Raw genomic sequence first — 144,179 nt, 5'->3', positions numbered from 1 at the left:
AAGTGCCAACAACTCTGCTTAAAGGCATTACCATGGTCAAATTATGTATTACAGTGTATAGTAAATGCATGTAACCCAAAACGTTATCAGTGCTGAGACAACATTCTTACAATGAAACAATGAAGTACTGAAAATATTAACCATGTTTACTTCATTGTGGTGGGTGTTATTCTGCAACACATGACTACAACTTGAGACTTGTTTACAACCTAAAAAGAATTTCAATTGGAGTTGTACTCTTCAATCAAAATACAGGGAAAATAACTCTTACAAGGTTTTGCATCCCTTGCTACCAGGAAACTCTGTTAAGGAATCAATGGATTAAATTTGATGCCAAAGATGTACTTTTAAGCATTGTGGGATTTCAATCATTCAGTCTGACCTCATACGCGATTACACCTTTTAAACCGCAGTTGTTCAACGCACTAAAATAATTTCTGATTTCTGTCTTTTCATATTTTCTTTCTTTTGGCATGTAACGAAAAACATAATATTGTTTATGATTACGAATACCAAAAAGTATTACACACATAAACCAGCAGCTGGTTTTGGTCAGACAGTTTACAAAATGTGTGAGACACGGTTTATTACCAATGGTTGGTTTGTGTGTGTTCTTGAGCTCACAAACTCGGGTTTTTTTTTAAAAAATCCCAAATAATATTTAAACGACCAAACACAAGTGAGTTATATGCATATGTTTGAGCGTGTTGTGATATTATGCTTATTCAGCTTTATGTAGCTTTGAGTATAGCTTTGACCTTATATATTGAATGACCTTTGACCTTATATGTTGAATGCTTAATTTATGAGGAATCAGTCTATTTCCTGTAAATATGTAGTGAAGACACTCATTAAACTGTCTATTCATTAAAACTTCATCTAATCAATCAACATATTATCGTGTCATTCGCCCATAAAGAAGTCATTGACAAACATACCTTGTATAGTAAGGTATTCATGGTTATTGTGCTTGACATGGTCACAGGAACTCTTGTAAGCCTTGTCCTTGCACTCTATACAATAATACCATGTGTCTGTATGTTCACTTGCCTGAAATGCACACATAACGTGAAGCAGTGGCGCTACAATAGTGTGGTCACGTAAAATCTTTTTTAGGGAAGGCCGATCATGTTATACAACAAACCTTGAAACACACATGCGAGAAAGCAACTAATTTTTATAGATTAGGTCATGAAATGACTCCATGAACCAGTAAACAAGAACAACCAAGTTTGTGAGAAGTTTTATCTGATTTTATCACTCTTCCTAGCCATGTAGAACGACAGATGAATTCAGAAAGTCATGATGACTTTATAAAAAGCATTAAGATAGCTAATACCACATTACATTACATGCCACACAGGTGTTCAGTGTAAGTCATAGTTTCTTGTAGCCTGATCTCTATAGGCAGACAAACAACATATTCATGAATGAATATATATGTAAGACTAGCTGAATGCCCGGCGTTGCCCAGGTAAAAAAGTCATCTGACAAAATTTCGTTTTAACATAGACAACATTTATCATTCTAACTTTTAAACTTCATATCATGAGAAGACTGTTTGTGCAGCTTAATTAAGAAAAAATAAAACAACTGTAAAGGTGTTTGAATGTGAATTAATTAGCAAGTAATGGCTAGAAAATCTGTTTTGCGACGAATACAATGAAAAATGATTTGATTCTGATACTATAAATACGAATTGAGAAAACAAAATACAAATCGTGGATATATTGAATTAATAATAGCTATGACTAAATAGAAGTGTGTATATAAAAAAGTTCCTGTTGCAGCAGAAGTTTGTTGTACTCAAAGTTTTGATGGACGGTACTGACACCTCTCGACACTTGTACAAACGTAAAAATGAGACATTGAACTGTCTTTGTCTAATACTTTGTCTGACCAAACAAAGATAGAATGTTAAGGCAATTCCTACTCGAGATAATACAATTGTCTACGTGAAAAGCATTTAGCCTTTGAAATGTTACAGATTTAGCAAGCAAACCTTGAGAAAAACTGGTAATAGGAGTGTAACGCTATATTTGAAATTAAAACAGCACATTTGCAAAAATACAAATTTAAAAAAAGAATTTAGTAAAAAAATCAGATTTTTAAAAAATTCAAAAAAAATAACACACACACACACGCGTTGGCTGACGAAGTGGCAATCGACCAATGATTGTTTTCACCTTTGTAAAGAAAGTGCTTTGCCTTTCCACAGCAAACCACAGAAAACAAGTATCAAATCAGCAAGTGACATTTGTAACCAATGTCATCGAGAAGGGTCAAATATGACGCTTCATTTAAATTGAAAGTTGTGAATGTAGCTTTGCAAATTGCCAACCAAAATGCTGCTGCAGTTTTTAGCATCGACGAAGAGCAGTTCGACGAATGGAATGCAGTGCTGGAAAAATCGCATGATAGTGGCAACGACAAAAGACCTTACGCCACTACAAGTATTGGATATTTCCTTGCGTTTTATTGCTGAATAAATTATTTTAACATTCACACATTCTAAAAAGTACCTTACGCCAAGCGTCATGAGAAGTTTACAGGCATAATCTTTAGATGGCATGTATAAACCGCATCTCAAATCTTTCAAAAAGAATTTAGGTTCACAGGGGCGACTTAAACACAAGAATTTACAGTATGTTTTTAATTTACCGTAAAACCTCTAAATGAATGCCACTCCTATTTGATCGCCACGATGAAATAAAGGTTGAAACTTTGAAAGCAACACCATAGAAATAATTAATAACTGTTTCAGGCTAATAGCAGTTCCTTTTTAAAACCATCAAGTGCCTCAATGGCAAAAAATGCAATTCAAGGCTTCATTGAATGGGAATTAATGAGCGCGCCAGTTATGCAATGATCTGAATCTAGAATGAATGTGCATTAAGGGGTCAGAAATAGAAATAGTAAATGCTAAAGATGTAATGCTCAAGATTCTCACTCTGGGAGCATTTTTATTTGTTTAGTACATCGGAAAATAGTTTAATTAGTAATCGTCTAAATAGGTATTGAGAATTAATAATGCTAGCTCCATTTGCTTGATGTAATTGCGAATTACTTTATCACCTTACCTCTTTGCTTCCACATATGTTTTAAACAAATATAAATTTGCATCTTAGAAAGCGATTGTCGTTTGTAATCAGCATAAACTTGCTAAGTACTTATGTTTTAAAATAGGATCTAGCTTTATATTATTTGTCAGGCGAGAAATTTTTACTACATTTCAGGACTTCAAAGATAGAAAAAAGGCAGCTATGTTCCTAGTTATGAGTGACACAGCTCTTCTGGCCAAGTTGTCCGGTTGGACCATTTGCAGAACAACTCTTGTCGGCAACTATCAACATGGCATAAACAAGTATTGCTTGGTAAACTCTCTCATCCCTTAGTAGGATAAACGTCATTGTACGCTCGTAATCATCCAAATGAGTCCAAGTCTAGACAGAATTCTGTCAAAGGTCCCTCAGGAAACCCCCATAGACAAACCTCGACCCCAGCTTTCCTAACTAATCTGTCAAGTCATGCGCCCAAAACCATTGGCTGCCGAGTCATTTTTTTCATGCATTGGATATATACATTTTACATAGCCCAGCCAACATTTACATATTCCATTTATTTTGACATCTGGTTGTGATCATTTGATGTTCAGGGTAAGAAACAGTAAACTAAATACATCGCATGTAACCTGCATCATGCCAAGCTCACTATCTAGACTCGTACTCTAATAGTTTGCATCATATGAACTAAATGGCCATTTGAGTTCATAGCTGCAACTCATTTTGCTCATACAAAAATGTTATGCAAAACTTGAGCCATTGTAATATGATCTTCATCATATTCAACTTTCAACCCACAATTTTAACTTATTTTCCAATCACACAACACTTCAAATTGTTCGTATGATGTTTTTCTCATATTGTTTATAGGTTGCATTTCTTTCAGGTTGGTTTGTAGGTTCTCATTGTCCTTATATTCTGCTCACGCTTAACATGTTGTCCTTTTTCGTTTTAAGATTTGTCACTGTCAACGAATAGGCCTAGTTGTTCTGAGATTATAAACTCAATACAAATCAGTCGCACACATACATCCACGCTATTTTAGTCACGTGGTGGGTTTTGGCAATTTTATTGCTTGTACGTATTTGTTGTCGAATGTGATTTAGAAAATGCTTATCGTGTTAAGTTGGTTGCAAAAATTTCAATTTACATAGCCTAGTTATACCTGTATAACAATATTAATACTTTTACTCGAACTTGATTTTGCTAACATTCATTCGTTTAAAATATTTGAGGAATCAATTTTTCATTGATCGTTAGTTTTCTAGTCCTTGCCTCAGTTTTTGTGTTACCATTAGAAACTACATCTTGCTTTTCACTCTCGCAAAGCAAGCATGTCCGTATTCCTTTGCAAGAGCATGTTTTGGAATTCATGGCACGGAAATCGTCTCCTGTTTACGAACCGACGACGCAATCTCATTCATGTATTTGACTACAACAAAAGTACAGAATTTGCAAGTTGGTATAAATAAATTTTTAATATGTTAATAAACATTTAAAACTGCAAAATATATTTAATATTAAATTAGTAAGTGCACATTCAAACGAAATACTTTATTTAGATGGCATAGGAGGCTATAGTAACTGATCGTATTAAAGTTCAAGGACGTTTACCAGAGAAAGAGCTGCAGTTCAATTTGACGGTGTTGCCGTGGGTAGTCATCGGTAGCAGTAGCAGTTTAAAAGGTTCAGCGTATGACTAATAGGAACTTTGTGGGATTGAATGAAAAGTTTTTGTTGTACAGTATTTGTCTGGTGAGAAAGAGTTATGGCTGCATTAGTCAATAGGACGGGCTTGTTGCAATTATTCGTTCGGCAGCAGTGGGTCCCAGTTAGTGTTTCGTTAAACGACAGTAATTTACTCATAACTTTAGAAAGTGAAGACGACATACGCAGCACGTCTGCTGTTTCTCCGGCATATGACAATGTGTTTTCAAATGGCAGCAATGGAGATTACTCACCTAGATTTCCCAGCACAAGCACCAGAGGCAGATACTCTGGATCAAGTGCCGGGAATGATTCGGATTCAGATAACAACCCGGTGCAATTTTTCACTCATGACTCTGCAATGCCTAGTTCTCCTCGGTTAGAATCAGATCTTCCAGAGGCAATTTTATCTGGACAGAAGCGCCTAGTCAGAGTTGTGAAAGAAGATCAAAATGGACTTGGCATTAGTATTAAAGGTGGTCGAGAAAATAAAATGCCGATAATTGTAAGTAAAATATTCAAAGGACTTGCTGCTGACATCACAAAACAATTGTATGTTGGAGATGCGATTATATCTGTAAATGGTCAAGACCTCCGGCACGCTTCTCACGATGAGGCAGTCTCATGTCTTAAAAAGGCAGGGCGAGTTGTGGATATGGAAGGTATGCTCTAATTTCTAATTGCTCTTTTTATACAAAAATTACTTGAGTATATTTTTAATTTCATATTTCAGTGATATTATTATCTGTTCATATCAACTGTTGAATAGAATTAGTTACCTCAATTCTAAGGATGGGATTTTGCACGTGTAGTTAATTCACATTGTATGCATTGGAGTGGCTATGTCATTTCTTTAAGGAAATTTGAATTTTTATTTGCAGCTTACTAGAAATTTAACATGATTTTTAAACGGCCAAAGAGTTGCAGTTTGGCTATTTTAAAATCTCATGTCATTCTAATGTCAAATTTAAATTTTTGTTTTTGCATCTGTTTTTTCTGTTTTATACTTTGTAACAGCTGAAAGTGAAAGGAGGAAGTTTGTTAGAAATGAATTCCTAAGGTGGCTGTGATTTGCCTACATAGTCAATATGGGAGTCAAAGCAGCCACTAGGCGTACTCAATCAGTCATGTGGATGACTTCATCATTGATTTTTTGGTTATATTTGCAATGTTTGCATAAGTATTTAGTGCAGAGGAATGACAGAGCTTAGGCCTAAGGGCTCACTCTTGTATTCCATGCATACAGGGAGCTGTCACTCTTATTGATTGGTTGTAGCAATATTCTAATTCAAAGCTGTAGTGGCCATGGATGAAGTTATCCCTCATGCATGCCACATGTTAGGATTTGATATTGAGACTAGTATGGACTGAAATGAATTTTGACATACGTAACCTTGTTTGACACTCCCCTCACCTGTTTGACACTCTCTACACCTGTTTGACACTCTCTACACCTGTCTGATACTTGTGCACCTGTTTGACAATTGACACTCCAACACCCCTTTGACGCTTCCTCTGGTTGACACTCTCTACACACGTTTGACACTACCAATCCTTGTTTGATATTCTAAACCTGTTTGACATTTCCAAAACCTGTTTGACATGTCTCGAAAGGCAACATTCTACCTATGTCATCTCTATTCAACTAATTAATCATTTTATTTTGCAAGCTGTTGGTATGATCTACATGTTGCCTAAGTAAAAGAGTAACTTGTCAAGAATATATAAATGAAAATGCTACTAAAATGACCATGCATCATACAATTTTTGAAACTTATTAGCACTTACTAAGCTGAAATTTAGTGTAATTTTAAATTTATTATATATTATAATATTATATTCAATTTAGTAATTTCAAAAGTACATATGACGCTATAATAACATTTCGGTGCCTTCTTTTAGACTGTTATGGCTGTTTTACTTAAACCATAACTGTCACGAACAACTTTTATTGTATTTACTAGGTGAATCAGACACGCTGATTCCAATTTTGTACTCAAAATAAAGATTAGTCCACTAACTTTCAGAGTAATGAAGGCTTTTTTACAGCGTTTTAATATTGGTCTTGAAAACAACACGATCGGCATAACAAGCTCCGCCCATAAATACGTGACGTAACCTAGCTTTTTAGTAACAGAAGTTACGAAGGGATGTTTAGACCGATTTAGAATAATAGATATGGGTCAAACCTCATCTGGCTCATCTACCTCAAATAGCTAAGGTAGATGAGCTATTTAACATTGCATATTTAAAAAAGCGCGATAACAACGCTAGTTTGTGATAAAACCGCTCTTTTTGAGCTCATTTTCCTCGGCGTCCAGCCCATTTAAACGTCATGTAACAAGCTACGAGCAATTTTAAATAGTTTATATACCTTTCATAAAAATCTGAAATTATTTTACAGGCTGGATTTAGATAATAATGGGTTTTAAGACACCCATCTCTATTATTCTAAATCGGACTAAACATTCCTAACTTCTATTCCTGAAAAAGCTAGCTTTCGTCACATATTTATAGGCAGAGCTTGTAATGCCGATTGTGTTGTTTTCAAAACGGATATTGAAACGCTTTAAAAAAGCCTAAATGACTGAAGGTTAGTGGACTAATTTTTATTTTGAGTACAAAATCGGAATTAGCGTGTCTGATTTACCTAGGAACAACGATAAAAGTTGTTCGTGACAGTTATGGTTTAATTTAATGGTTCATAACAGTTCAATTCTTTTGTATATGTTTTCATTTGTATTGATTCTTAGAAACTTAACTTTGAACCTTGGCTGGAATTTGGTCAAACCAGAACAAGCACCCTCCAATTTCTTATTTGCCTGAATTAAATTTTAAGGAAGCTAAGATACCGTAAAAACCTTTATGTGAACGCCACCTCTATTTGACGGCCACTATTTAAGAAGGGTTGATAAATGGAGCGCCATCCTTTAATTGAATGCTACATCTGTTTGACCACCACTTTGATATTCTTTGATCTCCGCAAACCCATAACAGCAAATGATCAGTAAAAAAGGATCCACAAAATAGCACCAATAAAGATTCGGTTACATCAATAACAATTAAATCTTTCGTTCTTTTTGTTCGTATCGAAGTCTGTCTTTCAACTTCAAAGCTTTTCGGTTTTTTCGTTAAAACTTGGAAAGCAACAACAAAAAGTCATTAGTAACTGTATCAGGCTGATAGAAGTTTCTTGTTTAATGCGGTCTTGATACTTCGACGTATGTGAAAAACAGTTTACATTTACAGTGTACAACGGTTAATGAACAACTAGTTTTAGGCTAAAAGTTGTCCTTAGCACCCATATGGCTAGAATTTTATCATTATTTGTGCGAAATGCAACGCGCAAAGGTTTTGCTTTGCCAAAGTATTGTTTGAACGCTAATATTGATTAGTTGAGTAGTGCAGAAGAGGAGTTGAGGTCAGAAAACATTGTGGAAGGTATTGTACAGTCAGAAAAAGATTTAATCGTTCTAAACAAAAGCAACAATCAAAACCCAACTGGCCAAGTGACCATTGTAAATATTTTTTAAATATGTTAATTTTTGTTTTTGGATATACTGTACATGTATTTTAAGCATGGTTTGTTTATGTCACTTGTTTTTTAATATATATTTGTAGTATTTGATAGATTATTATTATACAACTTTTAAATTTGCTGATTTATAGCATATTATTTGGTAGCACCCTTGCGGTTTTATAAAGCTTACGATAGATAGATAGACTCTCGTAACTCCTCTTCTATTGCACACGAAAAGCCAGTTTTGGCTGCAAACTGTAGAAAACATCAATGAGTACAGTGAGCTTTTATGCAACATAAATTGTTAAATATAGATATAAAATAAAAATATTCCTTTAAATTTAGAATGAAATATAAAATTGAAAGCTCCAACAAATTGCAAAGCCGCGCCCAGGCTATAATATCATCGCATGTTAATTGCAAGAAATAGATATTAACTGGTAGAGATATTTTTCAGCTTCCCAATGCATATTTATTAAGAGATCTACGACAAGTTAGAGGTAAGCTGGCAGATTTTTCTATCTATAAGGGTTAATGTCGCTCCGCCCGAAGGCTAATCCAAAATATAGGTGACAATCGCTTCGCCTGTAAAAAGGTTAAATTTATCTTCCAAAAATTCTGATGAGCTGTTTGAAGATACAATGCCAGCCTCTATTTGAACGCCACCTCTATTTGACCGTCACTATAGGGGAAGGGTTGCAAATAGAGCGCCATGGCGTTCAAATAGAGGTTTTATGGTAAATTCTGAAATTGATAAGTTAGTCGTTCAACGTTTGTTATTTTGATGTTCATTCTCGAGTGGATCTGGATTTATTTTATGCTTCCTTGTGCCTACATTCTTTCCCTTAGTGATCAGCTTAGTTGTATGTTCATTGCAAACCTTGTCTCTCAGTGTAGTTATTCGGCATCAGCCAATACCCAATCTACTGTTGAAAAGTTCTCGGTACACTACTGACCAATAGCTGCATTAGCTGTACACTACTTACCAATAGCTGCGTTAGCTGTAAAATACTGACCAATAGCAGCTTCAGCTGTACGCTACTGACCAATAGCAGCTTTAGCTGTACATTTCTGGGCAATGGCATTTTGTAAGTTACCTTTAAGCTAGGCTAGTTTTTTTGGCAGCTTCTACACTATGTAAAGCTGCAAGAATGCTACATAAACATAAGTCTGATAGCAGTCACTCCAATGTCATGCTGACGCATTTCTCCAACATTTGCAGGAAGTTTCAGTTGTGACACATATATATATATTTATAAATCTCAGTGTTTGTCTTTTTTAAAATCCTGTGCTTAGTTATAGCAGTTAAAATCAACAATGAAAAATTTGCACAGCTTTGGATTTGATGTTAGGACTTCCAGATCTAGAGCCAGAGAACTGAACCACTAAGCTAAACATAATACAATGGATTTATTTGACAAATAGTCATCATATTGGTTGAGATACTCATGCTTGAAGAACTTGCTTGGGGTTGATAACTAACACTGTTGACCATTACGTGTAACGATTGTTAAGCTGGCCCAAAACGCAAGCATTGTTTTAGTAAAGATCTAACTTTCCTGGTAAGTTACTCAAGTTCGTTAAAGGTAATTATTCTATTGCCTGCGCAATGCGGGGCATTTGTCTAGTATTTCTATATTTCAGTCGGCAAAGGCTGCCATGTATTAAGATTTTGGATATATTAGTGATTAACAGGTTTTCATTTAGTCGTGACAGATATTGTCACTTGTTGCAGTGAAATACTTACGCGAGATTACACCATTTTTTAAGAAGACAAGTTCTCTTTCTGATATTGGTTGGGATGAGACAGGAACTTCGCATGCCTCTCCTTCTCCCACGACATCTCCCTCTACGCAATCCTCCACCATCACTTGGTCAGAAAAGAAGACGATTCCCCTCACCAACTGCTTTGTTTGCCAGAATCTGACAATGATTGACAAGGATCTTTCTACCATCGAAATACATGCGCCAGATGGCCAGAGTTCTTGTTTCTTACGCTGCGCGGATAGAGTTAGCGCTAGTGCCTGGTTTAACTCAATTATGGCAAACGTTTTTAACAGGATGCAGCTGGTTGCCCTTCCAGAAGCCAACCAGGTTATGTCTCGCATACCAACAGGAAGCTACATCAATCACATGGGCTGGCTCGCTCAGCAGGTTAGTATCGTGTTACTAACAAGTCTTCATCTTACGCCAGTTATGGGCCCTTAGCGTTGGTTCTGGCGCAGATGAATCTGTGAACTGGTGCGGGCTCAATGAGGAGAGGTATAGTGAGATTAATAGCTGTTAGCGGTACTATATACTCCAGATATCCCCCATTTAGATGGTGCTGCACTAATAATGTCTCTGCCATTGCTGGCTGCTCTTATTAAAGTCTGGGCCATCTAATTAGGTATTTCTCTTTGCTGAACAGTATTCTAGGCTATCTGGCATCATTTACGGGATGTTTCAATCCACTCGTAGTCATTATGGTGCACTCGCCTAGTTTACAGTCGTGGCTCGTATGCCATGCTAAAGTAGTCTCGAAAAACCTTCATAATTTGTGCCAGGCTTATTTTTTGCACACTAACAGTTGATCGTTTACCCTAGGACACTTATGTATTCACGTCATCTAACTTTTGCGTTTTCGCGGAGTCATCTTCTTGCGAAAATTTCATGAGCGAAACTAAGCTTTTATAACGAATGAGCAAAATCGCGAATTAAATAGCTTTGATCATTGATATCCACAATAAAATCGTCATATAGAGGGACCTAGACGTCATTGATAGTCCCAAGAAACAAATGGCAGCAAGCGATCAAATTGAATTATCGATCTCGACCAAACATTTCTACCTGCGGTTTACAAATACAAACTAGTCCCAAATTGAAAATTTTTACTTACTAGTGAACTTGACCTGAGGAATCTAATCTGTTTGTTCCACTGCATTTATTTTCACATCACTATATTTTCGCACTCATCAGACCCGCGAAATTAAGTTGCAGCGAAATTTTAGTCTGTGTGCTACTCACGAAACTAAATACTAGCTAAATAAAAGTGTCCTAGGGTAGCTAGCATGATGTAATAAAAGGGAAACAAACCATCTATATGAAGCAGTGTATGATCACATCGTACATTTTTCAAGAGCATGTTGTGCATCTATATAAATCCTAAAGTTTGTCTTTTGTTTGTCGATATGTTTAGCGATTTAAGTCTTTCAATGAAAAATTCCCACCTTACTGGGGTTGAACTCATAACAATTGTCAGTGCAAGCTGACGAACAAGCGCTCCTAACCACAAGGCTAACATGCCTTCATCATTCCCATTGCTCTTACCATATACTCTATATCCTTTTTGCGATTGCACACACCAAATGTGCACTTTTTATTATTAGTTAATACTAGGTGAATGCCCCGCATTTCTTGGGTAATAAAAGTCTTTGAACAGAAAATTCATTTTTATTTAACATATACAACATTTATCATTCTAACTTGTAAACTTCATATCATGAGAAAAGTGTATTTTGTGCAGTTCAAATGAATTGAGATGAAAAATAATACAACTAAAGGTTTTCAAACTTTTTCAAACAGCTGTAAGTTTTAAATTTTATATTATGAAAGAAGCGTTTTGTTAAAATAACTTAGGAAGAAAAATAAAACTGTAAAGGTGTTTAAATGTAAATGTGAAATAATTAGCAAGCAATGTTTAAATGTAGTCTGTTTTGCTACGACTACAATTAAAATTATTTGGTATACGATTTTAGTTTGTTTCGTATATATATAAAATATCGTATAGACGTATAGAGTGGTATAAAAACCCATAGTAATTACCTAATGCAATCACCGGGTAAAAATTATCATCATTAAAAAATAGTAACAAAACAATATGTTAACCTTAGTAACTATAGTTACCTACAATAACTTTAGTGCATTATGTGGTTATGATCTGCAAGAAAGTGTAACATTACAATGTACTATGTGCAGAGTACTTACCTTCGAGACAGACGTGTAACATAAACGCTGAATCTAACTTAAATGAATTTAGCTTACCAAACACATACTTGAAGGAAGTTTTAGTATGTATTTTAGTAAACTTCAAACTGTTTAACTAAAATTTTATCACTTATCTGTTTGCGAATCCATTTTTACTATCAAGGATACCACTGAGCTGACATGCCGGCAAAATAGCATATCGACATTTTTGTTATTTCGTCGTAATCAGTACAATCACCAAATTTTGGTTTCGATAGGAATTATTGTTAATACCATACGGCGAAAAACAAATTCACCCTAGTATGGCAAGTACGAAAAAGCATCGTGTTTCATAGAGTTAGGCAAAAAATATTTTATAACAGGGGCATCATAACCAGTGGGTGCAATGTATTAATTAATACGTCCTTTAGTGTGTGCGATTGAGAAAAGGGTATACAGTATTTGATAAGAGTGATAGAATTTCAAGGACTGTAGCTCAGTGGTTAAATGCGTGGTTAGTCAGCTTGTTTATATATAAATATAAATCTCAAAGTTAGTCCTTTTCATCTGTCTGTCTGTCCAGCATTTGAACTCTCGAAGATTGTAACCGTAAGTTTGTAAACACGTGCATCTAACCACAAGGCTACGCCGTTCGTACCATTCCATTGCTCTTACCATATACTGTATGCCCTTTTTCCAATTGCACACGCTAAATTACAGATTAATTAAAACAGTGCGCGCCCACGAGTTACGAAGCCCTGTAATAGGATTTTTTCGCCTCAATTTATGAAACAAAAATTTTTCTCAAAAGTAAAGTTTGGCGGTTGGTGTACTGATTACGACGAAGTAGCAAAAATGTTGATATGCTATTCGCCGAAATACCTCCCACGACGCCTGAAAGAGTTATATGTTGCTCGTTATCTCAGTTCAGCGTTATAGTAAAAATGGTAAAAATGGATTCACAAACAGATAAGTAATAAAATTTAGTTCAAAGTTTGAAGTTTATTAAAATACATTCTAAAACATCCTTCAAGGCTGGTTCACACTATATTGCCATATGTCAGCGTTTACTTTTCAACGTTCATCGTCGATTATGTGAACCGTAAACCAAAGGCATTGACGAAGCAACGCAGACACGTCCGGAAAATTTGCAGCTGCCAAGCTTTCCCGATGTTCCGCTGAGCATCGACTTCCGCCTTTTCAATGTGAACTATTTCGGCGATAGTAATTTGTAATTGCAGATAGCGTGATTTATTTATTTCTGTTCATGATAGTTGCTGCGGGACTAGTATTTTATTCAAGTCCGCGAAAATAAAGAGGTTTCTTCGCGAAAATTTACATAGAACAATGAGAACATTACGTCACTGAGTATTTGCTGATGAAAACACGGATGGGTTTGTGATAGTGTGAACATTTTATCATTGACGATCACCAAAGTATTGTGGCATCAACGCCTAGATATGGCGATATAGTGTGAACCTGCCTTCAAGTATGTGTTGGTTAGCTAAATTCATTTATGTTAGATTCAGTATTTATGTTACACACCTGTCTGAAAGGTAAGAACCTTTCACAGTACATGCTGCACATAGTACATAGTAATGTTGCACTTTCTTGCAGATCATAACTACTAAAGGGACTGTAGGTAACTATAGGACTTTACTAAAGTTAACATATTATTTTATTACTGATTTTAAATATATACAGTACGCATATAAAGTTGTGATGATTTTTACTAGGAGGTGTTTGCATTAGATAATTACCATGGGTTTCTATACTACTCTAGCGATATTTTCGCCTTATGGCAAGTTGCCATTGGCAACACTGAAATAAATTAAAATCATTTAATCGTATACCAAATAATTTTTTTTGTAATCGTAGCAAAATAGACCTTAGCCATTACTAGCTAAGGATTTCACGTTTACACTTGAACACTTTTAGTTTTATTGTTCCTCCTCATTTATTTCAATAACACACTTCTTTCATGATATGAAATTTAAAAGTTACAGTTGTTTGAAAAAGCTTGAAAACCTTTACAGCTGTTTTATTTTTTCACGCAATTAATTTTGAACTGCACAAAAAAACACTTCTTTCATGATATGAAATTTAAAAGTTACAGTTGTTTGAAAAAGCTTGAAAACCTTTACAGCTGTTTTATTTTTTCACGCAATTAATTTTGAACTGCACAAAAAAACACTTCTTTCATGATATGAAATTTAAAAGTTACAGTTGTTTGAAAAAGCTTGAAAACCTTTACAGCTGTTTTATTTTTTCACGCAATTAATTTTGAACTGCACAAAAAAACACTTCTTTCATGATATGAAATTTAAAAGTTACAGTTGTTTGAAAAAGCTTGAAAACCTTTACAGCTGTTTTATTTTTTCACGCAATTAATTTTGAACTGCACAAAAAAACACTTCTTTCATGATATGAAATTTAAAAGTTACAGTTGTTTGAAAAAGCTTGAAAACCTTTACAGCTGTTTTATTTTTTCACGCAATTAATTTTGAACTGCACAAAAAAACACTTCTTTCATGATATGAAATTTAAAAGTTACAGTTGTTTGAAAAAGCTTGAAAACCTTTACAGCTGTTTTATTTTTTCACGCAATTAATTTTGAACTGCACAAAAAAACACTTCTTTCATGATATGAAATTTAAAAGTTACAGTTGTTTGAAAAAGCTTGAAAACCTTTACAGCTGTTTTATTTTTTCACGCAATTAATTTTGAACTGCACAAAAAAACACTTCTTTCATGATATGAAATTTAAAAGTTACAGTTGTTTGAAAAAGCTTGAAAACCTTTACAGCTGTTTTATTTTTTCACGCAATTAATTTTGAACTGCACAAAAAAACACTTCTTTCATGATATGAAATTTAAAAGTTACAGTTGTTTGAAAAAGCTTGAAAACCTTTACAGCTGTTTTATTTTTTCACGCAATTAATTTTGAACTGCACAAAAAAACACTTCTTTCATGATATGAAATTTAAAAGTTACAGTTGTTTGAAAAAGCTTGAAAACCTTTACAGCTGTTTTATTTTTTCACGCAATTAATTTTGAACTGCACAAAAAAACACTTCTTTCATGATATGAAATTTAAAAGTTACAGTTGTTTGAAAAAGCTTGAAAACCTTTACAGCTGTTTTATTTTTTCACGCAATTAATTTTGAACTGCACAAAAAAACACTTCTTTCATGATATGAAATTTAAAAGTTACAGTTGTTTGAAAAAGCTTGAAAACCTTTACAGCTGTTTTATTTTTTCACGCAATTAATTTTGAACTGCACAAAAAAACACTTCTTTCATGATATGAAATTTAAAAGTTACAGTTGTTTGAAAAAGCTTGAAAACCTTTACAGCTGTTTTATTTTTTCACGCAATTAATTTTGAACTGCACAAAAAAACACTTCTTTCATGATATGAAATTTAAAAGTTACAGTTGTTTGAAAAAGCTTGAAAACCTTTACAGCTGTTTTATTTTTTCACGCAATTAATTTTGAACTGCACAAAAAAACACTTCTTTCATGATATGAAATTTAAAAGTTACAGTTGTTTGAAAAAGCTTGAAAACCTTTACAGCTGTTTTATTTTTTCACGCAATTAATTTTGAACTGCACAAAAAAACACTTCTTTCATGATATGAAATTTAAAAGTTACAGTTGTTTGAAAAAGCTTGAAAACCTTTACAGCTGTTTTATTTTTTCACGCAATTAATTTTGAACTGCACAAAAAAACACTTCTTTCATGATATGAAATTTAAAAGTTACAGTTGTTTGAAAAAGCTTGAAAACCTTTACAGCTGTTTTATTTTTTCACGCAATTAATTTTGAACTGCACAAAAAAACACTTTTCATGGTATGAAATTTAAAAGTTAGAATGGTAAATGTTGTATATGTTAAACAAAAATAGATTTTTTGTTCGAAGGCTTGTTACCCATGTAACGCCGGGCAATCATCCAGTCTACACATATAAATTTGAGTGTCTGTCCAGAAGAGAGACATTTTGTAGAGGATTCGATTTCGGAACCTCCAGTTCTGGAGGTGTCAAGCTTCTCCATTGGATACGGCTTCAACGGAGCATGGTGATCAATAATAGTGAAGATATTCATTACATTGATTAGAACATGCATAAGGATGTTGCGTCACATGTCGTGATTACCAGCTGGCCTCACTAGGTGAAAGTCCCCCACTGCACTGGTAATAAAAAAAGCTTGTAAATAGTTGTAGGTACATAGCATGAATGTGGTGTAGTAGGTTAGGTGGTGTAGGTACTGTAATGTTGATATGCTGTTTTTATTACCCGTGCAACGCAGGGCATTCACCTAATTTTAAATATATTTACCATAGATTCGAAATTGGAAGTGTTCTATAATTGCAACCAGTAGTATTAACCAACTTTTATGGCTTGGTTCAGTTTTATTTCTTTATTCTCCAAATTGACAGGGTATCCCTCTACTAGTGCTGACATGGTATCCCTCTACTAGTGCTGACATGGTATCCCTCTACTAGTGCTGACATGGTATCCCTCTACTAGTGTTGACATGGTATCCCTCTACTAGTGCTGACATGGTATCCCTCTGCCAGTGTTGACATGGTATCCCTCTACCAGTGTTGACATGGTATCCCTCTACTAGTGCTGACAGGGTATCCCTCTACTAGTGTTGACATGGTATCCATCTACTAGTGTTGACATGGTATCCCTCTACTAGTACTGACATGGTATCCCTCTACTACTACTACTGACATGGTATCCCTCTACTAGTGTTGTCATGGTATCCCTCTACTAGTGTTGACATGGTATCCCTCTACCAGTGCTGACATGGTATCCCTCTACCAGTGCTGACATGGTATCCCTCTACCAGTGTTGACATGGTATCCCTCTACTAGTGCTGACATGGTATCCCTCTGCTAGTGCTGACATAGTATCTCTCTACTAGTACTGACATGGTATCCCTCTACTAGTACTGACATGGTATCCCTCTACCAGTGCTGACATGGTATCCCTCTACCAGTGTTGATATGGTATCCCTCTACTAGTGTTGACATGGTATCCCTCTACCAGTGTTGACATGGTATCCCTCTACTAGTGCTGACATGGTATCCCTCTGCTAGTGCTGACATAGTATCTCTCTACTAGTACTGACATGGTATCCCTCTACTAGTACTGACATGGTATCCCTCTACTAGTGCTGACATGGTATCCCTCTACTAGTGCTGACATGGTATCCCTCTACTAGTGCTGACATGGTATCCCTCTACCAGTGCTGACATGGTATCCCTCTACCAGTGTTGACATGGTATCCCTCTACTAGTGCTGACATGGTATCCCTCTACCAGTTCTGACGGGGTATCTTTCTACTAGTGCTGATATGATATTTATATCGAATCAATGCTCTACCATTGTAGATGCACAGTAAAGAAGGCAATCCAACTTGGAAACCAGTATTTGCATGCGTAACAGAAAAGGACATGCTATTGTATAAGGCAGTACCAATGAATGAGCAGCAGTGGACAAATCCTATACAGAGTCATCCCCTCCTTGCTACCAGGTAAGGAACGGCTGTTTCACTGGTTTGCTGGCAGAATAGTAACCAGCATACTATGGAAGCACTATTACAACAGTATTACAGCTAATACATGTATTGTAACATAGGCTTTGATATAGAAGAAAGATTACAACTGCTAAAATGTCAGTAATATTTTAAATACATTCAAACGCTCCAAATTTATTTAAAACTGTTAAATACAGTCAAACCTCAACGTTTGATCGGCTGTACTCACAGATCTTTCGACATAAAACAGTAAATAATTGTCTCTGCAAAAGAAGTAATTACCAAAAGACAACATTCAAAATTTCTATAACAATTTACATTCATGTGAACATTTTTATAAACTTTAAAAATGAAACATAAAAATAATAAAAACATAGATAAACTAAGTTTGCTCCGATTGTATGCAATGTAAAGTAGGTAGTGTTTCTGTCTCTTTCAAGCTCTGTGTTCCTGAGTTTACAATTCTGTTCACACATATTTAAGGTGAAATAACAATGAGAGCTTTTCTATTAATTTTCAATTTATTGTTTTAGTTTTCACATATAGTTCATTTTGTCTCCTGTAGTTTATTTATTTAGTTTTATGTAATGAATTTGTTTTAATGCGGTACGTATTTATCTAACTGTAGGTAAATGAGGTAGTTTTCTTTTTTGATCATGAAACTGTATACAAGCTATGCTGACATATGGTGGTTTGGCCTGCGAAGCAAATATCTTGATGGATTAACTTGGTTTATCGGGATTCAATGTATTAGTCAACTCCCCTAAAGAAATTCTTTGATGCGTTCATCTTCACATCAGTCTAATATGACAAAATATTTTCCTTGCCAAACCTTGTTTGCATCCTAAGACATGATGTGTTGTATGTCTACTACACCGATATTTATATCTAGTCCTAGTCTGTGTTATGTTCAAATGGTCATTCACTGCGAACCAGGCTTTATGGCTCGAGTAATAACAGTCGAGCCATAATAAGAATGTATAAGAATACTTAATTCTTATAAATTATTTTAAAAGTTTAAGTTATGATAAAATATCTTAAAGTATCTTTTTTTATATATGTAACCTATGCGTCTCGAGTAAGTATACATACAGTATACCATACAACCTCTATTTGAATGCTATGGCGCTTTATTTTTCACGCCTTCCCCCATAGTGGCGGTCAAATGGAGGTGACATTCAAATAGAGGTTTTACGGTAACCTTGATTAGGATTAGTACCAAATTGTAGCCTTGCCCACTCTCTCATTTCTGCGTAACTTGATTATGTTGGAGATATATTAAATAAGGTTATTGACTGCCCTGTCTAACTGGTGTTAGACATTGCGCTGCCTGATATTTATAGTCACAGGTTCGAACTGAACTGCTGTTAATTACCGCTCGCTGCCGTTTCTTCTTGAGCACCGGTGTTAAGTGTCAGGCATCGCTTCACTTCATGGGACTATACACCCTGCGTCAGCTTTCATCTGATATTTATGATCTGCGTGTCTGAGTTTCATGGAATATTTCTGGATCAACATTTGATGTTTTGCTTAGTTGGTCATGTTAATGGGAAGTTGTGTCATCTGGCAGCATTCTGTTTATCCTTAGGTTACCTAATAACCTAAATATAATGTGAACCCTCGTTATCCGTCTTGGCCATTTTAACTGACATAACAAGAAATGACGAAAGTTGTATTTGCCTTTTTTTAACCCAAAAAGGTAAAATAATATAGATATGAAAATGTAACTAATTGAAGCTTAGCTATATTGAATTTTATGCGTAATAGAAAATCAAATATTACACGATTTAACAAAAGTAACAGCTACAAAATGATATTTTATGTATATTATTAATGAGAAAAATTAATTTTAAATGCAAATCAAATAATTCAACACGTAGAAAAAAATTAAAAACAGGATATACCAACAGCTCATTTACTTGCTTTATTTTTTAAAGGGAAGATAATTCCTGATTATGCTCTACTATCTAACAAATGGTAGGGACAGATAACAGTGCCTAACCTCAGTTTTGTTTTATGGAAGACACAATGCTGAAGCTTCCTTTTGTATTACTAACAATAATGAACTCAGGATGATTATTGGTGAACTCTGGTTTTCCTAGTTATACATGTAGCTCGTTCATGCACCTTGGATTTTCACTGTGTGGTTAAAATTTATTGTAAACAATCTGGTCTTAGCTCTATACAATCTCAACCTTTCTAACTGAATACTCAATTTCTGCTGCGGATTCTGCACAACTGATGCACTTGAGTCTAATACAAGAATGGCTCATCCCTAAAAATAAATATGTTCTCCTGTTTTTTATTTTGTTTGCTCCAAGCCTGGTTTTGTTGATAGGGGTCTGTCACTCTTACATTTTTTTGCAAAAACTTACAACAGAGTTTAATTTTTCATCAAAGTTTTAAGAATTATTTTCCATTAATTTGCCAGTTTTTATGCCTTTAGGCAAGACAAGCATGGCTGATTGGATTCGTCGACACCATTTCAACATCGCATTTTTATCACAACTCTATCCACCTCAAAAAACTGTAGAGAATGCTTGTGCCAATTCCATAGAGCATGAGCACATCAGTTTCTCCAGTTTGCACACTGATAGCAGTAATTTGCACTAGAGACTCGAGAGGCACAAGAAATACAATATCCCATGTAGTACAGCGTACTTGATTATTCCTGACTATTGCTTTTGTTCAAGAGAGAAGGGTAGCTGGTAGGTGCTTATCCTTATCTTCCTTCATTAAGAAATGGATCGTCTCTGTCTTTCTCGCTACGTCTTTAGGTCACCCATCTCTTTTCTCGAGAAAGTAGCAGCTACTCACCCATGAGTCCTTGATGAAGGCCTAATTTACAACAATTTGCTCTCTAGGAGTTGTTCCCTCTATTCATCTATTGTTAGTGAATGAATGCATTGCAGAACAAACAGACCCTCTCTGTCACTATCAAATGAAGACTCTCTCTACAGTCAACTTTTAAAGGTTTTCAGTCTCCTAGTTCATCAATTAACAAAAAATGGTTTATTTTTGTACCTCCCACCAAAGAGGTCAAGGGTTGAAGGTTTAGTCTCAACATCGTCACTACATTCCAATAACTCTTTCTGTAGGCTAGTGCATTGTGGGAAGCAGTTGAGTCTAGCCTCTGGAACAGATGTGTATATATTCAGCACAAGGACCGGCAGTAAGATGGGCGTTGAGTCTCATACCTTCAGGGTGGAGAGTCAGCGCGACCAGGCTATCTGGTGCAAGGCATTGGTCAATGGTGCGCATCAGGCAGCCTCTCTAGTCGAAGAAGTCACCTGTGGTGAGTCAGAGTTGTAAGCAGATTGGCATGAGCATGTTACTTGTTCATCACCTTTCAATATGAATGTGTGTGGTTTAATTTTTCTGAATGCAGATTTCTCAATATGTTGTTTAGCAATAGAAATACAATAAATTATAGGCATGTGGACCTGAACAAATCTTTGTCATGTGGTTGGCATGTTTTGTAGAAGTGCTTCACCATGGGCGCGAAGCCGTTCTGAAAGTACATTATGACATCGGTTTTACAATGACGAGTCTAGAAGATGGCATAGAGGTGACTTTATGGCAGTATCCTTTCAGCCAGCTCAAGCGGTCCTCTGATGCTGGCAGTGTGTTGCGGCTCTCATTCACCGATGGAGAGGTGAAGGTTAGTGTCGCAATCACGATATTCCCATCATGGATACAGAAAAGTACCATTCTGTGTAGGCGCGTGTGTGTTCTCTATAGAAACCAACTTCATGGTAAAAAAATGGTCTAAAATTTTGCCTATGGTTCTCTTTGACACTCCCTCGGGTTTAGGCTCAAAAATATTTTGGGCTTACCACTCCGAAGGGGCATGAGGACCAAAGCAGACGTTTTTTGAGTGAAAAAAATGATACTAAACACAATTTTGTAAGAGTAAAGGCTGCTGAGAATAGACAGAACATATAATTACCTATACATGTTTATTAAGGTTATTAAAGTATGAATAATTAACATGAATTTTTGAAAAGTTAAAAATATTCTTAAAAAAATTTCTGTCATACTAATTTATACCCTTCCTGTAAAAATATGTAAATATGTTTTCCTAACTAATGCAATTTGCTTATAGCATGTGGTACCAGGCCTTTTAATGTTTTTATCTTAAAAAATATCTAAAAAGTTCAGATTTTAGAATTTTTGTAAAATGTTTTGAATTTTTCATTAAATATTTGGCGTAAGTATAATATTGTTAGACTGAAATGGCAAAAATGCCACTTTGTGAGAAAATTTCTGATTTTTTTTTCAATTTTTTTATTTTCGCATAAAAGGCCTAAGTCCCCTATACCACACGTTTTAAAAAAAATGTGATGAAAATAATATGATGAGAATTATCAGTTTGATTTGCCTAAAAAATAAAATGAAAAATTCAATTTGTTTTCTCCCACAGGCAATTTCTGGGTATGCCTGCTTGCGTTTGTTATATTTTAGTAACAGACATCTGCATGAAAAAACTACAATATCTACACTTACATACCACAACACATGAACAGATGTTTTGCATTTATCAATCCTACACTTTTTCTTCTTTGAGCATCTCCCATTTATTGTGACCATTTGCGCATGAGATCTTTCACCGGAGTAATTATGGCTGGATGCCCTCCTTAACACTACCGATAGTCCCTGTGTGACGAACCACCAACCTATTGATCATAAGTTGGCACATTAACCACTGGACCACGGCTGCTGCCTGTTTATCAAACTCACACCCTTTTCATTAGTTTTTATTTATTTTTGAATTGTAATTACACTAGTTGAAAAAATACTGGTGTACTACGGTAAGCGGAGATTTGATGATTAGTTTATTGCCAATAATGTAATATATATATTTATATTGAGGATATCACTTGAAGAACACACAATTATTTAAACTATTTTTATTGTATATAATTCATATTTACTGTTCGCTAAGAATTGATTTCATTTACTTCTCTTTTTTAGGAGATGGATATGAAAGCTAGTCCAAAGCCTTTTGTATTTGTCCTACACACATTTCTTTCATCGAAGATTGCACGACTCGGTCTTACAGCTTGACGCGTTGGTCGGTCGGACGGTTGATCTGTCGGGCTAATAATTGCCGCACCACTCACAGAGCATTATTATAGAGCATCTCGCACGCTTTTATTGACAATCACCGATGAATTAATTTTTATGATTATTACATATATATATGTGTCTGATTTTTGGTCTTTTCACCAAACAGTATTAGAATATTTACTATTTATTGTGATTGCTGTCATGTTTAGACTTTGTACAATCATCTCTATCAATTAGTCATATTCTATAGCACATTTCGTATATGCAAGCACTGCTTTGCGGCTGTTCACGACTTCCTAGTTGCATGCATTTTCTATTTTTACTCGGTGCCATCAGGTTCAGTCTCTTTGAAAAGTGTTCATCTTTGCATTGCCAACATAATTTATATCACTCAGTTTTATATACACATTTAGACAGCTTCCCTTATTCTTAGTTGCCCAGGACTATAGCCATGCTTCACTCTATACTAGCTGTATTGAATGTACTAGGCATTAAAATCTACTAATAGTTAAATGCTTTCATTCAAGGAAAGTAAAATACTGAGATGTTCTTTGTTGCGCAATGGTTTATGTATTTAATTGCGATCAGCTTCAAAATATATCCTCCTTTTGAGACATCACGATATAAAAATAATCTAACCAGGTCCTTTAATGAACTTTTTGTGCCTTGCTCTTAGCTTCATATCATTTTAACTAAGGGATCTCACATGCTAGTCTACGTTAAATTATTTGATCTTTTTCATATAAATTGGGATAAGTGTTTTGTTACTGTCAAGTGTTAAGCATAATAAGGCTAGTCAAGACTAAAGCTTAATGAAATGCTGATAACTGTCCTGTAAAAGCTTTTAAGATGAACTGAAAATAAAAAGCAAAATGATTTGCTGTGTAATGTTGATGAAATATGAAAAATAGGCAGTTGCTTACAAGCTGAGTACATGACTGAGTACATGTACTATAATGCCATTCAGTATAAAGAATATATATCTATGTTAAAATGTAAATATTGGATGTATCAGGGTTTGTGTAGGACTAGATGTGCAAAGTAGTCAAAATTGATTGGGCAAAGACAATAAATTTTAAGAAATACTTCTTGACTCTTGTAGTGATTTAAATAAGCACCAAAGTTTTTTTTCTAATATTATCTTGCAGATGACCATATTTGGCTGCATACTATCATACTCTCTAGGTTGTGATCTTGGTAACAAAAGCAATGTGTTATTGTTTTCTATAGCTATTTTTGTAGTCACTAAAAATTATCGAAATTTCGTCTGAAGTGGTGTACGTAAATCTATGCGGTACGGGCTAAAGAAAATACTAAAATAATTGTTGTTCTAGGAGTTGTCGAAACTTTAAAAAGGGAACAACTCTTGACAAGTTGAGCATTAGCGCTCGCATTCTTCAAAAAACTTTGATTATTATAAGATTGCTGTGATAATACTTGAGTCGCTAATGTAGACTTCATTCTTTGAGTTGATACTGTACACCGTAATTATTCCCAATCAGTTTAGTCACGCATTCAGTTCCAAAACTATATAATCGGGGCGCGAATTGTTACATACAGAAAATCCTTAGAATTATTTTGGTTTGACATCTCTCATCATGGCATGGAACGATCAATCAGGTGCGGGGCAAAATTGCTTAGTACATGAGCATATGTTTCATCATTGCAGCGTATTTCACTAAACTATATGCATGCAGGACCAAAAGCTTCCGTAAAATGCGTTAGATACACGTTTCACCTGAATTGAAAAGAAAACATATCGAAAGCTTTTTAAAGTTATAGCTTAAAACTTGAAATAATTGTTGATATATTATCAAAATCTGATACTTATTGTTACTGCAGCGAAGTTCTATCAACTAGCTGTTACTGCAGGTATTTATCTGTGAAATGAAACGATACCGAATTAATCCAGCAGATGTGTCAACTGAACAGCTACATAATATGGCCTCTCAAGACATTAGTAACTCATAGAAGCTTTTCATCCAAAAAATTTGAGCAGTTTAGATTCGGCCAAAAAGCTCGTGCGAACTTTTTTTAAATTTGCTTGCAACCAAAAACGTTTATACAATGTGCAGTTTAGTCCCATATATTGCTGAGATCAACATCTTTCCAAAGTTGTTTTTTGTTTCTTACTTATCAATATCATGGTTTTAATTTAATTTGATCGTCGACCTAATTCGTATATTTGCAGTTTTATAGACAATAGTTTTAGTGTACCATCGCCTATAGGGCCTAGTATTCAGCGATTCAGCAATTCATTTAAACAACTCATCACTAATAAGTTAAGTATTTACCTATATTTAATGTCGATAAAGTCATGTGCATAGTGACTAACAAGTTTGCTAGTATATTTATCTTCTAGTAATGACAACTTTTGTAACATCAAAGTATTTAGCAGGCTATACACTAAATCTTAACTTGTCTCAGCAAACAGTTACCTTCTCAAGTCACTCAGTATAACAATGCTGTTAATATATCACATCACGTACCATAAACCTTTTAGACCATCAACTTCATTTCCTCTTGTAGGTGGCTTTGAGTCTTCACCCAGTGTGAATGCATCTCCGAGAATCTCTAAAGCAGGAAGTTCTAATGTTAGTTTTGCTTATAGGCTATCGAGTCTGTTTCTACTCCCATAATTTATAGTATTTTTTGAAACTTAGCCATACTGATTAAATAATTGTATATTATATTTCTTACATAAATATAGTTCAGCTTCGATATATATATGTCTCAGTGTCTGTCCGTGACTGGGTCTGTTCAGCTATAGCTATTAAAATCTTGGAATGAAGAGTCTACATCGCAAAAGATTTGATCTCAGTGCCTCCTTTTCACCGGGTAATAAGCTAGCCAATTGGGTTATGCAAGATGCATTGGATTCATTGGGTGATATGAGGGGTTAAAATGGTTAAAATGCGCATTGCGACTCTGCATTACGTTATGACGCAACGTCACTAAAGCTTGCTTTCATTAGTAAGTTTAGCAATACGGATACTAGCTTGCTCAAATTTGCTATTGACAATGTGCCAGGCGAATGGCAAGTGGCGGGTAACTACATTACCTGCCACTGTTTGTAAGTTGTTTTTTAATACCCGTGCTACACTAGGCATTCCGCTAGTTTTTGTATATAGAAGAGTTTATGCTTGGGTGATGCATATATTTCAATTATTTTTTATTTAGGAAAAAAATGGTATGAAGCCAGTGTGCATAAAGTATATACACAGAGCTTTCTCAGATGATGCTTTCACAGCAGTGGATGGCTCTCCTCTACAGCAAGTAAGTTCTGTATAGTTTATGTCTGGCATGGACATCGAAAGTATTCAAGGTTTTGTAGTAAGACTGTTTGTGGTAATATCTTTTGCATTAGACAACGGCTCAAAACATTGCTGGTCAAGAGGCTGATATGATTACAACCTCTGGTTAGAGCGTCATTCGCGATGCATGTAGACATCGATTTGTTCACATGATTGGCTATAAGAACAGGCCAAGGCCCCAGCAAGAGTCGAGGCATCGCCACAATAACTAAAGCTGGTCACCACAGTTTTAAAGTCGGCCGGTCGTTGTCATGGTTACTAGAGTTACTGTAGCCACGGTTAGTGTAGTCTGACAAGGAGCTATCGAAGTTACTAAAACTGATTACAGCATTGTAGTTGTTAAAAATGCTGGTTCTAGTGTTGTTACGGTTTCTTTAATCCAACATGATGATTGATTGAATTCTCTCTAGATACTCATACTCATTGCGTTTCATGAAATGTTGACAACCTGAAATTGTACTCCCCTTTATGCTTGCTATGCTGTGACTTATAGTAACAGTTTATTTATAAACGTTTTTCTCTTAAATGTTTTCCCTTATACCGATTCTCCTTTCCATGTCATACTCATAATTTCAGGTGGTCATCTTGGGCAAAGTGTTGACATGTGAAATGAACAATCAGAGATGTGACTACAAGTTGGCGGATAGCTCCGGTGCAACTATACTCGCGAGGGAATATATAAATGTGGGTTTTTATTTACTTCTATATGTTTATCTTTTCGAGTTCTAATTGTGTCCGACTTCCTCAATATGTCTGCCTGCACGCGACATCTATGATTTTTCATGCCTGGGAGTTTCTTTGACAGGATGAAGACAATATTCAGCCAGAGATGATTCCGGAAGGCACATATGTGACAGTTTATGGCACTGTCAAGTCCTTCCAAGGATCTCCTCATCTGATCATCAGCAGAATAGCGAGACTGAAAGACCCAAATGAAATTACAATGCATCTCCTTGAGATGACCCATACATATATAAAGATGACAGAGGTGGGTTCTTCATTATATATATTTGATCATTCCTCAAAAGTTTAACGTTGGCTTTCTTATAGTTTTTTTTACTTTAGTTGACAACAAAATGTTTATTCAGTTTGAAACTATTGTTTTATACAAGAAGAACAGGGAGTAAATGTCAATACTACGTACAGCATCAAATCATAAATGGCACTCCTCAAAATGAAGGAGTCGATACTAGACGATCGCCCTATGTAACTTTTGTCATCAGTTGTCCAAAGAAAATCATAATGCAAGTTGGCTTGTGATTTGCTTATTTGCATCAACTGTTTATAACAGATTGTTTTTACCTTATGTGTTTTGGCCAATAGAATCCATGATTGTAGAGCCAATCATAATCAAGATGTATTGCTTAGCATATCTGCTGCTTATTAACAAATCCAAACACCAATAGGATCGCACATAGTAGCACAAAAAATAGAACACGTGAAGTGCCTGATGATCTATCGTTGGCAGTGACGAATCATTTCACCCAACCCAAAAAAACCTGGTAATTATTACAAGGTACATTTGGTGTGGTGTGTGTTTGTCATTTGTTAGAGGATTTTAGTCGCAAGTTTTTCAACTGCAATATCACTCATTGAAGTACCTCAGGTAGACCCTTCGATAGATTAGCCAACTGATCACATAGGCCTAGTTCTATGGTGGCAATACAACCTTATGGTAGAAATATACTTGGTTATTTTCCACGGGTCCACATTGGTGTTCACACCTGTGTCCGCATGCATAATGCTTTCAGGTGGGCCAAGGTGACTCGACCACCCTGAACAAGGACGCGAGTATAAGTGAACAAGTGCGAACTGTGGTGCAGGGCACCAAAAACATGACAGGACTAAGCAAGGCTGAGATCCAGACAGCCCTTCCACACTTCACACCTGCTAATATTGAGTAAGTTTGTTTTTACTATTTCATATGTTAGTTTGCTTTAATTCATCTACATATTTATTCTACGTGACGTGTAGGCGTGCGTGTGGTAGTCAGTCTAAACGCTAGGAGTTTCCATATTTTTGTTGGATGTCATCCAAACTTCACACGAGTGTCTCCGTGCCTTCCGCCATATCGCTAAAAATATTTAGTTTCACAACTCCTGGTTCCTGTGAACCTCTTAAACATCCGCCTGCTGCTATCTGATTGAAAATGGAAGAAATTCCCGGCATCGCTTATTGGTAGTATATAACTGAAGCCTTGTTCCCATATCAATTGCTAGACCTCGGCAGTAATCTTGCGCAGCAAAACGCTTGCGGCACTAGGCTCGGCGGCTTCTGTTCACATAAAGCTGCATCGCCAATAACCGCAATAAAAATGTTCACTCGTCATGCCGTTTCGATAATGCTGACCTTCACCTGTACAGTGCATTTCAGGAAGGTTTTGCCTGCGGCTCATCACGAAATTTGAATAGCGCTAAACTTTTGATGCCTGGCGGGTAGGTTCACATTTCACCGTTGATAGCCTGCGGCGCTGTCGCCGGTGCTTCGCTGCGTATATGGGAACCAGGCTTAATATATATCACGCATATTATTTCACAAATCATCAAAACACAACAATCCCAATTGAGTACATCTTTTTTTCTGGGTACCGCAAGGTCAAAGCAAATAAAGAGCATGTAACTATCTCTTGACAACTGGCAAAGTGTTGATAATTATATTTTATTCTAAAACATTAATTAAAATGTCAGCTTTTTAGTAGTTCTAAAACAATTTTTCATGTATTCCTGCTATCATCTGCAGGATGATGTTTGTTTCCTGCAACATTGAGTTGGATTGTCTGCAGTAGTCTATTATCTTATTGAAAGTGTTCATCTCGTCTGTCTGTTTGTCTGTCTACCTGCAACTTATTTCTTATTCACCACAACACACCTCTTTCAATGTATCAACTGGAATATACCCTACTGGATAAATTTATTCGCGGAGTTAAATTTCGCGCAAATTGCCTTTTCCATGCATATTCGCAGATTAATTTATTTGCGGCTGAACGCTGTCACGCTCTATTAAGAGTTAACTCAATTGCGGCTAGCAATAGAGTTAACTCTACGCATGAGCACACCGCGTGTTTCGGTTTCTATTCAGCTTACAATTACGAGTCGATCATGCCAAGCTATAAATTTCTTGCTGCGTTCAGAGGTTTTCACGAATATTCATCGATTTGGAGGCCTTTGATGAACCAACAACTTGTGGTAAGTAATGAGTTTTTTCAAAACTATTTACTAAATTAGTTGAATTTTACTTTGGTTCTTCGCAATATTTATTTTTTCATCCCTACCGCTTCGTTATTTGTTTTAGTGTGAGAGAGAGATTTCTCATCATACACGGAGGCACAATGACTGCAAGGGTGGTAGATGTCATTCAGGAAGATCTTGAAATTGAGGTAGAGGTGACCGCGGCTGCTAACGAAAAGAATATATCTGTTTTAAAAAAGGAACAAAAACTCCTTTACGAGCACAAATTTTTGGCCAACCGGCAGAACTTTGCAATAGTAAGCCACGAGGAGAGTTCTGATGATAACTCCCTTACCAGCCATGTAGTAGCGAGAGACTCGCCTTTAACATCTACCCAAGACAGTGACAGCGATATAGAGCTGCTATTGCCAAAATAACTAGTCAGATAGCACCATTACACGCTCGTATTCACTTATCAAGAGTATCAGTTTAATTTTATTGCTAGACAACTGCCATATAGACTAAACTGTTTATATTTACTCCATTCATCGTTTGTAAAATTTTATTTGTATTAGAAATATTTAATTTGTACACTCAAGTTTGTAATAAATTATAACATATCTATACATGAAATAAAATATATAATATAATCATGTTTGCTGTAGCGATATCAAGGAGTTGTTGTTGATGAAGAGATCTAGGTTGACTGGTTGCTTCTCTGCCAATATTCCTGCCTTGATGATTATTACTACTTGTCTCTAGTTTTCGTAATCGGAATAGGCTGTGTTTCATTCTCAATCTGCAGTAAACACAAAAAAGAAAAAATATTAATAAGTGTTAAGGAAGCACAAAAACAATAGCTGAAGTATTTAATGAAAGCGATCAGTTTTTAAACAAAAGAATTGACTAACGCAGTTAATTATGGAAAAACGTATCTGCATTGCAAATCAATTACATACCATAATTTCCAGATCAGAATCATTATCGTCCTCAACTACGGTATTAGAGATTGGAGTTGATTTCAATGTCAAAAGACTGTAGGAGAGATTTTTGCGATGACGAAGCCATGCCGAATAACTTGTGAAAATCTTGAATGATTTTGTAAAGTTTGATGGAATGGCAATTAAACTCGAAGCCCCGGCGATGATTTTAAAGAAATTTTGGAACTCGGCTCCGTTTAGTACTTCTGCCTAGGGGCTATTTTTGCGATGACGCCATTCTGCTTATCTTGTGACAACCTTGAATAATTTTGTAAAGAAATGTGATGCATTAGCATTGGGGTTAACTCAAAGCCCCAGCAATGATTTTAAAAAGGTCTTAAAATTCAACTACGTTTAGTATTTATGCCTAGCGGCTAGTTTTTAATTTGAGGCAGTAGTTATTCTCCCTTGTGATTAAAAATAGAACTAATTATTCACAGAATTTAATAATTCGCGGAATTGACTGTTCGCGAAATCGCGAATTTTTATATCCATCAAATATTTCCATCCTGTAGGGTATTGACTAGAATACTTCATTGTAAGAATTGTCTCCTCATTACATGTTGTTTTGGTGGAATAATGCACAACAACAATGTTCCCACCTTCTGGAATTAGGCCTCCTCCTGATATAGGAGTAGCACAGTTGGTAGCCTACCTATTGAATGTGATTTTCAATGGTGTGCCAAGAGACATTTGCAATCCTAGACAGATAGGAGCATTTTCTAATTTATGCTAAAAATTTGTTAGGATTTGCCTTTCTTTGCTTCATTTTTACTATTGTTCGCCCGATCATAGCCAACCTGGCACTTTACTGTTCATTCTAATTTAAAGGTTGTTTGTATATAGGTTTTATTTCTGCCTATTATGAAAAGTGCACAATCTTTTATATTCGTTAAATGTTTTCATTATCAAACAAATAAAAAAGTGATTTGTAAAATGTTGTCACCACAAAAACACAATGGAACTCAAGGAGTGATGGCTTGTAACAAACCATGTGTACTTTCTTCGGAAATGGGACAAGTTGCTTATCTAATGTATATTAATAATGACACGTTCTATCAAACATTGATTTAAAAAATTGTGCAATCATGAACACTTGTAAGACTCACTGAAGATAATTTGAGCGAATTAATCCGAAATGTAACGAGGATTGCTATGTGCAAGTTTTTGCAAAATAATTTCAGTAATTTTTAATTCCAAGTGATAATGATCTTTTACAACACATTGTAATTTTTTTATTGCACTTTCCATGTGTTACCTCTTAGAACAACTGAAGGTTCATGCAGATGGGTTTTTTTTATAGAAACCCCTGGGTTTTTAAGCCTTTTGCGAACGTTAATTGACTTCATGCAGATTTTAACATAATGGTTGTGGTTGAACAAATGCTCTGTTTGCTGTTCTAGTGAGGCTCTAAACTCTCTCAGCGCTGACGGCTTCATATTCACGACCATTGATGATGACCACTTCCGAGCCACTGAGGACGCGTAACTGACCCGCTGCCATCCTTATAAAACATTTGTAAATTTTGTAAAAATGCCTTGCAGGAGCTTATTACAATGTAATACCATTATCCACACGCTGTCAATTCAACAATAGTGAGCTTCTGCTGTTTATTATGCAAAATACATATATTTATATAAAGATTTGTATATCCATTGTAAAATAATTAGCTGGTGTTGGTGTAGTAATAAGTGAGAATATAAACAATCAGTGTTGTAATACACAACAAGTTGTAAGACAAACCGAATATCACAGATCCCTGCCTCTCGATACTAAGGATATACAATACATTGTTAGATTACTTGATATGCTTAATGTTTATGAAATATATGTCTATGCGCTGCTACCTCCGTTGAGGTTTGTATAGAGATATTCCAGACTTGGGATAACAAACAAAGTGAAGACTTGGTCATAATTGCTGATGAAAGGGTGACAGAATAGTGCACATACAAGATATGAAACACGCTGATTGAACTTAGCTTGTTTCTGCATTCAGGAAGGTAGACGTCTGCTACCTAGTAACCTAGGTATGAATATGCTTATTTAAAGATTATTGGAGGTACTACATATCGAAGAGCTTTTTTGTATAAAGTGATTATGTCATCATCGACCATAACAGAACTACATTTTACTAGTTGCACTTAGGCTAATGTACGCATTGCATTGGAGAAAAGGGAAACTATAATTCATATCGTTTTCCAATGGTTCACGTGTGTTTTCTGTAGCATATTTTTACTTTATGATTCAACTGGTACGGTTTACTGTATTCAAATGGAAAAAAATGTCAAGGCATGAATCCCATGGCCTCATGCAGTTGGCTAGTAGGACCTGAGGACCGCAAACTGAAATTGTTGTTTTCTTCGTGAAGTTCTGCTGAGTCAACATTCAAATCAGAGAACAGATGTGCTATTTCCTGTTCCTTTTTATCGGACTTCATTTTCGGCAGTTCCGTTGCGTCAACCATCTGACTATTTAATCTGGAACAGAAGAATGCGAGTTTGGATGATAAGTTGGAGTCATTTCACCACTCATCAGGATTGAATCGCAATAGAGCTATAGTGAAATTCTCTTTTCTATATGTCTTTCTTTGGATTGTTAACTGCATGCCGAATATCCTAGTGCTATATTTAACAAGGGGAGATGATTGGATGATATACAGACACTAGCATGCATCATGGGTAGCTCTAACAGTGGCAGAAGTACCACATTTCCAATGGTAAATATCATTATCCACTTGGAACTTAAAACCTTTAGCCAAATCAATCAAACTTACTAGCCAAGAGGTTATAAAATTTAAAATATATAGTATATATCTTTGTTGGTCTGCACCTGATGTATGGTTTTTATGTAAAGATTATTTTTAAAGCTCTCAGATTCAATACTAATGTAGTCCCATCCTAGTATTAAGCAACAAACTTGTCAGAAAGTTGAACAGTAACAGAAGTATCTTCTTATATATATTCTAATATATATATAATTAGTTAATTATATTAATAATATAATTAATTTATATTAATTATTATAATATAATTAATAATATTAATTAATTATTAATAATATATATATAATATTTCTTATATATATTATAATTTTTACTTATTATGTATCTTTTCCTTAGATTTGAAGTTTCCCAAGACTGGTTCATGCCAACCTGACTGTGGCATGGCAGCAGCAGGCTTGAATGGAAGAGATGTACTCATCTAAAAACATGCATAGACGACTAGGAGCACCTGCGGTGAATGTCTCCACTCATATTTTTGTTGAACCAGTGCAAGTAGCTTCAATTCAAACATTAAAAGTTTATGTCAGCGCAAAAGTCAGCCATGAAACACTATATTATCGGCGAGCAAGTCATTTCATGAGGTAACGATCAGATTTATCATGCTAAAATGACGACTACCTTGTTGATTGGTCCAGGTGTTGGGCTGAGGAACGACTTCCTCTGCTGTTCAGGTTCAGCCTCTGCAAGTGGGTTCACTACAGAGCGTGGAGCCATTGGACTCAGCATGGGTTCCTCCTCTTGTTGTCTCATCTTTAGTTTCTGGTCCAACTCTGGAGTCACCTGCCGAGATAGAGCATTCACACATAACTACTAGCCTGCTGTGTATATACATAGTTTCATTTGAAATACTATACAATCTGTTGTATTTTCATAAAAACAACATGTTCATGTACAAGCCTCGGTGCAAGACTAAACTTAATATTAAACCATGACAATAAAGTAAAAATGTTCAAATACATATTTTATACACAGCAGCATCAGTGTTATATCATCCAACATAGGAGTAGTGAGGTAGAGAAACTGAAGACATGTGACACCAAAAAACAGGTTGTGACTTGCAAACACTCACCTCACCTTAAACCATGGCTAAAAGGGAAAGTACTTAGTGATGACCATTGTCAGGTGCTCTTTAGTGACGACGATTGTCAGGTGCTCTTTAGTTTGTACTAGCCTTTCAGATTTTTAGTTATGCTGGTCAAATGACTTAAAATTGGGTGTAGTTCCTTCTGTCAGATTGTCAATAGGGATTGAAGTCTATAGGCTAATGTTGTATCTATTAAACTGCCGCTGTAGGCAGTGTGTTCAACTGACAAGCAAATATCGCTACAATTAGTACCATGCGGCATTGTTAACACTTACATCACTGTATCGATTGGTTTTGACGTTCACCGCTGTCGGCTTCAGATTGGATCTATCTAGTTGCACATTGGATGGTAAGACTTTAAAACCATCTCTGACAGCTGGTGCCTGAGGCTGAACGACACCGACAGGTCGACCATTGCTATAGCCTGGGTGAACTTGAGAGCGACCGTCGGAGGATGAGCTGTTGCGGCTGTCTCTACGAGAGGCGGGTAGTTTGCCAGCTTGCCCAAAGACAAAGTTATCATTGACAGTGTCATCCACGTCACCATAGGCCGAGTTGTAGGATGGAGACGGCGAGTGCATCATGCCAAAGTGGTAAGTTCCAAGATCATCCTCATCATCACCTGTATATAGCACAATTCTGGATAACATCAATTCATTACACAAGGCCCAACAAATATGGAGAAGTTGGCTTCTCATGCTATTTTCAGCGGCATTCCTTTGCGAAGATGAGAATGAACAGTCTAGAAGCTACAACACTTTGATGCATTGTCTATGACCACATTACCTGGAAGTATTACTTATTCAGAAAGTTTGTGATTAGCTATAATATATATTGAGTTGTTGTGACATATTTTATTTTGTGGCAATGTAGCCCTATGGCTGTTGAAAATGTTGTCAAAAGTACTCCACTTTATCCTTTGCTATATTTTAGCCCCACAGCTTACTTTTTGAGTCTCAATTCCCTATTCAATTTTTATTGAGTATGTTCATATCAACTTCTGCATTTGTTTCTGCAGATTTGTAACAACCGTGAACTACTTGCTATAAGTTAGCTTCAATGTAATAATTGGTAAGAGCTCACGAGGTCTCAGGCTGTCAAAAAATAGAACACTGCAGGGTAACAGAGTATAAGTGTGATAGCTGGTAAATAACTCAACAATAATACAAACAAACCATCCCTTAAGAAATTGGGTGGATTGCTGGGCGCTATATATTGCCTGTAACCTGATAGGGTGCAAGTCAGACAAACGTTAGAATGGTTTAGCATAGCTATTATTCACAAGCTGAAATCAAACACTATTTCAGTGTTTTACTGTTGACTATATAGTATCCGCGGCTCATTGCGAGATGTGAAGTAGTTCTCCCATGATTTAGAAAGGGTACACATACTATATTGGTATGCATCTGTCTACTGAATGTGTCAACTGACAGTTGCATTTGCAACAGTAAATTGCATCAATGCAGTCTACACACAGTATTGTATAATTAAACAATCATAAGTTACAAAATACGAGTATGAATACAAGTACATAGCTTAAATTATCCTCATTTAAGTTAACTTAACCTAAGTTAATTTAAACCATATAAGTTAACTTGAGACTTAAGTTAACTTAAGCCATAAGTTAACTTAAGCCATAAGTTAACTTAAGCCATAAGTTAACTTAAGCCATAAGTTAACTTAAACCTTAGTTAACTTAAGCCTGCAGTTAACTTATGTCTCAAGTTAACTTAAACCTTGAATTAACTTAAACCTTAAGTTAACTTAAGGCATAAGTTAACTTGAGGCTTAAGCTAATTCAAGTTCAGTGTGAATGAACTGAAGATCTCTCGGAATTTGCCAATTATTCTAGTGCCATAAGAGTTAACAACTAGAATTAGTCTTCTACATAAAACGCTTGAACACAACTTTACTTTTTGGTCTAGATGTTGAAGCATTGGCTATCTATTTAACGAGCCACACAAACCCCATATTACTACTGAACTCTTCCAGAGTAACAGAAGAACTATCTATTACTAACTGGCTTCGTAATTGCTTGACTAAATATTCTTTAATAAAAATGATTAGAGCAGGTAACAATCATGATGCCATCTAAAAACTTCCCTTCCTACCAACTATCCAGAAAGAACTTATCATTTCATTTTATCATCATATCAAAGCTCTGGTTAGTCTACTAAATAACAGAGTAGTATTCACTATTCTTCCATAACCTGATGAGTTGTCAAGTGAAAACTATTGAGTTGATCACAAACATAACATAAATTAAACATCCTTGACGCATTCTTACCTGATACAAAGCATTTTGCTATAGGCTAATGACACCAATACTACCACAAACTTTCATATCATTAAAACTACAAAAAAATATTTTTTGGTAAAACTGAAAATTAAATTATCAAAAAGGAAACTTATCTATGGCACACTTTTAAGAATATATCAGATTTTACAAAACGTCAAAGTTAAATGTGTTTACCAAATAGTTTGCTTGTATAACTAGTTTACGTGAAGTGATCATATTACAAACAGCTACATATTATCTTGTACTTTCTGTATTAGAAGCTAACACTGCCATTTTTATTTTCACTGCTTTCCTCTTTAATCAGTTTTAATAAAACATTCTCCAACTTTATTTTTTGATAGCCTGAGAGCATAAAGTTCTTCTGATCAGCATTGATAGTGGACAATTGGAGCCTATCGAAGTTTTTTTTAAAGGACACAAGTTTACTATTTCTAAAATTAGTTCATATAAAGAAAGGGTTTCATTTATAATATTCAATGACTTTGGCTTGAGTAGAAAAAAGTTTTAACCAGTTTGTTTTATTAGTGTTTAAAGAAACACTATACTAGGTTTTGAAATATATGTACTATAAATATCTATATCTATAAAATAAATATTTATGGTTTAACTCATTAATGATCCATGCCATTTTTTATTATTAAGTTGTATGTTGCTGTGTAGCTGTTGTAAAAAGTATACAAATAATATCAACACCAAAACATCGTTTTCAATTCACATCAAATATTGCACATGATGGATGAAAATAAAAACTTCCTTTTTGTTCAATCCTGAAAAGGCCAGTTTGTTCTTTCGACTTACATGTAGATAAACACTGTTATTGTAGATAAGGCAGCATATATACTCGAGCAGCTGCTACAATATAGACTAAGCACCCACAATAAGTACGTTAATCGCCATAGATTTGGGTTATGGGCTATACCTGTGTGAGTGGTGTATGAGTCTCGGCGCTTCTCCTTTTTCTTATGTTTCACTTTCACTTCTGCAAACAGAAAGTACATAAATTCTCCTTGTAAACTATCAACCCATGCAGTGGTGCAGAAGCTTACCAGGTGATACAACAAGGTGTTCAATCATTCCAATACATTTATCTCTGTTTGTAAATTATATATATTACTATTGTATATAATATTACATATATTGTATTTAATATAATATATACAATATTATATTACAATATTATATATATTATGTTCAATATAATATATACAATATTGTAATATTATATATATTGTATTCAATATAATATATACAATATTATAATATTATATATACTAGAAATTCCACTGTCATACAGCCCATGACCAAAGTGATATTGGAAAAAAGAAAGGGTACTGATGGTTGAGAAATGCAATATTAGCAGTCAAATGACACTGCAGTGCAATAGGATAACTGCAATGGTAGCTGTAATGTACTGGGTGTGGGTGTTATTATATACAACAAACAGCAATAATGAAAGAAAAGATTATATGCTTATATCTCTCCCCTGCAATAGGAGAAATGCAATATTGGCCAATAATAGAAGTAAAATGCACTGATATTATTAGAATAACCAATATTATTAATATAGTAATAATAGAAAACCAATGAACAATTTTGTTTACATTTAAAAACGTCATAGCTAACAATATTAAAAAGTACCAAAAAGAATATCCAAACTTAGTAATAGTAATACAGTAATAATAGAAAACCAATGCGCAATTTTGTTTGCATTTCAAAACGTCATAGCTAACAATATCAAGAAGTATCACGAAAAATATCCAAACTTATAATTAAATATCTTAATCTCATAAAAATTGTTAGAAAAAAATATCATCGTCATTTCCTTTACTTACACTACGTTGGACATCAGTTAGAATACCAAAGTACTCAAATGTGTCTGAAATGTCAGTTAATTTGAAATCGGCAAAAATGAAACGATTTCAGTACTCCTATGTTAATTACCGAAACCTTCGGCAATTCGACAATGCTATAGACTGGTGAAAAGTGCACGTTATTTTTTCGTGTAATGCGCACTATTTAATCGTTCTATTTTTTGTCGTTCGGCGTTTCAATTTCCGGTCTTAACCTTTATAAAAGTGAGGTTTGGCAAGTTTTATTAACGATTTTCATACAAATAAATCTGTCTATTTGTGTATAATTCATTCAGATGGGTAAGTTTTAAGATAATAACGACGGTTTACAAAGACTTGGTAACATATTTAAATAGGTTTTTATGTGTTTTGTATCGTTATTATACTTTAACGACTTTACAAAACGATGATTAAATTTGTTGATGAAATTTTGATACAAGGGTTCGTCTCATTGTTGATGAATAATTTTCGAGAGTTGTGTGCACATGTGCATTTTTCATAAATCTCCCAACCAATCGCTTCGCTCTGTTTGGTCGTGGGATTATATTCAAGCTTATAGCAAATGCAATATAAGAACTCAAACATTATTGCCAACAACGAGTAGGACTGCAACAGAATGATGACATACACACTGAAGTTAAATTTTGCTTAGCATTGAGGTCAGGTTTAACTAGGGCACTCATCAAAGAGTTGCTTCCACATGATTGTTTATAAATAAAAAGATTTTGTAAAAATAAATTTTTATAAATAAAGTTGCTTTTCATAAGCTGTCATATACTCTCGCAGCAAGAGTTCTGATTGGACAGAACTGTTCACCGTGTGTCGCTACCAGCAACAGCCACAATAGTCTCCGACTATAAAAATGTTTTATCATTTAGCCTTCGAGCAGAAAGCAAACTTAGCCTACTTGAGCTTGAGTGCTTGTTTAGCTTGTAGTCTTCATTGCTGAGTGACAGATGAGAAGCTGACAGCCTGCTAGCTGCGCTAACACCTCCTGACTTTAATGATTCTCTGTATCGCGTATCTAATTCATCTCGGATATTTCGAGCCAGAAAAACCTGTTAAAACAAAAAACCATTAGCAAATATAGTATGTGGTTTTTTTTGCAGTGCTGATGCAAGTGTACACAACACAATAAAAATTGCAAGACTACCTTATTTTAGAGGTATTCTCAGATTACTAGTCCTATTTCCAAAGGCATGAAGGTTTCACCTGAAAAAACTAGGGTAACTTATTTGTTAAAAGATTGACTACAATAAGTTTTACTTTTGTCAAGGTCAGCAGAACAATAAACTTTGTTGTATAATAGCAGCAGCCTTCCTGTAAGTATCTGAATTGTCATCTCACACAATCTCAGCAATACATCTTGAGTTATATTAGAAAATGCTCCCAAAAAACTGCTTAGAGTTGTTGCAGTATTACATACTGATTTTGACCAAACTTGCAAAAAAGTCACTATAATTAGACCATTTTGAGCAGTCTAGCCAATTTATGAACATGAAAAAATTCAAACAGATATATATGAACTTGTTTAAAATCACTGTGTAACAGCTCACACTAAATCTTGTAAAGTTATAGGGGTGACCTTGAAGGGAAACGTTTTTTAACTGATATTTTGTAAGGCAACAATGCAGGCTCCAGTGTGTGATACATGCTCCCGGATGGGATCAGTAGTTAATCAAAGCATTTCCACATAGCTCACGTCTTATTGAACAATTTTGTGTGCATTTGAAAAGTTAATAAAAAAAACGTAAGGATGATAATTCTTTTTATGACTTATAACATATATATTATAAGTCATAAAAAGAATTATCATCGTAACATTCTTTTTATTAACTTTTCAAAATGCACACAAAATACATATATAATATATACAAGTGTATATATATAAAATATATATATTTCAGTCAGATATCATTCAATGAATAACTTCTATAGATGATGCCAACTAGTGTAAGAACTTTTGCGTGAATCATCCCAAGGGAAACGTTAATAACAACATGGCAAGAATATTGTTAGCGGGACAATTTAATAACACGATGCCAGCAACTCAACCACAGGCTCTAAAGCTCAAATGTTTGGCAGCAAACAAGCTTGTTAGTAACTTACTGAATCTTCAACAGTGCCACAGATGTAGCCGTGGGCGAAGAGCTCAGTGGGTGAGTGCGGGCTCCGTACAACCATGCAGAGGAGAGCCGGGTGCTTGAGCAGTGAAATGTGTTTATGCTGCTTGCTGAGTGCAACAAACAGCGAATCCCTGTTGCCTAACAACGCAAGCCTTTGAGCCTCACATGGTTCAAATGCCGCAAGTACGGCCTTTTTGTCTCCTGGATGCCTGCAAAATACGTATTTAGAATGCTGATAATCCTAGTGGCTTCTGTAAAGCTGAATAGTATAGCAGCTTTTTTATCAGTGTCCACTCAAAAAGTTCACTCAAATTTACGGTCGAAAAAACATCGCTCATTTCAAGAAAATAATAAAAATTTAAATTTTTGATAGCTATCTGAAAAAATAGATTATCTTGTACGTGAAGTCAGTCTTGTATCCCGCTCTGTTTGATGATTAAGGCAAAACAGTGCTTTGTTAAATAGAAAATGTCACTTTGGCCCTATAAAATCACTACACCCCTTAAAAGTGTTTTGCAGTAGTGGTGACGCAACACTGGCACAGCTTTTTACAAACTTAATGGATTAGCACTAGACAAGAGACTTAAGCTGTCATGGAATAGATTAACTTCCCTTAATCTAGGCATATGTGTCCCTCCTTGGCAACATTTATGAGCCTACTATCTTGGTTGGGAATTTTCTTAAATACCATGAAGAAAAGTTCATCTAGCAAATTATGGGATCAATTTACAAGTCAACAATTTGCTCAAGAAATAAATCATAAGTCTGTAACTCACAGCTTACTCAAGTATCAAATCATAAGTCTGTAACTCACAGCCTACTCAAGTATCACACCATAAGTCTGTAACTCATAGCTTACTCAAGTATCAAATCATGTCTGTAACTCACAGCCTATTCAAGTATCAAATCATAAGTCTGCAACTCTTAGCATGCTCAAAATCATCTGATACCAAGGAGTTGAGTTAATCATTATTAGCAGGTATAAAAATAATTATTACTGTTCTTAAATGGATCTGTCAGGGACTCCTCAAACACTAGGTCTCCAGGCAATTGACAAATCGAGTGAAAAATAGCATATTACTAGCTGTGCTACCCGGTATTGCCCGGGTAATAAAAAAGTCTTTTGACAGAAAATTGATTTGTATTTATCATATAATACCATTTCCCATTTTAACTTTCAAACTAAATATCATGAGAGTAGTGTTTTGTGTAGTTGAAATAAATAAGGGAATAATAAAAACAACTAAAGGTTTTAAAACTTTGTCAAACAACTGTAGCTTTCAAGCTATTAGCCTGGCACATAGTCAAAGGAAAATTCCGGTAAGCTAGTTTATAAGCCTAGGCTTCTAATGATGATACGCCATTACATTGCGTCAGCATTGTTCAGCTACGCTATTCTAATAATAGCTATAGCTCGAGGGATACACATACATACACACATAATATGAGAAATATATATAGATAAAGTCTGTTTTCAATGGATAGCCCGTGGCAGCTCTGTAGATTGTCTCAAGGTAGACGTACATTCAAACCTTTGCTTATGAAGTTGCTCAGTCACATGTCACTAAGATTTTATGCCAGGCTCCTCATAATTCGAGGCTTGACTGTATATATAGTGTTGTTGAAAAGTATTGTTGTAAAACTAAACATTACTAATATTGTCACAGACTCTCCTAGATTTTTCGCTTGTTTCACGAGTTCCTTGATCTCTTTAATATATTTCAGTTAAGGAATCCAGCTGTTACGCTAGCAGAGAATGAAACAGAAGTTTACCGCTATAATAGCTTTGAATGAATGCAAACAAATGTTCTTTAGGTGCTACACTGTCAATGGGATTGCTATACAAACAGTAAAATAATCCTTGTAGGTTTGCCATTGAAGGCACGCAATACGCTACTGGTCTCACAGAGAGAACTTTCATAGTGCCATTCAGCAGAACAAAAAGTGAAGAATAAAAGTGTTAAATGAAGCGTTTCTAGTTAACAGAATATGTACGCTTTTCAGCTAACTGCTTCTGTGCTTATGCAACCCTGGCATAAGTACATCCCTTAAAACCTTTGACAGGAGCTCAACATGCAGCCAGCTACATTAACTTTCCTTGAACAAGCAGTTAAACTTTTTAGCACTTGACAATTCAAGCAGGTTCTCTGTCATCTCTAGCAGGCAGGTTTATATATGTACTTTGAGAAGACAAAACTGGCGGAGACCTTTATTAAGGATGTAGATATAAGAAATTGGATGTCATAAAAACCTTCTATATTATTATTGTTCGCCTGTTAGCATTTTTTGTCACATAGCACAAAGGCACAATTATTCTGCGAGTGTTGTAACGTGGCCGATTAGATCAGTTGGTTAGAGTATCTGTCTAATAAGCTGAATGCCATGGGTTTAGACGGGGTTTGGGGTTTAGTGGTTTAGACCTGCATTGGCCAACATTTTAGTTGTTTTATTTGTGATATGTACTGAATTTTGTGATTGCGTGAAGTTTAGCACTTTTAAAATGGCTGCTAGTGTATCCCAAAACTCAAGGCTTTGACATATATGCTACACTACCTTTTCTGATGATTTGAATTTGAATCAAAAATCAACTTTTATTAACGGCGAATCTGCGAGTCTTCTTTAACGAATCTCGAATGAAGCTGATTTCAGATGGAAGGAATTACAGGGAAATTGTAATCTGTCCAATGAGGACTGCTCATTTCAATGACTCATATATGCATAAATTATTTTTACAAATTGATTACGAAGTCTTATTAATGTAATTTAAAATGATCGATGGTCATAAACAAATACTTTGAATAACCATTTCTGTTTTAATTTTAATTATAAACAGCCTATAAATTTAATAAAACTATTTGTACGCCAGTCATTCCAAATTTACTATTAATATTTTTGTGTCAGTGCTAATTAGCTGTGCTATTAAGGGGATAAATAAATCAATTTCTTCAAGGTAAATTAATATAAGAATTAGCCTCACTTCTTCGTAGAGAACCTGAGTGGCTCTACATAAAGGATGTCATCCCATTCAATAGTAAGAGACTCAGGCTCATCTGCGTGCTCACTAGGCAGGTAATAGATATTGAGTCCAGTCATTGACTGTGTTATTATCCTCTCCTGTGCATAAGTCTGCTGCTCTCTGTATGGGAAGTACAGCTCACACATAGGTCGCTGTATTGCCCAGATGCCTGCAACAATAAATATTTAAATATTTACTATAATAAGAGTCGTGTCCCTCCGTCTGAAGCCATGCTTAAAGGTTGGGAAAATATTGCTTTCGACAGGATTTGAACTTGAAACTTTCAGCTCAGTAGACTGATACTCCACCATCTGTGCCATTCAATCACATTGCCATATATTGGAATAATTGTGCTGTTTGTTATTACACCTGATAATCTTTCACAGTGCACTGGACTACTAGGGTAGTAGTTTTGTCATAATTTAATCTGAAACCTTGCTGACCTTTTGTTCAATTTTCACATGTTTTACCCATGTTTTAGAATTTTTCAAAATATTCTTACAGGCAAAAAACTAATTTATCATTTTTCATTTACAATACATTGACGATAAAAAAAACTATTTATTTCATTAGTTTGCAAAAAGCCAATTGAATGCTATGTTTGTATCCTTTATATATTGCTTGTGTCTAGTGGCCTGAGTATCCTACATGCCACAAGCAAGCACCACCCAACCAGTTTACACTTACTATGTGGACTCTACACATTCTAGTTGTGTTTGCAAATGTCAGCTTATTTCTAAAGTTTTATTGAGGTGCGTATACAGAAAGCCTATAAATCACTTATACAAACACTGAAAGTTATACTCTTAGAAGGCATGGCCAGCAAATGTTAATTGCTTACTCATATTGTAGCTGTCTTATGTGACTAACATCAGATCTATAGCTGCATATGGGGCGCCAGCATGGCGCCCCAGCTCACAGCATAGTGTATGATGACAAGCTAATACTGAACAGAAAAATTACCATCACCAATGTTTTTACACTTAATTCTACAAAATATCTATTTTTAATGCTAAATTTACCTTCAAAATGATGTTAAATATTATTCCCTGAGATATTTTGTTATTTTTTACAAAACAAAAACTACAACAAGAGCAGGCTTGTTGTGTTCTAAAGCTTTTTAGTCTGTTGCTGCCTGTGGTGCCCCAGTCTGCTACATTTCTCTGTTTTATAATAACAGAGTTATAATAAAATGTATCCAGAAATCTACAGTCAGTGTGGTTTCACCTGAGTTTAGCTATGGTGAGGTATTGGGAGCTTATAACTTGTCAACAGTCAGTAAGTCTTTATTTCATATCTGGAAAACCCTTTTGAGTAAGGGTCTTAAGGCTACTAGTCTCATGTTACATACTATTGCCTGAGGTGAATGTTTTGACCTTTACGATGTCACTCAGAAACAAAGAAAAAGTTTTTAATTTTCATTTAAAGTAGTATAGCAACAACATTAGTAGCTCTCATGTTATTATTCTCGCTCGGTACTATCACTTGTGACATAGGATAACCATAAAATTCATTAATTACTTATCAAAGGTATATATTTGTCATAATATATATATTATCAGCTTATATCTGTGGCATAGGAAACAATAAATAAAGTTCATTAATTTATTTAAGTTTATTATTTATTAGTTGACAGAATAACACTTCAATTGCACTTGAACGTAAATAATTATGTCATTTTTTTGGCGCAGCGCTGAGTAAATACATCAAGCAACTAACTCAATCAAAATCAATGATAGATTTACACATGAAGCCAGCTTTACCAGGATGTAGTATCAGTGTCCTCAAACCCCTGCCTACAGTCCAGGTGCTAGTTTAATCATTACTACAACTGCATGCTATAATGTAGCAGTTTGCCATATTATAGCAAGCTGCTATAATATAACAGCTTGCTATATTATAGCAGCTTGCTCTATTATAGCATGCAGCCTCAAGTTGTTGAAGTAACTCTATGGGTATTATTCTTAAGTAAATTTGACAGGAAGAAAAACTGCAGAGTTGTTAAGGAAGTTCACCCCTTCCCAACCAATATTGTAGCAAATGAAGAATAGCCATGGCTCTAAAGCCTTAAGTTAAGGAAACTCGGCTATGTCAATCACTTTTCATTAGACAGCACGGTATGCGGTGACTATTAACTAAATCAGTAACATGTTCACTTGTAACGCTGAGGCGCGTGCCAGGCTAAGCATACACCTGCACTCTTATCAAAGAGACCAGAATTACCGACTCACTATCAGCATTTATCAAGCCACTAACTCACACAGGAGTAGCTGAATTGAATCAATATAGAACTGTGTTGTCATACTGCCCATAGAGTTTTTCATATATGCCCATGTTGAGAATATCAACCTGCTGCAAGCTGTTATGACATGCTCATATGTAAATGACCTCTTATCTGAAGCATGCTGTCACAAAAATTATCTGCAGGTCTACATGCTCATGTAGTTGAAGAAATATTAACTTGCAGGCATGCGGTTATGAGAGATGCTCACCTGAAGCCATGATGTTATATAGAATGCCCACATCTAGACACGCTGCCGTGATAGGTACTTGCCAGTAGAATATTTTCATAAGAACTGCTCACCTTTGAATAAGCTGCCTTATGAAATGCCTAGTTGTTAGCATGCTGTCACAAAAAATACTTACATGTGAATATATTATCATATGAACTGCTTATCTGTCGACAGCTGTCATTGGAGACACTCAAATAGTTAGCTATCGACACACTGTTCTATGAGCTGCTCATCTATAGATGGGCTACCATGGTAGCCACATACCTATCAACATGCTGTTATATGAATTATTCACTAATAGATATGCTGTCCCGACAGACACTCAGTTGTCAATATGCTGTCATATAAACTGTTCAATTATAGACATGCTGCATGGCAGACAATCATCTGTTGACATGCTACCATATGAGCTATTAAACTATCGATATGTCGTTGTAGCAGACACTCACCTGTTGACATGCTGTCATATGAACTCTTCACCTACAAAGTAGACACTCACCTATTGGCATGCTGTCATAAGGACTGTTCACCTATGAACATGCCGTCATGGTAGGCACTCGCTTGCCAAATATATTTTTCCAAAATGAACTGTTCACCTATAAATATGCGGGTCGTGCTAGACACTCACCTGTTGACATGCTGTCATGGGGGATATTCAAGGAGCCAATATATCCAACATACACAGGGTTTCCATCTTCACCGCTATCACTTCCTTTAGCAGAATGCCGTGTGCCTTTTCGCTTCGTCACTTCTGCAGAAGCTCGTTGGGTGATCACTCGCTCTTCTTCCCGACCTACAATTAGGGTTCAACTTTTTCTTACAATTCACTTGTCAAAGCAGCTTGTAGTGGCCACCCTCAGAAAGTTCTCTGTCAACTAACATTGAGCGATCATAGCACATTTTGATCGCTGATATTACTCATTCGGAATTAATAGTGTCTAACTTTCATTAGGATGTGCCGCCACTTCTGGTATAAAACCCTTTTAGAAGATGCTTTTAAGAACATGCGTTTTGTGCTAAAATGTGACAAGATGAAGTTAGGAGAGGAGAGATAATTTGTGAAAGTAAGTCCGGGTAAGTCAAGGTCATTCCACAAGACAGCTTAGCATGCATGCAAAGTTGACCTTAGTACTCTATTTTACCAACACAATATTTTTGTCACCTGATTTGACAGGCGCCACGACGCTGCGATATCTGTTGATAGGTATGTCAGAGTCGTCATTTTGACTTGAGGTGACACCAGTTCTTGATCGGTTGTCTCGCGATATTTGATTGGGTGCTGGTCGATCCCTGCTGCCAGCCTCTTGCCTGTGTTTCTGTCTGTTAATGTTTATAGCGACCTGGTTTGACTTGGACCAGTCAATCTGGTTAAGCTTCCCTGCGACACAGAATTACATAAAGACATTTTCATTAGCAGATCTACCTGCGGTATGTCCATTACAAGCAACATTACTTACCATGCAAATTGTTAGCTCTCATTTTGCAGAAAACAAATTCACATGGCTTCCTAGCTCGCCAATCCTCAGCTAGACTGATATTTTAGCTTATCACCTAGCTAAGGCTTCTTACGCCTCACGGTAAACGATCAACTAGTTAGCCAAAGCACTCACAAAAGATAAGAATCAAGCATGCTGATGCAACCAACTGAATCTAAATAGCCGAAAGCTTACTGGTGTAAACTCCTCAAATGTATTTTTATGCTAGAAAAGCAAGACGGTGACTTCAGCTAGCCATTTCAGCGACGCTTCAACAAAAAATAACCGTGCGGTGGCTTGAACAACGAATCACTGCTATGAAACATTTTCAAAACCAGGGAGCACAGTCTTTATGCTGAATCAGTTATTTCAAGACAATCAGACTTCTAACAATCTTAATAGACTATTTAAAGTATTACTAGGTTAAAGAGCTCATTGGTTCCACTTACCTCTAACTTTATCTCCCATTTACGTGTAATTTCCTATTCACACACATCCAGTAAGTTATAGCATAGTTTTATGCTGAGGCCACGACCTCTCTTACTAGTTAGTTTCCACAATATCCTATATTGCTCAACGTCAGGTGAAATTAAAGTGGACAAACAATAGAGCGATAGGATTATTCTATAGGCTTTTAGTGAATCAATACGAGCTATGTAATAATAGGCGTGGTCTTTGCACGCGTTCTCCGACCTATTCAAAATAATGTAATGCCATCCATCCCCTAGTTGGTCATATGACCAATAACCATTCATTTATGTTTGTTTGAACATGAGACATGCCCTGATCACAACAAGCTTTATTTATGTTACAAAATGTTTCTGAATACATATGATGTATGTTTGTTTAAAGGCAGCTAATAGCTTGAATAAAGCATTAATACTTGGTAAGGTGTAGCTTGTTCTGTCCCAATTTAGTGGCTCTAGTAATCCTGAACTCAATTGATCTGCTTGCGGAATGCTGACATCGTCAATAGTTAGTTGAAGCAAAGAGAGCAGAGCAGTTTATGGTAAACAGAGCTTCTGCAGAACAGATAGCCCAGATTGCGGTAAGCAGCATACCAATGGAACGACTGACCCAGTTTGTGGTAAATAGTGTTCCGATAGAACGACTGACCCAGTTTGTGGTAAATAGTGCTGCCATGGAATAGCTGACCCAGATTGCGGTAAGCAGCGCTCCAGCAGAACAACTGACCCAGTTTGCGTTACGCAGAATTCCAAAGATCTAGCTACAACATATTGTATTTTCTAGTACAATATTTAACCCTTTCCTTACGAGTAGCATGTGAGAACTCGACCTATTTTAAATTCTTCTCAATACAGTTTAAAAAGCAATAACATGTTAGTGCTTGGTCATAGCCTGAGGATTGAAGGGGTACGCAATGGGATAGGATAGTCTGTGCATGTGCGCTTGAATAAATTTTGGGCTGAAATTTCGCTAAGCTACAAGAACTAAATAACTATTAGTGAAACAAATACGAAGCGTGTATTGTCTGTTTTTCATTGTCTAGTTCCCATCAAATTATACTCTCGGATGACCTTTGTGTTTGTCTGCCCATGAGATAAATAGCGTTAAGGCATGTGTTGCGAACATTAAGGCCCCTCAAAACCCAACCCTTCATTTTGTCACTCCAGTATTAATAGGAGCTGGAAGACTGTGAAGATGAGCTATTTGAACTTGCACTCAGTTACTGTTGCTTGTATAAATAATGCTGCTGATGTACGTATATTGATTAGGTCCGCCTAGTGAACGGTAGATCAACACAAACAAACTGTCAAACAGACCCACAAGTGCATCTCCAAAGGTGTTTTGACTTGACCAGTTAGCATGTATAGATAACAGGTGCATCTCTTTAGAGCTCAAATGTGTTTTGATTTGACAAGTTAGCATATAGAGAGAACAAGTACATCTCTTAAGAGCTCAAATGTGTTTTGACTTGACCAGCTAGCATGTATAGATAACAGGTGCATCTCTTTAGAGCTCAAATGTGTTTTGACTTGGCCAGTTAGCATATAGAGAGAACAAGTGCATCTCTTTAGAGCTCAAAGGTGTTTTGACTTGGCTAGTTAGCATATAGAGAGAACAAGTGCATCTCTTTAGAGCTCAAAGGTGTTTTGACTTGGCTAGTTAGCATATAGAGAGAACAAGTGCATCTCTTTAGAGCTCAAAGGTGTTTTGACTTGGCCAGTTAGCATATAGAGAGAACAAGTGCATCTCTTTAGAGCTCAAAGGTGTTTTGACTTGGCTAGTTAGCATATAGAGAGAACAAGTACATCTCTTAAGAGCTCAAATGTGTTTTGACTTGACCAGCTAGCATGTATAGATAACAGGTGCATCTCTGAAAGGCTCAAAGGTGTTTTGACTTGACCAGCTAGCATGTATTCAAACAGCACGCACATACACTAATATTACCACTTTCAATTCTTACTATTCCAGTGTATTCTAGTATCTAGTCCGGTGTTGCCAAGAATCTAGTTCGTTTTCAATACGATAGCCCAAAGTGCTCACATAGATTGTCAATGAAAATTGTCAATCGTATTCATTGAGAACAATTGTGCTTTACACATGCAAAAGCACATTCCTGAGTTTCTCATCAGATGGCTGTTTAAGAGGCTGATCCTCAAAACCAATGGAGTTTTGAAATTAAATATTTTGGCCAACCTGCCGATGGTATGGAACAATCCGTCTTAAATTAGGACAAAATCAGCCAAAAAGGTTGAAAATGCAGCACTTAGGAGTACATACATGCAACGACAACATATGATTTACTAATATTGATAAAAAAAACTTATTACCTTGACCTCAACGAAGGTGGAAAAGTGTAGCTCAAAGTTACTAATGACGTAAACGAATATCTAAAATCAGATGTCCTGCATGAACCCACCACGACCTTTTATGAGACTAACTTCACCCTATTGGTTCCTTTTCTCAACTAGGGGTTTTAACTTCAAATCATGTATTAGTAGTTATTCTACAATAATCACAAACAGTAGCCAGAGAATACAACTCCAACTGTCCTTGACATAGCAAGAGAGCACTACTGTACCCTCAGCACATTCTTAATCTCGCTTTTTATTTGCACATTGCTAACTCTAAGTAGCTATTCAGGTGAAAAACAATTAACTTATTTCATTCCAGCCTTACCAACAGGAAACTGCAAGTAAATTGTTCTTCTTCATTAAAGACAAGGAATGTGCGTTTCTAAGCTAATAATTAACTGAAGAGGCATATTTCCTGACACTACCTTTACCCTTTATGAAGCTACGACTTTAGCCTGTTAGTTGCAACGGAGCACTTGACCCACAGACGGACAAACACACAGACACACAAACATACAGACACACAAACATACAGACAGACATACAGACACACAAACACACAGACACACAAACATACAGACACACAAACATACAGACACACAAACATACAGACACACAAACATACAGACACATATACAGTCGACAAAAGTCCACTAAGCCACCACTTCGCCGAACTTCAATTCCTTAGACTTTCAGTTGTCTAGATAACATCTGAGGTCTGAACGATTGTCCGATGCAGCCGTTTGTCCAAAAAATGACAACTTAGATTTATTGATGGCTTTCGTAACAGATGACACAAATGATGCGTGCGCTTGAACTTCCGTCAGAGTCTTATACTGTAAGTTTCGTTTGCTATTATTACTGCTATTAATATTATACCGCGCCTTACTGCAGGTATAACCATATTTTACTTTCTCATTTATACTGTATATGCATATTGTATTATATTGTAGCTTAGGAGTATGTGTTTGAGACTAGATAGGCGGTTTAATATACAGGACAGTACTCTCAATATCCAAACTTTTTCAATGTTTGGGTCTAGTCTGTCATTGATCTGGATCGAGATCTGAATTTTCAGATGTGGCTGTCCTAGGAATGACAACTTTAACCGATATGTGGCTCTAGCGACAGAAGATGCAAGGAACATGTGTTCATAGTTTCTTGTCAGTTTTTCACTCACCTTGCTAATGGATGTTTTCATCTGTTGTTGTTGTTACTGCTATTACTACTGTACTGTACCCTATTGTAGGTATAACCATATTTTAATCTCTCATGTATACTGTATATGCATATTGTACCATATTGTAACCTAAGAGTATGTGTAAGAGACAATATATGCTGTTTAATGTACTGTACAGTACTCAATTTTTAATATCTGGACATGACTCAGTCTGTATTAGTCTGAACAAACGAGGGTTGTCCGTACATGTAAACTTAAAGCCAAACGAAAAGTTACCAAATTAGTCTTGCACCTTCGCATCCCGCCATTTTGGCACGCCGCTAGGAACGCCCAAGGTTTAAATATTAAAATGAATACAGCAAAATATGGTTTATTAAAATAGACTACAGCAGAATATGGTGGTCTCCTGCGAACTGCCCAAGTCAATGTCTAATAATACTAATACCTTGCAACAGATTTTAGCTGGACCTTAAAACAAAACTTGATTGATTTCATCAAAAATATTGATATTTTTCTTTCATTTGAGATTTTTTTGTAGTTTGGGTGATCTGACTGTCAAGATGTTTGAAGATTAAAATCGACAAAACTTGATTGTAATTAAAACTCTCAGAAGAAAAGGATGTGCTCAGACTAAATGGTTTCTACAGTCAGCCAGAAAGATCCCAAGTAAATCTCATGTGAATATGAAGCTGCAGCAATGATAGGGGAAAATAAAATACTGAGTTTAGTCTAGTCAGTTCCCATGATAAGGGGTCATACTTTGATAGGTTATTCTTCAATGCCAATCTTACTGATTCCTTCATTGTTTTAAATAATTTACTCGAAGCATTAAATTATTTAACATAGACTTAAAAACATATTAATTTACAATAAATACAGCTACTGGAAGTGTCCAGAGATGGACAAACATTTTCTATTATACTCAGGAGATATCCACAAACTTCTATAGTGTGACCAATACCTTTAAATCTGATGCCTGTTCAGCCTACTGCAATCAGAGACTGTGTATGGTTTTTCAATCGTATTATTGTACAAACAATGACTCTGCGATCTTGGCTAGACATGTCTGAGTCCAATGGCGAGGAAGCCTCGACGACTGGAGACATGACCAGTTGCAGGGGGCAATTTAAAGATGAATTTCAGTTCTGTCACCACCAGTGGCCTTTCTTGGGAAATGAACCCCCAACCATGACAGGCATTCCAGACCATTAAACTGCGGCTGCTTTCACCTAATAAATGGCTAAAAATGACAAAATTCGCTTCTATGGCAACAGAGGGTTTGGCAAATATGATGATAAAACTCTTTCATTAGTTCATACGTGAGTGAATGAAAACATACAGTTGATGAACCAGCTAATGAACGAACAGACACCATTCACCGGTGTTCTAGAGGTGAACTATAGACCGTCAGAGTACTGAGCAACATGGAACTGTCATGCTTCAGTATGTTTATTACACAGCAAGAACAAAATGTGACAGAAAGGTGTAAGAAGAATAATCCTCTTTAAGTGTAGAAAAATGTTATGAATGCTGATCACAAGTTAGTAATGCGCTAGCAACCTCGGGAAATTGAAGATTCCTTCGGATGATGCACATAAAAATAAAAAAAAGAAAATATGAATTGGTGGCTATCCAGGAAGTTAAAATCGAATGCAAGTTGGAAGAAAACTGCCGTCTATAGCAATATGAAATGGTTGTGTGTTCATGAAGAGTTTCATGTACACTAGGATATAAAAATTGAGGTATAATTCAACTCCCACATATATTAATTCACCAGCTGCTTGAGGGTCGTTAAATAATGTATAAATTTTGTAATAAGAATTGGCAGCTAAAGACTTCATAATGCTCTGTAAACTGGAAAATACTAGTTATTGTATGATCCCAAAGCACTCAGACATCCTACTTACTGAACTCAAATATTAGGAATAATATTATGCATGCTATTTGTTTTGAAAAACAACATGTTCAAAACAAAAAAGATTGGAAATTAAGTGTGCAATGAAACGGTTTCTAGACAAAGGTAACCGAAGTTGTTACTAAAATACTTGCTATGCATTGGATAGGAGTAACAGAGGAGGCCTCGTGACCATCCAGGTCTCTCATAACTCTGCAGACAGGAGTGGCAGAGGAAGGCTCGTGACCATCCAGGTCTCTCATAACTCTGCAGACAGGAGTAGCAGAGGAAGGCTCGTGACCATCCAGGTCTCTCATAACTCTGCAGACAGGAGTAGCAGAGGAAGGCTCATGACCATCCAGGTCTCTCATAACTCTGCAGTAAGTTTAAGATTAAAATAAGAGCCGAGGCCAGCATCAGTAGCTGATACAGGTCCATCGTTATGATTAACTAACGGGACACATTCTGATTATCTTCTCAATCTGAAGTTGTCTCATCTACCTCGCTGGCTGACCGATTCCAGAAGCAAGAGATGAGGTTCGGTCAAGAGGAGGCCGGGGTTTAATACCTGGAGAAGAGAGGCAAGAGTGCAGATAAACAAGCCTTACAGAGGTGTTTGATAAACTGGAAGTAAATAATAAACTACTAGCGGTTAAGCTTTGAAACATAATTCAACAGTCACAGAATATATTATTAAAAGAAATTGTTCATATGGGTAGAAAAATGTCCCATAACAGAACAGAACCGAACAGGTCTTTTGCAGAAGCCTTTATTGTGCAAGTCCAACAACAGTAAAAATTACAATTTCGATTATTACAACATATCAAATGTGAAACTTAGCCAAAGTGAAATATTTACTTTAATACACATAAATGTAGAATAAATATAACGAAATATATTTAAAATGTTGCCTTCAAGTGATGTCCACACGTATAATATAATACAGCTACACATATAACAATGCTATGATTTTAAAAAGAAAAGAGCAACAGCCAACTCATTTTTGACAATTATTAGCAAGTGCTCAGCTGCGTAACAAGCGTTGGGGAATATGGAAGAGCATAACAGCGGTTGACTAGAATGATAACCAAGGGTACCAACCTCTCGCTTTCATATATAATGTAAACTGCTCGGGGATTTCAGCAAGAACCTCTTTTGCTAACCGAGCCTTTGTAGAGATCAAGGTGTCTCCAGGTCTCTTAGCTGTGAACTCCAGAAAAGGTACAAACTGTACAATGTCTCGTTCAGCTGTTATTCCTGCAAAGTACCATCGACGGGTAAACTAAGAGAACAGACAACTCTACAGCATGTATATTCTTGCTCAATTATGAGAGTTTGTTACCAGATGAAAGAAATACACTAGTGTCTACCACGTATTAGCCTTAATTTTACAATGTATAGAAGGTACCATTGGTGTCCTTATTGGCCTTAGTGCATTACTTGGTGTAGGAGGTGTCCTTGGGGTCCATTATTAACCTTGGTGTATTACAAGGCTAATGAGAGGATTAGCCTTGTTAATGTATAGGAGGTACCTTGAGGACCCTATTAGCCTTAGTGCACTACATGGTGTAGAAGGTGTCCTTGGGGTCCCTTATTAGTCTTGGTGTGTTACAAGGCTAATGAGAGGATTAGCCTTGTTAATGTATAGGAGGTACCTTGAGGACCCTATTAGCCTTAGTGCATTACATGGTGTAGGAGGTGTCCTTGGGGTCCCTTATTAGTCTTGGTGTGTTACAAGGTTAATGACAGGATTAGCCTTGTTAATGTATAGGAGGTACCTTGAGAACCCTATTAGCCTTACTGCATTACATGGTGTAGGAGGTGTCCTTGGGGCCCCTAAAGCCTGGTTCCCTTATACGTTGCAAAGCACCGGCGACAGCACCGCAGGCTATTAGTGGTGAAATGGGAACCTACGCGCCAGGTACCGCTGGTAGTTGCTGGCGGCATTGCAATAGTTTAGCGCTGTTCAAATTTCGCAAAAGGCCGAAGGCAGAACCTTCTCGAAATGCACTATATTGGTGAAAGTCACCATTATAGAAACGGCATGGCGAGCGAACATTTTATTTGATTACGCGATTATGTTTAGCAATGCAGCTTATATGTGAACATATGCCGCCGAGCCTAACGCCGCAAACGTTTTGCTGTGCAAGTTACCGCCGGAGTCTCGCAATCGATATGGGAACCAGGCTTTAATGCCTTGGCGTGTTACAATGTATAGAAGCTACACATGGGGTTTCTTACTAGACTTAATGCTAGCTACCATAACCTGTTTACGGTGCTACGAAAACCAATTAATTCATTTGCTAATATTACATAACTGCCCTATCATAGACTAGTGTTGAACAACAATAATAGAGTTATCCATTATGGAAATGTGAGTCGAGTTTGAGTAATAGAAAACTACATCAGAGAGAAAACAACAATAGAGATAGCCATCAGGAGAATAGGCGTCGAATCTGATTAAATGGAATCTCTCGGATAGGAATAATAGTAGAGTTATTCATTGCAGAAATATAAGTCAGGTCTGAGCAAAGAGAAACTGCACCAGAGAGGAGCAATAATAGAGTTATCCATCATATATATATTTAAGTAAAAGCAGAGTAAGAAATGAGGAGCTGCTTACCATTATAGGAGACTCTCACATCATCCCCATCGAGTATGTCCATGTCCTTGAAGTCTGCCGATCCCACACCTATTATAATTATGGACATTGGCAGACGAGCGGCCTACAACAGTCATAGAAATGTTAAGGATATATAAACATTTGACATCACATCCCCAATATGAGTACACACCAATAGCAGCAACACGTGTCATAAACTCATGGCTCTATGGTAATAACAAACATGCATAGCTCTATGGCTACGAACATGAATTCTGAAAGCAACCATGAATCACCTAAGAAAAGAAAGTCATCAATGTGCATAGAGGTACCACAGGGCAAGAGAAACAAAATTCTTGTTAAACATGTGCTGCCCTTGAAAAACTTGCAAAGGGCTAATGTGACAAAAATGAGGAGTTGTCCACTCAGTTACTCACATTGACAATAGCTGACTTGGTCTGTGGCATATCAGTTATGATTCCGTCTGTGATTATAAGCAAGATGAAGTAGTCTGTACCTTCTCTTCTTTCCGCAGCAAACCTTTATAGTCATGACTCATTGAGAATGGCGTTTTAAAAATGTTTTCTGCACACCCACCGAAATAGCATAAGATCTAGCCATATCTTACTGCAATGCCTTCCAAATGTCACGTATACACACATGTTAGCCGACTTTATAAATACTTTATAAATCTAATGAGTCAACTTAAAGATGAGGCACAAAAGTTAAGAATATTTTATTAAAAAGTATTGGTATTTTTCGATCATATGCAGTTGTCTTCGACGTTTGAGGTAATTTGATTGGCAGGATGTTTTAAGATTAAAATCGACAAAACTTAATCACAGTTGAAACGAAAGTGCGATTCTATAGTTGCGAAAAGATCGACATAATAGAGACACGTAACACAGCAACCTGAATACAGTAGCCGACATCAGCTATAGCAACAATAGCAACTAGTGACTTCATTTCACACATATTTTTCTTTTGAACGTTTTAGCGATCAAGTTTTGTCGATATTTATCTTGAAAAATCACCTCAAGCATCACAAACAATTGCAAATAATAAAATCTGATAAAATCAAAAAATTTGAGCAACCTATCTTTATAGGCACATACCGTATTTTCCGGACTATTTACTGCACCCCTATATAAATCGCATCTACTCTATTTTTAAAAAACTGATAATAAAACATTACAAAGGCCGCACCTTTTGTATAGGCCGCAGAACTCATAACAGTGCTTTTTAACACCTCAGCAATTTTGTTGGTTAAAACTGAACAGACGCAATAGAAAATAACCAGCATTTGCTTAACTTCATTTCTGTGTAACGTCTGTGTTCTATTTGCTAAATAAAAAAAGCAACGTCTGCTTCTGCCTTTCTTTAGTTTTGATTCTAATAACGGTTAATAAAACAATCATAGAATAGCCACAGCCTCTAAATAAGCCGCATGGCTCAAAAACATCGGAAAAAAGAAGTGGCTAATCCGAAAAATACAGTACATCTAACCTTAGACAAATGAAATACTGTATACACCAAAAAACTACCCAATTTAAAAACTAAAAATACCATAAAACTGTAATCTTGCAAAAACAAAATGTCAAAATGCAACTGTTCAGATAACAATATATCACTATTACTGCAATCAGCCATACATTCATCTATAACAACTTAGACTTCCCTGAACAATTCTGTCAAACTAAACCTCAATATTAATTTCAACTTTACCTTAAATTAAATACAGCATAATTGCATCTAACTAAGCGCATTTACTTTACTATAGGCATCCTGGTTTTGCTCTTCAAATAAACATAAGGTGATAATTGGCTGTAATTGGTCATTCAGTCATGTGACCACGGATGTGATAATTCCGGTCACACGAAACTTTGTCTAATGTTTGTGTTTGTAATCCAAAATTCAATCGATCCTTTTACGATAATCTATGATCCGTGCATTGCATATTAATACACTATTGGTATTAGCACTAAAACATATCACGGTATCTGGGGGTTGGCTTAGATGCAATTTTTTATAAAATTTTGTATTTCTTGGCAGTTTTACAGGGGCTGGTTTATAAGCGAGTATATACAGTAATTGTCTAGTTTATGAAGAGGAAAAGGGTGAGTTGATTGGTTGCTGACCTTGCGACATGGTTTATGATTGGAGCAAAGTTGGTAGGACCATAGAGCTGTACTGTGTTGAGTGAATGCTTGTAGGCCTGTAGGACCCCGTCAATGCCCTGACAGTAGGGGCTGTGTGAGTCACCATTCAAGAAGAATTCATGGCTAACCTAAAATTTTTTTAGTAGTAATAATAATGCAGTAAGCTGTAATGATATTGATAGATCGTCTGACTCGGACACACTCACGATAGTAGCGAAAATGGCCGAAAAATTGTCCAAGCTCATTCTGAACACATCTATGGCATTCTTATGGCATCATCTCAAATAAAATTTCAATACGATTAATTCGGTATCAAAATATTTTTGATACTGTTGGTAAATTGCCAAAAAGTTATGACAACTTATATGCGCCCTTATCAAATATTAAATTTTACCGAATATGTAGTTATGTAATTACATATTCCAAATATTTAATAATAATAATATTTATAATTTGTAATAATAATAATTGTAATAATAATAATTGTAACATAATTTGTAATATTACAAATTATGTAATTACATATTACCGACCAAATATGTAATTATGTAATTAAATTCTGGAAAAGAATTCAATTTAGTAGCGAAAGAGTTATATATATGTTTATGCACAGTTTGGCCTAAAGCAGCCTCTAATCTGAAGGCCATTTGATCGCAGCTGACTTACTCTTCCGTCGGGAGGGAGCCGGGCACCAAATCCAAGAGCAGGAAACAGTTTGTCAGAATCATAATCTTGAATGATCTCTCCGACGGATCGAATTGCCATCTCATACTGATTCGGTTGGAACTGGTTGTTGTAGTGGAGTGATTTTGGATCTCTTGGATCGCCATTAGATGCTGTGAAATCAACTGCAATTGTTGCGTGCAGCTGACACCTGTAAGCATTGTCTCACTCACATTGCACACTTGTAATTCGTAAATCGACAGATACAATAATCAACGAAAATTGTGAATGAATCCAATGTTATGAGCTGGTAGAAAAAGGGTTTAAGGAAAGTAGATGAAAAGGGAAGGAGTGGAACGCTTACCCTCCTGTTATGTAGTCGACAAACGAGTAGACAGGGTGAACCTGATAGTCATCTAGTAGGACAATTCCAGAGTTTTTATACTTGCTGCCTTTTTTCAGCTTCTTTTGGTCATTTATCAACTACAAGAGATATCATTAAATCAGAGACTCAGCTGATGCAAGAACCAATCAGAACCCCAGCCGATGCACTAACCAATCAGAGACCCTGCTGGTGCATCAACCAATCAGAAACCTAGCTGATGCATGAGCCAATCCAGGATATAACGGAAGCATGTACTAATCATAGATGTAGTTGATGCATGAACCAATCACAGACGCAGCTGATGCATAAACCAATCAGAGACCCAGCCGATGCATTAACCAATCAGAGAACCAGCCGATGCATCAACCAATCAAAGACCCAGCTGATTCATGACTTAATCAGAAACAGAGCTGATGCGCGAACCAATCAGTGATGCAGTTGATGAATCAACCAATCAGAGATGTAGTTGATACATGAATCAATCAAAGATGGTAATGTCCTATATATATTTTTTTTATATATATATGCAGTTGTGTTTTCGTTGAAAATAATATAGTTATAAAATTTTCAAGTTTTCAACGACTCTCAATGCTCAGGTAAAAACATTAAAACCATGATTTATTTTTAAATCCAGTAACGGCAGCACGTCATCTGAAATGCACATGGAGTCTCTTTTCGCACAATTTGTAAAAATATTTTCAATTTTTCATATACATGTACATGTACCTACCGTTTAATTATATTTTTGTGCAATACAAACACTTGTCTGATATCTATATCAGTACCTGTACATAATGGTGAGATCGAAGATGGCTTAATGAGCTTAAATATCTCCGCATATATTTACGCTGCCCTACTACAGTTCTCTTCAGTATAAAACTTCATAACTAAATGAAAATACTAAAAATACAGTTTCCGTGTTTCTTACGGCTCCTAAAGTTCCAACAAGTTTGTTGAATACGCTTCACCTACTAAATATCCTAATCTTCCCTTGAAATCATGAACGGGTAAAAGATTTAATATACTGTACTTAAGAGTACTGCGTTCATCCAATCAATACATCAAATAAGAGAAGATACGCCTGCAGCATGATACAGCTTAACAAACCCAAAAACGGATACACCTTTTTGTATAAAGGAAACAGCTTACATGGAAAGGTTTGCCCTTGGCAGCGGAGAGTTCACGAAGATTTGTAAGGAAATAGCCGATGATCTCATGAGAGCCATTGCTGTTCCAGTCAAAGCACTCGACCTTGATGCTTCGGTCATAGTCACCGTTACACAAGACTCGTACAGGAATTCTCATCCTTTTCCATTTGGGCTTCAGCGTATTTTTTATGTATTCCGTCTTGTGTGTGATTGTGTACCTGTCGAGACAGCGAGTTTGCAAAGATAACTTGTCCTATAATGTCTACTAGTGGTCAGAGATTATATGTAAGATATGCATATTCTTAAACCTTCATTAAAAGAAATCAACTTACATCTTACATATATTTATTTATATATATTTTCATATATATATATATATATTGTATATATATATACTGCATATATATACTGCTATATATACTGTATATATATATATACTGCATATATCTACCGTAAATATATATGTATATAGTTTTTTTTATATATATATACACACGAAAATATATATAAATATATATATGGCGTAAGTTGATTTATTGTAATTAATATATGTATATTTTTACCAGAAAAGAAAAAATATTTATTTAGTAATGAGATTCTTTGTAATGCTGTAAGTTAGTGATCAGATCACATCATCAGATCACATCATCAGATCACATCATCAGATCACATCATCAGATCACATCATCAGATCACATCATCAGATCACATCATCAGATCACATCATCAGATCACATCATCAGATCACATCATCAGATCACATAAGCCTCATATGTATCTGGGTATATGTACTAATATAAAGTATAAAGATAAAATGCTGATTAGCATGTTGAGTGGTCTGCTAATAAAATTTGTAAGAAAACTTATATATTACAACAAATTACTAAAAAGATAAATGGAAATTCAGTAATCTGACGCACAGGGATCTACAACAAAGATTTCTACAGTTCACACGTTGTATAGGAATACGTTGGTGGACCTGTTGTAGCATCTAGAGTTCTATTATGGCATCATCCGGGCATAATAGCCTGAGGCTATGTTTTATATGTTCATTGAGAATATCACTAAATAGCAGCATTTAAGAAGCGATTTAAACAAAGTAGCATGAAGATCTTAGTTAACAGTTTCAATATGTTTAAAACACATTAGCATTGGCTATGCAACCAATCTATTGTTACTAGATGAGCCCAAACAATACAAAGAGAGGATAACTCTAATTAGAAGATATTCTGACTGCCCTACAAGCCTGCCAGTCACTGTATGTAACCCAAAGTGGTAGTAACTAGATGTACAGTTGAATCAAGTTTCTTATTAACTTTAGAATTAATAAATAATAATAATAAGAATGAGTACATACAGGCCATCTTCATTTACTTTATGAAAAACCAGGAATGGATCTGATTTGCCGAAGAAATCCTTTTTATCCAGGCCTTCACCTCGCAGCACAAGACTTAGCTCCTCCTGGTTAGAAATAAACAAAAATATGTTTGCGAGTTTTTAATCAACGACCAGCAATGCTGAGCAGTTGAATATCTTCAAGCTTGGTTTGCAGCTAGTTAAACATGGCTGACATACTACTAGATCTTTCAGCGCTATTGAAATAATTTCATCAAAATATATAGAACAAGTAAAATCAAGTCAACAATTGAATCCTACAAATCAATTCAATTCCGCAATTAAATTCAACAATTCAACATGATTCTTTAACTTTTATTCTTTTATTCTAGCAATTTTCAAACAAATAAACAAAACAAAGATATAAAAACATATACTAATGAAACAAGATTTTCTCATCTATCAACATTTTCTAATAAGACTAGACAAAATCAAGAATTGTGAATTACCGTACTTTTCAGACTATAAACCGCACCCCTATATAAGCCGCATCTGCTTTATTTTCAAAAAACGATAATAAAACAATAAATAGGCCGCACCTTTGTATAGGCCGCAGAACTCATAACAATGCTCTTTAACACGGCAGCAACTTTGCTGATTAAAACAGAACAGTGCCGTTAGGCACCGTTTCGTATTAACCAACGCTTTTTAACTCAGTGCCTAACGGAACAGTACTGTTAGGCATTGTCTTGTTTTTTCTTTTACTGCTAGAGGCGCAATAACCGGAGATTCCGGTTAATGCGCCCTAGCAATGAAAGAAAAAACCACAGAATAGCCGCACTCTTATATAAGCCGCATGGCTCAAATCATCAGAAAAAAGTAGCGGCTAATAGTCCGAAAAATACGGTATTTGTTATTCATGCATCACATATTCAGGATAGAACTTCCTTGTCTACTTATAGAAAAGAAGCCTCTGAATGGTGTATGACCCAGCAATGTATTAAAATATTTAGGTGTGATGAAGTTCTATTGAATTGAATTCTTGTTCAGTCAATATATGCATCATTAATTTCATTTTCCATCTATTCTCAGTCCGTATTATTACGAAATCGTATTTAGTGTCGTTGTCATTCACAAAAATGTCTTTTTCAGCCCTAAACTTTCCTTAGACCCTGAAATCTTAATTTCAAACCTCTCCTGGAGGAGTACCCAGAAAAAACATGCAAGAGTTCACACATATTGTTTAATTAGAAGTTAGTTTCTATAGAGGACAAACAAACAAAGCTAAATACATGTATATATACCCGGTATATATAGATTGACTGATGTCTGCATATTTTTAGATATGCATTGACAGACTTGAAGCATTTATAAATGAAAGTGTTGTACTTTATCACTTGACTAGTTGATAGGACCCATGAAAGCAAAGAAAAACCACTTATAAAACTGAAAAACCACAAAAGAACTTTCACCATATTCATATGCATAGGTCAAGTGCAAGGTCAGGTTATACACAATAAAACATGTTGACACAGCACTAGTGCAGGCCACATCTGGACATCAATATGCACCCTTACAAGCTTTCTACAATAACAGCAGGGTGCAAACATAACAACTCAGCAGTAAGACTAAATCATGCTCAAATCTGGTTGGTTGAAAACAAATCACTTGTTAGCAGATTAGGTAAATGTTCCAATACACCAGCAGAATTAGAGAGGCGCAGAGCTCGCGACCCGTACTGGAGCGTGTTCAGAAAGAAATCACTGAGTTTTAAGCAAGACCATAATCTGCTCTACTCACCCCCTCTTGAGACTTACTTTGCATGAAGAAAGCTCCTCCGAAGACACTGCTTTTAGAAAGAAAAAAATGAAAAACAAGTCGAGCAAGAGCAGACAACTACACAGCATAAGCAAAAGATGTGAATGTTATGCTCTGGTTGACACACAATAAGCGCTGATAAAGCATGCATTCTAGAAATGAAAATATATACAAGAAGCTGTTGGGTTAAAGATTGGATTCTTTAAGAATTACAATTTCCTAAAGATTGCAATTTATTACCAAAGAGATTTGGAAACTTGAAAAACATAAAATAACCTACCATAACTTTAGCAAAATAACATAATAGAAACGAGATATTTAAATTTTTTACTAGTTTACTATTGTAATTATAGTTGGTGATGCTGAAATTGAGCACTTGTACCTTGTAGAACAAAAGGAGACTTAAGATTTTTTAAACTTGTTACACAGCGTGATACACATAATCAAACATTAAAAATACAATTTTTTCAAACTTCGCCAAAATTGCTAACTTTAGTAAACATAAATTGCAGCAGCTAGAACTTAATAGTTTTATGAAATAAGATTGTTCAGATAATTTTGTCAGCTTCACCAATAACTACCAAAGTTACATGGTGAAATTTGAAAAAAATAAATTGTAATTTTAGTAAGTTTTCACAAAATGAGCCTTTTCACAGCATTTTATAAAATAATTAATCGCCAATAATTATGAAAGTTGAAGATGAAACTTGACAAAATGATGTAACCAAGCTCATTTTGTAAAATAAGAATTTGCTTTAAGTTTAACACAACTGAACCTCGAGTTAGATTGGATGAAAGTGCCACATTATTTTTTCCTCCACACTTATTCGTCTTATATGTTAAAAATAAACTTTAGCTACGATAAAACAGGACCGATGCTATTTTTTTCAGAAAGTTGTGCATTTTAGCAAGCTATGTGTCATTAAAAAATTCACTTTCTACTCGATTAATTTTCTATCATTATTAATTAGTTGAAACAACTATTCAGTTGAGGTTTATTTGGCAATACAGTGTAGACGTTGAATATGGGTTCAGTCATCGTGTGGCTATACTTTAATGTCACTCTATTGGCACTGTGAAGTCTAGCCAAGCAATAAAACTAAGTGTGATCTATAACGCATGCGCTCATTGTGAAAGTGCAACATGGCACCCCTCGTTACTAACACAGTGTGTGGTCTCTCAGGATAACCTACAGCACCAGCATATATAAAAGTAAATTGAATAATCAGACACTAGTAATGAGGGCAGTGAAACGAGGGACATACGGTTAACAGTCTTAGTGAGAAGAGATGAGCTCATAATGGTTATATATTGATTTACTCATGGGATGGTTCACTGTAGTTGGTTTATATGATAAATACAGTCTATGCGAAGGGTCAGCTGGCAGATTACATAAATGGCGTAATATATTTCACTTCAATAAATAAGATTACGAGAAAACATTCAGAAGCTAAATTAATTTGCCAGTACATCTCACAAAGTAAACACTCAAAAGTGTTAGGTTTCAAGGATGAACTGGCACAAACTTTTAGTAGATTTTGTCCGAAGTATTGGTATTTTTCTATCATTAGCGATATTTGTAATATTTGAGGTGATCTGACAGGCAGGATGTTTCAAGATTAAAATCGAAAAAACTTCATCGTGGTTAAAACGGTCAGAAAAGAAATAATTGCCAAAATGACATCACTAGTTGATATCGTTGCTGTAGTTAATATCAGCTATTACATCGAAGTTGCAGCGTTATGCGTCTCTATTCTGTCAGTCTTTTTGCAACTATAGACATCATAATTGCACATTTGACCGCAATCAAGTTTTGTTGATTTTATTCTTGATACACCCAGACAGTCAGATCAGCTCAAACACTACCAACAATAGCGAATGATAGCACAACGCCAATACTTTCTGATGAAATCTACAAAGATTTTGTGTAGGTCCATCTTTAGGAATAAATTGGCATAGCTGGGGAATTAGCTAAACAAGGTACAATCTCCTTTCAAAATACTCTGCACTCTACTATCTGCTTGCAAAGCAATAGACAACTTACCCACTATGGATCCACTGTTAGCTTTAGGACCTCTACAAAAATAAAAAACAGATTGCTAGCGGACTACCGACTGATTCGAAGTCAAGGATGTCTTTTTAGGATCACTAACATGCAAGTCTAAGTAGACACTTGCTTTAAAAAAACAATTGACCTTGAAACCATTAACTGTCAATGAAAGTTGCACACTTCACTTGGTACAATATTAAAAAAGACAGCTCTCATAGATATAGCACTCACAGACATCTGCTCAAAGACATTGTAACCACAAATGCTTTATTTAAAAGTGTAGTGTATCAACCTACATGCCACATGGTTTTCCTGTGAGACAAACAGACATAATGCATGAAAGACATATCAAAAGACCAACTGCTTGAGGTTTGATAACAACAGCTCGTTGAACTACCGTAAAAAATCTATTTGACCGCCACCTTTATTTAAACACCACTTCTAATAGAACGCTACTATAGGAAAAGGGTTAAAAAAATAGAGCACCACCCTTTAATTGAAGGCCACCTCTATTAGACCGCCTCATTGACATTCATTATGTTTGGTCTTTACGAACTCATAATAGAAAGTGATCAGTAGCAAAGTGTTCACAAAAAGGTACTAATAATAACTCGGTTACATCAATAACAATCAATTCTTTAATTGTTGCTGTAGTGGTTGCCATGGTTTTACTGACGGTGTACTTGAGAAGATCGATCATCACAATCATCAGAACTATACTCTGATTCAAATTTACTAAGGTCTAGATCTTATCCATTGTTTTCAGATTCATCCATAATGTGGTTTACAATATTACCTGAAGACTTTCAAACATTGTGATGAACGATTAGAATACTTTTCAGAATACTCTTCAGTGCGACATAATTCCAGCTATTGTTATGACATCTCGAAGTCCGTTTTCTAACTCCAAAGTTTTTTTTTTCTTAAAGCTTTGAACGAAACACCATCATAATAGTAATAACTGTATCCAGCTAACACCATCATAATAGTAATAACTGTATCCAGCTAATATGTTTTACTCAAAGTAGTCTCTTGTTTAACTGTCTCATACTTTGACGTATAGAAAAAACATTTAGCAAAAATGCTGAGGCCGACGACGTTAATGTTGCTCTGCCTGAAGGAAAGTGCAAAATATAGGTGACACTAACATCAATCTGCCTGTGAAGGGGTTAAATTTATCTTCCGAAAATTCTGACGAGCTAGTCGGAAAATAAAGCGCTATCCTCTATTTGAACGCCATCTCTAATAGAAAAGCAATATAGGTGAAGAGTTGAAAAATACAGCATCATGGCGTTCAAATAGAGGTTTTACAGTATATGCTGAGTGTAAAACTGTCTGTGTTAATCTTGTTCATAGCCCGCCAACTAAAATTTCAAAAGAGACATGATCAAGTTGAACTCACTTGAGAGCGCGTTTCAATCTTCCAGCAGACACTATCTCTCCTAGACTGCACTCCATAGTGCCAAGAAAGTCCTAGAAAGTAAAATATGGTAGTCTGTAATGAAATTTGACTAAGAAACCATTGCACTGTAAGACAAACTTGAAGAAATTAAACAGAATCCAGCAGAGACTTCTCCTTAACAGATAAATTTTGACTACAGAATAACAGTTTGTAAATATTTAACTTTAATAAGACATTTGCATAAACACGCAAGAGCTTTAGCTGCTCACTGAAGGCCAGATGACACGGAGGTGCAGGTGTTATGATTGAACTAACACAATAAGACAACTGCTTACATGTTTAGAAAGGTCAGGACTGTTGCTGTCAACATCATAGCTGAAACGAAACATGGACACAATTAATTAATGCAGCAGTAAAGAAAGATCTTATCTGTTCCCCATCTACATTCAGTGCTCATAGCAACTACTTGCGGATTGCTTGTAGAGCTAACTTCTATGGTGATAATCATCAGTAATGAAAAATAGTTGATCAACTCAATTGAATGTATGAATTGGACGTGAACTATTGCGAAGGGAAAAAGCTGATTCCCCGATAGAGCGAGTTTTAACAAATCATGACGCATGAGATACGCTCGATGAATGATCCGCAAATAATCAGACACCAACTCAACTTACGGTAATCATACAAGTTGTGCCTTTTGATGATACGACTGAGGCAACCATAAAACTTATCAATCAATCGTTACGTTGTTACGATAAATCCTAGCAACTATTTATCATCCTTTTCTACCACATTATGAAGAATTCCCCGTGACTGTCAAAGAGGAAGAGGGGATGATTATTTGTCATTTATTAAAAACACGTCATTAAGTATTAATGTTACATGTCACTAGGAATATGCGAGTGCATGTCTCACTCTATCAATAGATAGTATTAAAAGAATCCAACAGAGTTGGATAGTCCAAACTGTAAAAGAAAAGTTCAACCCTCGCTGATTTACTGACCTTTGAAAATGTTATCACACTCTCACAACTGCCATTTACTGTAAATACTTAGCCTTGGCTAGCCATTTACTGTAAATGGCCTTGTCACAGATGCTGAGACCTCGACTCACTGAAAAAACTACTTCGAAAAACATTTACTCCCAAATCGATGTTCTAAAAATGCATAAGTAACTGCTATATATTGGAAAAGTGCATGATTTGTCACGGACATAACCCACCGTTTCATTTTGCTTCATGAACTAAAAGTGTTAAAGACATGCAATGTCAAATGAGAGAACCTGATGAAAGACCTTATAGAAATAGACAATATAAATAACTATACAAGTTATTTGTATATCTGAGTTTGCACCCTATTATTAATAATGACCTTCACCTCCTTTTTAATTTTCCAACAATTTCCATTTTCAGCAAATAAAAGGTCACACACTTTTTTTAATAACCATATTTGAGACATGATGGAAGCAGTCATGATGCCAGCTTGAAAAGCTATAAATTGAGCAGCTGTCTACAATATGTGAATTGTCGCGTCTTATTTATGCAAATTGTTTACACATATCTAATAAACAATTACTAATTTTAAATACAATATTTATGTTGTTTTTAATATTAATAAGTTTCTTATTTGTGTTTAAAACAACATGATAATAACTCCAATGTTTTTTATTACAATGATTCGCAGTTCCTGATTTTGAAAGGTTCAGAAGTCAGTCAATAAGTAAAACTGAATATTCTAGCTTCTTACTCGACTTGCTGACCTGAGAACTAAACAGAAAATACAGAACTGTTTCCTCACCACAATGCCTCATATCATAACCTTTTTGGTATTAATGTCTGGTGTGGCCATTTAGGGCTTGGAAAGTAGATCCTTACACGGAGGATACCTGTTTTGATGCCTACCATTTTCTCAGTAGTTACTAACCCGAATTTCTACTAGCAGTTCACGTTTAATGGATAGAGGTCATTGACCATAACAAGGCCGACGCTGTACATAGCCTTGCAAGAGTTATACTGGGTGGGATTGTTCATGCTATACCCTTGCAGCAAAAATATTTTTACAAGTTAAAGCACTATGCAAAGCCATGCAAAAACATTTAGGCTAATAACATCATTGCACCAAACGATCAGCTTCATTAACATTCCAGGGTTCAAGAATAAACCTACAACCACACTTATATATTGTCTCTAATCTCTCGCAACTCTAATCTCTATTAGTAAATCCCAAATTGTCATTGCGTATGTGTGTGACTGTTAATCCACATACACGTTTCTACAGTTTTGGACTGATCTCATTCAAACTTCACACACACACGCTCTGCGCCTTCCACCAGTCGCCAACAATATTTGGTTCTAAAACTCCATCCGGTCCCTGAGACCCAGCTTCTTAAACACCTACCTGCGAGCTATCTGGTTAAACATTAAACACCTACCTGCGAGCTATCTGGTTAAACATTAAACACCTACCTGCGAGCTATCTGATTAAACATGCATGCAAAAGAAATCCAGGGCATCACTGAGCTTTCTGCTAGCAATTTGCAAATCACTGTGAGACGCTCATAAATGTACTAGTATGATAGAATAACACACAAATCAACTTCAGCTGTCACAAAACATTTAGTTACCATAAAACAGTGAAGGAGTGACGAAAAAGGATCTTCCCGACATATGACCAGCTGTTGTTACGAATTTACTCCTCAAATACGACGACTGTATTAGGCATTCACTATGTTTCCATGACACAGATGAAGAGGATTTGGAGTTGTGCACACGTTGGGTTACTGAGTGATGCATTTCAAGGAACATTCGCGCGATGCGGATTCACGCGGAAGCTTTGGTAAAAGAGGTAAGGATTTCAATGTCAGAGGTCATAGCGACGCATTCGGAACTTCTCAGGTCAAAATTAAAATAACTCAAGTGTGGAAACAGTTTGAAATGGAATAGCTTGGGGGACATTTTTCTGAGTATCATCCGCAAGTGCCGTTTCCATCTTGCGCAAGCTCTTGAAAAACTCAGTAAAAATTTGCGAGTAACAAAACCCGCTTGATTTGTGGATTTTTATCGTTTCCATCTCGCAGATGATGCAAACTTGGGGATTAACCGCACCATGGAAATATAGCGATTCTCTTCCTTAACAGCACAACAGCTGAGTCGATGAGCTAGGCAAGCTAAGGTACTGCAATTTCAAAACACTCAAAGTATTGTTGAATGCTATATATTGTAAGATGGTTGTGTTGATAGAAATAACAAACAAACCATAGTCTCCCTGATTATGTTAGACAAGTGGGATGGTTAGCTGATGAGCATTTTCTTGTAGAAAAGGGAGAAAGCAAATCATAAAATTCGCTTTCCCCTTTCTTTTAACATAAGGTGATTGGTTGAGACGGGTGAGGGGAGTGACAGATGGACCATTTGTCATGACTATGTTATTTGACCATGTCAAAGGACAAAGTATAGAAGGTGGGTGCATAACGGGTACCAACTAGACCAAAGGACAGCGAGAGCAAACTTACACAGAGAACCGCAACAATTGTCTTTCCTCAAAGTAGTAGTCTATTTCCATTTTCTTAACAAAATCCGGGTTAAGATTGTCAGCCATCATTTCTGTTCTTCCAAACTAAAACACAAGCTGAAGAAGTTGTTGTAACTTACATGGAAAACTTTAACTGTTGTCTTTCCTCAAAGTAATAGTCGATCTCAAACTTCTTGACAAAGTCAGGGTTAAGGTTGTCCCAAATAGTCTCAGTTCGTCCGTACTACAAGACAACTAACAGTCAGGGACCAATCACTTATCGACCTTCTTTGACACAGGATCATGAAGCTAACAATGGCAATGTAGTTATACATAAACAGGTATATTACCTCTCTCCAATTCTCTGTAGCAAATTGCTTCACTGACATCACACACACTACAAACAGAATTACCAAGTCATCACGATAAACAAGCAAACTTCTCAAGGATTATGTTACCCTTTGTACCATACAAAACATAGTTGTTAGATGAATACATGATAGATTTAAAAGACACATTTGGAGACGTAATACATCGTATTTGCAATTTGATTTTCTGAGAAGTTGGCACGAGATTCATCCTCTTATGAAGGACTTGTGATGAGCATTTTTTTTGCTTTTGGGGTAGCCAATAGAATTGCATGCAAATGTGAAACAAGGAATGGTGATAAAGAACAAATATCCAGTAATCTTTTTGAGTTCAAAATATCCTAACAAACGAACTGAACTATCCACAAACAGAAAGAGTTATAGCATGTATTTAAAAATGATAAATGTGTAGTCGCTCTAAATTAGTGGAAGTTGATATTTGTGATTTCCTGGCAACAAATTGCGTTTAACCAGTACAGTGATGGTGATAACTGCAAGAACATTTGATGTGATACACTCTGCTGCTACTGCATGTCATAGATGTATTCTGTTGCTAGGACAAGGAGGACTCAATGGAGCAAGTCCACATATGTTCTGGAGCAAATATTCTCATAAAAATACAGCTTACTTTGTTTAATTTGTTCTAGAGCTAAAAACAATGATAAAAGTTTCAAGTAATCCATTATCACAGCATTATAACCATGTTCTATTACATAACAAAGTATATGAAAAACTAAATTATTAACATAATAATCAATTCAAAGAAGTCCCTAGATTAGCTTTACTGCCGCGACGCATGAATGAAGGGTTCAGAAGAGTGAGTAATGGAAATGTGCTATGGAAGTTACTCTCACTTAGAATACATCAGCTTCAAATCAACTTAATTCAAACATTTTTTACATTTTTACTTTTTACATTTTAATTTCTACTAGCATTTTTACTTTTACTCACAAAACTGTTTAGAGAAATTTCAGACATTGTTTGTTGCAAATTGAGAATCGACTATATCTACACTCTGTTACTAGTAGACACTATATCTACACTCTATTACTAGTAGACACTATATCTACACTCTGTTACTAGCACACACTATATCTACACTATGTTACTATTAGACACTATATCTACACTCTGTTGCTAGTAGACACTATATCTACACTCTGTTACTAGTACACACTATATCTACACTCTGTTACTAGTACACACTATATCTACACTCTGTTACTAGTAGACACTATAGCTACACTCTGTTACTAGTACACACTATATCTACACTCTGTTACTAGTAGACACTATATCTTCACTCTGTTACTAATACACACTATATCTATACTCTATTGCTGGTAAACGTTAAACTAGTAACATATGATTTGCTAGTACATGACAGAATGGTATGGGATTGATATTCTGAACATTTCGAACAAAACTGTTATCACGCTACTTCCCTCAGTGAGGTTACTTAAATTTCTTAACCACATAAATAGGTCAAGTATTCTTTTCTTACCACTGCAGCTCATTCAGAAACTGATTCAGCCCAATAGACAAGAATTAATTTGAAAAGTTTTTATAGCAAAGTTAACGGATTCAATGACAAAACATCATTATTCCCAGCCTTTTTGAGGCAGCAATAGGCTTAATTTTATTTGGATTTTTGCTACGTTTTGAGGTGAAAAGTTTGTATACACTTAGTGACTTTGTGAGTGATTGGCAGTTTCAAGTTGCTTTCGATGACAACTAAATATGACAACTTCAAGTCACATGAGCAATATTGCTAACACTCCATCTGTGCTGGGCAGAAATCATCTGTCACAAGCCAGGCTAATTTTCTCATGTCTTTCGTATCCGCTAATCATGAATTTTTGAAGGATTACTGTTTTGCTTATGCAGAACAATAATACTTCATCACCATTATCTGACAACAATGAATTCTATTGGTCAACGCTAAATTTAAACAAATGTCTATGATAGATCGCTAATGACAATAAGTGAGGTTCTATACCGTGATGCTAAGTTATTTACGCAGGAGATTTGACAGCAAATGTCAATTTTTGAAATTGTATATTTCAAATCCTAGATAATCTTGGTCTACAATTTGTTTAATTCTTTTGAATAATTTTTTCACAAAATAGAGTTGCAAATAATAAGAGTTAAAAAAGCACTGATACTTTACTATATATTGTTCTTCATTTTTATTTTATAATAATGTTCATATCTATCCTATCACATAGTCCTTATATAACATGTCTTCCTTAGTACAGTTTTGTTAGCAATACCTAAATGCTTACACTATGCATCCAACCTGGTAATAATAGATCATTCATGAAAATATGTGATTGTAAAATATCTTTTATTACATCAAAAGGAAAATGACAAACTCGAGTGGATCTGAGTGGAAATAACCAATCAGAACCAAGTGATGAGCTAAAATAATCAATCAGAACCGAGTGATGAACTAAAATAACCAGCAGTACTTGATACAAGAGTTTCACTTCATATTTAACATGAGCTCACTTTAAGGACCATGTTCAGGTCAAACAATCTATTAACACTAGTAATGTTAACAGATTGTCAATATTAACATATATTAGTGTTAACGTCTAGTGGTATTAATCTGTTAACACCATTTCATTAAGCAGCCTCTAATCTCATGTCATTTGAAGGATCAGTTTTCTCATAACATGCTGAAATGCACCTGTATATATTTTGTAATTGGATCAAATGTACACGATGATGCAATGTACACAGGCTCGTAAAAACCCCTACGATCTCAAGCAGCCATTTGACGACGGATGAAAATAGTTACGAGTTGATGCTGAGAGCGGCTGACCAACAAATTGACAGCATTTGAACCTCACATGAACCATCAAGCAAGATAGCAATGATCAAGATAGTGGAACTTTTCAGTTATCCTAGTGAATAAAGCTATATCACCGTCGAGGCAGGCAACGGGCTGATTTTACTCCATTTTCTTCAACAATTTCTAATAATAACATTCTTTGAAATAAGAAACTTGAATATGTTTAAATTACAGGTGCCTAGTTATCAAACGTGCGTTAGTAGACTGTGTCACGCACGGTATGCATTGTTGTTAAGGAACTCAGATGCATTGTACATGAGAGCTATCTTATCTAGCTACTGCCTCAATCCATGAATCAGCAACCAGATTGCTGTTTGTTTACTTTATGAGTAAACAAACAATTAGGCATCACAGTGTAACTGTGATGCCTAAATGATGTGATGTAAGAGTTAACTGAGGGTCAACCTTCCTTGCTAGTAAATTGGCAAATGATTAGCTGTAAAATATGAAGTCAGGGAAATAGTTGACAGCAAATGTGGTATTTCTGAAAAGCTTTAGAGTTATGAACTAATACCTCAATTGTTGAATAGAGCAATGCATCGCGCAGAAAGAAAGAGAATCCAGAAATGTTTTCAACGTTCAGTGGTAAATAGAAAAGTTGTGAATTTCCACTAATTTCTATTCAAAATTTCTGATAAATTGTGAATTTGTGAACAACACCTCGCAAGATAAATAGAGCCATGCATCGCACAGAAAGAAGGTAAATCCAGATTTCTTAAATTGGTTTTTAACCTAAATTGATCGGTAGTAAATGTGGTAATTCTGAAACGTTGCAAGGTTATGAACTTTAGAAGTTGAACGACTTGCTCCGTATGAACAAATGAATCAACGGTGGGGCAGTGAAAGCCAAGACCTCTTAACATGGTTATACAAGGGACTTGGTGAGAATTCATACTTACTCGGATCGGACTTGCTAAAGAGATCGGCGTCTATGAGATTTCTAAAACAAACGATTACAAAGTGACAATAACAACACATCATGATGGAATAGGATTCTTGTACAGGTGATGAGTGGAGAGAATATAGGAGTGAATAAGGCATTGTATCTGGTAGTTGTCATATCAGTTGGAGATGCAGGCGGAGTCAATAGCATGGAACTGGTTGTATTAACGATCAATTAATCAAAAACTCAACCAAAAAGATGGCGATTTTTTTACCAAAATGTACATAAAAATACACAATTGATATGCTAATAAGTTACAAACAAATAAAAACTAAAAGAGGATTTAAATGACCTTTCATTATTTTTTTTCTCAGAAAAAGTCAATTGCAAACATTTTTCACTTTTTCATGCGTCATTAGTTGAGATAACAAGAGATGGTCAGAGTAGGGAGCATCCTGACATCAAGCAAGTATGCGTGAAGCTAACTATGAAGAATTCCAAAAGCTATCTTTGACGGTTTGCAAACAGGATGTTCACATAGCACTACACGCAGATCCCCACTGCGACTGAATAGTTTTATTAAAGAGTGATCACTGCAGCGCAGTTGCTGTCAATAACCGATTGAGATCTACCTCAGCTAGAAATAGAATTAAAATAGAATTGGTGGGTTTAAAGAAATTGCGCAGATGCTTGATAATCATAAACTCACACTTCATTGATCGCACCCAAAGTGTAATAATAGTACCCTAATCGAGTGCATTCCATTTCCTATAGAGAGAATGGTTGATTTAAGCAAGTAGAATTTATTAAGCAAGCACAGAGGAAGTCCTCAATGCATACGATCGGCAGTCTACACATCCAGGTCGAGCCGAAACACCGACTCGCACGACAGAAAACAGTACTAATAAAATGTCTTTGGGAATGCAGTAGTCTGTACAAAAAAGCAGGTTAACATCACTATTGCAAGTTAATGGCAAGATATTATGTAAAAATATGTAACGGGAAAATATGAAAAAGTCTAACGTAGAAATCAAAGTTTTCAAAATTAAAAACTGTTTTATAAATCCAAGAAGCATAATTACTGTTTTAAAATACCAAACTTGCACTAATTGTCAACCGTAGAATATTTTATTGTGCAGTAATCGATGGTGAGATATTTCTTACAATATGCCATAGAAGATACCGTTTCCATAGGAAAAACCGATGAGCATGGTAGCAACCATGCTAGAACAACTGTACGGTTAAGAAGTAACAGAAACAGACAAGTAACAAATTATGGCTTTATTTGTGTAAGTCTTCACAAATGCATGAACATGTGCAATGCAGTCAGTTGTTACAAAACTGTGTGACAAAAGGGAATGAAGCTTGTTTACACAGCTCGTAGGAAAACTCGGCTAGAAATAATTTCAAGGTCATACTCTAACAATAGGGGGAATAGTTGGCGCCAAAACGACATTTCAGTCAATAGGGCAACAAAAGTTGAGTCAACAGGCAGTTTAATCTTAAGAATTAATACAAAGTGTGTTAAAATGGCGGATTACCAACCAAACTGCTATTAGAACCTAATCCAACCGTCAGCGAGAGACATAAACTTGCTAAATTTGCTATGTCGCACTGACAAAACGAAAGTTTATGAATTTGAAAAATGATGCAAAAAAGGAGAAAAAGGAGCAGTATTGCGTATATGGCCGTGCAGAGCAAGCATGGCATAAGAGCATTATTCTGAATGCCTTCTGATAATTAAGTAACTGTTGGCTAAAGACGCTGTCGGCAGAGTACATCATAACTGATCATGAGATCATCTAGCCGCTAAGTAGATCATCTAGCTGCGAAGTATTTCTTCTTCTAATACTCATAGGTAGCAGGTGACACTTGTGATGTCTTTGAAATTATGATAAAATCGCTGCCAATAGTCATGCAAAGTATTGCCATAAAAACAGAAGAAGAGATCAAAAGTCTCAATTATCAACAATTTCAATGCACCTTTGAGGCTATCAGTGAGCTGATACTATATACCTGTAATCTCAAAAGGCACGCTACTGGTTGTCATAGCAATATGTTACCTATATCTGAAACTTTCCAAACATATCATCTACTAGCTAAATGCCATGCATTGCCCGATAAATAAAAAAGTTTTTACATAGAAAATTAAATTTTATCAACATGTACAACATTTACTATTCTAACGTTTCAATGACCTATTTGTTTGTTTCTATGGGCGTCCGGCCAATGCACAATTAAAATGTTCAAAGCTCGAGGCAAAGCTAAAACAGGTTGTTGAAAAATATTCCTTACTTCTTATGCTACACATTTGCTCCAGATTTAAAACAGTGGCAGGTAATGGAGTTGCCATTGGCTAAGTTTTTTTACCCAATGAATTTGAGTAACTTAAGCTAGTAACTTAAAGGTTGACTTGCAACAAAATTCACATTACAATTACTTGATATGAAAAGATTCACCATGTCTTACTCTGTTTTGTTGTAGGTGCCAAATATGTGGAAATGTGATTACAAGCTCTTAAAAGCTAAAAAACGAACAGCTAATCGCAGCCACACGAGACCGCCGTAGTTTGGATTCTCTTTCCAAAACGGCTCAATTGTGATGTAGTTGTGAGAGATGGTTTCTGTTTACACTTTCATGCAACCTTATTCGTCGAAATATTTTCACAAATATACTTCACACATTCAATAAAACCATGTCTATTGTTCTTACGCGTCTGTTTTATCGTCATCGTAATGCTGTCACTTTTAGCAGTGATATCCTATAACTTACCATAAAAATTCGTTTAATCTTTTAACCTTAGTCAAAAGGAGTACATATCATTGTCTGATAATCATGATGAGCCTGTTGGTCACTTATGATAATCGAAAAGTGCTGCAGAAATTATTTGCGAAGTATTGGGTCACATGATCAGATTACGACTTGCCTATTAGACCAAACCAAAACAAAACTGTAAAGTAGCGAGCATCTATATTTGATATGGGGTCTTTGGTAAAGCCCGAAGTGTTTGTCATAAACTAGTTCTACGATAAGTTTTATATTGAGCTTTTTATTGGCCTTTCAATTCACGTGAGAACATCACATGACAAGACAATAACCAAATTTCATGACTACGTCATCAAAATAAAGAGATTCCAATCTACAGCGCTTTTTGTTTTTGAGCTTTTAAGAGCTTGTAATCACATTTCCACATATTTGGCACCTACAACACAACAGAGTAAGACATGGTGAATCTTTTGATACCAAATAACTGTAATGTGAATTTTGTTGCAAGTCAACCTTTAAGCTAATATTTTAATCTTTACTATACAAAGAGCCATGTCTGTCTGAAGCCAGCTAAGAGCGTTAAGAAAAAGATTGCACCGCACTAGAATCGAACCCAGATACTCAGGTGCACAGATTTGAAGCCAAGAGTTCACTATTCTTTACCACTAAACCATGCAGCCACCTTGTGACACCTCAGAATAATTGTGACGCCTATTATAATAATTACATATTATGATCTCTCAAGCGTGGTTATTTTAACCAATCGTTATTCACTGGAAATACGACAAATAGTTCAATTTATATACATGTATATACAGATTTGTAGGCCTGAAAATGCTTCAAAAGCGACAGAAAAATCACAGGTTGAACTCGCAGACGCATATCCTGCAAGCAGAGTACACTCACGTTGCACTCTCATTAGCCTATGATGATATAGTATATGATCATACAATGACAACAACGACTACAAAATCAGCAACTTGTGGCAAGCCAACATCAATTTCTGCAAACACCGGATGCTTCCACCAAAGCTTTCAACTAAGGACCATAAGCTACATGAGAGTCTACCCAGCTGACAGCCAAACATGATCAGCGGTGTTGCTGAACTTCGGGACAAATACATCATAGCATACCGTTAAACATATAAGGCACTCTCATTTAACCAACAGCGACAATGAGTCTTCCACCTCCTCAAAAGTAATTCCCAGGCAATTGTAAACAAAGATTAATAGCGCGAGATTAATGATTGATTAAACCTGAAAGAAATCAATACGAACACCACAATGAGAGTAATTTTTACTAATAACTCAAATGCACAATGAGTTAAGTTACATGGTAAAAAATAATGCTCAACCAACTGAATTATTTTTCAGGAGAATAAAAATGTATGAATTTGTGTACGCTTCATGACAGCTGCAAACTCACAGCTGACACATTTTGAAGAATTTATATCCAGTTCATATTAATATAAGATCGTATACAATTAGTTAAAAGTTTTAATATGCAATGTTTACTACATAGTGAATAATTTTTAGCAAAGTTATAGCAAAATACAAGGTACAGTGTTATGATAGGGTGGTATAGCAGTATTTCTAATACATGCTTAACGATATACTAGGCAAATAGAATTGTCAAAAGCTGAGTAAAACAGGGTGATGATGGGCGCTAGTACACATATCTCTTAATTAAATATTGAAAACAGATTCAGACGAAGTATTATTGGCAAAGTATAGTCGCTTTAGCATCTGACTTTCATAATTTCACATCTCATAACACCTCTAGAAAATCCAATCACTAATTACCTTCGATCCATAACTAGTACATCTTATAATAATGCAAAAAATAAAACTGCACAAATAACAAAGAATGGCTACCATATCAAGCACCCAATGAAAGACAGCGCGTGAAGCACTCATAACAGACCTGCAGGAGATGGTCAATTCCACTTTTGTTGACGGAACTACAGAAGCTCCGGGGTTAAACGTACTATCACCACCTTGCATGACTGTTAGATTCAAAGACAAGGCGTTTGCCGTTGGCTATTGTTATTATAAAAAATATTCTAAACGTATCTGGAGGTGTGACGATCGCAAAGTTTGCAGAATAATATTAAATTCCTTTCTGTGTTTTCGTTTTACTAGTTAGCCTCGATACCCAAGCAGGACTAGCCTCCGAATAGATTATCAGATACGTAAGGGCGAGATTATAAATGGACGCAGTCACGACTATGTGAATCACCCAAGGAAATTTCCGCAACCATCGATGTTGTGTAAAACCGCCTATCGATGCCGTAAAATTTGATGGCTATGACCTAACTACACGTGACTTTCCAGTTGTAGCGGCTCCAGCATAATGCTTAATATACGTTTTAACATTTTTGTGTGTTTTAAACTCAGTTTTTGCACGACTGAGTTTTGTTTATAGCATTACACATAGTTAAATGAGCGCCAAAACACTAAAAGTCAAGTACATTCATGATTGACTAAAACTAAATCGATAGGCGGACTGTTGCATAGCCGCTAGCTTTCAAAAGTAAACAAAACCACAAAAAGGTGTGCAATTATTTTCAGATGCTATACTAGTTTTCTTATACTAAATAGCTAAATGCTAATCAAATTAACTTGGTTTTTTTTAGATATGAAGTATATTTAATCGTTTTCATTCTAAGATGAATATAATATACACAATCTAATCTAATATACACAATATGCTGAAGATTATCAAAGGTGGTGTTGTATAAATCGATGTACTCACATGTACTGATGTGAAGATGAGGAAGCCTCCGTCTTTCGTTACACTGCCTTATATCCTCTCCTATACTGCCTTAAACTAGCTTATCTGCTAGCTTTACCCACTAGCTTTATCCTGCTTTATGCACTCACCGTAATTACCAAGACCACCTGTACTGCCTTGAGCTCAGACACCAATATAGCCTGAGCCTAACAAATCCCATAATACAACATGCCCTTTCTTTTTTTCTTTTTGTTTTGGGCTACTCCATCACTACCAACAAGCAGACATAGTAACTTACCTTACTTGTGTTGCTCGTTACCTGACTCCATTAGGGCAGTCTCCATAGGCTATGCCTCTGGCTTGTCTGACCCTGTGCCACCATCTAAAGTACTCTTCTCGCTACTGCCAGCTCCATTGCCAGTCTGCACTGGCTTTTCCATAACCATGACCTCCGCCGCTACCAATACTTATACTGTGACCACTGTCACTACCAACACTACTTCCACCAACATCTCCAACACTACTTCCACCAACCCTGACTAGCCCGGAGTCTTTTGGTTGGGTCAGTAATGACTCCTCAACCTCATCTCCGTCTCTTCCGTCTTTACCTCGCTCTCCCCAGTAAGAGGCAGGCTCGACAGGCTTCCTGTGGGAGGTCTCCACCTGGGCCGTAACCGGCTGCACAGGGGATGGCACCACAGAGCTGGGAGTTGGCATAGGCCCAGACCTATCTAGCTCGACCTCACCTGCAACCAGTGCAGGTCTGCTACCAGCAATTCTGCTCTGAACCTCGGCTAACTCCTGCACCACTACCCTGAATGCCTTGACATTTTCCAACTCCATGACTGCTGCCTCCCGTTTGGCTTTCAGCTTAGCCAATTTCTCCTTCGACTTCCTCCGCACCTCCATTTCCTCTCTTTCAATCTCTGCTACCTTTTTCTTATGACCTTCTCTGTCTAACATTCCATTGCTGGATAATTCGGCTAAAAAAGAGCAAACCTTTTCCATTACAGACACTGGTTCAGCTACTTTCTCAACTCCTTCCCTTACCTCATCGTGACTGTGTTCTCTATCATACCCCATAGACACTTGCACCTCTCTGGTGCCTTACGCTGTCCCCCGTTGACAACCAATTTCTACGCATTCGCTACTCTTCACTCCCTTGATTTGATTTGATTTGATTTTTATTGCGTAATAATAACATGACAATATGAGTAAAAAATACACAGAGTAGCAATAGGACATGCCAGATAGCCAGAGGCTAGAGTCAAGGCAGCCCCAGCAAGCAGTAGGAAAAGAAACAGAATCAGCGATAAGCGCACACTCCGGAGCACCAGAGTCAGGGAGGACAGTCCCAGGACGCCCACAGGCGCTCTACCAACTTCGCCTTCAGCTGACCCGAAGCAGAGCCCGCACAATCACTCAAAAATTTATTATATAATTTCATTGCACTAAAAAATATCGATCTCTGTCCCTTAGAAGACAAACACTTTTTCAACTTTAATTGATTTTTACTTTTTAAACGGGTATCTTGACAATGATCTATCATAAAATCTTGCTACTCTTCCATGGGGAAAGAATTTGTTAAAAACATTAGCTTGGTTTTACAAGTCCTTGGTTTTACAAGTCCACCAATCTTGACCTGTGTGACCTTTCTTAACTTTGCTCTCTCTCTGTCAGACTTATTTTTCAGGTTTTGCAACTCGACATCATCTGAAACATAACTTGACCCAGCAATAATCGTTCTCGACGAAAACGGCTTAACTGGCGTAATACTTCTACACTCCTTAACAGGCTCAAACTTACTTTTGCATACTGCGTTTACAACAGCAAATAGTTTTAGCAGCTTCAACTCAGTTATGCCCAAAAAGTTTGTTCTCAATCCTTTCACCACATGAACTTCAGCATCCATATGCCTGTCTTTACTTTCCAAATGAACTATTACACTTCCAACCACTTTTAACTCACTACCATCAGCAGTTTCTAAAACTGTCGACGGTTTCTTTAACCATAGGTTCAACTTATTGGCTGTTGCCTCGGTTAATATTGACACCTCAGCCCCAGTATCAAACGTAAACTCTACATTTACTCCATTAACTTCTAAATACTGCACAATTCCCTGGCCTAGTCATTGATCTTCACCATATTTATCTCTATAACCAGAGGATCTAACACTTCTGCCCTTACTATTATCCCGGTACCCCTCATCATACCGGCTCGTCTCACGCCTCTCCTTATACTTCTCCCCTTCAAACCTATCCATACTGTTGTCTCTGTACCTACTCAATTTGTCTCTCATCTCACGGGGGCTTTCTCGGCCCCTGTACCTCTCCCTACTACTATCCCTGATACCATATCGCTCATAGCTAGTATCCCGACTACCTCCTGGCCTCCTGCTGCTACCTCGTCTGTCATAACCTACATCTCCCTTATCCCTACAATAACGGGATACATGTCCTCGCCCTCCACAAGAAAAACATTTAATGGAGGGACAACTCCTCATCTCATGGCCACTACGTCTGCACTTATAGCATACTCTATCTTCACTGCCTTTTCTACTATTTGCTCTATATCTAGAGACATGCCTCTCCCTGCTATCGTCTCTACACTTTCTACTGTCCTTGTTATACTCTCGGCCTCTTGTCCCATATCTACTAGTATCATGCTCCTCACTACCATAATACCCTCTACTACTCCTAGGGCTACCCCTAGGGGAAGATCTACCTGCTGAATCATAACTTCTATCTCTATCATTACTTCTGTACTGCACTCGGCTATCAAACTCTGATACCTTTGCTACTTCTCTCTTAACCTCACTCTTTAAATCGGTACTTATACCCTCACTTCTCAAAAATCTATCAGAGATGTTGGCCATTTCACGAGCCCTCAATGCCTCCTGCAATAACGCCCAAGTAAGATTGGCATTCTTCATTAAATCTCTGCTTACTTCTCTATCTCTCAACCCGTTAACCGCCACAATAAGGGCAAACCTGACCCTATCATTATTGTTAGTCACCTCTGCATATCTGCTCAAACTCTCTACCCGTTGTAAATATTCTCTATCACTTTCCCCAAGTGCCTGCCTAGCCGTAAGGAACTTATGCCCCTTTACGAACATACTCTCTTGTCTACCATAATAATCCTGCAAAACCTCCACTGCCCCTTCATAAGTAGAATTTACGCCATCTACGTCAAACCTTGCACCCCTCAATACTTCTCTACTACTGTGCCCAATAGCTCTCAATAGTGGCACTAACCTACCTCTACCTCTCATAGTAGGGCGTCTATCGCCACCTTCACCTTCGTAACCTCTTCTCTCAACAGCACTCTCAATACATAAATTCATCTCCTCTATGAATCTCTCCCACGACCCATCACCATGCTCTCCAAACACCAGCTTCGGAAACCCACTCTCCATCTCTACCCGACACAATATATCTCTCGCCACCAATTCACTCTACCCCACTCGTATGAAATTAGTGTAATTCCCACCTCCGAATACGTAATAAATATTTACACCTCAACAACACCGCTACTTCACCGCTACAACACCTCACAACACCACCCTAACTCACGTCACCTCGCCTGCACGCCCGTGAAAGGGCCTATTCAACCGTTTAAACTTACCCCGCAACCAGAAAAATTATCGCTAACGTTAACACGCAAAGAAAAAAAAAATTAGAATTTTGTCAACTGCGCCATGTTGTATAAATCGATGTACTCACATGTACTGATGTGAAGATGAGGAAGCCTCCGTCTTTCGTTACACTGCCTTATATCCTCCCCTATACTGCCTTACACTAGCTTATCTACTAGCTTTACCCACTAGCTTTATCCTGCTTTATGCACTCACCGTAATTACCAAGACCACCTGTACTGCCTTGAGCTCAGACACCAATATAGCCTGAGCCTAACAAATCCCATAATACAACAGGTAGTGCTACATTATTTGCTTGTAAAAGCTGAAAACATTTCTGAAAATGTTTGAGTTTGTGTGACAGCTTATAATTTAACTAATTATGTATTTACAACGAAAGATACGATAGAATTTTTATGGTAAATGATGGAGGCAGTTTTACTTTTGATTCACAGTTTGGATACGGTTTTACTTTTACATTCATAGTGGTAGCTAAAGGAAAAGAATAGTGTGTTACCTGCATATGCAAGAAATGATTAGTGAATGGGATGACTTTGAGGTATAACTGTAATGAGCTGAAACAGCGCTGGCATAGAGATGGAACCTTATAGTTCTATCTGGTCTTGTAGAGAGACAACAATTTCACAAGCCCTACAATTATATTTCTATTACCTAGTCTAGAACTGCTAACCACCAGTTAGTCATTAGTTGTTGATTGCTAAACAATGATTCAAGTGGCAAAACGAATCCCTAAGTATGCCAAAACTACAAGATGGAAACAGTTTTATATGTAAAACAGTTCGCTTTCAGCTCATATTGAAAAACATTCATCACAACATGTTGCAGTGCAAATGAATCGACTCAACATATCTGGACGAATCATTTTGTTGCAGTCAAGGCTTACGCATTCTGCACGATTGTAAGTAAGATTTCTGTCAGTTGTGTATTTAACGTTATCTTACTAACCAGTGCTAAAGATGCGATTGTTGTAGTCGTTGCTGAAAATGTGACCCTGTTATTGTTGTAGGTCCACTGTGAAGCTTGCCTATACAGACTACCAGCCTGTCACCAAAAATTATGACAGAAATTCTTCTTTTCTCATACTGCATGGCCTGTTTGGTTCAAAGAACAATTGGCAGATACTTGGTAGAAAACTGGCAGACAGGTTAAATACTCAGGTGGTTTATTGTAAAATCTATGAATTGTCTTCTTTCTGCATTGATCTTCTCTAATTTATGTTGCAATTATTTTGCTAATGCCTTGAAAGGTGGTAGCAATAGATGTGAGGAACCATGGAGACAGTCCACACTCTTCCCAAATGACTTATTCTCTAATGGCTGATGATGTAATTACCTTAATGGACTCATTGAATCTCAAGAAGTGCCATCTGCTTGGCCATAGTATGGGGGGAAGGGTCGCTATGAACCTTGCCTTAAAGATGGTAAGCTTTGCTCATTTAATTCGAGTGATACCTCTATGTTTTTCAGTAATATTCTCATGCTAGTCTGTAGTGCAACCATCATGTGAACATAGAGTAGAATCAAAGCATCATATCGAACTATATTAACTTGTACAGCCAAACCTCGACACACAGAGGTTAATCCGCTCTATTATTTGCTTTACGCTCTGAGACCATCAAGGTTGGAGCAATTTCTTTTTATAAAACTGCATTGTATTTTAGTTAATGTATTCGAGAAATTTAAAAAAAAGATTAAAGGGTGACTTGCCACAAAATTCACATTACAGTTATTTGGTATCAAAAGGTTCACTATGTCTTACTCTGTTGTGTTGTAGGTGCAAAATATGTGGAAATGTGATTACAAGCTTTTAAAAGCTAAAAAACGAACATTTAATCGCAGCCATCACGAAAACACCGTAGGTTGGAATCTCTTCATTTTGATGGCGTACTCAACTCGACGTGGTTATTGTTTTGACACGTGATGTTATCATGTGAATTGAAAGGCCAATAAAAGGCTCAATATAATATATATGTAGGCCTCTATATTTTAAACTACGTTTAAAACCTAAATTATAGGTAAAACTAAATTAATTGATCTATTCTCTTGAGAAGTGATTCTAGAATGTGGACCACCATAAAATTAATTTTTAAATTAAAGTGTTTGCATAGATGTGTATGTGCAACTACCACTTGGCTTTGCCTAACGTATTTCAGAAACCAGGCCTTGGCGCTGTACATGAGTCCTTCGGGTTTTTTTGTAGAATGTATAAAACCTCAACATTATTATTTTGAGGTTTAAATGGTTCTACAGCTACACACAAGCAAGCTTATACAGGTAGAAATTAAACGTATGGACGATAAACCAAATAAACATTTGAGGCGTAACTTAATTTTACTCGCTGTAGTTGTAGTTTAAATCTATTTAATTTATGTTATTTGTCATTTTATCATTGTTTTACTTGCAAAACTTTTTTGAGAAATTTCTAACGCCATATGTTCCAAATAACTGTATATTTCAGACAAATATTTGCTCAAACTTCACGCCGTATGTCATACCTAAATCTGCAGAGGTGATCCAGAGTTGAAGCTTAATTGTATACAATTACGTGTATGGGTATTCTCACTGCCTATGATTTACCTGTAGTTTATGTAGCCCGTCATACAATGAAGTTCACAATGTTTGTTACTATTTAGCCTGACCGCCTAAACTCACTTATCATCGAGGATGTACTGCCTGATCAAGGTCCATTTTCTTCCGAGTTTTTCATTAGATGCATGGAAGCTATGCTAAAGCTGGATATGAACATGGGTGGTGATGGACTTGCCCATTTTAGACAGAAGGCTATGAAAACTTTAGAAAAAGATATACCAGTAAGTATTGCTACTTCACTGTTTGTTCAGCCGAAATATGAATGACAGGAGCAGAGAAGAAAAGAACTGATTTATATTGCTAGCAATTACATTAGAATAGTATCTACACTAAATTGGCTAAACAACTGTGTTATTTGTTTTAGGCATGCATGGTTAGCCTGTATTGTTACTGACCCATTGCCAGAACACTTCTTGCTGCATATTAATGCTATTGATGATATTGATAAAACATACACATATATATATAGCCAACCTTAAGACAGAGAGTTTAGGTATTATTTTAATGTCACTGCTAGTAATATATCAGCCTTGTTCATCCCAGACTGATAGTAGCAGTGACATTACAAAGGGTTAATGTTAACACAGGCTCAACCATGCACTCCTATAGTTTTCATCATAATGCTTTGTACGGAAACACCGTTTTGAAATACGTATTTTGGTTGCATATTGATCAATTCATTTTTTAATATTTTTTTTCAATTTTTATTAATCATGAAAAATAATTATCACATTGCCAGCCATCACTATTTCTAGTAACTTTTTGAAACTTAAACCTTTGCATGTTGTTAGTGGAATCAGCCACTGACATACAAGTTAAAAGCATTGTGATCAATTGTTGTGCCTAATGTTGCTCCCATCTGAACGTAGATAGAACTCGGTGGTATTAAACATCAGCTTGTGTAGTCGGGTCTTCATCAACTAGATTTATGTTAGTCCTTTGAATACATTGAATGCTTTATTTTGAATTGTCCAAAATCATTTAAGATGCCTGCTTGAAATCTAGGGAACTCTTTGGCTGGCAGTGAAATGGCAATTAAATGCAATCTCCATTAATGACAGCATATTTTGCTACACAAAGCTAGGTGATGCTTTATCATGGCAATGGGTAGCACATTCGGAAATTATGCATAGTGCTCTAATAGTGCAGTAGTGATAGCTGATTTAAAAATAAATGTCAATTTTTACTTAACAAGTGAGAGTTGTCTTGTTAGATCATGACATGAGAGGACAATTTCAAGCTTCAGGTGATTATAGCGATGAAATTAATAATTCTTATTCACACCATAGTTGCTACACGCAAGATTTATGCATTATGCCAGTAAAGTTTATATTCTACCTTCTGTCTCAATAATGTTATGTTCCCCCTACTGAGCAGGTAATTGCTTGATTTTCTATCGCTAATGTATTCTCTCTCTATTGTTGTGTGGCATTCTTATTTGGAATATCTGTAGTACTATGTAGATTTGAAACCTTGCTGCTCTCTGTGTGTCTTCTGCGAACAATCAATAAATTCATGTGTTATTTTGTGCTCCATGACATGACGGCGGCAAGGTAAAACAACCCTGATATTGTTTAAGTAATTAGAAGCCCAGAGATAAACATGCTTACTTCTCTTAAACATACGAGTGTAAAAAATTGGTTTAATTTCGTCTGCTTCCCTACTTTTTTCAGTAGCCTTGAAAAAGTTGACTTTATCATACATCTGTTGTTCAAGGGAGGGATGAAAAATTTTGTCATATGTTGGATAAATAAATTGCATGGAAAAATGAGTTTTCACGTCATTTAGGCCATGATGGTCAGGTGATTATTGTAAGGGCGTTCATAGTTGGAGAATTTCTATTTTTGCTGTACATTACTTATATACAAGCATTATTTGGTGAGTTATTCAACTTCATAGTATTTTTAGCTGTTAATATTCTTTTGATGACATTCATGAATCTCTTAAAATTTGTTTGTTTATAGACGGTGTAAAATAAAAGCAATTATTTTCAATAGTTTGTTGGGAATAAAATATTATGCGAAATAATAAAACAAGTATGAATTTCAGGATATAAAGATTAGAGCATTCTTAATACAAAACCTCACCAAAATGGATGATGATAAGATGGCTAGATGGAGGTGTAACGTCAAAGCTATACAAGACAACTGGCCAGAAATTATGAAAGGAACTTTGCCCTATTCTACACAGTTCAAACATCCAACATGTTTTATAGGTGGTGCCAAATCGCCATACCTGCGGTAAGACTGTTGTGTCATTTCGCTCATTAAGTCAGGACTTTGAAATATTTAAAAGGCTAAAACACAAGGTCAGCATGTCAATTTATAAACACCTATTTTAGATTTTGCTACGAATTTATGGAGTTGTGCTTTCATTATTTGAGAGAACAACTCCATAAGGCACATTTGCAACCTACAATTTTCTTTCTGGCATATTGCGCCACTTGTCACCTAGTGCTTGGATACACTAATGTTTTTTACATTCGGTTTAATTATGTAGAGAGGGATCTTACACCGAGGAGAACAAAAAGGTCATACTTAAATATTTTCCGCAAGCCGAGTGTCATGTGGTGCCAGCCGCAGGACATTGGGTACATTCAGAGCAACCAGATGCCTTCTTGGAAAGAGTATGTACCTTTCTTAGAACCATGCTATGATGCTGACCAGCAGCAGGTGTGTGCAAGTCTTCCCTGCATACTAGATGAACGAAAGACTGGCTGTGACAGATTTCAAAATAAATGAGGATTAGAGCCTGTGGTCTACAAATCTCATGCATTCGATCATCAATACAACTGCCCATGACATCTGTTAGACTTTGCTGTGGTCATTACAATGTAATTATTTGGAAGAACATTTCAAGGAGAAACATGGAATTTCTATTACTGCTCAGTTCTTGAACCTTCAGTTGATGTCTGACACTCCAGTCTTTAGTCACTCTATATCATTTGTTATATTACATATAGAGTTCACAGTTCATCATTTTTATATGACATAAATTATTGACAGAATATTTTGATAATCGAATATTATGCTAATATATATTAAAAAATTTTCTCAGAGAACATTAATCAAGAGTGAAATTATCAGTTACAATCGATTAGCCACTTCCAAAATAATAACCCGCATGTTACCTCTAAAGGAACACAAGTTTTATAAACAAGATGTTTGTACAAAATGAAAGTCAATGATCTGTCATAGTTAGCATTTTTGTTCTGTTCGGTATAATTATCGTGATTCCAACAGTAGCTTTTTACTTTAACTTGGCGATTTTACAATCAATCTTCAAAGAAAATAGTGAAAGTTTTGTATCGAACATATGTTAAATTCCTCTCTCTGTTCTTATGTTTTGATCTTTCTTCTTTAAACTAATAGTCACATCCATGAGATATTTGTTAGCATTATGAGACTGGTAGGGGTCACTGATGAAACACGATAACCAACAGATCAAGTAATAGGTAGAAAGGCTGTGTAACTTCAGTTAGATGGAAATTGAGAAGGGGTCAGAAGGGTGACTGAGATGAAAATGAAAGGGTTGTATGTCTCAGTAAGGTGTATCTGCTGTGAGTGTAAGGAAGAGTAAATATAAATGAATGTTTTGAATGGAATGCAGTAAAACAAGAGGTTGTGGTTAATTATTAGTGAAAGACATTGTCGAAGGTTAGCTAGGTTGGGTTTGCGAAACATACATTAGTTGCGGCTTTGAATAATAGTCTGTGCAAATGAATTGAGATAGTCTTGTCTGAAAAGTGAGTAAGGAAGATTCAGCTTGACAGTAAAGTATTGTTGAGAGTCAGATGAGTCTGTGAGACAGGTAATGGAAGTTGATAATTATGGGAATGGGAGTTCGAGCTATACATACCTAAGATGTGTTAAATTAGAAAGTCTAGCAAATAAATGTCAAGCATGTGAAGTCACATCATTGGTGAAGTTAGTTGTCACCGGTCGTAGGTAAAGTTAGGTTGGTAACTGGTTAGAGAAGCACATGCAGAAATTCTATGGTATTCTTCCATGTTTGGTTGAAGTGTGTTAATAGTAAGTCATAGTCAACAGTTAATTATCAAGTGAAAGTCATAAGTACATCAAGTACAATTAACTACTTTTTTAAATCTGAAAAATGTCATAAGTTAGCATTTCAAGTAAGCTATGTACACTAATCAGAAATTTCCTTTTTTTATTGGAGTTTTCCACTCATTGTTGTTTAAGCAACTTGGGAAGACAAGTCTTAATACAACCTACACCTTATTCAGTTCAAGTAAAAGCTATCAATGGATTGCATTCATGCTTGTTTGTAGCATGGTTGTTTCACGCTTCTAAAATGCTATCAAAAAGTTGTGTCTCAGCTAATGTGCAAATTAATATATTTAACTTCAAGTTTTAGTTATCAAAGTTGAAAGTTTAATTTGTGTAACGCTATGTAGGAAAGTAAATCATGGAAAGCAAGTATTAAAATCATTGAGATCTTGAGAGCTTAAAACATAAGTGCTGTAGTGGGAAAAAGAATTTTTTGTTAAACGTTAAAATTGTCTAGCACCTACAAAGTCAATCTATCCACTCACATCCCATAGTCAATACAATAAGAAGCAGTAGCTCTTCTGCATTACCCTGTTATTTATTCGTGATTAATCACTCTGTCAGAGCCCCACGCTCTCAGTAACCAACATAATTATCCTACCGGTTTAAATCATGCATAAGGGGTAATACCTAGACCACTTTGTTCAGTAGTGTTCACTAGTGAACACTGCCTGCACAAACGTGGAATGCAAGGTAAGAGCTAAGAACTTCCTATAAATTAATTTGTTATAATCAGAATCAGAGAAAACTTAGTGTAGTAGGAAAAAAATCTTTTGAGTAGGTGAAATAAATTAAGAAAACAAATAAATGTGAAATAAATAGCAAGTATGAAAACTACAATGCTACAATGAAAGCTTAGTTTTCAGTAAAATATTTTCCATTAAAACTTACACCTGAACACTACCTGTACTGTTCACTACCGAACACTACAGGTAGTGTTCAGTAAGCTATGCAAACTCGAGTCCTCACAATTGTTCATTCTCTTCAAACAAACACAAAATGGTTTATACACACGGCATCACATACATTCATACATGGATATACTTACTCTAACACACACACATCACATTCATTCATTTAGACCAGGGGTGTGCAACATGTTTCTTTTGAGGGCCACTTCAATATTTGAACAACACCTAGAGCCAGCAACCCAAAATAATGTAATCTAATAGAAAATTGTGTGTCGAGTTGAGGAGACTGAGAAAATATTATAATATAAATAAGTCCATTTCTTGCAAAAAATAAGTATAAACTTTTATTAGAATGACTCTGTAATATTGGACCAAGAAATTGAGACAAACAAATAAAGTGCATATCAGATAATTAGTGTGAAACTTGGTATTTTACGTTTTTACACAACTTTTCAATGTCCGCTTTTACTGATGTAGTAGCAACTCGAAGTTGACTGTTCAGGTGTTCATCGGTGAACTTCATTTTTGAAAAAAACTTCGCAACAATACGTACTGCCAAAAAGTGATAACGTGTTTCTAGCATGCAGCTTTAGATTTGGATACTTTCCAAATACATATTTCTCATAAAAAGTTACTAAATCATTATTAGTATATGCTCTCTTCAAATCAGCATCTGATTGTAATTCTATGATCTCCATTTGATAGCGGTCAGGACTGTCTTCGGGTACCATGTCAAAGGGCTGAGAAAATAGTTTGAACTTAGGTTCACATTTCCTAAAATCAGCAAACCTCGTTGAAAATTCGGAATGCAACTTGGCAAGTTGCTCAGTATGTTTGGAGCAATCTATTCCTGGCAGTTCGGCTTTTCTGACTGCTAAACAAGAAAAATGAGTAAGTTGTGTTTTACTCAGTTGATTCCGAAACAGTTGAAGCTTCTTTTAAAAGGAACATATATGTTCAAACATCTTGTTTACCATTTGAAATTTGCCTTGTAGTTTAACATTTAAATCTGAAAGGTGTTGCGTGATGTCAGTTAGAAAGGCAAGGTCATTTAACGAGTCATCATCAGTTAAACAAGCAACATCCTGCTGCTTATTAACCATGAAAGTCATAATCTCCTTTTTCAGATTCCAAAATCTTTTTAGCGTACTAGCTCGGCTCAACCAACGCACTGCAGTGAAGTACACAACATCTGGGTAATCTGAATCGAGTTCTTCTAAAAATTCTTTGAATTGGTGATGATTGAGTCCTCGAGCACGAACGTAGTTCACACATTTAACCACACTTTTCATCGCATCAGTAAATCCAAGAATTGTTGTGCATAAATTTTCCTGATGTATAATACAGTGATTCACCACAACCTCTGGCGAACCTATGGCATCTAAGAATTTCTTGGTGATTCCATTAATTTTCCATGTCATCGAAGGTGCCCCATCAGTTGTTAAGCCAGCGAGCCTAGAAGGATCCAGTTCAAACTTATCCATCAGCCTCACTACTTGGTCGCAAATGTCTTGTCCAGTGGTTGTTGAAGACATACTGGCCATGTCTAAAAATTCTTCAATTATTTCAAAATTATCTGTGATGCCTCGTATGAAAACAACCAATTTGGCAGTGTCACTAACATCTGTGCTTTCATCAAGAGCCAAGCTATATGATGTGCATCTCTTTATTCGTTCTTTCAAAATCTCTTCAATGTTATCCGAAGCTGATTAATTCTGCATGCCACAGTAAAGCGAGACAAACTGGTTTGTTGCAATAACTGTTTTTTTCAGGACAGGCGAAATCAGTGAATATACCCAAGCAACTTTTTACAAATTCTCCATCACTAAATGGCTCCCCTTTTTCTGCAAGTAACTCACAGACTTTGAAGCTAAGCTTGGTTACAAGCTCAGAGTCTTTCTTATATGAAGTAAACACCCCTTGTTGCTTCTTAATTGCCGCGGTCATCTGTTCCAGCTTGTCTAATCTAGCTTGGTCTAACAAGGTATCATACGAGGCTGAATGTATTGATGTGTAATGTCGTTTGATGTTGTATTCCTTCAATACAGCGATTGTAGCTTGGCAGATTACACATATAACACCTTTGTTGTGCTCAACAACAAAAAATTTGCTACTCCAATCTTTATTGGAAACTCTTCCTTCAACGTCAACTTTTCTTTTCTTAGTAGCAGACATGTTTAGCTACAAAAAACAAATTTCCTTGACTGTTATATTACCATCGCAAAAAAAGCTTTAATGAGTACAATCAGCTGACACAGAACTGGGTAGAGTCGATAAATTTCATTTAAATTTGGGATATAAGTTGAAGAAAATATTTTCAAAATATCTTAATAAAAATATATTAGAGGAAAAATCTAGCCCAGAATGTTCAACTTACCCAAAAAAATTATTTTCATTTTGGTTAGCACTTACCAGTAATAATCTTTCCCAATCTTATTTTATCAATAAAGAGTGTACTGTCCTTAGGGGTTAAAGAACTGAGTCCAACTGATTCAGGTTTATATTGTTTATTTGAAAACCAAACCGTGAAAACTAAAATAAAAGCATAACAATGATATAAAACATTTTGACATGGGTTTATATAAGCTTATATAAGTAGGCAATTTGCACAATTCTAAGCAATATAACATCAATAAAATATATATGTTCTATAATATGCAAATGCTACAACAATTACATGAATGATTGCTAATAATATAAATCGCATATCTCTTTGGCCTTCTACCCAGGTAAGGCAGTAAAAAGACTTGATCACTTGTATGTCAAGCTATGACTGTTGATAAAGCATAAATATTAAACTAGAAATTCCACTGTCATACAGCCCACGACCAAAGTAATAACTGAAAAAAAGAAAAGGTACTGCTGGTTGTTGAAAAAGTAGTTCTCAGCAGGAATTGACAGAGTATAGTGTAAATGAGACTTGTTTGAGTTGATATAAAATAAATTTGAGGGAGCACGACTCTAAAAAAGTGCAACTAACAATTTATTTTGGATGTAAAGTTGGGTTGAAACCAGGCATATGAGTAATTGGTTAATTATTGATATTGTAATATCTATTATAAGTATACAGTATCTGTTAAAGGTCGTGCAGTCTAGTCTCCTCTCTTTTGTGTTGTAAGATTTGGTCATTGATGGCTAATCGAGTGATGCGCTCCCTAGCGGAGTTGTTAACAAGTAAGTCATTGATGTTTCGAACTTGAGAGAGAGCTACAAACAATATTCCAGCGGTCATTTCGTGGTGGCCTATATCAATGACAGCTTTAGCCATGGTAAGACCTTGACTCTTGTGTATTGTCAAACCCCATACTAGATCGAGAGGTCTACAGTGTAGATGCCAGTCTGGCTGTTCAGTGCAAACTGTTAATTATGGTCTTTGTATGGGTAGTTGGTCTTCCTTTTACTTGAGGGTGTTTACTTTGCGAGTTTATTTCACTTTGCCAAGCCATCGAAATAATTCTCTTGATTTTATATTACCTTCCAAAACACACATCAAACAATTTTTTAAAATATTTTTATTAATCTATAATAGTGGTTGCCAGCGCAGTAAAAATGACTGGGTTTAAATTATCAATAGTAATATTGCTTTTAGTTATGTTATTTTGGCCAGTTTTGATTCTCAAAGCTTTATAAAGTCTTTCTAAAGATACGGAAGTCTGGACACTACTGGTTTTAATGGAAAAGTCATAGTTTAAATGGTTACGGGTTTTTAAATTAAGAGACATACCAATCTGCAATTTACATTTTTATGCAAAGAATCACTTTAATTAAAAAAATTTTTTTTTTAATTTTATCACAGCTATTTTCTTTCAAGTTTGAAAGCTTCTTCATTTTCAATTGTGTCCAGATGTGAATTTCGTGTTACATCAAGCTATAATAGTTTCTTACTTTAGAGCAAAAATTCTTTTGAAAATTGGTATAATTCTGGTTTTTACTATCTTAACATTTTAGAAAGAAAGCACAGTTTTTGTCGTTTTAAAAGAATTGAAGTAATTTTGCTTTTAGAAGTCAACGAGTAGCTGAATTAAATCAATTGGAAAAGTGTACCTCTAAAATTTTGCTGTCCGTTAAGAGAGTAGCATTGAGATAATTGATAGCCAAGTAGTGATGGCGCTGGTACGATAGCAACCATAGAATATTACAAAAGTTGCATAGAGCTGGCGTACAATCCTTTAGGATGATGCTCTTTGTGGATGGATAAGTTAAAACTACCTCATGTAAGAAAACTCTTTGGTGAAACAAAATATGAGTGTTTTACTTGACTAGTTCTTCAAATATGAAACTGAAAGTTAATTAAAAGGCTACTGTGGTGTACAGGTGTCTGTTCAAATGGAAGCACACATTATTTTTGTGAATTTTATTTAGTCTGAGTTGACAATGTTTACTGTTGCTTTGCAATTTCTTTATGTTGAAACTTTAAATGACACTTTACAGAAATTCTTGGAATCACATGTATATGCAGTATGAATATTTTTTTTATAACAGAAATCAAGTCAAACAACCGAAACATGACAGATCAACTATCCAAATTAGCTGGTCTGTCATGGCAAGCTGAGCATGACCTGAGGCTAGCACAAAAATTCAGAAGGTTGCAGTTTTGCCTAAATTGTTTTAACATTATTGACTCATCAATATGCAATTTAATTGTAAAGTGTGTTTTTAAATTATTTTGTAGTAAGAGTGTCTGGTACCTTATCAAAGAGTTAAAGTGAAACTTTAAATTTGCTTCCATGGTTTTTAAGTAATAAAGCTGTTAACCATTTCACTAAAAGAACATAAAATTTGTTTTGAATTATATACTTTTGCAAATCTTTTAATTTTAATCCTGAAAATGAAATGCATATCAATTCACGGTATCAAAAAGTTGCTGAGTCTCGAGCTTTGGAATTGAGCAAATACGATTATGTTATGATGGAGTGTGGGGGTTTCAATTACTCCGAACTAACAAAGGGGTGAGAATTAATAACAGAAATTACCTGACCCACACTGCACTATAACACAGATTACTAATATTAGAATTTGCTCGCAGCAAAAGTTTATACGATTATTAACTTATTCTTTCCTCAAAGACAAATTATTATTATTGTTTTAATTAAGAATTATTCAAAGGAACAATTATTACATGATTACATTTATTATTAAATTCAAAGAAAATGAAAGTATACAGGAATTCAGCATACATGTTTTGTAGTGCGCGCGCACGGCGAATTGATCACTCCTTCTGGGATGTACGCTACCCGCCATGACAAGCGTGGATTTTTGGTTTTGATGTCGTCAGCAGTAGGATCTCACGTCTAGTCACCAGGCATCGAAGAGAGAGAAGAACCAAGAGACAGAGAGTATCTGTAGGAAGTCTAACCTCTCTGAGCACCAGAAGGCATAGACAGGATTACTCAATACTTACGATCAAGGAAGGGGGAATATCAGTAGACCATCTTATCAAAAGAGAACTTGGCTATCATACATGACCCAGGCCCGCTGGTTTCACTTTACTGGCTAAGGACAAACAGTGCCACCGTTAGGTTAATTCAAACATCAATCGCGATGTGAGATGAATAGATGTCGGTATCGTAACGCAGCACGAGTGACGCAAAACAACCCGGCGACTACGCATCGCTCTATGAGCTATCCAAAGCAAAAAGACAACTCCAAGTTTCAATTGATAATTGAAAACTACCAAAATCGGATATAACAATTAAAATTAACAAAGTGTTTAGAAGTCGGAAATAGAGCAATTCTTTTAATCAGATCTGTTTTTATGAAAATTTAACATAGCGAGTTGTTGAAATTTAAAGTAAATGTAAACAAAATTTTCCAATTTATCGTATAGGCCAAAAGTTATTTGAAATTTTATTTTTAATGCAAACTTCAATTTTTTGTTGTTTAAAAATTGTATTTTCTCTTTTCCAACTTAACTACAGGAGAAGGTTGCAAACTATCTGTTTTTTTAAATCCAAACAAATTTTCAGACAAAATTTACCTGAGCCTTACAAATGATGATAGCATCTGGTTCAATCTAGGGTGGTCTGACAAGAGTGACACGTGTGTTGCACTGAATAGCCAGTTATTGTCATGGCAACGATGGCAGTAATCAGATCTTAAGAAGCTTTCACGCTTTACAGTTATTAAGCGCTTTGGGAATGGAACGCAAATTTATCACCTTCGTGGCTTCAGGCATACCAGAGCTACCAGTGGTGGTACTGGAGCTAATTCATTTTCATAGCTTCTTTCGTATGGCAATGCATGATTTATTTCTCTGACCAGCAGAGGATGAATGTAACATTAAGGATGTAACAAAAATTTTCATGTCTCAAATTTTCCTAGCCATTTACTAATCATGAGCTAAGTGAATGCTGCAAAGTAAGGTGCTCAACTTTTATAGGACTCGAGTTGTTTATAGCATTGAATGAAGATGTTCTCAATGTCTAACAAAATCAAGCTTAGAAATGGGTGTTTTGTTTTTGATTTATACTATTTATACTATTTATATGTCACCAGGTAATAATGAAAAAGATGAGCAAATGTCGTGAGCCAAAAATGTTGCTCTCAAAGTTTTGTGAGAAAGTCAATAGGTGAGGGTTTTCTTCCCCGATACTATTCTGGGTAGTGCTGCTAATTAGTGGTATTATCCGGATAGTTATAGATTCGGCAATAGGTAGTATATAATAGAGTTAAAACTAAAATTTACTATCAATATATAGTAAGAAGGTTCTAGATGCATATGAGTAAGCTATATGTGTGCATAAGAATAAGGCGATGATACTTTTAGTAACATTTAAGTATAAAAGGAGCAACTTTTCTGTAAATTTTACAAGGCTTAAGATTGTTTGTTAAGCATACGTATATATCCCAAGAATGCATAAGTGAAGCTAATTCACATGCGATTATTGTTGTTGTGCAGTTCATTGTATGTTAGCTATTGTTCAAAGATTGTAAAAGAACTTGAAAGAATTTCAAAGATTGTAAATGTAGTTATCGCACAGTTTATTATGGTTCCACCATTCTGCATTGTCTCAAAATCGGTCAGTTTTATATATTATCACAAAGAATTGTTATATAACACTTAATTAATAATTTTTTTAAATAGCAAGCTTTTCATAGATAAGGTTCTCAAAAATAGGAAACTGCAATCAAGCCTCAGCTAGCATAGCGTAATAAAATCCGCCCACAACTGAAAATTAGTAATTTATCAGTTTGCCCAGTAAGCGAGATAGCCAGTCTAATTATGACAATCTTTCTATAATTAATGAATTTAATAGAGGTTCATCATTAAAATTTACTTGAATGAAAATTATAGTTTTTAACATTTATTTCCTTTGAGCGAAGTCTTACATTTTTCTAAGTTTATTTTCTTTAAGAAACGAAAGCTGGAGAAATGGGTACACAGTCAAAACTTATTACATTGTACAAAATTAATTATTGTTTACTTCAGAGTGTAATTTGGTTTTCATCGTTAATAAAATGGTGAATTTGTATTGCGCTTCAGCTAATGTGGACCTGCTATAAATAGCTATCACATAATAAGAACATTGTGCACATATTCCTATCCATCCAGTAAACGAAGAACTAATTCTAAGTGATAGTTAGACCTAGGGTAAGTTACTTTTATTTATGTAGTTCTTCATTGTACATGTTGCTAGGATATACTTTAACATAAAGTAGATACATTCTTAAGGTCTTGCATATTTAGGTTAGATGTCATAACCTTGAGCTCAATATATCTACGGTCACTACGGGTTAGAACTATATTTTTATCAGATACGCGCTTTCTCTGTGAACAAAACAGTCAGAAAGGATACAAGTGTAGACTTTCCCTGTGAACAAAACAGTCGCGAATGGTGAATTAATTCAAGTTTTCTTTTAGGCAAATTTAAATATGTCCATAGATCTACTTAAAATACTCGCATATTCAAGCCTATAATTAATATATTAATATGTGGTGGCAGATCAATCCCAACACAGGCTACAATTAAGCGCTGGGAAAGTATAACGAAAAGTATTATGAAAGGTTTAGACGTTGGGAGAATGCTCGCCTAGATATGTGGTTATGCTTTGGCTAAATGATATAGATTAGTCACTAAAATCTCAGCTAACAGATTTTTAATTAGTTTCACAATATATATGTTAATTATCTACCTGTCCAGTAGAATACAGTGACTAAATAAATATTTTAGATAGCTAAACATCTAGATAGGACTACAGATATAGATGTTAGATCTACTAGTATATGCTATTAAGAGCTGAAATTAAAAGGGAATTTACTCGTGAAGGTAGATTCAAGCTTAGCATGCAAAAGTTTGAGATCAAAAAGCCATCTCCAAACAGAAATGTTATGGGTGGATGTGGAGAAATTATGTTATGCATAACTAATTCGAATCCACACATACATCAGTAGTGAAATTGCTTTGTTATATTATTATATTTTGACTATGTTTAGTTTGTGCACTTTTGTTTAGCTCGTGGGAACTAATTTGATTATTACTGGTTCAAGTACAAGTGAAGGTTTAGTAAGCAATATTAATATTTACCAGTAAAAGTTACTTCTTCTATATATATATTTCTCAAAGTCCGTGTGTTGGAAATCCGGCTATAGCTATTATTAGAACAGCTGAGCTGGACAACAATACAGACTCAACGTCATGGCTTACCGTCATTGGAAGCCTAACCTTATTAACTAGCATCGTGGAGTTTTCCATTGGCAAATGCCAAGCTACTAGCTTGAACGGTACAGTTGTTTGACAAAGTTTTAAAACCATTACAGTTGTTTTTATTTTTCTTTCAAATTATTTCAACTACACGACACACTTCGCTCATGATATGTACTTTGAAAGTTAGAATGGCAAATGTTGTTATATGTTAAATACAAATAAATTTTCTTTCTAAAGACTCTTCTATTACACGGGCAACGCCGGCCGGGTGGTACAGCTAGTTATTCTATAAATCAAACAATGAAATACACAACAAACAAAATTCTAAAACAATAATACATGTATTAACGACAAACAAATTATTAGAATGGCTAATGAAAGTTACATCCTTACCCGAATGGTCATCCATGCTTGTTTGCTCAGTCCTGTACGGCTGTGAGTCTCGACAGTCAAACGAGAGTCGTGACAGTCCATAGGTAAAGATTTTTGGCAGTTGAGATAGTGATGTAGAAGAGGCTCAGCTGGAGAAGGAGAATGAGGCCTCATAGGCGAGGAGAGAGGTTCCTCATCAAGCAGATGGGAGAGTGCCCAAGGAGGCCCTCTCCCATGAGAGAGAGAGAGAGAGTGTGAGAGAGTGTGAGAGAGTGTGAGAGAGTGTGAGAGAGTGTGAGAGAGTGTGAGAGAGTGTGAGAGAGTGTGAGAGAGTGTGAGAGAGAGTGAGAGAGAGTGAGGGAGAGTGAGAGAGTGAGTGAGAGAGTGAGAGAGAGAGCTAAAGCTCCTGAGTCATTGGAGCGGTTCTCTTTTATAGATGTCTGGCTGTGAAAAAGCTAGCCTGTGGGTGTATGTTGAGTGTTAAGGTTCAATGCTCTATGCCAGGAAGATATCTCATTTGTGTAAGTCTTCAGCTGGTGCACATGATGTCGCCGTGTAGAGTGGAGCTCGTGACTTACTCCTGGTATCTACGTCATGTTTGACTCGTCTCTAATGTTTCTCTGGTGGCTTTTTTGGTGATGGTGGATGGTAGATTTGATTGCTTCTACATTCCTTTGGTGGTTTCTGCAGATCGTGTTGACACAGTTTCTATGAGCGATTTCTTCCAATTCCGAAGTTTCTAATTTTCTTTCGACGTTCTCATCAAAGATCAATTATCAAAGATGGTGCGACATTATTTGCTTGTAAAAGCTGAAAACATTTTCAAAAGTGCTTTGAGTTTGTGTGACAGTGTTGTACGGAGATATTGCGATATTATATGAAATATTGCGAAAACAAGATGCCAACAGGGAATGCAGCCAGACCACCAAATAAGCATATAATACCTACAAGCAGCAAGACGCCTAAAAGATAACAAAAGATTCGATAATTGGAAATGTAAAAAAAATTAAAAATTTCAGAATTAGAAGAAATCAATCATAGAAACTGTGTCAACACCATCTGCAGAAACCACCAAAGGAATGTAGAAGCAATCAAATCTACCAACCACCACCAAAAATAACTGAACCTACTATCACCCTGACCCAGTACTTTTCCCTGACGTATACCCAAAGACAGTGTACCCTCCAATGGAATAACTCCTATGACATGAAGATATAATACTGAACATTTATATACCTGTCCTTAGGCTATCCAAGACGCCTATAAAACATAACAATTTTAATAGCTCATATTCTTCTGACATTGAAACCTTGTAGATGTACAAGGCTGAGCTTAAGGGCAGATACAGATGTCGGCGTAAGATATATTTTATATTATTTAGTTTTTGCTACTTGTGATTATCTTTTTTCTATTCTAGAATTTTGCTGCTTGTGTATTAGGTTTTGTATTGATGAAAATAAAGAGCATTTCTATTGCTTCATCATGCATCTGAGAATTAGCATGGTTAGATTTGCACTAAAGATCTCAGTCAACTCCTATTAATTGAACTCTCCACTCTCCACTCTTGACTACCATAACAAACAAGGCGGCTTACCTTACGCAACCAACCAAAATAGCATAGTCTAGATCAGGGGTCGGCAACCATTTCCACTCAAAAAGCCATTTGGACCTGTTTTCCGCAGGAAAGAACGCAATGGGAGCCACAAAACCCCTTTGACATTTTAAATTAAAAACATAATAAATACTTCATTTAACTATTTTGTTTAGCTTTTACTGCTTTTATACCATGTTTACACCATAAACGAAAAGGTGTGGCATGCATAACGATTTAACTGCTGAGAAAACAAAATTACACTTTTGCAAAGAGTAGTAAAATAATTTTGGTGGTTTTATTAACTTTATTGGCGCATAAATTGTTATAAGGTGTATACGACCTGTATTAGTGTTGTTTTTTGTCAGTAGTGTTGTTGATGATGTTGCAGACCTAAGCGGCTGGCCAGCCTTACTAGATTTCTAGTTGTTTAACCCAGTTCGTTGACATAATATCAGAAGGTATCTCGTAGCGATCAGACCCTCCGCACGAATCCGGTAATACATTTTTCTGTACTTTTATGTTAAAGTTGAAGCCACGTGACAATCATGTGATAAGGTACTAATAATATAACGTAAATAATGATGCATAACAAGCGACAGTGTTTGATTTATCACCATGGGTAAAATTTTTGAAATTATATTGCAAAATATAGGGATGAAACTTCTATATTTTTATGAATTACTGGGCATATGGCAAAAAAAGGGAAAAAAGTCCAAAGTCAGAGGGAGCCTCAGCGAGGGGATGAAAGAGCTGCATGCCGCTCCGGAGCCGCAGGTTGCCGACCCCTGGTCTAGATTGACATGAAAACAGTAGTTATTAATCATTGACGTTAGTGCGGTGTTGAGTGAGTAAAAATTCCTTAAATACACATAATAATCTACTCTAGAACTGCTAACCACCAGTTAGTCATTAGTTGTTGATTGCTAAACAATGATTCAAGTGGCAAAACGAATCCCTAAGTATGCCAAAACTACAAGATGGAAACAGTTTTATATGTAAAACAGTTCGCTTTCAGCTCATATTGAAAACATTCATCACAACATGTTGCAGTGCAAATGAATCGACTCAACATACCTGGACGAATCATTTTGTTGCAGTCAAGGCTTACGCGTTCTGCACGATTGTAAGTAAGATTTCTGTCAGTTGTTTATTTAACGTTATCTTACAAACCAGTGCTAAAGATGCGATTGTTGTTGTCGTTGCTGAAAATGTGACCCTGTTATTGTTGTAGGTCCACTGTGAAGCTTGCCTATACAGACTACCAGCCTGTCACCAAAAATTATGACAGAAATTCTTCTTTTCTCATACTGCATGGCCTGTTTGGTTCGAAGAACAATTGGCAGTTACTTGGTAGAAAACTGGCAGACAGGTTAAATACTCAGGTGGTTTATTGTAAAATCTATGAATTGTGTTCTTTCCGCATTGATCTTCTCTAATTTATGTTGCAATTATTTTGCTAATGCCTTGAAAGGTGGTAGCAATAGATGTGAGGAACCATGGAGACAGTCCACACTCTTCCCAAATGACTTATTCTCTAATGGCTGACGATGTAATTGCCTTAATGGACTCATTGAATCTCAAGAAGTGCCATCTGCTTGGCCATAGTATGGGGGGAAGAGTCGCTATGAACCTTGCCTTAAAGATGGTAAACTTTGCTCATTTAATTCGAGTGATACCTCTATGTTTTTCAGTAATATTCTCATGCTAGTCAGTAGCGACCATCATGTGAACATAGAGTAGAATCAAAGCATCGTTTGGAACTATATTAACTTGTACATCCGAATCTCGACACACAAAGTAAATCCCCTCCATTATTTGCTTTACGCTCTGAAACATCAATGTAGGAGCAAGGTATTTTTATAAAATTGCATTGTATTTTAGTTAATGTATTTAAGAAATCGAAAAAAAAACAATAATATTTCAAATACAGTAGATGTTCCTACAACGTAAATAATCATTTCCGAGAATGTTTATGTTATAGGAATTTTAGGTGAGATGATTCGTAAATTATATGTAATGATCTGCCTAATTCATTCCAAGATCGTTCCAAACTCACTTTTTTGGCCCTTCAAATAGGAAAAAACCAAAGTGAACTTTTTAATGTGCAATAACTGTAGTATTGTTGATTTTTATTGATGACTTTTCTCTGTATTCATCACTTCCATTTAGTTTAAGATTCACGATAATGGAAATTATGTTAAAAGGGGAGCACATACCTTCAATGTCAATTTAAATCAAATTTTTTGACTTTTTTCAGCCAGCAATGTTTATGCTGCAAAAACGAAAATAAAAAATACTGTTTATATCTAAAATAAAGATAAACAAAAATATATATTCACTATAATAGTAAAAGCTATGTCTGTCTGTTCATTCTTTAGTCTAAAGTCAGTTTTACGATAAAAGATTGATTTCAATGAGACTTCAATCAGTGACATTAAGCTTAGTAGACCAACACTTTAACACCCGCAGTAATCGACAACATTCTGATATTTCTGAATAATTGTGCACATACTTATTCTTTGTGCTTTATAGGCACTCCTGACAATCTCTCACAGTCACTATACTGTCAGGGTACTAGGATATATAATAGAGATATACATATCAAATCGAATTTGAGAACCTGTTCTGACTTGACGCTTTAAGTTATCTGAAATTTTTTATGAAGTAATGACAACATAAATTTGTTACGTAAAGGGTTTATGATATACGTAGGAGCTTCTACTGTAGTTACATATAATAGTAAATTAAATGCATCATATAGAACTATTTCTAAAACATAAATGCATTATATAGAACTATGTAAAAATTACGTCGAAAACTTGAATGCATTATATGTAAAAATAAATTAGTGAGTTGATAATCAGTAAAAAGTAGGTTTTACTGTTAGTTAATGTTGGAAGCCATTAATTATTTTGAGAAATTATTCTAAAACTAGCTGTACTGCCCGGCGTTGCCCGGGTAATAAAAAAGTTTTTGGTCAGAAAATTGATTTGTGTTTAAAGCACATCTATTATATCAGCACTGTTTCAGATTATTCAGGTTCTTCAATTATTGGCTTTTAAATGAGCCATTGTTTAACATAGTGAGACAGACATTGGTTGGTGTTTATAGGATTTCCCCAAAGCTCTACCACATAAATGTTCAATGGTATAGGCTCGCAAATTATGATGTCACAGTTTTCATATTCGGTGTTGCGTGCTTTTACCGCTTATTATCGCTTACTGCTTATGTCTATCAACTACGATAATGACGCTAGTGGCAGGCAAAGGTAGGACAACTCCAGAGAACCAACGAAGAAGACAAAGAATCAGTGAAATTTATAAACAATAGACTTCGGCATAAATGACGTTTGGACCGCCTATTGTTAAACAGAAAACAGTCATGTTTTGAGCTTGTTACCGGTGGCAAGTGATCCCAATATGATTTTCTGATTTAATTACTCTTCATTCCTTTGGTGTTGTGAAATAAAAAGTGACAGAAAGGATAATATAATTGAAATAATGAAAAGCGGTGTTGATTTTTGTATCAAGTAATACTAAAATGCAATATCATAAATTAAATGTTTGATCATGTTTACTGATTAATCCACATATTATTATTATTATTATATTATCATATTATTGATTATCAGTAGTAACAGTGATGTCAGACATTTTGGCCTACAGCCCATGAGATCGGGTCATTTGTTGTTAGGATGACAAATAACATTGAAATTGACAACGCCCTGTGATTGGATGCCGGAATCTATTGTTTATAAATTTCACCGAAGGAATCAGTGTCATTAACTCTTCATGTACAGATTATTTCTATGATAAATAGCTCAGATTCCAAGCACCGTACTATATTTTCCCCGATGATATTATGCTATAGCCCTTTCTTTTTATTGTTATGTTCAGGGGCACGACTGAGGCTAACTAATTTCAAGTATTGCGTGATCTTGCTAAAGTGCAATTTACTTATAATCCTAGGGCCACGCCAATGCAGGTCACAACTTAATCGATGTGATTTCATTACCTTTATCAACAACAGTATATTTATTGAAGCATAAGCATATTTAGAAAGCAACACGGAAATGATGATGATGATGATCTCTTTATTGATTAAAAATAATACATAAACAAAAACAGCAAAATACCCCTTTTTGCGGGCTAAGATGAAAAGTTAATATTTGAGAGTGTATAAACACAATCCACAGTGTAATTGTTCCTGTACAGATTTTACAGTGTTATAATGATATAATATTGTAACGATAATATAATAATATATACAGAATGATACTTGAAAATAAAGATTGTATGATCATGGAAAGCGATACAAACTCTTCAGATAATAATACTATAAATGTTTAAAATGAACGAAAGGATGAAAAAAGCAAACTCTAGCAATCACCCGAAATCTATTAACCTAGAACATGTGTTTGTATTTGTTGGGCGTTAGCACGATCCCCGGGTATTGTTGATTATCTAGAATTGTAGTTTATTAGCATTATTAGCACTCTCTGGGTTTAAGAGCACCGATTGTCACAAAAAAGCGCAGCCTCAATAGCAGTGACAGGGATCGACGACCTAGGGCTAAATGATGATTATGACATCACATTATGGGAACAACAACCAAGTGTTTTTTTATTGCAGGACATACTTTTGACACCCTGTTTTTCATAGTTCTATTATTCTTTATGTATTGAATATAGGCTCATTCGAAAGACAAGACTCTAAAGTACTGAAGTATATAATAAAAGTACTGATATAATTGATGTGTTTTAACATATAACAACATTTGCCATTCTAACCTTCAAACTACATATCATGAGAAAAGTGTTTTGTGTAATTAAAATAAATTAAGAGAGAAAATAAAAACAACTGTAAAGGTTTTCAAACTTTGTCAAACAACTTTTTAACTCATATTTCTTCATATCACGAGGAAAATGTTTCGTGCAGGTCAAGTAAGTTAAAAAAAGTAAAACGACTATAAAAAGGTTTAGATGTGAATGTGAAATAATTAGCAAGCAATAGTTTAATTAAGTCATTTTTGCTACGATTACAATAAAAGATAATTCGGTAATGATACAATTAATACGAACTGAAAAAAATATATATCCTGAATATATAGAATTAATAATAAAAATCGTGCATAGAAGTGTGTGTGTATAAAAAAGGTTATTGTTCCACCAGAGCCTATCCATAAAAACTTTGAATACGGAAACACTCTTGCTCTACGGAGACTCTTCTCACGGAGACAATGTAATTGTCCGCGCAAAAAGAATTGTCTTTGACCCCAGATGATTATAGTAATTGAACCTTACGAAAATTATTTTTAACAGGGGCATCATAACACGTGACCGCATTAGTAAAATAATCAGCGTGCGATATAGCTATATCCGGAATGACAGACATACCATGAGAAATATATATAGACTAGCTGTGCCTTCTGGTGTTGCCCGGGTATTAAAAATCAGCTTATAAACCATGAGAAGTGATGAGATTTGCCTACCACTTGCTGGCAGGCAACTTTGCAGCAAATGGCAGGCCATTGCCAAGTGGCCTGGCACATTGCCAATGGAAAATTCTAGTAAGCTAGGCTAATGCTGGTAAGCCATGATGTTGCGTCTGCATTGTTGTCCAGCTACAGCTATTCTAATAATAGCTATAGCCAGAATGCAGACAGACGACAGAACACATACATACTTTGAGAAATGTATATATAGATATAGATGTTGAATTCTAGAATATGCACCTACCACTTAGCTTTCCTTACCACATTCCAGAAACCAGGTCTGGGCGCTGTATATGAGCCCTTAGAGGCTTGTTTGTAGAAAGCAGAGAACTTTAGCATCATTGTATGAGGAGGTTTGAACAATCCTACAGCAGCACATAAGCACGGTTTCACAGTTAGAAATTAAATTTATGGATAATAAACCAAATAGACATTTGAGGCATAACTTAACTTTACTTGGTGTAGTTGTAGTTTAAATTTATTTAATTGATTTATTTTTTATGCTATTTTTCATTTTTATTATTGTTTTACTTACAGAAATATTTTGAGAAATTTCTTATGCCATTCGTTTGAAATAACTGTATATTTCAAGACAACTATTTGCTCAAACTTCACGTCGTATGTCATACCTAAATCTGCAGAGGTGATCTAGAGGTGAAGCTTGATTGTATACAATTACCTGTATTACCTATATGTGTGTTCTTACTGCCTATGATTTATTTACCTGTAGTTTATGTAGCCGGTTATACAACAAAGTTCACAATGTGTGTTACTATTTAGCCTGACCGCCTAAACTCACTTATCATCGAGGATGTACTGCCTGATCAAGGCCCATTTTCTTCCGAGTTTTTCATTAGATGCATGGAAGCTATGCTAAAGCTGGATATGAACATGGGTGGTGATGGACTTGCCCATTTTAGACAGAAGGCTATGAAAACTTTAGAAAAAGATATACCAGTAAGTAGTGCTACTTCACTGTTTGTTCAGCCGAAATATGAATGGCAGGGGCAGGGATGGACTGATTTATATTGCTAGCAGTGACATTAGAATAGTATCTTCACTAAATTGGCTAAACAATTGTGTTATTTGTTTTAGGCATGCATTGCTAGCCTGTAATGCTACTGACCCTTTGTCAGAGCACTTCTTGCTGCATATCGTTGCTCTAAAACACACCCATATATATAGCCAACCTTAAGACGGAGAGTGTAGGTATTATTTTAATCTCACTGCTAGTAATATATCAGTCTTGGTAATCCCAGACTGATAGTAGCAGTGACATTACAAAGGGTTAGTGTTAACGCAGGCTCAACCATGCACTCCTATAGTTTTCATCATAATTCTTTGTACGAAATCACCATTTTGAAATATTACATATTTTGGTTGCATATTGATTAATTCATTTTTTTAATAATTTTTTCAAGTTTCATTAATCATGAAAAATAATTATCACAGTGCCAGTCATCATTATTCCTAATAGTTTTTTAATAAATCTTTTAAAATTTTTTGTTTTTAATAAAAACTAAAATAAAAGCAATTATCTTCAATAGTTTGTTGTGAATAATAGATTATGTAAAATAATAAAACAAGTACGAATTTCAGGGTATAAAGATTAGAGAATTCTTAATACAAAACCTCACCAAAATGGATGATGATAAGATGGCTAGATGGAGGTGTAATGTCAAAGCTATACAAGCCAACTGGCCAGAAATTATGAAAGGAACTTTGCCCAATGCTACACAGTTTAACCGTCCAACATGTTTTATAGGTGGTGGCAAATCACCATACCTGCGGTAAGATTGCTGCATCATTTCGCTGTCAGAATTTTGAAATATTTAAAAGGCTAGAACACAAGGTCAGCATGTCAATTTATAAACACCGATTTTAGATTTCGTTGTGAATTTAGGGAGTTGTTCTCTCATTAATTGCTTGATGCTCTTACCTACATGATTGTTTTGTGCACATTTGAAACCTAAAATGTCCTCAGTCTGGCACTTTGCGCCACTTGTCACCTCGCGCTTGGATACACTAATGTTTTTTACATTCGGTTTAATTATGTAGAGAGGGATCTTACACCGAGGAGAACAAAGCGGTCATACTTAAATATTTTCCGCAAGCCGAGTGTCATGTGGTGCCAGCCGCAGGACATTTGGTTCATTCAGAGCAACCAGATGTCTTCTTGGAAAGAGTATGTACTTTTCTTAGAACCATGCTATGATGCTGACCAGCAGCAGGTTTGCAAGTCCTCCCTGCATACTAGATGAACGAAAGACTGGCTGTGACCGATTTCAAAATAATTGAAGATTAGAGCCTGTGGTCTACAAATCTCATGCATTCGATCATTAATACAACTGCCCGCAAAGATATGACATTGGTTGTACTTTGCTGTGGTCATTACAATATAATTATTTGAAAAAACAGTTCGAGAAACATGGAATTTATATTACTGCTCAGTTCTTGAGCCTTCTGTTGATGTCTGACACTCCAGTCTTTAGTCACTCTATATCATTTATTATATTACAAATAGAGTTCACAGCTCATCATTTTTATATGACATAAATTATTGACAGAATATTTTGATAATCGGATATTATGCTGATACAGTGTATATATTAAAAAATTATAACATTTATTTGCATGAAGTGAATATAAATGAAAGGAACCATTGGAGCTAGATAAATACTGATGCTATTATTACTGATGCTAGATAAATATGCAGAATAAACTCTGCATTGTCCTGCTGTGGGTGGTCTTGCGGGACATAGGCTTGTGGGGCGTGGTCTTGTGGGACGTGGTCTTGTGGGGCGTGGTCTTGTGGGACGTGGTCTTGTGGAACGTGGTCTTGCGGGACGTGGTCTTGCGGGACGTGGTCTTGCGGGATGTGGTCTTGCGGGACGTGGTCTTGCGGGACGTGGTATTGTGGGGTGTGGTCATGTGGGGTGTGGTCTTGTGGGACGTGGTCTTGTGGGGCGTGGTCTTGTGGGGTGTGGTCTTGTGGGACGTGGTCTTGTGGGACGTGGTCTTGTGGGACGTGGTCTTGTGGGGGCGTGGTCTTGTGGAGGCGTGGTCTTGTGGGACGTGGTCTTGTGGGGGCGTGGTCTTGTGGAGGCGTGGTCTTGTGGGACGTGGTTGTGTGGGACGTGGTTGTGCGGGACGTGGTCGTAGCGTACTTGAAGGAGTAAAAGGAATTGCTGGCTCATTACATTCCCGCTATCGCCTCCTAAAATAGCCCAAAAATCTGAATTATTCCGAGAAAATTGAATGTATGCATCTACTGGCATTTAAACCAAAGAAAAAGCTAGATGTACAGAGCACTCTTATAAAATATATACACAGGAGCTTAAACTAAAATTAATTTTACTTTGCGCTAAAATTTCTTTACTGCAATCCTTTTGGTCAGGCGTTAGAAATAGGCTTTTTCTAGTGCCTAACAAGTACAAACAGAGGCGAGAATTAAGCCCATATATCTACAGTGTATTTTATACAGTCAAACCTCTACTTGCGGTCATCTCAACATTTGATCAAATATCTGACTCAATATCCGAAGTAATTTTCAACATTTGAAATTTGTCATAGCATAAGAGCTTGGTAAGTAAAAGTAAGAAAGCTGGTGCCAATTTGTACTACAATTGTATAATAAGATGTACTTAATGTATAATAAGAGGAACTATAATAAGATGTACTATAATAAGATGCACTATAATAAGATGCACTATAATAAGACGTACTATAATAAGACGTACTATAATAAGATGTACTATAATAAGAGGTACTATAATAAGATGTACTATAATAAGATGTACTATAATAAGATGTACTACAATGAGACGTACTATAATAAGATGCACTATAATAAGACGTACTATAATAAGATGTACTATAATAAGGTGTACTATAATAAGAGGAACTATAATAAGATGTACTATAATAAGATGTACTATAATAAGATGTACTATAATAAGACGTACTATAATAAGACGTACTATAATAAGACGTACTATAATAAGACGTACTATAATAAGACGTACTATAATAAGATGCACTATAATAAGATGTACTATAATAAGACGTACTATAATAAGACGTACTATAATAAGACGTACTATAATAAGATGTACTATAATAAGACGTACTATAATAAGATGTACTATAATAAGATGTACTACAATAAGACGTACTATAATAAGATGCACTATAATAAGACGTACTATAATAAGATGTACTATAATAAGATGTACTATAATAAGATGTACTATAATAAGATGTACTACAATAAGACGTACTATAATAAGATGCACTATAATAAGACGTACTATAATAAGATGTACTATAATAAGATGTACTATAATAAGATGTACTATAATAAGATGCACTATAATAAGACGTACTATAATAAGACGTACTATAATAAGATGTACTATAATAAGATGTACTATAATAAGATGTACTATAATAAGATGTACTATAATAAGATGCACTATAATAAGACGTACTATAATAAGATGTACTATAATAAGATGTACTATAATAAGATGTACTATAATAAGATGTACTATAATAAGACGTACTATAATAAGATGTACTATAATAAGACGTACTATAATAAGATGTACTATAATAAGATGTACTATAATAAGATGTACTATAATAAGGTGTACTATAATAAGATGTACTACAATAAGATGTACTATAATAAGACGTACTATAATAAGATGTACTATAATAAGACGTACTATAATAAGATGTACTACAATAAGACGTACTATAATAAGATGTACTATAATAAGATGTACTATAATAAGACGTACTATAATAAGATGTACTATAATAAGACGTACTATAATAAGATGTACTATAATAAGATGTACTATAATAAGATGTACTATAATAAGGTGTACTATAATAAGATGTACTATAATAAGATGCACTATAATAAGACGTACTATAATAAGACGTACCATAATAAGATGTACTACAATAAGACGTACTATAATAAGATGTACTATAATAAGACGTACTATAATAAGATGTACTACAATAAGACGTACTATAATAAGATGTACTATAATAAGATGCACTATAATAAGATGTACTATAAATAGATGTACTATAATAAGATGCACTATAATAAGATGTACTATAATAAGACGTACTATAATAAGATGTACTACAATAAGACGTACTATAATAAGATGTACTATAATAAGATGCACTATAATAAGATGTACTATAAATAGATGTACTATAATAAGATGCACTATAATAAGATGTACTATAATAAGATGTACTATAATAAGACGTACTATAATAAGATGTACTACAATAAGACGTACTATAATAAGATGTACTATAATAAGATGCACTATAATAAGATGTACTATAAATAGATGTACTATAATAAGATGCACTATAATAAGATGTACTATAATAAAACGTACTATAATAAGACGTACTATAATAAGACGTACTATAATAAGACGTACTATAATAAGATGTACTATCATAAGAGCCATGTCTGTTCAAAAACATGCTAATAGCATTAAGAACAAGATTGCACCTCACGGAAATTGAACCAGGATTTTTGGTACCTAGCCAAGGGCGATACCATCTGTGCCACTCAACTACATTTTTACATCTAAGGATAATTGTGCACATAGTTATTACATATGATGAATTCTCACGGCGTGGTACTAGTAACGAATACAATATAAAGTTAGTTCACGCATTATCTGGTTTATGGTCAGTTGTAGAGCTGGAACGGGTAGCTCGTCCGGTCTTGACCCACCGGGTCAGAGGTGCCTGGGTCGGGCCACCCGACCCTCGGGTCTTCCTTTACAAAAACACGGGTAGGTTTATGGCTAAACGAAAGCGATTGTATATCGCTTTTTAAGTGCGATTAAAATAGAGTCGCGCATAGCCCTAGCGCGGAAGGCCCAGGCGAAATAAAACAAGGTGAGTCAATACTATATTTTTACGCTTGCGACAATAGTCTTTGGACTATAGGTTTTTACGACGTTTTTGGCAAGAAATAATCAACATGTCAGTGGTCTGGGAGTTCATGAAGAAGCCAGTCACAAAAGGAAAAGACCAAGTTATTTGTACAATATGGTAAAGCAAGTTAAGCTACGAAGAAGGGTCCACCTCAATACTATTGAGGCATTTACAACGAAGGCATCCTGTGGAACTTAAAAGCGCGTATAAGAGCCTAGCGTCTAATTGTTTTTAATTTGAGTTTCTTTCACCAATGCCATAAGTTTTAGGGAAGTGATGGATGTTTGCTTTCTACTATGCTGGGTTATCTATTTCTATATTTGTAAAGTATTTCTTAATTAATCTCTTCTTGTTGATTATAATAGCAGAGTTGTAATAATCTAATATAATCTAATAATAATCAGAATCTTTAATAAAAATACTTTAGCCGAAGTCATGCCATTAATCTATCACCCATTGAATAGCATTGATCCACCAATGTCTAGCCATAAATCGTAGATTGCATCTATAAACCAAGCCACAAAATATAGTGATTGGTGTGATAACGGGTTCTTTTATCTTAGGTTATTGATGTCACAACATTAGGCTGTAATAGAACTATCTCTTAACCTTAAATGAATAAAAATTCGTGCGTGCTGGCCCGACTCGATCTTGGCCCTAATTGCTGACCCTGAGTCTGGCCCGGCCCTGCATTCCTTGGTCTCGTTCCAGCTTTAGTCAGTTGTATCAATGATATAAACACCACCACAAGGATATTTGGACAATTTTTGTTCATTTTGAAAGGCCAAAGGGATGAATTTGGGAAGACCTTAAAACGGATAAGGTTATTATTTACATGAATTTTACACTTGGTTTAATGTAACATACCTATAACCAATGATATACAGCCACCCAAGAATAGGCGACGGCTATCATATGGGTGGGGTTTAATGATCGTGCTCTGTTGGGATTGTGCTAGCCTGGGTTTCGGAGCTAACACAGTTCTTGCGGGGTGATCGCGTTGCCTTGTTAGGTTTTGGAAAACACGACTCGCTGTTATTGTGTCATTAGCTCATTCAGTCAGTAGACCACCCCCGCAGTTCACAATAGCAAACCTTGAATTTCTACAGTGTAAGGGTAATACCTAACCAGAAAAATTGATCCATGGAAAATAAAACATTTCAAATTACTTACTTTTACCAATTTAGTGATTGCTAGGGGTCGTAATATATACTTAAAATTAAATATAATTTACCCAAAATCACCCGAACAACGTTCTTTTTTCCCTAGTTTTTGATTAATATTTTGCCACCCCTAATATAAAATGACCAAGCCTTTCATCGTTGTCACATTGTTTGACCTTGCCAATAAGATGGGACAGCAGGCAAAGCTGTGCAGTGTAGTTTTCATACTCAAAATCTAAATATAAAACCAAATTTAGACGATTTCACAATGGTGACTATTAATATCACGAATGCTTGTGAATGGCAACTGACTGATCATAACAGTGACAATATTGGGCAACTATATTTTTTTGAAAACAAAATGAAACCAACAGATCAGTAAAATAACCACAAGTGTTCATAAAATTTGTAAATTTTACAAGGAGCTTTATTCAACATATTTCTTTGTTCCGGTGCTATGTTCGGGTTTACCCAAACAGAGCGCGATCATTAAACCCCGCCCATATGATAGCCGTCGCCTATCCTTGTGGGAGGTTTTATATCATTGGTTGTACTATGTATCTCTATCACTCACTCTAGTTCTGCGCATATGCAGCAGTCTCCACTTGCGGTCACGTGTCTCCAAGGTACAGCGGCAATAAAAACTTCATTTAGTGAGTATCGTTTTATTAATTTGTTTTTACATTTATATACTTTTATACAGCGCATTTATTTTAATGATATATAACATTACTACATGTACTATGTACATTACATTATGTAGCAATTATCGTAATCTTAGGGTTTTGAGCAGTGGAATGAATCGAATGAAATACTGTTAGGTTTATAAGAAATTTTCGTCCAACATATGACAACTTTGATATACGGAGAAAATCCAGGAACAAATTAGCCTCATACGTTTAGATTGACCATATATATAAATTAGCTGCAGATCTCAACTGATTGAGATCTACAGCCTGATGACGGCACAAGCGCAAAACTGCCAATAGCTAACTGAGATAAGTACTCTATCTAATTTGTATGTATAGATGGGTACCAAGAAATTTGGTAAAACTTGCATAATACCAACCTGCGAGATGATAGGAACCTCATAAACCAAGCAACAAATACGGGCCATATCAGTAGCAGAATGACAGTTTTTGGTTTCATCTCTGGAAATGGCCACCATTTCTAAAACGGCATAATGCAGAAACCTAGCACAACTAAAGATCAGGCAATTTGACAAAGTGCAATAGGACAGATTAGTATGCCTGGTTGAAAATAACAAGAAACAATTGAAAAGCGCTTGTAATGAACAGACCAGACCAAATTTATAGTGGGGCGAAGTGAACAACACTGGGCCTAGGAATTTGCCATAAATTCTGAGATACCAGTAGATATTAAGGAGGTGGTTTCATAACCATATAAGTAACACTATTTCTCAGCCTTCATGATAGCAAAGAGAATTTTCTACGTCAGAATTACTCAAGCTACTAAGTGTTTAACCAATTTTAGGCAGTGATGATGTGATGAATATAAGAGGCAGCAACAAAAAGACAATTGGTCGCTGCCTATTTACAATCTTTTGTAGTCAAGGTATGAACAAGCACATCTCAGACAAACTCCAAATTACGTGTTTATCCACTGTATCGACTGGGTTACATGGCTAGATGAATTGACAACAGACGTTTTTTCAAGTTGTCTGAAACATGATATGGAAGGGTTGCTAACCATAATGTCTCGTCTCTGATCCAGCTGTTTCCTCCTTTCATTCACAGTTATTTGCTCGACAAGACCAAGTCTTTTCTCCAGAGAATTCACCTCTTGTTGCATGTTCAGTAGTGCCATCCTCAATTTCTCATTGACTGTGTCAGTGCTTGTTGAAGTTGTTCTCTCCCCTGGCGGTTCAGGCATGAGAAAAGTAACTGTCAAAATGGCACAGAGTGATAAAACAAAAATGATCTTAGAACAGAAGCTCCTGGTATATAATCAACTGCATGAACATCTATAATTCATAACTCCTTAGTTGTACTCTACATCATCAGATTATATACATGAATATATACTACTTTATTGGCAATAAGCTTGATTCATATAGAAATGTTTTTCAAATTATGCCATACAACAATAATAAAACTAAAAAAATAGAAAAAAAGGGCAACAGTGAGCCACCAAAATTAAATAAAATGGTTTGGTATATGGTGTATAAAATACCTTTTCCGGCTAAGAAAACAGACACTAGATGGAAGACTGTTAAAGCAGCTAAATTTTACCGACATAACATGTAGACAACCTGTACAAATGTGCACCACACCTGTATGAGGACGGCTAGAGTCTATTCGCTTAGGTCGGGCTGTTATGTGATTCGTGGAGCGCAGGCTACTATGGGCTGGCTGCGTGTAAATACTGGCAGATGCAGCGTCAGCTTTACTATCGTAATTGTCTTCCTCCGCTAAAGGGGGACAACTGGCTAAGAGATCTACTTTCTTTTCTTTAGAAACACCTGGCTGTTCAAATACAAGACACAGCAGTTCGCACATCTAAAGTATTGAGTGGGGTGATATTTGAGAAAAAGAACCCACATAGAATAACAGTGAATATAGCAAGTGTTTTCTACCCTTTGAACAGACAACTTTTACATACAATAACATGTACCAGAGAATATGTGGTGGACACTACATCGGATGAGTCCATGTATTCCTCACTGTCAGTGTCACTATCTCGTAAGGATGGAGTTCCTATATGACTTTCAGTGGATGGCTCGGCTTGTCCCATGGATACGATATCTGGTGTAGCGTGCATTGTATCCGCTGTAGTGTTTGTATGAGGAGGCTGCGCTTTTTTGTCGAGTGATGAAATGTTTTCTTTTGAGCTGTGTTTTGGAAGATGACCATTACAGAGAGTTTGTGATTGCGACTCATTCATGCCTAGACTGGTCGGAGAGCTCAATGTACTGTCAGTTGGTAGCGTCTCTTCTGGAACAACTTTGATCATCTTTTGGAATTCATCGAGCTCCTTGACAAGATAACTCACTTCATCTGTCTGTGGCACCATTTCGACTATCTAAAAGGTCAGAAACAAATCCCAGAGAAAGAAAGCCTTTTCTTAACAAGTTCGTAGCAGTACTTACGAAAAAAAATAATTTTAACACTAAAATATATTTTGATAGCTTTTTTGTTTTGCAAAATAATGGCAAAAATAAACTATGTACAAATAACAAAGACTGGCATTATGAATATAAAAAGCTCAGTCATAACAACACCTGAAATTTGAATAATGAGATTTGATTCACCAAGTTTATAAATATAAATAATATTTAGTATGTTAAATTAGTGATTATCTGTTCATGTAAATTTAGCACTTTCTACTCGACCATGTCAAAGCCGTGAAGACACTTTTTAGAGCAACAAAATCAAAATAAATAAACAAAAAGTTAACATAAGAAAATATTTTTAATTGGATTAAACAGAGTTAAAAAAAAGTATCAACTTTAAACAACAAACGAGTTGATATTTTTCGATGAAACACTACACATCTACATTATAAGGAAAAAGAGAAGACGAAAACACTTCTACGTTACATGTACAGCAAGAGGGAACTAGTCAATTGTGTTAGTACAAGCTGCAAGGAGCAACACATTGACTCTCAAGGTCAAGGTCACTTATTCAGAGCCACCTACCTGAGTGAGTTCAGCTACATAGCCTCTCATCGCATCTTCACTTGACATGGTTCCCAGACTACTCCAAGCGTCCCTGTTAAAATATTACATATAGAAACTTGTCTGTAGAACAAATTGTCTACACAATGCACAATCAACAAGCAATATCATACGAGCAATATAAAATCTCTAGAGTTGTATATCAATATGCATTTCAGATAATGTTGAAAGTAATATGAAGTCTAGTGTGATTGGAAACCTAGCCTGTTTTTCTACAAATTGAGAAGTAATAAATTAAACTAACAGGTTGATAACAAATATTAAATTTAAACATTCAACCTAGTGTCAAAAGGTCCCACATAGCTAACAGCATGCAATTTCCCTGCTTTGAACCCTATATTATTTTGAAAAATGTTACTAGAAATATTGAGCATAATAGAGTTTGTACATTAATGCGTTTACATACAAGCGAATGTGCACCTACCACTTAGCTTTGCCAACCACATCCCAGAAACCAGGTCTGGGCGCTGTACATGCGCCCTTGGTGGCTTGTTTGTAGAAAGCATAGAACTTCAGCATCATTTCATGAGAAGGTTTAAATGATCCTATAGTAACACGAAAGCAATTTTTACAGTTAGAAATTAAATGTATGAATAAATGGATAATCAATCTAAGGTGAGGCTCACCATGTGTTTGGTTCAATAGATAAACATTAAATTTTAATAATAATTTATCATTTCATGGTAGCAAGTCAAACTTTTTTTATTATAAACACAAAAGCTCAATCCTCAGCGTGAATCCACTTGAACTTCTAAAAGTATGACTAGAGCAGCCATTCAATCGATATGAGATAGTAGTCACGGTAGCTACGGTTAATCTAAAAGCTGGATAAAAGCACATGTAATTAGATGCTCGATAACCATTTGTTATTTCAAATGCTATGATTTAAGTATTCCAATGAAAGTAAACTATTGAGAAAGCTTGCTAAATAAAGTGAACACTGGAGTCATCTTTGAGAAGCTAAACTCTTCTATATTCTCTGGCCCAAAACTGTTAAGGACCTAATAACTGAACCATAACCTGCATACTAGGTAAAATTTAAAGGTTTGCCATGCTTCCTAATAGTTCTCAATCATTAGGGTTCCCTTTTTTTAACAATCTAACATGAACAATTAACTTTTGTTATTTTTTATTAACTAATCTGCTAAAATATATTGATGTAATGAACTTTCTGAATAGTCTTTGAGTGGACATATCACCTAAAAAATTAATAAGCCTATGTTTTACTGCTTTACGTTGTATCATCTCAGCCGCGTTCTCATTCTTTTATAAGACAAGAGAATGCGATAGGTCTGCATAGAGCTTAAGCAAATTTATATTGGCAATTATTGAACGTTTTTGTGACTTGAGCTTCATCACGTAGAATTTTTAGCAAACATCACTAACCATCTTTAGGTAAGCCTTGAATGACTTTCACTGCTGCAGCAAACTGTCTCGAAGTTTTAGTGTCATCCATTGAGATTCTAGTGTTGACCGAGCTTTCAATGACCTTTGCCCTACCAGCATAACCTTAGAACACTAAGCATAGACGTACATGGCCGTTATACGGATGATCGATATTATAGCTAAATAAACCCGTCTTCTGGTTATCAAAGGTTTGCAACCAAGGTCGAGGTCAAGTGGGATTCGCTAGTTTGAAGTTTGATCAAGTCGATTTGATGTTAGCTTACTTACTCCAATGATATACAGCCCCCATATATAGGGGGCTGTATATCATTGTTTACTCTTACTCGATAGTAATAGTACACTTGTAATTAGCCCCAGGGACCTTGAGAAAGTGCCTCAGAAGTAAAAAAGTGGTTAAGACTTTGGTTCACCTAGATTCCAGCATTAGGCTGAGTTATGTTTCAGTCTGAGATTTAAGTCTCAAGTCTCTAACGGTTTTGGGTAAGAAACTGTTATGAAAGAGACGAGTCATGGCATATATTGATGTTGGTTCACCACGGGTAGCAGCATGTGTGATTATGGCAGTATCCTTTCTGTCAGTAGTAAGCTCATCATAAGCGGAAGCTAGCACATTACGCTTACTTTCATGTGATAGAATCTTCATCAGTAAAGCTACTCTCTGATTTTTTTTCTGGATTCAAACGATTGTAAACCTAGCTTTTCACGGGTGTTGCTGACACTATCTCTGCCTTTAAGATTGGCTATGAACCGTGTTGCTCGGTTTTGAACCATTTCCAAGTTATGTACTGTCTGTCTGTCACTCGGATCCCATACTGTACAAGCATATTCCAGCACAGGACGACACAAAGCTGTATAAGCAAGTTGTTTAGACTGTGATGGTGCATCGTATAGGGCATGTCTGATGCATCCAAGAATCTTGGATGCTTTGTTGGTTTTCTCAGTAATGTGTGCATCAAAGCGTAGGTTAGACTGTAAGGTGACACCAAGATATTTTACAGTATCAAAACATGTAAGAGTCCTATCACCCAGTAAATATTGTGGCTGTTGTTGCTCCAAGTTTCCAAATATTATCAGTTCACACTTGGCTGAGTTAAAGGGCATTTTCCATTTAGTTGACCAATCATAGACTGCATCAATATCAACCTGAAAATTTCTTTGGTCTTCTGCAGAATTTACTTTTGAGTAAAGCAGTGTATCATCCGCGTACAGACTTACTTTGCACTTCACAACTGCAGGCAGGTCGTTGATATAGATAAGAAACAGTGTGGGTCCCAGGACAAAGCCCTGCGAGACTCCTGAAGTTACCGGGAGCTGAGAAGATGATGTTCCTTGAAGCACTACAGCTTGGTTTCGGTGTATTAGAAAACTTTGTACCCAATTTGCTATTTGGGGATTAAGTCCTTCGATTTGTCGTATTTTAAGCATAAGCAGTCGGTGTGGCACCTTATCAAACGCCTTTTTGAAATCAAGAACAACAGCATGGGTACAGGACTGGGTCTCAGCGGTCTTAAGTAAGTCATGATATGTAGAGCATAGCTATGTCTCACATGAGAGACCTGAGCGGAAACCATGCTGGCGATTGTGCAGTACTTTATCAAGAGCAACATTTAGATAGTGGAGAACAATATGCTCTAGCATTTTTCAAGGAATGCTAGTGAGCGAGATTGGTCTATAATTTGATGGTTCATCAGTTGGGCCTTTCATGTGAATTGGGGTGACATGAGCAGACTTCCACCAGTTGGGCAGCTTGCCACTATCAATAGAGACCTGGAATATGTGTGATAGACACTGTGCAGTAATGTCAGGGGCTATTAGCATCTCACACTTTCTTATATTATCTGGTCCAGGAGATTTATTATTTTTCAAGTGTTTGATGAGTGTTCTTACTCCTTTCGCTGTAACTTCCATAGTTTTTTTGTGGTACATCCATCAAGGGGAGATTCGATATCAGCTCGTCTTGGCAGAGCTGTTCATAAAAAAGAGTTTAAAGTTTTTGCACACATTTTCTCATCACTAGTAGTGAGACCATTCGGTAATTTCAATGATGATAGGATGGATTTAGAGGTATTTTGAGACTGTCTGACATGCTTATAGAAAGGTTTGGAGCTACCCTTTTCGAGAGGCTTACAGACTTTATATGAGAGATAGTCTTTCTTGAGTTTTTTCAAACTTTTTTACTTTTCTGTCTCTCCTGCTGGTAACGACAAAGAAAGAATGGATCCCCTGTTGCCTTGTATTTTAGATGCGTTCTTCGTTGTTTAGCCAGTAGTTTTTCTCCATGCTTGTTTAGCCATTTTGGCCGATTGTTCTGAGCTGGGAATGTTTTAGTGGGTACATGTAATGCGACAGCTGATCGAAATGAACTAGAGAAAAGATCCCACATCGCCTCCACACCATCCATAGTAGACAGTTGTTGTTCTACCAACTGCATATCATTTTCAAAAGCTTCAACATTTGCTTCACGAAAAATACGAATTGTTATTTCAGAACTAGTTTTACAAATTTTAGAATTCTGCACTTAAAAATGTTAAAAACTATAGATTGCTTTCATTTGTATTTTTTGTATAAATATTAATGTAAGATAATGAAAACAAGTTAAAATACTCTATAATTATGAATTTAAAACCTTGATGTGTAATAAAAAGTAACCAGAGTCCTATTAATATGTGACATGAATTTCAACTTGCAGAATTCAACTTGCAGAATAGAACAACTAAACACAGTGATGCTTACAAAGCATTACAAAATAGTTTTTATTTTTTCTGTATGTTCACAATTTTGTTCAGATAAAAAACTCAATGTAAGTGTACCAACAATACTTTTAGTATATCCATTGAAGTTGTTTGTCCGGGACTAAGCGATCAATACATATCAAGATCAGGCATTGCAAAGTGAACTAGCATACTGCTAGTTGCAAAAGCAAACTATAATATAAAGCATATGTAGATGTACTCCAAGAGCACCTTTGGCCAACACAACTTGAACATGCTAGTATGACTGATATCTAAGAGATTTGGAATTTGTTCTTTAGAGATTTAAACGCAGCAATTAAGAAATCAACACTTGTTAAGACTGAAAATAAAACCAACAAATCAACCACACTGGTTCAATACAAGATCAATAGGTTCAATACGATCAAACTTGTCAAAAAAACGCTGTAAAACTTATAACAAATTGAAAAATAGTCATGACCCTTTGAAGCAAAATGCTTTTTAAGCAAGATCACCATGCTGAATTACATGAATTGAAAACGGCTTAATGACTTACCAAATATGTAAACCGCTGAAGTCCGGTGACAGCAAACTCTTTCTATCAGCATCCTAAACGTTCTCAGGGTGTTACTAAACCTATGAAGCTTCACACTAATGATCAATCACACCCCGAAGAGCCAGAGATACATGTAGAAATTTTAAACAAATTCTTCAGCTTACAATTCTGTAAGCAACATCAACTAGACGGCAAATAAATTTATGGCTACCTATTGAAATATCTCCTGACGGCATTATAAAATGTCTCATCACTCTTAAAGACAGGAAGTCGTCTGGACCAGATGGTATTTATAAAGAATTAACTATCGACCCAATTAAGTCTGAGATTTCTATCATATATATTTCAAGCGTCTTTGTCTAGCTCAAATGGCCTATTGACTGAAAACTTGCTTACATGTCTTCTCTGCACAAGCATGGTCCTGCAGACAGACCAAAGAACTATAAACCTATTCCACTGACTTGCATTCCATGCAAACTCATGGAACACATAGTCTTACATCATCTTAATGATTTACTGGATAAGGTCTTACTCAGCTGGCAATGTGGTCTCAGAATAGGACCCAGCTGTGCAGTAGCTATCATGGTATAGTCTTAACATGTAAATGAAAGCCACACCATTCATGCTTTTGTTTTAGACTTTGCAAAGGCCTTCGGCAAGGTGCCACTCCCAACTTCTCATGCGACTTTTGAAAAACTTTCAAATATACTACAAATGAGCTACTAATTGATCAACTGGATACATGACTTGGTACAATTAACTGGGTACAAAAGGGGGAATCAAAGCACAATTATCAACTGAGCTCATTGTAATATTAGGGGTTCCACAGAGCTCCGCATAAAGGACTTACCCTATTTCTGGCATACGTCTCGCCAACCTATATTAATTGTAAACATTACAGTCATACTTCGAGCGTAATGCGTTTTGAGACTGAGCTCGTATCTCAATTTACTCGCATGTATGTTGGTGCAATTTATTTATATATAGAACAATTAAATATATATTGATTGGTTTCCATACTCTAAAAAAAATGCAAATAAACACTCAAAACAAGATATTGTAACAGAAAGAACATGTTGGTTATTGTCCTAACTTACCACATGCTTTCAAAAAGCAACAAATAAAAAATAATGCAAGGAAATGTGATTAATTAAAATGTAAAATTAAATACATACAATAGCAGTCAACACTAGCATTTGCCAGGGAGGGAGAGATAAGCTATCCTTCATTACAACAGTTGACTTTGATAAATTTGAATTTTATCAATGTTTTAAAAGACAAACGTAGAAACAAACTTAAAAGCAAACTTTCATTTTTAACTTAACGTAATTAAAATTTCTTCGGCGTACATCGTTTTAAGTTTTTTGCTGGTTAGCTAATTTTTCCTTTGTTTCGCTCTCACGACCAGCCGGCCGTTCTAATAGAAACCCTATCTAAAGACGTTTCCCTTTGTCACCCTTTCAACATGTTGCGATTAGGACGAACACAGGTGTCGTCACAAAGGGTTAATGCACGACCACTAGCCAACTTGTCCGAATGTCTATTTTTTAGTCTTGATAGATAGCACCGGCCTTTTCACATAGCATCGTTTCAGTTATGCTGTCACCGGCCAATTGTTTGTCTTTTATGCAAAGCCTGAGCAGTCTCTCCATCAGCGGTTGTGAAGCTCGCTGCGCCATTTAGAAACTATGGTTAGTCCTTTTGCAAACTAAATGCCCTGAATATAATTCTTCTGTTTGATAACTGTGGATGTATTTCTGTTATATTGCTGTTATATTAAATGTCTATGCGTGATTGCTAGCTCAATCACGCATACACATTTCGCATGTTTTTCAATAATTTTCCGTTTAATATTAATTGTTATTCACTTTTTCTTTGCATTATCTTTCATTTTACTATAATTCTGCACTGAAAATCGCGCACAAAAAACACGGTACAAAAGTATAACCTGGGCAGTTAAAAAATACAGAGTGATGCTGTTCTCATAAAACACCTCCGACATACTTGACAACTAACTCACGTGCTTGTATCTCAAACATGGCTCGTATGTTAGTGCTAAAACTTGCTTAAAAGCTGGCTCGTATCTCAAGTTTTTCGTACGTTGGGGCACTCGTAAGTTGAAGTGTTACTGTAGTTTGTTTGCTGATGACATGCTTATTTATTAAAATTTCAACAACACTGATGATAAACAACAATTCCAAGCTAATTTTGATGCGCTACAGCAATAGGTTAAAACTTGGTATATATGTCTTTCAATGTTGAAAAATGCTGTTTTACCATTCAATCAAACCATTTCTTCACTGGCGATATACTGAATAACACAACACTCGAGACTGTTCATGAATTTAAATACTAGGGTGTCATCCACCGCAGAGTAATACTCATAATTGAAACATTGCCATAGACCATTTTGATTGCACGGGATAGAGACATCTAAAATGGACATTTTTTGCAATTAGATTCAAATCTTTAATTGATTAACAAAAAGGTACAATAATTGAACTGGTGAAAGTTACAAAAATTGTTTTATAACCCGCCCCATCAATTATAATCAGAACTTCATTATGGTGAAAAATAATACTAACGCTATGTGAATCTTAGGGTAAATCCAAATGATTTGTGAGTGATCAATTTTTTTGATGAACTGTAAAGCCACATCTAAATCACATTTTTCAAAGCAAGTTCATGTCTTTTTTTGACCCAAATAAAATGATTGATGTCAATTCTGTTAATGATGCGATTGAATGCTGCTTAGTTCATAGTTCATAGTGCTTAGTGCATGGCAATCTCACAAGTAGAGGCCAGTTCTCTGTGTTTGTCAATGAGTTATTTATTTTTACAAGCAGGTTAAGCTACATTTATTGTTCATTTAATAACCGCTAATCAGCCAATAGAAGAGTCATGTCTTTTTTCTACGTAAATTAATTGGACATTTTTTTGCTCAATGGAATAAGAGACTTGGTAGGTTGAGTTATAGTCAAGTTGTGTTAGATACAATGTTACTACAAGTTTATTCAATAAATTACATTTTTACCTTTATGCATACATCAACTTTATCCCACTACAAATCTACCTGGAGTTTAAAGACAATATTAGGGAGCCAAGACTATTATTACTACTGTTTTAAGCCTTAGCTGTTATAGCTTTAATAAAATTGGTTAAGGATAATTTACAGTGCTACACGGTATTTGACTATTCTGTTTTCAATTTAGTGATTCATTTATCTGAGAAGCTATTGTGATATAATGGTGTAGAAGGAAATATTTACATGTGCTCCATTTGCCCTATTACTCTTGTCCATATGATAACTTTGGATTTGTAACTACTATCTCATTATGCCGAGGGCAGTTATGGGCATTTTGTTAGACAAATCTTTTATAAAAGTGTTATTCTGTGAGGTTATTTTTGTTGCCGAAGCATTCTTAATTTTAAATAACTGATCATTTTTGTTATAAACTATGTCAAGTAAAAACCTATAAAAATGTCAAGGGGTATTAATTAAAAAAATAATCAATATGGTGTGTGATTAATTGAAAGTCGTGCAATTTGAGACGCAGTTGCTTGAATTGTTTATGCAATAGCTTATGAAGCTACTAAGCTAGTGCTGACTACGAGTTAAAAACATCCTTTTACAACAGGTAATGTGGTAAGTTTATGAAATGTGGCCATTTTAATAATTTTACAGTTATAAGGAGAAACAACACACTACTGTAATGTTGTGGGAGCAGTTGCTTGAATGGATGATGACTCAGTGGAGTTTCACTTGTTTATGAGTGATTTAAGAGATTAGAATTCATTGAATATCAACTAGCTGTTGGAGCATGCTGCTAATTTTTCAACAAATGATATTATAGGCTCCTTAAAGAATTTCTTTTGCTGCGCAAATATTCCTGTTAATTACATGTATGTCTATAATGATTTAAAAATAAAAAATCTTAGGCTATTTAAGATTTATCTTTATCTCGAAGGTTTACTAGCAACAAAATTCACATTACAGTTATTTGGTATCAAAAGATTCACCAGGTCTTACTCTGCTGTGATGTATGTGCAAAATATGTGGAAATGTGATTACAAGCTCTTAAAAGCTAAAGAAAGAACAGTTGATTGCAGCCATCACGAAAACGCCGTAGTTTGAAGTCTCTTTATTTCGATGACATTCTCAAACATTTTGGTTATTGTTTTGACACGTGATGTTCTCACGTGAATTGAAAGGCCAATAAAAGGCTCAATATAAAACTTCTTGTAGCACTAGTTTATGACAACCACTTCGGGTTTTACCGAAGAGCCCGTATCAAATATAGATCCTTGCTACTTTACCGTTTTGTTTCGTCTTGGTCTAATCGTAATCTGATCATGTGACCTTTACTTCCTGTCAAACATCGCGAACAATTTCTGCAGAATTTTTCGACTATCACAGGTGACCAACAGGCTCATCATGTTTATCAGAGGATGATATGCACTCCTTCGAGCTAAGGTTAAAAAATTAAACGAATTTTTATGGTAGGTTGTGAGATAACAGTGCTCAAAATGGCAGCATTACGATGATGAGCAAACAGACGCGTAATGACAATAGACATGGTTTTATTGAATGCGTGAAACATATTTGTAAAAATATTTCGACGAATGAGGTTGCATGAAAGTGTAAACAAAAGCCATCGTGTTCAATTTGCGTCCCATTTGAGCCGTTTTGAAAAGGAATTCCAATCTACGGCGTTTTCGTGATGGCTGCGATTAACTGTTCGTTTTTGAGCTTTCAAGAGCTTGTTATCACATTTCCACATATTTTACACCTACAACACAGCAGAGTGAGACACGGTGAATCTTCTGATACCAAATAACTGTAATGGGAATTTTGTTGCAAGTCAACCTTTAAACTATCTGATATAACCTTGTCACTAGATACATACATGCTCGTGTCTGCTATCAGTCGACAAGTAACATATGAGTGTCATCATCAAAATGACCTCACACAAAAAAATTTCAAGCAGTTGATAAGCTTACCATAAAAGTTAATACCAACATTACACGTACACAATATCAGAGCTGGGAAATTATTCTGTCAGATATCAAAGACAAGCGTCAGAAACACGGATATAACCAAAGTAGTTTACCCTGCACTTCGGATCAGTAATGCTCTGGCAAGGTGAAAGCCATGTAAAAATCTCAACTCTTTATATGTCTAACCGATCAAGGCTATGACAAAATACTGCTCTCTCCTAGCCACTTTAGAAGATATATTGACCGAGTTGGGCTAAAAGCTTTTTTCTGCTATATCAAAGTTTGTGTCTTTCTTGGAAATAAGTCCATTTTGGGTGATGCAATACCAATCATGAGTGTAGACCTTATTTCCAAGTGCTCATGGAAAGGTCTGGTAACATACAGCAAAAGATAATTTATGTATTCTATAGCTTTAAGAGCAGGTATTTCTAGCAATATTATACCTATAATGTAGTTGTTTTCAAGTTCTCATTAAGGTACCACTCTATTTCGTGTCTTATTTTAGATGGATGGAGATAGTGATAGAACACTAGATGTGCTATACACAGGTACGGTTACCTGTCTTGAATGCTCACCCTACAGCTACTGCGACTCTCTCATGTGCTTTGCCAGTTATGTCAGCTCTTCCGCACCAGAACCCACTTATCGTCTTACCATTGCTAAGCTGCACCCAAAGCGTGAGGTATGGCAGATAGGCTTGGTAGCGGGCAATAGTTGTTATGAATAGATGTTGTTTCCATAACAAAATGGCTTGACATGATTTTATCACACAATCTTTTCTTCAGGCTGCCAAAGTTCTGAACTGTTCTTCAGATCTTTTCAATGTCACAATTGAGCGTGTTATAGAAGTCTTCATCAATGCAATCAGTATGTATAAAATATTATTAAGGGCAGAATGTTGCAATATCCAAGAGTATAATTCTTTCCTGTTTTATTACAGGGAGACAAAATTCTCGAAGTAGTTAAAGAGTATTTACAAGAGAAGCCTACAACCTGCCTGTCTTGGAGTCCAAAAACTTTTATTGAGTCACTACCATATGATGTTGTGTAAGTCTCTCTATCATGTGACTTAGTGGAATTCTCTCTATCATATGATGTTGTGTAAGTCTATCATGTGACTTAGTGGAATTCTCTCTGTCATATGATGCTGTGTAAGTCTCCCTATCATGTGACTTAGTGGAATTCTCTCTATCATATGATGTTGTGTAAGTCTCCCTATCATGTGACTTAGTGGAATTCTCTCTGTCATATGATGTTGTGTATGTCTCTCTATCATGTGACTTAGTGGAATTCTCTCTGTCATATGGTGTTGTGTATGTCTCTCTATCATATGACTTAGTGGAATTCTCTCTGTCATATGGTGTTGTGTAAGTCTCTCTATCATGTGACTTGGTGGAATTCTCTCTATCATATGGTGTTGTGTAAGTCTCTCTATCGTGTGACTCAGTGGAATTCTCTTTGTCATGTGACTTTGTGTAAGTCTCTCTGTCATATCGCTGGCTGAGTTTTCAAACAAGTCATGTGGGACACAAAGCAAAATTCACAAAATGGATTACAAGTTTTGGTCTTCTGTAATTCCATTTTAATATTAATTAGAATTTTCAAAATCCAGTAAACAATATCCTGACAAAGATGACTAAGTAAAATATTTTTATCCTATCAGTATTCATTGTGGCTAAAACTACTTTTTATAATTCCAGTTGACTGGTTTGTTCACAAACTAGTTTAAAAGTTGGAGCACAAAGCAGCCAACTGATATATCATTGATGTATAACAATGCGTCTGAGGATGCACAAGCGCATAGAATTACATTGGTTTATAATAGGTCCTATATAATAGTTTACAAATACTGTATTTGCTTTCTGTAGATGAACAACCAGATAGTTTTACGACATTAAGGTACATAAGCTCAAATTTATGATGGTAACCTTAGTCTATTTTAGGAGCGAATTCACGTATGATTTGTCTGTTTCTGCCAACAAAGGAAGCATTGACTCGAGATCTTTAACTTTTGCTTCAGCTAACGTTATCACCTTTTTTGTCTTCTGGAGCATTGGCTAATCTGATCTCAGATGAGAATCCTCTTGACAGGGTTTTACTTATAACAGAATCCAATTTTAGACTAGGCTTACTCGTGTGCTTACAATGAGAAACATTTTGAGGTCTAGCTGTGCGGTAAACAAGTTTCTTCACCTTGGTGTAGCGTACCAGATGATAATGCCCTGTTTTTGTCATTTCACTATACATTTTGATGTGTTTTTTTCCAAAGGGTGACTTCCATAGTTTTTTTTGTTTGGTTTTATATTGAGTAGGTGGCGAATAACATGACATTCTTTTTGTTGTGTTGGTACCAACATCATTGCAAGGTTTGCTACAACATACCATATTTAATGCTATATATAGAGAAGGAGAACTGATAATAATACGAGCACCCTTTTGCGGTATTCAAAAACAAGATTAATTACTGATGACAAAAAATGCTGTAAAAGTTTAGGTTGTTTTTTTTAAATTATATGGTTTGATGTACAAAACCTACTCACCTAGATATCTGGTTTAAAACTTCACTTTTTTCAATACAATTTTTCTTTTGCCTCTTATTTGCAACCTCCATGCTTGTTCAAGTCTTGCAACAAAGCAGTGTTGAGTTGTGAGTTGCGTATACGCAATGAAGCAGTTTTACAATACACTATATGCAATTTTAACTGTCTGAAACCAAGACTGCAAAGGAAAAGGGAATTTCCTCACACAAAAAAACTTTAGTAATCACTGATAAAAATAAAACAAATCTGATTAACATATCTCAACCAGCTTAGTAATGAATTTTTTAAGTTGTATCAGGAATTTACGGACACCCAGCATATAGTCTGTATTGAAAAAACCAGTTGACTGGTTTGAGCTCTAACGACACTGTAGAATAAAACCATTTAGCTGATTTGTATGACTGAGATCTCAGAGAAAAACAAACTAGACAAAGAAAATTTGTCGATATATTTGTAACCCTATAAACACCCAAAAAATGCAATTATCTCAATTTTTTTCGTTTTCGCAGTTAGCTGATTTGAGAACTGAGACAGCGATATGTTGTTGTGTGAGTCTCTCTGTCATATGTTGTTGTTTATGTCTCTCTGTCATATGTTGTTGTGTGAGTCTCTTTGCCATATGACGTTGTTTAAGTCTCTCTGTCATATGTTGTTGTGTGAGTCTCTTTGCCATATGATGTTGTGTAAGTCTCTCTATCATGTGACTTAGTGGAATTCTCTCTATCATATGATGTTGTGTATGTCTCTCTATCATATGACTTAGTGGAATTCTCTCTGTCATGTGACTTAGTGGAATTCTCTCTATCATATGATGTTGTGTAAGTCTCTCTATCATGTGACTTAGTGGAATTCTCTCTATCATATGATGTTGTGTATGTCTCTCTATCATGTGACTTAGTGGAATTCTCTCTGTCATATGGTGTTGTGTATGTCTCTCTATCATGTGACTTAGTGGAATTCTCTCTATCATGTGACTTAATGGAATTCTCTCTATCATATGATGTTGTGTATGTCTCTCTATCATATGATGTTGTGTATGTCTCTCTATCATGTGACTTAGTGGAATTCTCTCTATCATATGATGTTGTGTAAGTCTCTCTATCATGTGACTTAGTGGAATTCTCTCTGTCATATGATGTTGTGTAAGTCTCTCTATCATGTGACTTAGTGGAATTCTCTCTATCATATGATGTTGTGTAAGTCTCTCTATCATGTGACTTAGTGGAATTCTCTCTATCGTATGACGTTGTGTAAGTCTCTCTGTCATATGTTGTTGTGTAAGTCTCTCTGTCATATGATGTTGTGTAAGTCTCTCTGACATGTGACTTTGTGTAAGTCTCTCTGTCATATGATATTGTGTAAGTCACTCTGTCATATGTTGTTGTGTGAGTCTTTTTGCCATATGATGTTGTGTAAGTCTCTCTGTCATGTGACGTTGTGTAAGTCTCTCTGCCATATGATATTGTGTAAGTCACTCTGTCATATGTTGCTGCGTAGGTCTGTTGTTGTTTGCTCAACTTCAGCACTCACAATCTTCACTTATACAGGCTTTGTGCCGGAGATCTGGATGGTCGAATATGCATGATACGTACAGACACGAGCGACAATAGCGAGATAGAGATAATAGGCAGTCATAAAAAGACAGTGAATGCTGTCGCATTTGACCATGAAAGTGGAGACCTCCTGGTCAGCGTGGGTGATGACTGCAAGTGCATTGTATGGAACCTATTGGATGGAGGAAAACACTGTGAACTACCACTCAGCTCTTCTGGGATTGATGCTAAATTTCATCAGAATGACAGCACCAAGGTTAGATGGAATAATTTAACACGAAATATATCTCTATACTCTATCAAAGCTTGCTGTGGCTCATTCGGAGAAAGATAGGCAGGGTAGGATAGGAAATCCCCTTGTATAGTCCGTGTTCACAGCCTTGTTCAAGGGATAAAAATGCTTTAGGAAGATACAGTCTTGGAATGCTCGCATTCAAAGAAGAAATTTCAAGAAAAAAAAGTTTGTCATATAACTTTTTTTTTAAAGACTTTAAAAATTGAAAAAAACTTTCATTCTAAAATGTATAAAACTAATCGGCTCAGCATTAAAGTAGGTGCAACAGAAGAACTTTACGAGATATTTCTTTATATTTTGACTAAATGAAAACCAATTGTAGACCTGCCTCCCCTGGTTATCCCTTTATGTGACGATACTTTCAACTGCTGCTGACTTCACATTTTTACTTCTGCTTGCATAATACTTCATATCTTTAGATGAGTGCATATAACAAAAATTCATATTCTTAGAACAGCTGAGATTGGAAAAGTCAGAATATCGTTTTTTTGTTATAATAAAGAGGTAAACAAAAATGTAAACAATTTCAAACTTTACTGACTTAAGAGCTACTGCTATAGTAATATAACACTACTATAGTAATATAACACTACTATAGTATTATAACACTATTATAGTAATATAACACTACTATAGTAATATAACACTACTATAGTAATATAACACTACTATAGTATTATAACACTATTATAGTAATATAACACTACTATAGTAATATAACACTACTATAGTAATATAACACTACTATAGTAATATACCACTACTATAGTAATATACCACTACTATAGTAATATACCACTACTTTAGTAGTATAACACATTCTTTAATAACACATTATAGAACAAAATTTTTTTTAATTCAGTTGGTTTTTAAAAAGGTTTTTAGTTCAGCTACCGTAAAACGGATTATTACTCCGTCTCTCTCTTTTGGTGTCCCTGTCTCCCGACCCTTGGTTAACAGAGGGAGAGGCTGTAATAATGCCATTTCCTGTAGCTGAGTAGATAGTCATCTACATAGCACTGGCAACAGTAATTCATGTCTATGTCTCCCTCTGTTGACCAAGGGTCAGGAGATGACGACACCAACAGAGAGAGACAGAGTAATAATCCGTTTTATGGTAGGGGAACTAAAAAACCTTTTTAAAAACCACCTGAATTAAAAAATGTTTTAATTTTTTTCAATGTTTTAGCCCATAGTTCCAACAATTTCTATCACTGTATATTTTTTAGACAATTTCCCATTAAAAACTGGTAGTCATTTTAGGTGAAGATTAAAGTTTTATGATGCAAATATACAGAGTATGGTAAGATGGAAAGATAACAAGTCATCAGTTGAGTATTACTGCTGATCTTGATTTTAAGGCCTAGGATAACTTAATATTTGTCCCCAAATAATCTTATAATGAACATTACTATCTTACCTAACCCTACGGGAATGTGTTATCACAGAATAACTGGTATTAATATTAATAACTGGTAGTCATTTTAGGTGAAATCAAAGTTCTGTAATGGAAATATACAGAACATGGTAAGATGTAAAGGTGAAAAGTCAGCAGTGTAACATCACTGCTGACTTTTCACTGTCCATCTTCAAATATTCAGATATTTTACAGCAGACCATCAGTAAAAGAATTTAGCCATTCCTGCATTAGGATGCTTCTGAAGGTGGCTTGCAGAAGCAAGGCTGACAACTCCTAAATCCTAATCATTAAGCAACCAGTCTTGCTCTGAATTTTAAACATCTTTCCAATTTGCCTTTTCGCAAATCTTTAAAACTACTGGATAGCAAGTGTTCTTTTTCTGTCCTCTGTTAGCTGGCAGTTGTACAGATCTCAGGCCTCATTCTTCTCTATGACATTCCCTCGATGACAGTGTTCATGTCCTTGGAGAGCTTGAGCAGCGACATCACCAAATCATTTGACTGGCCTCTCTGTGACTTCACAAGAGTTGACAGTATCTCTTCTTCTGAGTGGCACACCTTTGACACCTCCAACTCTTGGTGAGTGTATATTATCGGCAAGTATTATATCATCGAGAACCTGCTCGTATCTCAAAGATTGCTCATATGTCAAGGAAGAAACATGTTTGAAACTGAACTCATATCTCAATTTTCTCGTATGTTGGGGCACTCAAGGTGTCCCGACATAAGAGAATGTGGTGTGTGTGACAAGTGTTGGGACACTCAAGGTGTCCTAACACCTGTCACACACACACACACACACACCACATTGTCGAGGTGTGACTGTACGATGAATCGATTTCAGTTTGCTTGATATGCAGTGTGCCTGGTAATACAAGTTTCAGTCATTTTAATACACCTTTGGGAAAGTGCTCAGGTCGTGTAAAATATGTCAGGAATCACGTTACTGGAAACCAACAGAATACATTGACTGTGGTGCACTCATTAGAACCTACTGTTTCAGTGTACCAATAGCTACTAGATCTCTTCAAGAAATAGATGGAGCCATAAACTGTGCTTTGGAGATCAGAGTCTCACCAGCTAATCCAAAGTTCGTAGCTATTGCTAGTCAAAAGAGGGTGACAGTATTGGCAAGAACAGAAAATGCGGATGAAGTTATGGTGAGCACTCATTTACCCATATCAACAGGTGCTTGCATTATTCGTTTGTGTCAGTTCTATCTCGACCTAGTCACATCCGTTTTCACTAATAGAGTATACATGTAACACTACTGTTAAAATGATTTCTGGTGAATCTGCCTCATATAGGAATGTCAGCACATCAGTGTTGCATGACAGCGTTAATATTGATAGCAATTTTTGATGCAGGTTACTCACTGTGTCACTCGACGTACTGGCTCAGGAATTTCATGGCACTCCAGCGAACCTCTTCTAGTTTGTGGCGGAGACGGTCGACTAACGTTTGTCAGACTCGAAGATGCCTCGTGACCACCTCTCCACTCCTTTTCCGAAGAAGATTATGACCAAGTAGCAACTACGACTGTAGGGCATATTTGAAGCTTACCGCTGAATAAATGTGGTATTCAATGCTAGGTGCTACACCAGACACTCAAATATACACTACATATCAGTTACTCAGAATATGAAAAATTGTTTCCTTGCAGGTACATCTCATCATTCTTAATGTTTCTAAGATCTTATGTCACACGAGAGCTATGGTCATGTAGCCTATAAAAAGTAATAATATAAGACATACTGTATGCATGTGCTTCTGTAGTTATAGAGCTATAGGTTAATGGCTCTATGGATATGGCTAAACATTGTGACAAAATATAGGAATGTACACCATTACATTAAAAAACCTGTAATTGTATATTACAAACGTGAAGGCAACAAAACATCACTATGAAATCCTTGGAAACTCTAGACCGCAGTTTCTGCCATGAGCTCAGTTTAGTTTGTAAATTTGTAGCAGACCGTTTTGTAGAGAACTGTTTGGAGTTTGACAAATATGGGTAACAAGCAGCAATAAATCTCCATCAATATTGCAAAATCATTTACAGAATAATAAGAAATATTCTATTAGTGAATAACATCACGCGCATATCATTGTCAAGCATAAGAGTAGAGTTTTTATCTCCTAGAGATAATTTCACTATTGCCTTTCCTTCTTCTGCTGTTTCTCTGTTAAATAGCTCGTCCTGTTCACTGGAGTGTAATTGAATCCTTGAAATTTCTCTCCAACAGACTCGAGCTGGCCTGTGATCACTCCCGTCACAGTCGTACGTTTTTGCTCCCTCATGGAGAAACGCTGGCCTTGTTTGGCGACCATTGGTTTTCGTAGAAAAAGTTTTACCGTACTTGTGTCGCCAGGCATTATCATTTTCTGGGAATCATCCAGCAAGAGGCAGCTATTTAAAGACCAGAATCCACAGAATGTCTGGTGCATGTATTTGTTAGTAATCGCTTGATGTCTACCTCCTTCGGAGCTTTTCAGAACATAAATTTGCGCTTCGAATGTGTCTCCTTGTGTTACAGTATCTTTCTCTGCTAATACCATGCCCCTGTGAATTAAATTAATAGTAACCAATATTCTGTATATTGCAACAGCTGGACAGAAAAATAGGAAGTAGACAATTATAGCGCTTATGTAATCTTAACCATCCTGTTTTTCTTTGTTTTCACAAAAAATTAGCAACAGGAGTATTTCACAGTTAGAGCCCTTGGACTGCAAGCAACTTACCTCTCAATGTATTCTGGCTTCACTCCTCTCAACAACACTCCTACATTCTCTCCGGCTACAGCTTTTGGCACTGACTTTTTAAATATCTGAACATCGGTAGCTATGGTCCTCATGGAGCGGCCATGACCAAGCAGTTCAATATGCTGTCCCTTATGCAGAATGCCTGCAGGAAATGACAGCAAACAATCTGAAGCGGGGCTTCGCTAAGAGAATGAAATATGCAAACATTGGTACTCAAATCTCTTGACAAAAAGCGAAATTGAAGGCGACATGTATTCTGTCTACATATGCCATATTTTCACTCCAAGTGTTAGTGAAATTTGCTGCTAAAACACCCAATGGTAATAAAGATTGAATGCTTGGAATATTCACCGTCTTATTAATTACTAGCAATAGGCCAGGTGGATGTTTAAGAGACTGTTACTATTTTTATTACAAATAATTATTATTATTTTTGTTACTATTATTATTTTTGTTACAATTATTATTTAGCACACGTATGTGCTCTGTGCCTTCCTGGCGGAAGACACAGAGCACATACGTGTGAAGGTTGAATAAAGTCAGCCAAAAATGTGGTAACGCATAACATTTACACAAACACAATGACAAAGTAGGATTTATTAATATAGGTAGATTAACAACCATATATATAGATATATATATATAGGTAGATTAACAAACCAAAGTATATATGTAGAATAATATTGTGCTGTGATATCATTAATGAATGACAGGTGGCTTATTGCTGAACAATCAGTAACCTGCTATAGGCCCACGGACAGTAGCAAATTGTACCAAATGGATTGAGGACAGATTTGCTGCTGAAATGAAATAGTAAAAAAGCATTGGGTTACAGGGATTACGTGTATGTCACAACTTCCATTTCCATATTATTTCCATTACATTTCCATAATTCATTTCAATATTTTTTCCATTTCCATAATTCATTTCCATAACATTTCCCTATTTCATTTCCATATTATTTCCATAACATTTCCATAATTCATTTTCATATTATTTCCATTTCCACACCATTTCCATAATTAATTTCCATATTATTTCCATAACATTCCCATAATTCATTTCCATAATATTTCCATAATTCATTTCCATATTATTTCCATTTCCATAACATTTCCATATCTCTAAAATAAAATTTCCATATCCATTTCCATAAAATTATGGAAATATTTATGTTTATGGAAATGGAAAAGTAAACATTTCCATAATATGTTTAGCGATCCCTGTTGGGTTATGCTCTTTAAAACTAATGGCAAAAAATTTGGTCTGAAGCTACAAGTGTCTAAGTTATTCGAAAATTTTTTACAAGGCAATAGCAGAGCGGCGGGGTTCTTTTTTGAATTCTTAGTTCATGGTAAATTCTAGCTAGTGGGCAGAAATGTGAGGTATAAATACTGAATCCTCATGCTGTACAAAAACAACCTATCATGCCAACACCTTTTCAAATAATCCACTTAAACTAAATGGCTGTGTTCTGTATAGAGATTATGTAGGCCATCAACCTTCAAGCAAAAATTGAGCTTCATCAACAAGGCTGTTATGAAGAGCACAATGCTTGCTATATGAATACTGATCATAATATTAGTTTGTACACCCAAGAAAGACACATTGATTCCATCACCTGGAGGAACGTATAGTAGCTCTAAGAATAAAGAAATTATAGTTGACAAATAGCTGAGGATCTAGAAAGTGAAAAAGGCAAAAAGGAACTTCAACTAGGATTCTCTGGAGACTCTGCCAGGCAAAAATTAAAGATAAACTAGTAAATATTTCCGTGTTAATCACCGAATATTTGGAAGATCAATCTTAAAGCAAATCGTAATTTGTAAAACTTGATATATTCTAAAGTTCTTTTCAACTGGGTCAATACCTACTTACCTCTCTCAATGGTGCCAACTGCAACTGTACCACGACCTGGCACAGAAAAGGCCTGTTCAAGAGGAATCAGAAGGGTGCCATCGATGTCTCTAACTGGATCAGGAACATAGCTATCCAGAACATCACAGAGTTTTAGAATAGAGGCTTCTCCGATTTCTGGTTGCTCACCTTCAAGCGCACACTTTGCCGAGCCAGTTACAAATGGCGTACTTTCGTCATCAAATCCATAAGAATTCAGCAGTTCTCTTAACTCCAACTCCACCAGTTCAACCGTTTCTTTGTCCACGAGATCCACTTTGTTTATATAAACTACGATATGCTCAATACCAATCTGTTTAGCTAACATAAGATGCTCTCGAGTTTGCGGCATTTGACCATCAGTCGCGGCAACAACTAGTATAGCAGCATCCATTTGATTTGCACCACATATCATATTTTTGATGTAGTCTATGTGTCCAGGGCAGTCTGTATGAGCATATGTCCTTTTGGAGGTTTCAAAGTTCACATGGCATGCATTTATGGTTATTCCACGAGCTCGTTCATCTGGTGCTCGATCGATATCTTCATAAGACATGGCAAGTGTTCGATTGGATTTATCAGTTGCCTTTCTAGCAAGAATTGTTGTTAATGCTGCAGATAGTGTGGTCTTTCCATGATCAATATGACCAATTGTTCCGACATTGCAATGGGGTTTATCTTTGTTAAAAGTGGAGGGTCCTGTAGAAAATTGTTTTTTGTTGATAAAAAAGGTAAGTGGTCTGTTCTCCGAATAAACTCCAAAATGTGGTAGATGGAAACGATTTGCCCATGTGTTCAACTGTAACAGCAGGTGGTGAGCCTTCATCTTAGAATTCTCTAATCTAAAATAATCTAAAGGGTTTACAATACGGAAAATTTAGAGAGAATGAACATGTTGAAAGAAAATATGTATCAAACCTTGAGTTGACCTTCACCAAGCGGTATTTTAACAAGCTAAGTGATCACTTTCGAAACAGACAACACTGTACCTAGGAATGCTGCTATAAATAGTGAAAATAACAGCCAAATATACATTGTATTACATGTATAAACATATTTAGGCCATTCATGTCCGCTTTTGTCAACTTCTGTGGTACAGGACAAGCTTCGCCCTACCTTCCTAACCTTCTAATTTAGAGAGATGAGAGTTAACTGAGTTATTTAGCAAAACACTAAAAGTAAATGGTACCAGATGTCCAAATGAACAGACAATGTAGTGGTTATGACCTTTTTCTAATACTGCTAAAAGAATCAGTGCTGAAAGGAGTCTAGGATGTGGGTGCGGATGTTATGCTGTTTCAGGGATTACTCCTTGCGCTCACTAGAATAAAACCGACGCAATATGAAAAGAAAACAGAACAAATCTACTACAATTTTGACTCATTATTAGCACAATATGACGAGTCATAATTGTGCTAATAATCACTTATATGTAGTGATTACACTTGGCGCATTTGTAGAAAAACAATTAGCGAAGGTAGGAAAATGACAAATTGAAAGAAGCAAAAGTTTTTTGTATAAGTCTGTCAGTGATCCTATGCATAGCCTTTTTTAAGTCTGGCAATTTTAAGCAAAAATTTACCAAGAAGGAAATTAAAGAATAAATACCTCCAGTTTCTGAACAAAAGCTGAACATGCTAAGGATGTTTGATCAATTGTGGATATTTCATTTACTATGGAGTAATTTATATTACACGTATATATTTGCCTTACCTATCATTTGCTGATGTTACTAACATACCTATACACTTTTGCAAAAAATGGAAAGATGGTGATACGATTTTTTACGAAGCTTAATAATATGTACAGGAAACAGTCTTATTATGCAGCTTCATAAGAATGGTAACTTGCTTACAATTAAATGAAGCTGAATAAGCAAACACAAGCAAACACATTTAATTTTGTCAGAGATTCAACAAAAGGGTTTCTAATCCAGACACATCCTTTCAACACAATTAGGCTTCTAGCTATGAGCTAAAAGCTATGGTCTGCATCTCTTCTATGTTTTCAGTTAACATTTTCAGACCACAAAATGTTCTATCCTCTGTTAAGTTTTAACTTTTATAATAAGGAGCTCAACCATAATCAATCTTTCAGTATATCCACATCACATGCATAATTTTAAAGTTTTGAAAAAGACAGCAGAGTTAGTTTGTTTATAATAAATATATCACGTAGATATAATGAACCTTACTATATATATTATATATATATTATTATATCTATTATCTATCCTAAAGATGTTGTTTATGGGTTTGTCGATGAGATTAATCTGTGATTTTGTGATCAAGATCTTCAAACTTAATTGACCTCACAGTTAGCAACCATTGCTGTAAACTTCCTTTTACTCAATTTATTGTAGCTTCATATTAGCTTTCTCTCCTTGAGCCTACTTATTTATAGTTTATTTGTCTGAACTTGAGTCAAGTGAATTCAGAAAATAAAATTAGTTTGTAAATCCAAGCCAAGTTACACATTACTAAAGGTAGCAATTTAGGGTGATAAGCATCACTGTAATTTTTAGAGAGATGTCAAATAACCATTTGACATAATTGGATCATCTCCGAAACAACTTCAATACCTAGGACCTTTTTTGGGCAGATATCTTATCCCGTAGCAAATAAGCTATAATACAGTATTTAACGTTGCGATGTTCTGCTTTTTTAAACTTGCAAAAATGCCAATCGCATAAATGCGTATTTTTATAGTCGAAAGTAATAAGACACCAAACTGTTTCAGGCAATACGGTAAGAATTGTGGGATCAAGGCCAGCCTTTAATAGGGTAACACTGCCGGTTGGTAAAAAGTTACATATTTAACAATGGAAAACTAAACTGCACATTTCTAATTGCAAATAGAATCCGCAGAGCAGTTTATTAATCTAGCAAACACAAAAAAGGTTTAACTAAAATTTATTTTTATATTTTTGTTCAGAGCTCAACCTGTATCTTATATCGCCGCAAGCACGGTACTCGGCTTATTGCATTTCCGACCGTGAACCCTTAGTTGATATGCTATTTACTATTGTGGGGGTCCTTCCCTTTTTAACCTTCGTATATCTTTTTCTATTTTATTATGCGTTATAAAGTGATGAATAAAGTTTTGCGCTTAGTTCATAATACAGCGGTTGTCACGAGTCGGTTAGCATGTATTGACAAACTGTTGTTTTTGCGAACAGGCTACGTTTGTCAACAACAGTTTGTCAAGACAGACTACGAATCGGTGCACGGTTTTATGCATAAGATATGCTTTGAACCGCGTCGACGCTGTTATATAAACAAATGTATCTACTTACATGAGGTTATAGCAAAGAATGAGGCCTTGTTTTTCTTTCCGCTTCTATATACAGTATATAAATGTCAAAATTTGTGGGTGATTCCGTGTGTCCAGCTATCATACCTGCCAACTGTAGTTGGCTTACTGATCGTAGTTTTCAGGTATCCGTCAACGACAGGCTTTCCTCACCTCATCCTGTTACGTCTGGAGAGCCTCAAGGTTCAGTCTTGGGGCCCCTACTTTTTCTTATATTTATTAACGATTTGCCTAACTCAATATCGAAGAATAGTCAGCTTAGTTTATTTGCTGATGATGCACTACTGTACAGAATAATACGAAACAACAGTGATAGTCTTGCTCTTCAGACTGATCTAAACAATCTCGTCTCATTGGCTAATGACTGGCAAATGAGTTTCAATCCTAGTAAATGCCAATCGATGCGGATCTCCGATGAATCTACATAGCTTGCAAATACTATATAAATCAAATTTGTCTCGAATCTGTTCGAAGTTTTACATACTTGGGCGTTGTGATCAACTCAAACCTTGCACCAGACCTTCACATTAACCATATTTGTGCTAAAGCCAATAGCACACTCCACATGCTCATGCGATCCTTGAAATCAGCTGCTACTAAAACAAATTCTGTTGTCTACTTTACTATTTGTCGTTCCATTGTTGAATACAGCTCAGTAGTGTGGTCGCCATACATTCAAAAGCATATGAAACAACTTGATTCGATAAACCGTAAAGCATATCGTTGGGCCTTCCACCAAAAAAATATGATAAAATCACTGACCAAATGAATATGGATGACTGGCCTTCTCTTGAATGGTGTCACAGACTTACTGACATAACAGTTAGGGAAAAAATTCTAAGTAAATATGTTTCAGTGGATACTGAATTTTCTGTGCAGCATTGTGAAGCATACCCGTCTACTTGTGTATTTGGAATTAAATCCCACATAAATACAGAGACCAAGAGAAACTTCTTCTTTCATCCAACTGCACGCTTATAACATATTGTCTTGTTTTACTGTCTTTAACCTCTTGTATACTAGTCACTAACACCATCTGGCGATCTAAAGTTTTGAAAAAAACTATTGACCCCTATCTCTAGTTCTATAGGATATCACAATAAGGCTTCTGCACAGGAGTGGATGTGATTAATGAGAAGAAGAACTCACGCATTGGGCATGAGACTCACACAATTGCCCCATGCCTCACGCATCTCACGCCCGTGTCACAAAATTGCCCTTTTTACCCGAGCAAACCTGTTTTACCCAAATCTTCAAGTAGTAATCATATACTTACTACCAATAAACAAATATGTATAAACATATTTGTGGCATCAATGATATACAGCCCTGGGGGCTGTATATCATTGGTGGCATCTTCATCTATCAATAACCTCTACGACATGTGGTTTCCATATGGAGTTATATTGTCTTTCGCTGTGGTGTTTTTATACGCTATGAAAATTTACCCCACTTATCAAATCTTCGCGTTTTCATTGCCCCCAAAATACACTCTCACTCCTTTCCCTACTCCAGGGTTGGCAGGTATGTCAGCTATAGCTATGTTCAATATATAATACTCGTATATTTCAAAATCTTGGAATGAAGAATCCGTATCACCAAAGATTTGATCTCGGAACCTCCCATTTCCCAGGCGATATGCTAATCCATTGAGCTACGCAAGATTGATGGATTCATTGGGCAATATGAGTCGGCATCTGGGTGAAAATATGCATAACACTGTGTGTTCCGCAACATAATGCAAGCTTGCTCTCACAGCTCTTATTAGGAAATTTAGCTATAGGTTACTAACTTACTCAAATTAGTCATTGGCTTTATGCCAAGCAAATGGCAAGTGGCAGCCGGCAGGCAACTACATCACATGTCACTGTTTATAAGTTGATTTTTAATACTCCTGCTACGCCGGGCATTTCGCTAGTCCTTATATATAATCGGCGCTACTCAAGACTGCCTAATATTACCTGTTCCATTAGCTTCATCTATTGGCTTTATCCGCTCACCATAATTGCCGCGACCACACGCAACTGCTTTGAGCTCAGACGCCAATATTACCTGAGCACCACAAATTCCATAATGTAGCAAACTCTATCTCTACTACTTACTCTACTACCTACACCTTTTGTAGAGACGGCTCCCTTTTAGCTATCATCTCTATACTTCCTACTGTCCCTGTCTTTGCTATATTCCCGACTTTTTGCCACATACCTGCTAACATCTCGATCATCACTGCTACCTCCATAGTACTTTCTACTATCTTCAGGACTACGTCTAAGAGAATATAAACTTTCTGAATCATACTGTCTATCACTACCACTAGGGTACTGCGCTCGACTGTTTTCCTTTAACATCCTCACTACCTCCTTATTCTCACTTCTCAACTCACCACCTCTATTCTCCGCTCTCAATAATCTCTCCGAATTATTCGCCATTTCCCAGACCCTGCCTCACTCAACAAATCCCATGTCAAATCAGCATTCTTTATCAAGTCTCTTTTTACGTCTCTATCTCTCAACCCGTTAAC

General features: G+C 35.8%; 12 protein-coding genes across 21 annotated transcripts in view; 6 read left to right on the top strand and 6 right to left on the bottom strand.

Annotated features, from left to right (window-relative positions):
* Positions 1-4,467, bottom strand: part of LOC137386811 (alpha-ketoglutarate-dependent dioxygenase alkB homolog 4-like) — a 5,497-nt gene extending 1,030 nt beyond the window's left edge. Inside the window, exons 1-2 of one of the 2 annotated variants that reach the window (XM_068072962.1) lie at positions 4,338-4,467; positions 939-1,050 (exon numbers count right to left, since the gene is read on the bottom strand). In XM_068072962.1, coding sequence (XP_067929063.1) covers positions 939-1,050; positions 4,338-4,436 — 211 coding nt within the window. In that variant the 5' untranslated portion in view covers positions 4,437-4,467. The remainder of the gene's footprint in view (positions 1-938; positions 1,051-4,337) is intronic. The other variant, XM_068072963.1, reaches the window with a different exon arrangement.
* A 231-nt stretch (positions 4,468-4,698) lies between these two features.
* On the top strand, positions 4,699-23,407 carry LOC137387112 (beta-2-syntrophin-like). The gene is made up of 6 exons (XM_068073415.1): positions 4,699-5,431; positions 10,025-10,443; positions 17,637-17,779; positions 20,881-21,077; positions 21,265-21,443; positions 22,757-23,407. Exons 1-6 carry the CDS (start codon positions 4,831-4,833, stop codon positions 22,847-22,849), a joined length of 1,632 nt encoding a protein of 543 aa, XP_067929516.1. The 5' UTR covers positions 4,699-4,830; the 3' UTR covers positions 22,850-23,407.
* Positions 23,408-24,360: 953 nt separating this feature from the next.
* Positions 24,361-31,950, top strand: LOC137388859 (replication protein A 32 kDa subunit-like). Of its 2 annotated transcripts, XM_068075325.1 has the most exons (7): positions 24,361-24,472; positions 25,382-25,446; positions 26,033-26,128; positions 26,743-26,850; positions 26,972-27,154; positions 27,918-28,066; positions 31,717-31,950. In XM_068075325.1, the coding sequence occupies exons 1-7, from the start codon at positions 24,451-24,453 to the stop codon at positions 31,799-31,801; spliced, it is 708 nt and encodes a 235-aa protein (XP_067931426.1). In that variant the 5' UTR covers positions 24,361-24,450; the 3' UTR covers positions 31,802-31,950. The 2 variants fall into 2 exon arrangements, with proteins under 2 accessions (XP_067931426.1, XP_067931427.1); XM_068075326.1 differs by lacking the exon at positions 26,743-26,850.
* A 149-nt stretch (positions 31,951-32,099) lies between these two features.
* On the bottom strand, positions 32,100-48,026 carry LOC137388857 (uncharacterized). Its single transcript, XM_068075323.1, has 11 exons — positions 47,908-48,026; positions 47,146-47,361; positions 46,612-46,776; positions 43,432-43,639; positions 40,438-40,663; positions 39,236-39,386; positions 37,398-37,457; positions 34,455-34,801; positions 33,714-33,875; positions 33,410-33,513; positions 32,100-32,790 (listed from the first exon to the last, which is right to left on the bottom strand). Exons 1-11 carry the CDS (start codon positions 47,924-47,926, stop codon positions 32,598-32,600), a joined length of 1,851 nt encoding a protein of 616 aa, XP_067931424.1. The 5' UTR covers positions 47,927-48,026; the 3' UTR covers positions 32,100-32,597.
* Positions 48,027-53,628: 5,602 nt separating this feature from the next.
* Positions 53,629-79,460, bottom strand: LOC137388656 (copine-8-like). 3 transcript variants are annotated; one of them, XM_068075122.1, is made up of 17 exons: positions 79,220-79,460; positions 74,547-74,587; positions 70,773-70,819; positions 70,563-70,666; positions 67,249-67,288; positions 66,914-66,984; positions 65,506-65,537; positions 63,461-63,492; positions 61,666-61,769; positions 60,310-60,526; positions 59,140-59,258; positions 58,779-58,986; positions 58,092-58,240; positions 56,391-56,493; positions 55,975-56,077; positions 54,453-54,608; positions 53,629-53,919 (listed from the first exon to the last, which is right to left on the bottom strand). In XM_068075122.1, the coding sequence occupies exons 1-17, from the start codon at positions 79,297-79,299 to the stop codon at positions 53,849-53,851; spliced, it is 1,677 nt and encodes a 558-aa protein (XP_067931223.1). In that variant the 5' UTR covers positions 79,300-79,460; the 3' UTR covers positions 53,629-53,848. The 3 variants fall into 3 exon arrangements, with proteins under 3 accessions (XP_067931223.1, XP_067931225.1, XP_067931224.1); XM_068075124.1 differs by having other exon boundaries at positions 63,461-63,489; XM_068075123.1 differs by lacking the exon at positions 70,563-70,666 and adding an exon at positions 70,424-70,527.
* Positions 79,461-79,667: 207 nt separating this feature from the next.
* On the top strand, positions 79,668-89,431 carry LOC137387197 (esterase YbfF-like). Its single transcript, XM_068073529.1, has 7 exons — positions 79,668-79,848; positions 84,513-84,585; positions 84,694-84,844; positions 84,934-85,107; positions 86,320-86,496; positions 88,325-88,515; positions 88,775-89,431. The coding sequence occupies exons 2-7, from the start codon at positions 84,518-84,520 to the stop codon at positions 88,929-88,931; spliced, it is 918 nt and encodes a 305-aa protein (XP_067929630.1). The 5' UTR covers positions 79,668-79,848; positions 84,513-84,517; the 3' UTR covers positions 88,932-89,431.
* Positions 82,158-82,904, bottom strand: LOC137387975 (serine/threonine-protein kinase fray2-like). Its single transcript, XM_068074492.1, has one exon. The coding sequence runs from the start codon at positions 82,902-82,904 to the stop codon at positions 82,158-82,160; it is 747 nt and encodes a 248-aa protein (XP_067930593.1).
* A 1,570-nt stretch (positions 89,432-91,001) lies between the features above and the next one.
* LOC137387196 (esterase YbfF-like) lies at positions 91,002-109,952 on the top strand. 5 transcript variants are annotated; one of them, XM_068073526.1, is made up of 7 exons: positions 91,002-91,038; positions 102,918-102,990; positions 103,099-103,249; positions 103,339-103,512; positions 108,141-108,317; positions 108,960-109,150; positions 109,419-109,952. In XM_068073526.1, exons 1-7 carry the CDS (start codon positions 91,032-91,034, stop codon positions 109,573-109,575), a joined length of 930 nt encoding a protein of 309 aa, XP_067929627.1. In that variant the 5' UTR covers positions 91,002-91,031; the 3' UTR covers positions 109,576-109,952. The 5 variants fall into 5 exon arrangements, 4 of the variants coding, with proteins under 4 accessions (XP_067929627.1, XP_067929628.1, XP_067929629.1 ...); XM_068073527.1 differs by lacking the exon at positions 91,002-91,038 and adding an exon at positions 92,068-92,147; XR_010977876.1 differs by lacking the exon at positions 91,002-91,038 and adding an exon at positions 101,131-101,629 and having other exon boundaries at positions 108,960-109,212; positions 109,419-109,542.
* A 42-nt stretch (positions 109,953-109,994) lies between these two features.
* On the top strand, positions 109,995-110,522 carry LOC137387974 (chromatin target of PRMT1 protein-like). The gene is made up of 2 exons (XM_068074491.1): positions 109,995-109,999; positions 110,123-110,522. Exons 1-2 carry the CDS (start codon positions 109,995-109,997, stop codon positions 110,520-110,522), a joined length of 405 nt encoding a protein of 134 aa, XP_067930592.1.
* Positions 110,339-119,692, bottom strand: LOC137387195 (acyl-CoA-binding domain-containing protein 4-like). Of its 2 annotated transcripts, none has more exons than XM_068073524.1 (9): positions 119,595-119,692; positions 118,633-118,753; positions 118,170-118,242; positions 117,146-117,553; positions 116,805-116,997; positions 116,222-116,415; positions 115,581-115,681; positions 110,482-110,577; positions 110,339-110,401 (listed from the first exon to the last, which is right to left on the bottom strand). In XM_068073524.1, the coding sequence occupies exons 1-8, from the start codon at positions 119,662-119,664 to the stop codon at positions 110,568-110,570; spliced, it is 1,170 nt and encodes a 389-aa protein (XP_067929625.1). In that variant the 5' UTR covers positions 119,665-119,692; the 3' UTR covers positions 110,339-110,401; positions 110,482-110,567. The 2 variants fall into 2 exon arrangements, with proteins under 2 accessions (XP_067929625.1, XP_067929624.1); XM_068073523.1 differs by having other exon boundaries at positions 116,222-116,388.
* An 8,519-nt stretch (positions 119,693-128,211) lies between these two features.
* LOC137387973 (nucleoporin Nup37-like) lies at positions 128,212-135,307 on the top strand. The gene is made up of 7 exons (XM_068074490.1): positions 128,212-128,253; positions 128,386-128,562; positions 128,821-128,927; positions 131,968-132,229; positions 134,082-134,266; positions 134,691-134,847; positions 135,055-135,307. Exons 1-7 carry the CDS (start codon positions 128,212-128,214, stop codon positions 135,172-135,174), a joined length of 1,050 nt encoding a protein of 349 aa, XP_067930591.1. The 3' UTR covers positions 135,175-135,307.
* A 137-nt stretch (positions 135,308-135,444) lies between these two features.
* LOC137388858 (elongation factor Tu-like) lies at positions 135,445-139,184 on the bottom strand. The gene is made up of 3 exons (XM_068075324.1): positions 138,329-139,184; positions 136,430-136,592; positions 135,445-136,250 (listed from the first exon to the last, which is right to left on the bottom strand). Exons 1-3 carry the CDS (start codon positions 139,170-139,172, stop codon positions 135,842-135,844), a joined length of 1,416 nt encoding a protein of 471 aa, XP_067931425.1. The 5' UTR covers positions 139,173-139,184; the 3' UTR covers positions 135,445-135,841.
* Positions 139,185-144,179: the final 4,995 nt, after the last annotated feature.

This window comes from Watersipora subatra, chromosome 2 (genome assembly GCF_963576615.1).
Source record: "Watersipora subatra chromosome 2, tzWatSuba1.1, whole genome shotgun sequence".
NCBI lineage: Eukaryota > Metazoa > Bryozoa > Gymnolaemata > Cheilostomatida > Watersiporidae > Watersipora > Watersipora subatra.
This window is presented reverse-complemented; position numbering and strand designations above follow the sequence as displayed.

Bases quoted from the DNA above. Each gene is read 5' to 3' on its own strand.
- LOC137387196 (XM_068073525.1), top strand. From the start codon at position 101,590: ATGTACAAGGCTGAGCTTAAGGGCAGATACAGATGTCGGC. The intron at 103,513-108,140 runs GTAAACTTTGCT...GTTACTATTTAG, and splicing joins TGAACCTTGCCTTAAAGATG to CCTGACCGCCTAAACTCACT. The intron at 108,318-108,959 runs GTAAGTAGTGCT...TACGAATTTCAG, and splicing joins CTTTAGAAAAAGATATACCA to GGTATAAAGATTAGAGAATT.
- LOC137388858 (XM_068075324.1), bottom strand. From the start codon at position 139,172: ATGAAGGCTCACCACCTGCTGTTACAGTTGAACACATGGGCAAATCGT. The intron at 136,593-138,328 runs GTAAGTAGGTAT...CATTTCCTGCAG, and splicing joins AGTTGGCACCATTGAGAGAG to GCATTCTGCATAAGGGACAG. The intron at 136,251-136,429 runs GTAAGTTGCTTG...TTTAATTCACAG, and splicing joins AAGCCAGAATACATTGAGAG to GGGCATGGTATTAGCAGAGA.
- LOC137387975 (XM_068074492.1), bottom strand. From the start codon at position 82,904: ATGGCCAACATCTCTGATAGATTTTTGAGAAGTGAGGGTATAAGTACC.
- LOC137388656 (XM_068075122.1), bottom strand. From the start codon at position 79,299: ATGCAAGGTGGTGATAGTACGTTTAACCCCGGAGCTTCTGTAGTTCCG. The intron at 74,588-79,219 runs GTCTGTTATGAG...CGTTTGTTTTAG, and splicing joins GAATTGACCATCTCCTGCAG to AAATCTCATAGACGCCGATC. The intron at 56,494-58,091 runs GTCAGCAACCAA...ATGACTATAAAG, and splicing joins ATCATAAACCATGTCGCAAG to GTTTGCTGCGGAAAGAAGAG.
- LOC137387197 (XM_068073529.1), top strand. From the start codon at position 84,518: ATGAATCGACTCAACATATCTGGACGAATCATTTTGTTGCAGTCAAGG. The intron at 84,586-84,693 runs GTAAGTAAGATT...TTATTGTTGTAG, and splicing joins CTTACGCATTCTGCACGATT to GTCCACTGTGAAGCTTGCCT. The intron at 84,845-84,933 runs GTGGTTTATTGT...ATGCCTTGAAAG, and splicing joins CAGACAGGTTAAATACTCAG to GTGGTAGCAATAGATGTGAG.
- LOC137387973 (XM_068074490.1), top strand. From the start codon at position 128,212: ATGAGTGTAGACCTTATTTCCAAGTGCTCATGGAAAGGTCTG. The intron at 128,928-131,967 runs GTAAGTCTCTCT...TCACTTATACAG, and splicing joins TCACTACCATATGATGTTGT to GCTTTGTGCCGGAGATCTGG. The intron at 134,848-135,054 runs GTGAGCACTCAT...TTTTTGATGCAG, and splicing joins AAAATGCGGATGAAGTTATG to GTTACTCACTGTGTCACTCG.
- LOC137388857 (XM_068075323.1), bottom strand. The intron at 46,777-47,145 runs GTGACAAAAATA...CCCTAATTGTAG, and splicing joins CGTGGCGCCTGTCAAATCAG to GTCGGGAAGAAGAGCGAGTG. The intron at 33,876-34,454 runs GTAAGTGTTAAC...CTATCTCGGCAG, and splicing joins AAACCAATCGATACAGTGAT to GTGACTCCAGAGTTGGACCA.
- LOC137387195 (XM_068073524.1), bottom strand. From the start codon at position 119,664: ATGGATGACACTAAAACTTCGAGACAGTTTGCTGCAGCAGTGAAAGTC. The intron at 118,243-118,632 runs GTAGGTGCACAT...ATATTTTAACAG, and splicing joins GTGGTTGGCAAAGCTAAGTG to GGACGCTTGGAGTAGTCTGG. The intron at 117,554-118,169 runs GTAGGTGGCTCT...CTGACCTTTTAG, and splicing joins ATGTAGCTGAACTCACTCAG to ATAGTCGAAATGGTGCCACA.
- LOC137387112 (XM_068073415.1), top strand. From the start codon at position 4,831: ATGGCTGCATTAGTCAATAGGACGGGCTTGTTGCAATTATTCGTTCGG. The intron at 10,444-17,636 runs GTTAGTATCGTG...CTACCATTGTAG, and splicing joins TGGGCTGGCTCGCTCAGCAG to ATGCACAGTAAAGAAGGCAA. The intron at 17,780-20,880 runs GTAAGGAACGGC...CTCTTTCTGTAG, and splicing joins CATCCCCTCCTTGCTACCAG to GCTAGTGCATTGTGGGAAGC.
- LOC137388859 (XM_068075325.1), top strand. From the start codon at position 24,451: ATGGCATGGAACGATCAATCAG. The intron at 24,473-25,381 runs GTGCGGGGCAAA...TTCCTCTTGTAG, and splicing joins GGCATGGAACGATCAATCAG to GTGGCTTTGAGTCTTCACCC. The intron at 26,129-26,742 runs GTAAGTTCTGTA...TCATAATTTCAG, and splicing joins ATGGCTCTCCTCTACAGCAA to GTGGTCATCTTGGGCAAAGT.